This window comes from Protopterus annectens, chromosome 4.part1, assembly GCF_019279795.1.
Source record: "Protopterus annectens isolate FY-2018-M chromosome 4.part1, PAN1.0, whole genome shotgun sequence".
Lineage (NCBI taxonomy): Eukaryota > Metazoa > Chordata > Ceratodontiformes > Protopteridae > Protopterus > Protopterus annectens.
Window position 1 is genome coordinate 17,385,454 of NC_056734.1, and position 144,179 is coordinate 17,529,632.

The following is a 144,179-nucleotide window of genomic DNA, read 5'->3' on the forward strand; positions in this document are numbered from 1 at the left end:
TAGAAATTCATATTTTTAAAGTTGAGATGACAGCAGATTTCAGAAAAAATAAACATATGTAATCATCTTTATCTCACCCTACTGAACAGTGTAATCCATACATCCAACTCTTCATCTTGTTTAAATTTACAGTAAACTGAATAAAAGTATCTTAGTGCAGTGATGCAAAGTGAGACAGAGTAATGTCAATGAAGGCAATAAAATCAAAATGCATTGCTGTAAGCATTTTACTTCCATTTAGCATTAGATTAAATTTTTCCTGGTGCCAAATTTAGTGCAAATGCATAGGCTGATGAATTATGATACAGAAAGGATAAGACACATTGTCAGAGTGACATTAAGGCAGGGACAAGTAAATTATCAATGAAGAAGGATAATGTTGGCTCATAACAATATGTAGCCAAAAGGTACATCTAACTTATTTATTTTTTTTATTTATTTTACATTTGTTGACCGGGTTAGTCCGATTGGAATCAAAGTCCATTTTCAGCGGAGGCCCAGGGAGATAAGCTCCAGACAGAATACAAGAACAAAAAGCAGTTGAGAAAACAAGAAGAAAAACATTGATTATATATAATATTATAATTTTAGTTATAGGTGTAGTTAAGAAGGGAATACAGGTAGAAGAACATTCAGACAGTCAGTGTTACAAATTTCCATTTTGAGGTTCGTAGCAGATAATAATATCAAATTAGATAAATAATTACATACATTATGTTGATTTAGTCAGGCTTGTCACAGTGGCATATCCATTTTGCTTCCAGATGTTGTTTGATTGAGGCTTTAAATTGGTCTGGGTAGGAGAGCATGGTAATGGCACCTGGAAGTTTGTTCCAAGTTCTGCTTACAGAATTTGCAAATAGGGCCATGCCAGCAGCATTGTTAATTTTAGTTGTTTGTATTTGTAACTTATTGGATGAACATAGCAGTCTTGTGTTTTTATGGGGGAGGATGTAGTTACAAAGGGCTGGAGTATTATTTGAGTTCTTTAGGATTTTATTAGCCAATATTAGAAAGTTATACTTGACGAGAATGGGAAATTCCAACCATCCGAGCTGTTTGAGGTAAATGCAGTGGTGGATTCTGAAAGGAGAGCCCATAGCAAACCTGGTGATGTGATTATAGCAGGTAGTAAGTCTATTTAGTTCAGATTTACTTATGTTTGCTAGAAGGGGGGAGGGATATAGGAGTGTTGAGAGTAGGTGCGAGTGTACAATGGCTATTTTAGCTATGGGGGTGAGGAAGGTTTAACTCTGTAGAGTGAACCAAGTTTTTTGTTGATGGTTTTGATTGTCTGGCTTACATGGAGGTCAAATTTTAAGTAATTGTCTATAGTGACACCTAGTAGTTTGGTATTGGGGTCCGGGGAAATGACTGTCCCATCAATAGCTTGTATGGTAAAGGAGTAGGGTATAGACCTTTGGATTGGTGGAAATATGAGCATTTTGGTTTTTTTGGGATTTAGTAGTAGGTGACGTTTGGATAGCCAGTTTTCTATAACAGTAAAAGTAGCCTGAGTATCCATTTTCAGGTCATCTGGAGATGTGGCTGAGCAGATCAGAGTGGAGTCATCAGCATATTAGACACAGCTGATGACTCCACGCTTATTAAACCAAAACAGTCATTAACACTTAGCTAATGGCTGGAAACCCATGACATTATTAAAATATTTCTACACATTCAAGCATTAGCTCATCACAACACAAAGGAATTACTACTTTCCCAAATTAAAATAATACTATTGAAATGCACTGAAACCTTGTGGAAGAAGGAGTGGCAAACAAAGAGAGTTACAGACAGCTATAGAGAGGAATGGGGCAAATATGTTTTGCAGAACACATAGAAATATCCTTATGGTGTTCTATTCTAACTTATAAAATCATCATTAATCTGTCCTGCTCTGTACAATAAGCTGATTGCTATAGGTACAAATAAGGGGTGGAAGAATGCAATAAACATGAATCCCTAACCAGGATAAGGCAGGATTACTAAGTCTCCCTGTTGTTGCTACAATGTTTTTGAAAATGATGTCTTGCTGTACTATTCCAATTTTATGTTACAGAAATGTGTTAAATGTAGAGAAAGACAGACATTTGCAAAGAATTATATGATAAGAATACGAAGTGTCATGAAGTAATAAACTGCCAAACAGCTGTAATTGAACCCATGACCTATGCCAAAAAAATCTGTCTACAAACAGGATAATTACCTCAACATGCCACATAGAAACTCATAGTTTAATACATCTAGCAGCCTAATAAATGTTACATTAACTGTTACACAGTATTGCCTTTAGCAGGAATTTTTTCCCATAGCGCCGAGGATTTAAGCACATTTGTGTGACAGTAATCAGACCATTGTAGATTAAATTGACATATTCAACTTTTGCAATAAGAAAGTAAACCACATTCACTGTCACTCAGCATTGGTGCTTTATGCCAAACTCTACAACAATGCATAAGACATAACATGAATGCTTTTCATAGGCCATTTCTGGCCATGTGTGTGTGTTGTGTGTGTGAATTAATTTTTTGACCTGATTAAATGTGTGAAAAAGGGGTGGATAGGACAGTGGTGAAAATGGGATTGTCAAGAGGGTAGCATAAAGGAAAAAGAATACTGACATTTTCAGAAGGTTGTTGGGGAGTATCATAGCTATCATCTTCTTCTCCACGTCAATGTACAATTGTAAACTCAGTTTCATGATATTGTAGAGTCACTTCAGCAGTGATGGATGATAGCAATGGAATAATGTTGAATGGCCAGTTGGACTGAGTCAATTGTGTCAAGATGACACAAAGGCAAAGTGGAGAGCTATGTATGGGCCATATTTGTTTATGTGACAGGTGCCCATTTTTTGGGGAGGAGAGAGAGGAATACTGGGAAAGATGTTTAGGAATGAGAGATTCAGCTAGGTAGGGTAGGTTGAGAAGTATTCACAGACATACAGGACTAGACAGACAGGGATGGTTTGGGGACACCATGACTGGGGATAGATAGTGGACATCAGAGGCACACCCACATCCAGCATGAGAACAGTGAGAATCTAGTCCTCACTCTCAGAACTATCATCACTACCTCCTGCAGCAGGTCCCAGGGTCAGTGCTGGATATGGCATAGTCTCAATGCAAAGCAGGACCTTTTCAACTCTGCCACTATATGCACTGAGGACTCTTTCCATTATATCCTCCACCAGTCCTGTCAGCTCCTGCTGGGTGACAGAATCATCACCTCCACTAGTACTGCTCTAGGAGGGTACAACTGCACCAGCAGCTGGGATAGAGTGACCTGAGAAACTTGGAGAAGTTAGGGCAGTGGTTGTGGATGTAACACTGTCAGGTTGTAACCCTGAAGTGCTGGGTGTCTGTGCTGCCATCTGTGGAAGTATGGCAGGCTGAGACACAATGGTATGTGCACCTTTCTCTGCTGTTGATGACTAATTTTCTTCAACAAGTTATGCAAACACCAGATTGTTAATAAATTATAACATCCCAAAAATGGAGAAAAGGGTGCAGGTTGACAAAAAGGAAGAGATAATTAGATACAAGTAATGTAACAGTACTGCATACTTTAAACAGACGTTTATTCGGTAACACATAAACAACTCATAATTTAATATTGCACACCTTTGCAACATCCATATATAATGGAAAGGTATTTATATGTTACTAAATAAACAAATATTATTGATATGGTATAAGAAACAGCTGCCTTTTTCAGTATAACAGATTGAAAATATGCATTCTAACTAAATAATTACTATTACCATAATGCAATTATTCCTTACTAACTGCTGTTAGGAACTTATAAATAATTATCAGCTAAAAAATGATGCTTCTGTGTCCTGAACCTACACACAATAAAGCTGGTATTCTAATTGATTAATACAAGCAGCAACTCTTATTTGAGGAGAACATATATGCTTGTGATGGGTCTATATCAGATAATCAAAAGCTTACAAGTCCGAAGCTCACAACTTCAAACTGCAAACCTCAAAAGCTGACAAAATCAAATCTACAAAGAAAAAATACGAAATACCCCCCCAACAAAAAAATGCTCTATGCAGGGGGGAAAGCCTCCCTGCACCCCCCCCCCACTACTTAAATATACCAACTCCGAAATTGCACTATAGTGCAGTAAAGAGAAATCTTCCCTTCCCACTCTCTATGGCGATCTGTGTTCTATGGTTCGAAGTTTTTGCTCTTTGAGGTGTGAAGTTTAAAGTTTTGAGCTTCAGACTTATCAGCCTTCGATGTTCTGATATAAACCCCTTGAGATGAATGATGAGGTATGGCTACTTGAGATGCTAGTGCTTGAGGGAATGAAAATACTATTTTGGCTTTAATTTTTAATTGAGTCATACTTACCCTATGCCTCTCTGAGGTGAGTTAATCTCTTCTGGTGTACCTCATAGTTTGCAGCAATCACTTCTGCAGCTGTAGAGAGAAAAAAGAAGATAAATATATATGAAAGCATAATGAGTAACGGCATTGGTTGGTTAGATAATTACTGCCAAAGCATAGACTGGTTATGGGCGATTACAATTGCACAACTGGGAGGTGTTTCCCATCCTAAATTCATCCTCCCATAAGCTTTGGAGGTCCTGCTTATGCTTTTTAAGATCACTATAGTGATGATGGCATTGTTCTCCATTGCATGGAAAGCCAGTGGCAGTGGAGACAGCCTTGGCAAAGTTATTCCAAGCCTCAGCCTTATTCTGAGACCCAGTATAATCACCCAGCAGCAGCCTACAACTGTAATACTTCACTAGCCAAGCCTCAGCCTTATTCTGAGACCCAATATAATCACCCTGCAGCAGCTTACAACTCTAATGCTTCACTAGGTGTGCCACAAATAGCTTGGAATCCTTAACACACCACTTTTACACTCTAACTTTAGCAGCATCTTCTCCCCTGCCAACCATTTCTATAAAAGTCAAGCTTACAAACTGTCCTTGTATCTTATGAACAGCCAACAGGAGCTGCAAACATGAACCAGCTGGAAACAAATGTAAAATCCACCAGTACTTGGCAATAGAAGTGCTTTATTCATTTAATAAATCCAGTAAAATCCAGATAAAATGTAGATAAGCGCTTTTGTTCCAAATATTTTATATAGTTACAAGGAATTTCAAAAGATATAGCTAATAGTTACACTGTTCTGTCTTGCTATGGGTGTGTTAAAAAAGGGGGGGTGGGGGTGTAGTGCATATTGCTTATTGATTGGTGCTCACTGTTTTAACCTGGATGATGTGAAAAAAGGTGCCATTTTAACACACTGTTTAAACAACAGTGTAACTATTAGCTATATCTGATGAAATTCCTTGTAACTACATACAATGTTTGGAACAAAAGTGCTTATCTGCATTTTATCTGGATTTTACTGGATTTATTCTATGAATAAAGCACTTCTGGATTTTACATTTCTTTTCTCCTGGTTCCTGATTGCATCTCCTGTTGACTGTACTAGTTGCTGTTTTCTCTTTGCTTATGAACTATGGAGCCTAATTCAAATCTTGCATCTTACTGGTATTGCAAAAATACACACAGCCTTCCCAACTGCATCTGTGTCAAATGCAAACAGTAATAGCCTTTAGCAGACATATTGGTACTACTTACAGTAGATAGCAGCAAAGGTGCAAAACATGGCATTGAGCTGTGCCATGCATGATGCCCCACCCATTAACAGAGGATCCGGTGTTTAACAGTGGAATGCTTACTGGCATGGGTTTTGAGGGTTGTACTTTGGAAGGTGAAAGATGTCTGAATTTTGACATATCAGTTTGGGGTTTACCCATTGTTAAAATATTATTGTAACAGTTGGGAATCAAACCCATGGGATAAAGGAGGCAAAAACTGCAACTTAATGTATTAACATAGGAGAACTAACTTTACACTATGGAAACTGGGCATTTTTTGATATCTGAATGAATGGAGATACATTTCAGAGAGGTCTATACTATAATCATGTCTTGGAATGCAAAAGTCATTCTTACTGCAAGTAATTATGGTTCACATGAATGCAGTTGAATGTGATTATCAAGAAAGGTCAGTTTATGTTACATACATAGTTCAGAAGACATAAGCACCATAAACATACATCATACACATGAAAGTGATTTTTTTATATTTAATGTATTCATTGTCTTATTTCAGAAGGTGGATAATCATTAGTTTGTGTATTTATGAAAAACAGTCTTATATGCTAAAAATACATTTTCATTATACAAGGTTTACTAGTGCATTATTTGCAATAAACAGCTGTACCATTATTTTTCTTTGCTTTTGCAGTCCTATTCAAAAATTTCTAAAATGTTTGCTTTTTAAAAAGTATTGTGTAGCTGTATTTGAACCATTATTAGCCTATATTATTTCTCAAAGGTCTTTGCTCTTACACCTAGTGCCACAGAAACAGCTGTATGGAGGTAGGATTTCTCCTCTCAGTGCCGTCCAGAGTGCTGAAGACAGCATAATATTGCAATATGTGGTTGAACTACCTAAGGCAGTTTAAACTAAATGTTTTACTTATTTCCTTGTTCCTTGGGTAGTGTATACTGCCAAGCAGAGAGCAAATATACCTTAAAATGTGGGAAAAAAGAAAAGTAAATATTCTGGATAATGACAAGCTGTTCCATAAACTAGATTTGAGCAATGTTGCATGTGCCTTATTTCTCTCAGTTCACTTCAGTTTCATCATGTAGCACAGAATTTGACATTTGGCAGGTGCATTTATTAAAGTAAGTACTCTCCATGCTGTCTGGACCACACGATGAATGTCATTTGTATTTGAGCTAAGGCAGACTAAAGGAAATATTTTCACTTTTTTCCTTAGGTAGTGTTATCTATTTGCATGCTGCCAAGCAAAGAGCAAATGCACCTTAAAATGAAGTTAAATAAAAAAACACATATTGTGATAAATTGCAATGTGATCTTTACACAGGATTCAAACAAAGCTTCATCATATGCCTTATTTATCTTGATTTACTTCAGTTACTCCCTGTAGCAAATAATTTGACATTTGTCAGGTCTGTCAGGTGCATTTACTGAAGTAAAAATTATCTTTGTTGTGTGGAGCCATACAACAATGCCAGGTGTGTTTGAGCTGTCTAAGGCAGGCTAAACTGAATTGTTTATTTTTTTCCCATAGGTAGTGAATCCTGATGCATAACGCCAAGTGGAGAGCAAATATACATTAAATGGATTAACACTGAAAAGGAAATATTGTGAATTATGGCAAGGAGTACTCTAAACAGGATTCAAACAGTGCTTCATGCACCTTATTTCTGTCAATTCACCTCAATTACACTTTACACCACAGAAAAAGTTACCTGACAAGTGCATTTTCTGGAATGATTACTATACAGAGTGCTGCCAGATGGACAAATCCACCAGGAGTTTTTGAATTACATAAGGCAGCCTAAACTATTTTTTTTTAATTTTCTTCTTCTTTAAGTAGTGAACAGTTTTTTGCACAATGCCAAGCAGAAAATAAATAGAAAAGACATTAGAATGTTAATATATGTTAGAGAAATTACAGATATTCAATGAAATGCAATGAATGAGTATATGTGTCACTGACCCAGAGCAATAAGTATATTCACATGAACAATTCCTCCTTCTCACATCTACTTGCACAATCAGGTATGTACTTTGTGGAACACATTTTTAGACTTATAGTTAGTTACATATTATGTTACAGTGAGAAGACTATTGTTCACATGTTGTTAACAATAGTGACAACCATTAATTTTCAAGCAACATGATATCACAAACTATATTAAAATATATATTCAGACAATCCCCTGTAAAAGTATCATGTCAGTGGATTCAAAACTTGCATCAGATATACTTCATTTATAAGCTCACTGCACTTACAATTTCTGCCACAGAGAAAGATACATGTCAGATGTATTTTCTTCCTCAATATGATCCAGAGTACTGTTGGCCATGCAATGCTGCCTGGTTGGTTTGTGTGAACTATGGCAGCCTAAATTAACTGTTCCAGCTTTTCCTTAAATAATGAAGGTGGTTTTTGCCCTTCCAATTGGTGTGCAAATGATACAAGATGAGACAAGACATGACATGAAAAAGACAGCATTGAAATATTATAGCTGCCCATCTCTTATATATCAATGTACTTATAAACATTTTTAGTCTCTTCTCTCTAACACACACTTACTAATTATACATAAGAAACAGGAAACTGTGAAAGGTGATTGTTCCTGCTATCAGGGTAATCAGATACACCTGCAAGCCATTAACAGGTTACTCTTCTCAACATTTGTCCTTGCATTGCTAGGGTGTACGCATGTAATCTTGTACGTCCTTACACTATGTTTACATTCCTTATACTTAGTGCAAATTTTGGTATTCAGGAATGTTAATGATTGCATACCTCATTTGCATATCCAAATTTCTCACAGGGCTGCCTCTGCACTATATGAAGGGATTGGTATAGGTAAAGTCCTTGTATTATACTGAGAAAATTGTTTTGAAACATAGAGACAAATACTGGTAGAACAGCAGGACTTTGGGAGATTTAACTATTTTTGACATTGCGGTATTTTCAAGGTAATTTGTTATTTCTTAAATAATGTTTTCATTTTAACATTGATAGGTGACATGCAGTGACTGAAAAAAAATATTTAGATAATTTTAGATTAATTTACATTTATCCCTTACTTTTCCCATAGCAATTTCTGCATTTCTACAATTTTGCTACTCAATGCTACATGATAAAAGTTTGATTTAATTTGTATGTCATGTTTGCATACTTTTTACAGTTGATGGTATTGTAAGTATGTAGGGAGGTCTGGTGTTATCTGTGTTGGCAGGATAAGGAAAATGTGTTCTGTTTGTGTATTTCTACTGGAGTGAACTCTGCAGCAGTGGATAAGGTAGTTAAACAGTTTGTTATTACTTTTTTAATGATGCACTGATAATTGTTAAATTGTTAATTCAGACATGTAGTGCAAAGTTTAACCTTATGTTATATTCATTACAAAGTTGTTAAATTATCTGTTCTGGAAACTGAGTTCAAAGTATGCTTCTTTGTATGTGTTTTGGGGGATGGTTTGGATGAGAGGCCTAACTTGTGTGTAGTCATAGGGCATATACATATTGTGATATGACAGTAACTATTTTTACAGTATTCACACTTACTGATCATTAGTGCAGATGCCAGCTGCATCCTTGTGGGTAGTCCCTGTCTGATGCTATCAGAACATAGCCATGGTAAAGTAAAGGTTCTGGATTCTGACAGAGATCAGTTTTCATATTTGTATGTGCATGGAATCTTCATTTTTTGACCTTGGCAGTGACTGTGTGTGCTGTCTGTTGCCTATTAGTCAGAGACAGGGCATACTGTGCATGCTTCTGTCTGCCAGCACAATCTGAAGATGGATTTTCTCCTTTAGACTCCTTATCTGTATTTTCTGCTACTGCTGGCCCTGTCTGTGGACCTTGAAACTGTGGTCCTACCCCTTGTTTTCTTTGATGGAGCAGCTTCCTGAAAATGATATTGTACAACATTGCACACACTGTAAGTATTTCAGCACAGGTGTCCATCGCATACTGTAGTGCACCTTTTGATGTGTTTAGACACCAGACTTTCTTCACTTAAGAGTCAGATGTCTGGCACTTGTGACTAATACAGCGCTCCCTAGGTTGTATAATGAGGTAGGCAGGAAGTTCAATGTCCAACATGGGAAACTTTTGTGTGTATCTGTGTATGTAACTCATGGTACTGTATCCACCTTGACCGAGAAGAAAACATTTAGCCCTTCACACTGCTCCCTTATCCAACTTTTTTTACCAAAACATCATCTCTGATACACTCTTATGAAATCATCCTGACAAAAATGCATTTTCAACCCTTAAGAATCAGACTTCTTGCATGGCTCTTGTATATTCTAGACTGTGTAACTAGATAGCTAGGGGGTTGGATACTCAATATGGGAAAATTGAGTGTGTCTGTGTGCATAACACTTGGTACTGAATCCATTTTCTCTGAGAAGAATACATTTAACTCTTTACACAGCTCCTTTACCCAACTTCTTACTGAAACATTATCTCTGAAACCCACTGATTAGGTCATCTTGACAAAAGTGCACTTTATCTCCTTAAGAAGAAAACTTTTCCTGTGATGCTTACAATCAATATAGTGCTTTCTACATTGTGTATCTATATAGTTCATAGGAAATTTGTGTGTTTAACACTTAGTGCTATATGCACTTCCCCTGAAGATAATGGGTTTGAATGAACACACAGCTCCTTTATCCCACTTTTTGTCATCCATTCACATGTGCACTGTCCCAGTTTTGCCTCAACGTCATGTGGTGCTTGCGATTCAGGCATTAATCTGTAGCTTGTGATCTTGGGTAGTTAGTTCAAATCCAGACATTACTGATCAGAATACATTGCGTCAGTTTGTGACTGTACATGTCATTAACACTGTTGTCAAACATATGTATGTGTATATTATATTATATATATATATATATATATATATATATAGAGAGAGAGAGAGAGAAAGAGAAACATATATTGATTTCTCTTACAAAGACTATAATTTCTCACATAGCAATGCTTTTATTTCAAGTAATGTTGACGTGATTACATTTTCCTTACATAACATATGGAGGAAGCATTATCCTCTGGCATGAAGGACTGATATGACATTCTTTGTGTTGTTGCCTTAGTACAGCAATTGCAGGGTCACATATCCCTTGCAGCAATAACATGAAGTAATACAGTAACATATCAACATATCTCACAATGGTAATGGCAGTTCTACAGTGGTGCATTCATCCTGTACAATATCATGAATTTTGTGATGTCAAATGCTCATATGCTTGGCATCCACATTCAGTGCTTGTTAGCATTGAGTTGCCTTATACTCTAATGCAAGAACAGTTTCCACCACAGTTATAACTTGTCCATTTACAGTGGGAGGGGTCTCCATCATCCCTTTTATCTCAAAGAGATTGTTTACAACACATACATCTGATGTAATGTTAGCATAGGTGGACTGCCATAGCTTAGTTAAGACTTCCACTGTGAAGCTTGTGGTTCATTCACATGCCGATAGTCAGTAGAGTCACATAGCTTGCTGATCAATTCCTGTTCAGTTCTTGAAAAGGCAACATTATATAAATTAACTAACATTACATAAACACAATTGTATCTACTTATTCTTGTCCATATTTCTGTTGGAGAATGGTATATCTTTCACAGGCTGTGATTACATGGAAATGAAATGGTTATTTGGGGCATGTCATGTGGTGACTGTTCATGTGGGACATGCATTGAATGCTGGCATGTATAGCATATCTACACAGATAAAATGTGCATCAGTTCTGGGAGGGAGGGTGTAATATACAATGAAAATGCTTCTTTGTCAAAGAAGTATTGATATTGTACTGCTTGCTGTTTTGTGGACAGTAATATGTGTAGCTCCTTTTCATCATTTTGACTAAACCTGATTGTTCTTATTACATTTGTAACACCTTTCTTAATGCACACATTCAGTTCAGTTATTTGTGATTTATATATTTTACATTTGTTGACCGAGAGAGTCTGACTGGATACATGTACATTTTCAGTGGAGGCCCAGGGAAAAAAGCGCCACAGATTAAGAACAAACAACTATGATATTTCTACATAGTAAGCAAATATTCATAGGAAAACACATGATTTAACAAGATTCCATAGTTTTAAAGTTACAGAGTACAATATTCATTAGTAGTCACAAGTTTTAACAAAATTCCATAGTTTATAATTTAAAGTAGTACTTAGAATGTACTGGTTTCCAGTAATAACATTGATTGAGACAAATGCAAGTAAATGGGGGTTGATGTTAGGGTTAGTTTTGTGAAATGTGGTTGGGTTTAAAGTTTGAATGTGTATAATTGCTGACTGTTGGTGTGGGTGTTAACAGGTGAGGCACTATAAGGAGGAGTCATGATTCTTCTTGAAGGGATAGAAGTGAAAAGGAGCATGAGAGTGGGTCAGAGGGTGTGTATGATATGGGTCAACCTGGTGGGTAGCAAGGGCATAGCCATGCAAGTTTTAGGTGAACATTTAGTAGCTTTTTAAATTTAATCATTGAGTTGGCTGAGGTAATAGCAGAATGTAATGAGTTCCAAATTTTACCGATATAGTTAGGGAAGAGGAAGTCACCTGCTGTGTTATTGCTTTTGGTCACATTGATTAGTCTTTTATCACTAGAGCAAAGTTGTCTGGGATTAGTTTGTAGTTTAAGTAGATTAGATAGTGCTGGGTTTTTTTCAGGAAGTAGTAGGAGTTTCTGGGCAAATGAAAGCTGATGGAATGAAAGGAGATTTGGGAATTCAAGCCAGTTAAGTTGATTTAGATAATGACAGTGGTGGGAAAAGTAAGGGGCACCAGTAGCAAATTTGACAGTTTAATTGTAGCAGATGTTAAGCTTGGCCATTTCAGTTTTGAGTAGGTTGTTGAAGATGGGAGCAGTGTAGAACAGTGTGGAGAGGACATCGGTATGAGCTATTGTTATTCTAGCAGGTTGGGTTAGAAATGGTTTGTTTTTATAAAGACTGCCCAGTTTTTTTGTGAATGTTTTTAATATTTTGATTTATATGTAGATCGAACTTAAGGTTGTTGTCAATGGTCACTCCCAGCAGTTTTGTATGAGTGTCTAGAGAGATGACAGTCCCATCTCTGGACACAATATTGAATGTGTTGGGCATTGAGATGGATTTGTTTGGTTTAAATCACAACAGTTTGGTCTTTTTGGGATTAAGTAATAGGTTTTTGTTAAGAAACTGGGTTTCTGTAATTTTGAAGGCTTTTTGGGTAATGGAGAGAAGTTTGTGTGGGTCATTGGCTAATGTTGAGTCATCAGCATATTGTATAACAGTTGCACCTTGGCATATGCTGTGGAGATCATTAATGAAGATGGAGAATAGAAGGGGTTCCAGAATGGACCCTTGTGGGACTCCTGTGGTCCCATCAAACTGTTTGTTGTCTACCATGTAGATAGTTTTGGAACCAGGCTAGTGAGTGATCACTAAGGCTAAGATTAGCAAGGGAGTGGAGTAGTTTGGGATGGTTGACCATATTGAAGGCTTTTGACAGGTCCAAGAATATGGCAGATGTTAGTTTACCTAAGTTCCTGTTTTGGTTGATGAGGTTTGTAAAGGAAAGAAGTGCTGTGGTTGTACTGTGGGTAGTGTGGAGTCCATGCTGGGTAGGAGAGAGAAGTTGGTTATTAAGTAGGTATGGCATAAGTTGGTAATATATACATTTTTCAAGAATTGTTGCTAGTGGGGACAGGATGGCAATAGAGTGATAGCTGGTAAGGTCAGTGGATGTTCCACCTTTATGTAAAGGGATGATGTAGGAGGTTTTCCAGATTGGTAGGGTGGTACTTTCTGATATAGATCTGTTAAGCAGAAAAGAGATTGGGTTGGCAAGTGCATTCGCAGCCAACTGGAGGTATTCTGCTGGGATGCCATCTACTGCTAGGGTAGTAGGTTTAAGTCTGGATAGTAATTGTTTGACATAATTGGTAGGGATGGGTTGGAACTGTAAGGTAGTTTGGGGACTGACTGCAGGTTTGGGGATATTGGTAGTAGTAATAATGTGTTGTTGTTAAACTAGTTTAGAGATGGTTTCTATGAAGTATTTGTTGAATGATCCAGGTATGTCGGTGATTTTGCCTGAGGAGGTTGGCAATGGGGTGAAGGGTTTGCCAGGGTGAAGTAGTTTATTTATTCCTGCCCAGAATTTTTTGGGGTTGTTTTGGTGCCTGTTTTGCAGATGTAGGAAATAATTATTTTTATCCTGGTGAATAGTTTTTTTGGTTTGGTTTCTTAGTTTTTGGAATTGTTCTCTAGCTTCTAGTTTTTGTGGCTCTCTAGTGATGCCAAGCTCTATTCTTTTGACAAATCTTATTTTTAGTCTCTTTGGTGATCCAGGGTGCAGTATTCATTTTGTGTTTTGTGGTACGAGGTGGGGCATGGGCATCTAGGATTTTTAGAAAAGTGTTGTTGAACTGGATTACAGCTTCTTCTAGGGGTACTTATTTTAATATGTTCCAATTATGGTATTTTAGTTCAAGTTTGAAGTAAAATACCATAATGCATCTGATGTGGCTCATGCAATCACTACAGAGGTATGGAGACAACCTAGTATAATAGGCAGGTATTTGAATCTGGTAAAACCTGGCTGTCAGACAGCAGGGACTTACACACAGACAGTAGTTATGGCACATGGAAAAGGTCACCTTTTTCAGGCCAAGTCATACAAGGAAGGGCATCCATATCCCTTATGGTAGGAATATGATGTAAGCTTTTCTAAGGTTTTCTTCATGACATGACTGATATGTGTATTACTGTGGCATTCATGATTGTTATGCATTTCTCTGATATTTGTCCTGGAATGTGTTTGAAAATAACATGATCTAAATCTTTATTATGTCATTTGTAACTGACAGGCATTACTTACTCCCAGGATAATTATGTATCTGTATCTCATGTCTTCATCCAGACATTTTTTTATTACTGCAGTTTTTTTCATCACACCTACAGCTTAATGGCAGATGAGGGATCCCATACACATTTTTTACTGTATGGCATGCTGCAATACCATCAGAAAATGTGATTGGTCTACCATGACAACCTTTTCCTGCGTGTTGATGCTGTTGAATTGCTGCTATGTTAATGTTCCCTGTAATTTCATGAGCACACCCAGTATAACAATGTCTAAAGATGTTTGCGATCAATGGAAAACTTGAAATCATGAAATGTCATCCTGACTTTGTTGCCATCTGTCATTTATGTATGTTTTATGTTATTAGATTACCATTTAGCGTTTACATGAACATGGCTATACAACACATGCTTGTCTATTACATGTTCATAGGTGATAAACCTCTTTGCTATGGCTTCCATTGATATTTCTTTGCAAAGACACATCATCCATTTCTTATGTGCCTACATTGCAGCTATAAGGTCCATTTGTTGCTGTGTAAACATGCTAAGGTGGAGAATATAGCAGTGGTGTTGGCTTGCGTACATAAGTTCCCTGTATATACATCTCATATGCAATAACTACAGCATGTACAGTCATCCCATAATGTATTTTCTGTCCTTGCTAGCTGTTATCTGAACTCAGCATATTATTATAGCAATAATCCATGCCTGGGTGTGGGTAATGCTGGATTTACCCACGGTTGGTGTGGTTTGGTCATGAGGGCAAAGCCCGAGTGACCAAACAAAGCCAACCGTGGGTAAATCCAGCATTACCCACACCCAGGCATGGGTTATTGCTATTACACAATGACATTATTTAAGAAAAAAATAATTAAATTTCTTAAATAATGGCATTGTATAATGCCTCCTTGCTGCCCTTCTACAGCTGTCTGGTATTCTCCGGCAGTACTGATGTACTGCGCATGCGTATGCCTATGCAGTACATCAGAGCTGTGGGCAAAAGCAATGGAGAAAGCAAGATCTCCGTTGCTTTTTACAAACTGTCTCGCTTTAACATAGCAAGACAGCATTAAAAAAGCAACTGAAAATCTTTGTTGATTTTTTTAATGCTGTATCGCTATGTTAAACGAGTTTAACATAGCGAGACAGTGTGAAGCAATGGAGATCTTGCATTTTCTATTGCTGTAAAAAAAAAAGAGTTATAGTAATGGAAAAAGTTCGGGCGACCGGATCTTTTTCCATTACTATAACTCTGATTTACAACGTGCATGCTGACCAATCAACATGCACGTTTTTTGAATATTAATGGGGGGTCGTTGTATAATAACATGTATATCAAATTTTCACTCCTCATTGTTACATTGCAGCTTAATAACACTATCACATCCTTTGTTAGCATGTCTGTTTTTATGTTCAGAACTCCGGTATTGTCATTGACATTAATTGTCATTACATCAGTATTGCAGGATTTATGTCAGAATCGCTTCTTTGACAGACATTTGTCTGTGGTATATCAGTAGACTTTACCCATTTCCCCTTCTATATTAATTCTATAGGCAGTATAAAACATTATTTCTGTAGAATTCTCCCATTTCACTTCCCCCCTTCAGTATTCTTTCACTGTATTAGCCACCAATATTTCTGAGCCTATAAGCAAACTGTTTTGTTTTCTTTCTGTAATTGTGCTAACCACCTTTCCATGATTGAGAGTATTTTTCTAGCCATGAAAAAGTGATTGCAAATGTGTAGGCATGATGAGCGGCATGCATATTTGATTGGCACTGTTGCTCATCTTGCTAACATGCTTACATCATGTAGGATTAGCTTAGCACCTACACAATTGTTAATGAATCCCAAGGAGAGGCTGCAGGATAGCACACCTGAAGGCACTCTCATCTTGTACAAGTCAGTTTATACAACACTTTAAGGGAAATCTGAAAGATGTCTCAGAGAGTTAGTAATAAGGACTTTTCTATGCTGATTTTAGTTTTGGTATAATGCCTTGTGTAACACTACAAAACAACTGAGGAAAATTTATGTTGCTGCTTATGAAGACAACATAAATTAACTCTCACATTTTTGTTTTACATTCTAACTACTCCATAAATAACTACTAACACTTGGAAGCAAAGAAGTAGGCAATAAACCTGCATTATACTAAAACTATAAGTCTATAAGGTATTTACAACACAAATACTGCAACAATATTTTGATCTGTACATTAAACATGCATTGTGCACATCATTCTAAACATATTTTATAACCAGGCATTTTTCTTTGCGTATTTAATTCCAAATATGTTTTTTTTATCTGACAAATTTGCAGTTTTAGCATATGCATGTATCTTAGGTCATGCTTATAAATTAAATGATGAATAGTTTTAACTGTAATCACATTACTAGGACAAAACTATTTTTAGAGGCTTACCTAACAATTTATTGTCCAAGCCTGATGTTACAGATTTCTCCATTTCACTAATGCTGAAACACAATTAAGCATTTAAAATGCAGTATAATAAAATCTGATACATGCTGTAAAACACACTACTTAAATGATACTGTCCAGTTATAAATGCAAATTAGATTAATGTTACATTTTCTTATACTGAAATTAAATGAATATCTACATCTGTGTCAAATCTTTGTCATTATAGTCTGGTTTTACTAGTGCTGGAATAATAAAATAGTGCATCAGCTAGGCCATTCAAAACAACATGCTTTGGCATACCTTTCCTATAGCAAATTATTTTGTCATTTGGAAATCATGGTTAAACAATTGCTGTCTTTATTTACTAAAGCTTTTGGAACTGCATCGTCCTGACATATTGGTTTTAATGGCATATGTAGTATATCATAAAGCTAGAAGAAGTGCACTTTAGACAAAATACACTGGCACAGTCAGCATATTGATTCAGTATTAGATAAGATGTCTATTTAAGATGTCACATATTGCAGAAAATTACATTTTATTTCCATTTATCTTGGACTTTTACATTTTGCAAGAGTAAAGAATAATGTAAGCCAGTTATGATCATCATTTGTGTCATTTCCTTTGCCTTTTTTGTCTAAGACTAGAAGTATACCATTTCTAAATGCGCCAACACCAAAGCTTTTTTGTTGATTTTAAATACACAGTTCCACAACTGTCACCAAGTTTTAAGCAAGGAAGTCAACACGGTACCTCTTTTTCATCAATTCGTAGCATAACAGACATTTTACTGAAGTAAAAAAAAAATTCTTGGCCAGGAGTGTGTAGCCTATCTGCTAGAATTTTACTGCTATCCTGGTATTCCAACAGGGATAGAGCACACGTATACAGTGTTGCTCTCAAAACAGTCATATGCTATTGAAAATAGATAAAGTGATCCCAGTCTATTCTCTGTTAAGGAATAGTTTTAGAAATACATAGTGGTGACCCAATGGAAATGACCTGATCCAACTTCATAAGACCATTATTGTGATGAGAGTTAACAGAAATATGAAGCAGAACTGCATTATCCCAAGCAGATTCTCTGCATGTTGCTTCAAGTTCTTAGCTCATACAAAAGCAGTTCTGTTAATTCAAGGCATTTGTGGTACTGCACTTCAGTGGATACTGTTCTTTTTTTTCTCTTTACTTAATAAGTCTACCAATATGCGCATAATGTACAGACATTCCTGCTAATACAAATGAAAACACTTGACCCACAGTGCATCTCAATATGTAGACCATGCGATAATGTGTTTTCACTATGGAGGAAGGGTTGTGTCTGTCAGCTACTCCAGATAATTCACATACGAATCCACATGGAATGCAGCAGTCATGTTGCTGGATACAAGTGTGTGTTTGTGTGTGTGTGTGTGTGTGTGTGTGTGTGTGTGTGTGTGTGTGTGTGTGTGTGTGTGTGTGTGTGTGTGTGTGTGTGCGTGTGTGTGTGTGTCTGATCAGACATGGACAACCAACTTATTAGTAAAAATGCAGACAGCACAGCAGAAACATATACAAAGAAGGGAACAATCATATATAAATGAGCAATGAGGAGAGTGAAACAGTGCAGACAGGCATTGCAAAGTGTAGCATAAAAAAACTTTGAATGACATGCATTTTCTGATGCAAGTGAACAACTGACTAAGGTGGTGCCCACTGCACAATGCTGCACCCTCACATTATTGTGTACACTGAAACTTACTTCTCACATGTAACACTACCTTACATTATTGCAGTGGCTGAAATAATTTCTACCAGGGTGATGTGTAGCATGGAATGCCTAACTTTTCAAGCAAGTGGTGCCAGTTCATACTACTTCTACTTTCCCCTCTAACTCCTATGGAAGAATCAGGAGAAAGGGAACTGCCTATGAAGAGTTGTATCTTTCCTCATTTTTATAGCTCATTTAAGCAGACTTGCACATTCTCTTTGAAGTAATAGTGCCTGCAGTTCTAAAGTAATTTATGCTTGACCTAGCACAAGGAGTTATGTATCATCTCATTCCAAACATAACCTTTCAGGTTTCCTCATAGCATGTCGGCTAACAAAGAATTGTGGAGGCCCACTGCATATTGTAGAAATGTGGTTGGGTTAGCTATGCTACAGCATTTTGAAATGTATTGGTGTTCACTTGTAAAGCTTCAAAGTATCAAGATGCCTATTGTAGTTATGTGCTAAAGCAGAGTAGGAACAGCTTTGCCTGTGTCATGACACTGGTACAGTCAGTGTGATAAGCTGAAAAAGCTATATTCTGCAGTACCAGTAGTGATGTTTAAGTGGAGATATACTGTGGCCAAAAGATATTTCTTGGGAAAGAGATGAGGACTGAATACATCACAGTTGTGTTGTTTAGCAAAAATAACCTTTCACACAGGGGATGATACAAATCTTTTCTTACCTGAGCAACACCTTTCTAGCAGAGCCCCACAACATGCCTGTAATGTAGTCTTAAGTGTAATAATGCTTGCATGCCAGACAGCAGTTTCCCTATCAAGTCTGCTGTGTTATTGCTAGCACACAGATGCTATTCTGAGGACATCTGACTTTATGGAAGCTTGGCGTTTACATGGCAGGCTCAGCTGTGCTTGCTTTATACCAATAGTAAGTACTTATATTTTATAGCATCATTCATTGTGTAGCTTTTAAGCTCTTCAGTTTTATGTAACTGTATGAAATTAATCAATTAATCTTTGGTGACAAAATATATGGTTCTGCTCCCAATAGCAATTGTAATAAATAAATAAATAAATAAATAAATAAAAGAAGTGAGCTAATAGTTCAGAAAAGCAGCCATTGAGATTTTAACATAATGATTAGCACAATCTTATAAACAGAGACAAAATTGCATGAAAAATGTCAGTGAAAGGGCAGTTTACATCTGTGTCAAACGTTTGGAATTATATTAGTTTTACTAACTCTGGAATAAATATACTAATACATTATAAGATGTTTAGGCCATTTAAAACAGCATGCCTTGGCATATCTTTCATTTCGTAAATGTCTTTGACATTGAAAAATCACAGTTAAAATATGGCTGCGTTTATTTATCAAGCTTTTGAATCTGCAACACCATGACATATTGGCTTTAATAACATAAGTCATAAGCCTCTAAGATTACTCATGTCTTGTTAAAAGCAAGCCGACTGCCTTATGAAACTTGCCATACAAACATTTTAGAAAAATCTTGAAAAAGCTGAAATACTACTAGGTTTAGAACAGCAACCTTCAGAAAGTTAACATCCAAATGAACATAAACATTATCAATGATTTTTTGCAATGTAAACACAATTGCTCAAGGTATATATATGATAGATGACCAGAGTTCAATATGGAAACCTGCCATGCAGTTAAAACAATCAAAATGCTGAAGTGAAGCTGATACAGACTTGGAGAAGTAACTTTTCATCCGAAGACAAACACTTTCCTAAAATAATAACAATAATACTTTAAAACAAAATCATAAAAGAAACATATACATTATTGTGCGTTTCTCATAATATATGTCTTAAATATTTATCTTAATTTTCTCTATGTCCCTGTAAGCTCATATCTATGGAGAAACTTGTGCGCTGCTTGCAACCCACTTGTATAACACTGAGAGAATGTGCATTCATCTCACATCCAGAGGATCTTTCTTAGCACTCAGAAAGGTATTGTATAGAGAACATTCTTTATTTTCCAGAAGGAGACTAAAATAGCATTCTCTTCCCCAGTCAGATGCTTGTTGCTATCCAGGAGTAGGCAATGATGATGTTTCAAATAAGTTCCTAAGTCCACCACTGGTGGCTGATTTAAGCAGTGTGTGTGTGTGTGTGTGTGTGTGTGTGTGTGTGTGTGTGTGTGTAAGTGTACACACGTATGTGCCTCTTCACAGATATGATATTGTTGACAATAACCATCTCTAGCTTGGGACCACAAACCACACATTCCACACTATGTGGCCATTGATAGTGTGCAACTCTTTGCTTGCATGAAAATAATAATTTGACCAGAAACCCTCTCCCCAAAAGCTGATCTCACACCCAGCCAAACTCTTCCAGTCTTTGTGTGTCTTTCGGCTTTTCCCGGTTAGGGGTCGCCACAACGGAACTCCGGTCTGCTAAAGATTGGCAGTTGATTTTTACATGCCGAGTTACCAGCCCTGACACACAACCTTCAACGAAGGTACACCCATTCATGCATGTCTCCACTCAGAAGACACTCTAACTGAGAATCAAACCGGACAGTGTCTTACTGTGAGGTGACAACGCTACTGCAGCACCACCACCGCGGGACACAAACTCTTCTAGCTACGAGCCACTAATCCAACTCCAGCCTTGTGAGTCACATTTGCGGCTTTAGTTCTTTGTGCCACAGAGGTCTACAAATACTTAACTTAGTATACGTTTAAACAGGATAGTCTCCATCTTTCAAGTAATTAAATGATTCATTTCATTACATCATCTGTTGTAGAACTAAATATCCAGGATTAATGGCAATATATTTTTCTACCACACTCTGTTCCATTTTTATTTTTGTTTGTTTAATTTAACAGTAGTATGCTATGCAGGAGCTTACTCTCACATTGGTGAATGTTGCACTTTAAAAATATTCAATCAATGCTTGTGTCTTTTGGAAGAATTAGATAGTAATTACTTGCTATTGTTAGGCTGAGTTACCACTTAGCACTGAAAACCCTAGACTTGTTTACTCTGCACTTCACTGAAAAACCACAGAAAATGATAAATAAAAACAAATCAGTAAAACAGAACTTCGTAATAAACATTCTTGTTTCATACACATGATTGCACATGACAATGATAAGGTAGCCTGTAATACACTGAGAAAAGATGAGTGAATTAGTTCATTTTAGTAAAGTCAGCATGTAACTGCGGTGGTGGTGCTGCGGTAGCGCTGTCGCCTCACAGTAAGATGTTGTCCCATTCGATCCTCAGCTAAAGCATCTTCTGTGTGGAGACATGCGTGAATGGGCGTACCTTCTTCGTTGAAGGCTGTGTGTCAGGGCTGGCAACTCGGCACGTAAAAATCTACTGCCAATCATTAGCGGACCGGAGTTCCGTTGTTGCGACTCCTAACCAGGAAAAGCCGAAAGACACGTCAACATGTACAGAATGAATTACAGTTTAGCTAGAAATGGGTTACTGAGCACAAAAATTACGTTTTATTGAATCATAAAATGTGTTTACAAAAATATAGTATGATCGTTATTCATTTTGTCAGTTTTGTCTTCGTACCTGGTTGTAATTTATGAGTTTGCATGTGCTTTGGGAATATATAGTTTTGATCAATATCTGTTATTTTTTGTTGTTATCACTGTTGTCATTGTTGTGGGTGCAAGGCAGAAGATGCTCAGCACCTGTGGAATATGTATATTGGGTGTTATGGGTGTTGTGGACAAGAAATCAAAATGGTAGATCTGCTTGATTAATATCTTGCATTTAACTATAGAAGCTATTGTTTCTACAAATCAAGTCCCTCGAACCATGTTGACATTTGTTGGGATTTTGTTTTTGGTATTCAGTGGGTTTTCAATTATCCTGTTTAAAAATCAAAGGAAGAGGAAACCCAGGACTCATTACTGATATATTATTTGTTTCTAAACATGTTTCTATGTGTAATTTTGCAAATCACAGCCTCAGATACTGTATGATTGTCCTGCTAATTTCTCCAAATAATCTGATCCCTAATATTATTTCTAAGGTTAGAAGAAAGAAGTTTCATATTTCTGTCATAATGATCTCATGGTCAAATGCTCTGAAGCAGTTAGTCTAAGAGAAAAGACTCATATTTGCTTCAATAGTTAATGCCCTTTGGGACACAAACCATTGTAGCAATAGTTTGTGTCCCATAGGACTAACATTTTCTAAGTACCTGATTGTCTGAAAGCAAGAAAATTAGATGGCTAAGATATGATTCAGGTACAGTGCCAAGCATCCCACTCACCCTTGGTGAGTAGCTATGCTTGAAGAACCATACCAGCAGAGTTAACATGGTTCAAGGAACTTGAGGCCAGGAGGAACAGCAATGAAGAAATCTTTTGTACATAAATCATGAAGTAAACTTAATCAGTTTCCCAATCACTCAAGCCAGATTTTATGCTCCTAACTTCAATACTGAACCACATTTGACTGATGGCATATGTTTTAAAACAACTGTCTTTCTGCTGTGGTATAAATAATAATACTAATGGATACTTATTTTAATAAACTGTATTACGGTCTTCCACTGCTGTCCAGACTAGCATTTCTGTCAGTATAAAAAGTGCATAATGCATGTACAGCACTCCAGTGCATGCATCTTAGATGTTACAATGCAATTGTTTCTGTGTTGAGGGACTTTATTTACAAGTGTCCTTGTCAGACTTCTCCAGTAAATAGCTTCTGTTGAAATCGTACTCAGGTGCAGTAAGGGTAAAATAACAACTTAACGTCTTACTCATCAGTCCAAATCTGTCTACAATATCTGTCTCATAATTCATTTAAAAAATGAGGACTTCTTATATTACTTTAAACAATCTAAATACAGTTTGTTGTATACAATGGAGTGAGCAAAAATTAGAGGAAAGCTGTAAAAGTGCAGAAAGATAAGTGAGAGAAAAAGCTACAGCATTTAGTACTAAAGTGATAAAACGGCTTATATTCTGACATGGTAGAAACAGAGGTTATTCCCTTTGGTTTTCCGTGAGTCACTTTTAAGGCCTTTGCTGAGTCCTTTATTATTATTGTCATCTGTTGCCTGTCTTTGATAATAGCAGTTTGTGGTGCAAAAGATTTTGTCCACCCCACTACTTGCTCAAGAATAGCTTAGGGAATGAATTTATTTAAGCTGAGTTTGCCATCTGTTTTTTGACTTTTTGTCGTATCTGGTGGCAGTTCCAGTTGTCACTCCCTTGTGCTGCTTGCCATTGACATCTAGCAAGTGCTTAATTCACATAATTTTATTAAATGTATTTTGGCTTACCTGTTTTGGATGATGTCCTTTTAAGTGAATCGTCACAGAAAGGTTGTTTTCTTTTCTTTTGTTTCTCTCTTTTTTGTACACTATTCTTTATGTTTAGTCTTATTGAAGTGTTTCTTTTCACTGATATTCCCTTTTAAGCTTTTCCATTTTTCATATTAAGAGTTTCTCTATGTTTCTATTCAGGTGTGGAAAATGTATCAATTGGCCATTTTATTTTTCATTAATTTGTTGTTCACCATGTTCATCATTGTTCATCATTGTGTTGGCTATTTCAACTATTTTATATGTTAAATAACTATTAAATCTATTAAACATTATTTATGTTAGAGACTGGGCTATGTCTTTATACACACACACACACACGCACGCACACACACACACACGCACACACACACACACACACACACACACACACATATATATATATATATATATATATATATATATATATAGATATATATATAGATATATATATATATATATATAAAGAGAGAGAGAGAGATATGGGTCTGTTGTGTATGAGTGAAACACCTAATGTCAAATGTAAACACTGACAAAATAAGTTTGATCATACACAACAGCAAAAAAATAAAAAAAACACAAAAACAAATAAATGATGATTGTAAGGTAAAGAGTTAGAACACGGGAAGGGGCAGTATTAGGGATAGGGATAGCACCCATTATTGTCTCCGGGATTCAAGAAGCTCAGCGCAAGGACGGTTTTAGCCTTGCACTGAGCATCCTCACTACAGATGGTGCAGCAGTGCCATAAGAATATGTATGAGAGCGCGCTGCCGCACCACCTACAGTTGCACAACCTACTATGCTTACTAGTAGAGCCTGTATCTAATAGTAAGTCAGTAATTCAGTGTCTGGGGATACCAAAATGTATGCTAAGCATACAAGATGTCCACGAACAGTGAAATAAAATCCAAGTAGCAAACACACAAGCACTTAGTGGAATGTTGAGGCCCGTCCCTAGAACTTTCACAATTAGATTCCCTGTGTTCCTATTAAACATTTGAATTGCTGCAACATCGAAGGTGCAAGCAAAGCGCAGAGTGTTTGCAAGTTGCTGCCCTCAACTGAGCATGGCTTACACATCAAAATCATTCAAATAGAGAAAAACATACAGAATCAACATAAATGTCAATAGTGTAGTGTTTAGAGCATCCGCCTAATGAACAAGTATTCACGGTTCGAGCCCAACAATAGCACATATCATTTTCCATGTGGAATGAATGTCGTTTTGCTGTAAAACTGACATAAGAGTATCGCATGAGATATTTAACTAAATGTCATTCAGTCAAAGTGGCACTGTCATAATGAATAAGGCACTAGTAAGCAGGTGTAAGCACAAATAAGCAGCAGTAAACATATATAAGTACCAGAAGCAAGTCTGAATGTGCTTGCGTGGGTCTAAGCAGTGCCCAGTATGTACAGATATATAATATATATAGGATATGTCCGAACCACAAAACATTGAAAACACATACATGAAAGAGCTTAACATCAAAAAGCGCTTCCGTGTATGTGTAGTTAAAAAAAAACAAAAATCAACATTTCTGCCCCCTGCAACCCCCAAGCCCCTACTTTATTATTTTCACTCCGAAATCGCACTACAGTGGGGAAAATCGAATTTTCCCTTACCCGCACTGTAGTCTGATGTACAAAACAGGCACAAATACATGGAAGCGCTTGTCGATGTTAAGCGCTTTCGTGTATGTGTGTTCGATGTTTTGTGATTCGGACATATGCTAGTTGAGCATGTGTCCGGATCCCATATTGAGACCAGCTATGTTATATGGGTTGGAGACAGTGGCATTGACAAAAAGGCTGGAGTCAGAGCTTGACGTGGCAGATCTGAAGAAGTTAAGATTTGCACTGGATGTGACAAGGCTGGACAGGATTAGGAATAAGTATATTAGAGGGTCAGCCCAGGTTGGAAGGTTTGGAGACAAAGACAAAGAGGCAAGACTACGTTGGTTTGGACATATGCTGAGGAGGGATGCAGAGTATATTGGGAAAAAGATGCTAAGGATGAAGCTGCCAGGTAACAGGAAAAGAGGAAGGCCTCAGATAAGATTTAAGGATGTGGTGAGAGAGGACATGCAGGTGGTCGGTGTGACAGAGCAACATGCAGAGGACAGGAAAAATGGAAACAGTTGATCTGCTGTGGCGACACCTAATGGGAGCAGCCGAAAGAAGAAGATATATATATATGAAGAAAGAATGACGTAACAATAAAGCATACAAAAGGAATGAGAAGGGAATCAACAGCAACCCCAGTATTATATTGCGCTGTCAGTGTATGTCATATCAAGCTGGGCAGGAGTGAACAAAGCACTGCTACTCACACCACAGGCAGGATATTACCAGTGGGAGTAACATTGCTGATCTGCTAAGTCTACTTTACACTCAGAGCGTAGTCCCTGGTGGGACTACCCAAAAATTGATAGACTATTTAGCCATCCGACCATTACACAAGCAAGGGCAGGTATATTCAAGGACTAAATGATGGGAGAGCCTGAAAATACATGGGTTGGGACAACATACATGTAGGGCACCTAACACTCAGGTAAGGTCAATGTGTGGAGGTGTGTTATGGCTGTGATAGCAACTGGACAATGGATGGTATGCGAGTATGTTGAACTCGGGTGAGGTGGAGGAACTATGGGTATGAAATTATGGATCCAGGCATGCCAGGTTTAGATGGGCTCATTCTAATTGGACCGCCTCATGGAGGTCAGCAAGTTCGTTATAAGTATATATGCATACACACATGCAGACATCTATATGTAGAAGTACATTCTTTGTAACACATTCATTTCATTTGCAGACATAAATAACATGAATGTGCCCTTCCAAACCTCGACAGTAGATAAAATAATAGGTTGTGCATAAGAGGGAAGGGATGAAACTGCTAAAACGCAGAAGTGTGTACAATGTTCAAAGTCATCCAATTACTAAACCAGTCTATTTGTAAAAGAAGTACGCCAAACACGTACATAATTAGGCTCTCATGTGTACCGTGTGTTACCACATAGTCATATTTATTAATTTATTGTAGTGTCATGTTAACGGGAGTAAGGATGTAATGAAGTATGTAATGAAGTATGGAGTCTAATCTTGACATAAAGACATGCGTGATCTATGTGGAACAACCCAAAAATTGTGAATAGTGTCCTTTTGGTCGCTTATGTCACCAATGTTTGTGGACTAAAAGTTTGGGAGTTCTGAGGATATGTGGAGTGAGTCAACTGATGGGATGGGTCTACAGGAGAAGGGAGTTGCCAATGTGTAGTGGTGTGGATACACAGCAAATCCAACTGGAGAACGGATGACTGAAGTGTTTGGCAGGCATTGGGGTAGGTGTTTAGGGAGTCAGGAGCCAAGGGTATATGGGTATATATGCAAATGAAGCAGCACAGCAATAATGTATTGGTTAGAACAACCACCTAATGAATAGACATTCCCATTCCGAATCCCACTGCATCACATACCATTTACCATCGGTAATCTGTACATGAACATATTTTGACATCTGTCCACTGTATAACCTGCAAAATAACAATTAAAAGTGAACTGGAGTGAAGTGTCAGTGTCATAATGAATAAGGCACTAGTAAGCAGGTTTAAGCATATATAAACACCAGTAAGTGTGTGTAAGTGCATTTGCGCGGGGTATGCATTGCTTTACAGACACATACATACATATATATATATATATATATATATATATATATATATATATATATATCTATATATATAAAGAAAACACCCAAACGCCAAGGAACTGAATGAAAATAAGTCACTCAAAAATGGTAATAATCAAGCATACCATATAAATCCACAAACAGAAGGATATCCACGATACTCCAAGCCAAGCAACAGAAGAAATGTCACAGTTCCAATAAAAAACTGGCTGTTCAGCCCCAAGGACATATAAATCTTGTAAAAATCTTGTAAAAACTTCTTTATTTAGTGAAAAGTAAGCGCTTTCGCGGAGGGAAACTCCGCTTCATCAGACAGAAATGAAAAGGAAGAACAAATACTTTATATAGTAAATCAAAGTAGGCGTTACCTAGAATACAATTAGTTGCGTAGCAACTAATTGAAATGTGAAAGCATTACTTCATACCTTGAATCACAGAAGTTCAAAAAAACTCACATATACAATTTCCTCCGTACTTTTAAAACATATCGGATGAAAATAACAATTGTGATATTTATAATTCACACTAGCCCAATGATACATCACAACAAAAATGAAAATATATCGCTAATGTGCTAATACTATCTTAGTTAATAGCCTCCTTCATTCCCTCAAAGTAAAATCCATTGACCATTATTCAAAATGCATTCATCGTATCCTAAAAATGACCAAATAGTGGTCATTAATACACTTAAATTAAAATATACCTGTAACAAAAATAAACACTAGTTTTGATAAATTGCCATACCATAGTACTATATAAAATAAGTATGAATATCATGTATTAAAACAAATGATCACACATATACGACGCTACAACGCCCCCAAGGCAATCCACCCAGCATCACAGCGCATAGGAAACAAGTCCGCATCACAGCACGCACATCCACCGCAGACTGCACACCAATCTAAACCATAAATATAGTTTAAATATAGTTCACTAACATTTAAACGTTAGCTGGTCCCCCAGCATTCATCCTGGTTTCAACGTAAGTCCTTAAACAAGTCCAGATCAATACATGATTGCAATCAGCATCTCACTGCCGATCCATGACCCCAACAGCAAGTCTCGACGTATTCATGCCATCCATTGACCCACACAATCAGCGCCCGATCACACGCATTGAAGTCACATGTGAATGCATTTTGAATAATGGTCAATGGTGTAAGCCTGTTTTGCCGCTGGTATGTGAGTATTACACTGGTGAAGCAATGTAGAGGCTAACTGAGTGTAAGAAACAGTAACCGGAGGTTAGCAATGCTTAGCTCCACGCAAACCCACTTACACCCGCTCACAACTGCTTTAATGTGCCTTAATCATTCCGTATCCAAAGGCCTTGTTCTGCCCAGCAACAAAATAAACAGCCTCTGCAAGGCTCAAAACCAGGACCCTGCACACACAGCTAATGGGATTTACTACTAAACTATGGCAGATATACAGACATCAGATGTTATCACAAACATATCATCCAGCACAGTCATTCAACAGTATAGGAAATGTATTCCATCATGTAGATGTATATGTGTTTATGTCCAGATATAGATACATATATATATATATATATATATATATATATATATATATATATATATATATATGTATGTATATATATATATCAATAATATCCCATGTGACAACAAAGCATTACAAAGGAATGAAAAGGGAAACACCAGCAATGCCTGTATTATGTAGTGGTGTTGTCCTATATAATATCAAGACTCCCTCAGACAGACATGTGTCATTAATACATGCAAAAATGTGTACACTTGCCAAATACATCACTCTGTGCATTTTATTTACATTAACACAACAGTTCCTGTCCAATCATTATGTGAGAACAGTACACTTGCAAGGTGCTGTGTGCGACATCATCATCATGAAAAAAGTAAATGGGGTAACCATAGAGGGACCGGTAGTGATGTGTGTACAATGGGGTCATCTGCATCACATGCAACTGGAACCTTTAAGAGTCATGTGCATAACAGAATCGTGTGCCTGACAGACAGGGGTGAGGACAACTGGAGTATGTTGTGATGCATATTAAAAAGGTTACATGTGTCCAGTAGACACATGTGTGAAATGGACAGCTATGCATGGGGCAAATGTTGTTCTAGGAACTGATTGGCCTTTTGTTTCCGTAGGGTGAGAGTGGGATGTGGGGGAAGGAGAGTAGGTATGCTCGTGGAGGATAGGTTAAGTATCATGACAGACAAGACAGCATACAGGGTCGATATATGACACATGTGGTGGGATACACCTTGGATGGGGAGGGGTGTTCAGCAGTCAAAGCCCATGAGCCCCCAGATGGAAACAGTGGGATGGAGGTCCCAAGCCATGTGCAGCCACCACTGCACCAAAACAGCTGCAAAGGTGGCTGTGCTGGGGGCTGTCTAGAAGTTACAGGCTCACCTTGTAAATGTGACCCTCTGCCCTTGAGCTGGTGTATCTGGCCTCAAAATCCCTTATTGAGCCCACTACACACCACGTTCGGGACTGTACAACAGCGGACAAGTTCCTGTCTGGACCTGCTCCCAGTTGGGACAAGCCCCATCCTCAGTGGTGGTTCCACCAGAAGGTGGTACAGAGCCAATAGAGGTGGATGTCCAAGGCTGGGCCCAGATGTGCTGGTGCCCAGTGCCATGGCCAGCTGAAGTAAGACAGGAGGTTCTGCCGGGACCTCCAAACCCACATAGCCTACGGTGTTGCAGTTTTAACACAGATGTGGCTCAGTAATAGTCAACAGCATTCAGGATTACTTATAACAGCATGCATAGATATGACCATCAACCCAACACAACAGATGGTATACATTTGCAGAGGGAGCACAACACATGCATATATACTGCATGACATCTGTTCAAAGTGTAGACGACTTGTGACTGCAACTATGAACAGTGGCCCATTATTGGCATGTCAGTGAGAACCTCAGACAGTGACTGTCATACCACTGTTTCATGTGACATATGTCCCATCAGGGATGTGATGGCAGTAACTCTCATCACTATCACCATGTACTGTCTGCAATCCTCACACTATGCTTCTACAGTTCACAAATGTGTGTTCAGTGAGTAACACAGGAAACAAATGGTTCCACACACTGACGAGTCCACAGATGGCCCTGCAGATGGGAGTTCCCTCACAAACAAGGCACTGTCTTGTCAGTTTTAAAACATGCAGAATAGCCATTACCACACACAACTTGTTAAACTGGCAGTAGTCGCAATGAAGCATAGCTACACTTACATGCTGTAATCATTTCTGGTACATCACCCTCCTGTCTTTAGGCTATTTTCCACTGTGTATGTTGTTTGAGGAATATCCAGTTATCATCTGTGATGCCGTTTGCCAAACACCAGATCCTGGTTCCACTCACAGCGACTGTCATGGGCAAACGCCAACATGATGTTCCTAGATATTGTACTGTGTTTCCATGCGATTGGCTATGGGAACATCACCACAGCTGTTCTACATGCAATCAGCTAGAGGAGGACTGCAACAGGTGCAGAGGCCATCACCTGATCATGACCATCACTTACAAAACACAAGCTTCTGCTGAGCAGGTGTACAACTCCACATCCATCAGAGAGTGTGTGTGGGAGAGACTGACAGAGGCAAAGTACATCAGAACCTGGAGACTAAAACCAAACTATCGTCTGTCACACACCTACTAGTACAAGGGTTCAAACCCCTGACTGACTAGCCATTACTATTACAAGTGCATGCAGTTACTCCATGTGCCACAAGGCTGACATGTCGGTGTGCTGTAAGAACATATATGTGTGCTGGTGAGCGACATCTGCAACATAGATATAGTAGACATACATTAGATGTAGCACACATGGCTGTCCACATGAATGGATGTCATTGTCAACACAACCACACTCTCTAAGGGCATATGTGTACTTGTATTGATGTTTGTGTAGATTCCATGTGTGTGCAGTGTCTGATGTTTGAAGGTGACTGTTGTCTTAGTACATCATGCTGTTGCAATACAGCCTCAACATTGTCAACTGTATATGGTGATATGCTCTATGCACAGTAAGCTGTACACGAAGTATGGACACCTGTTTGGACATGACTACTAAGTGGTGGGGCTACTTTGCAGATGAATGATTACTGAGGACAGCTCACTAGTGTGTTACAACCATTCCTACAATAACCTGTGTAACCTGTGTAACTGCTAAGATCAGGTTTTGTTAATTGAAGTGGAAGACAGACAATGTAGAATGCAGTAAGGGTGACACTGAAGGCAAACCCCTTGACACCTGTAACAGTAATACCTCCCTTGTGCATATATTGTGCATATATCAGCACAGTTGGCAAAGGAATGAGTCAGTAAGCTTTGTAGTGAATGCAATAGTACTGTACGTTTGTAATACCTATCATGAGATAGGCAGGTGTTTGATTCACAGTACTGGCACGTGTGGGTTTGTGTGTCCATATATGTCACATATGTTTGGGAATACATCCCACATGTTTTCACTCTCCTGAACACTGTTGTTGACATCAGTACAGAGTGAAGTGTAGAAGGAAAGGCATAGGCAGGTGGTTGAACCTCACACATGTCAAGTGTTTGTATGTGTGTGACATAAGTGTATAGCTTTGTGAATGCCACAGTGTGTGTGTTGAGGTGCCCTACATTTGTTTCCAGTGTGTGTGTGTGTGTGTGTGTGTGTGTGTATGCATGTACACAGGTCTGGCATATGGCTGGCCTACACAGGGATATTATTGACAGTTGCAGACTGTACAAGGCAGGTTTCACAGATCATGGTGTCCGGCCACAGCCACATGACCTGCACCTGCTAGGGGTTGCATGGGCACTACCAGGCAGAGGTCCAGATTGGGTACTGTCTGATGACACATGTCCACTGGAATCATGTCCCTATTGGGACCATCCAGGACTACATGCCCATGGCCTGCTGTGTCCTGGTGTGGACTGCACAGCACCAGCTGCACTGCTGCTGCCACTGCCACTTTGGGCACAGGCATATGCAGTAGCATGTTCACATAGACCTTCAACAGGTGATGTAGCTGGCCTAGGTCCACATGCCCAATGCCTCACTCCCACTAGATCTTCCAGCACAGACATTCCACGCTCGAGGATTGACATGCCATGGCCAAGGACTCCCACCATGTCACCCAATCATCTATGCAAAACATCTGCAAGATGATGGTGAGCATTTGCAAGTGCCTGGATGTTGTCAGTTAATAAATGGACAGCAGCCCTTAGAAGCTTCAGACTATCTCTGTTGTGCCATTCAGAACATGACTGTGTCTCTATTACAGCCCAAAACATGTGTCTGGTGACTCCCGCTGATGTGCTTTATCTCGCAAGAGTATGTTGGCTAGTGGTCCTCCTACGAGCAGCGCTGGGCACATGCCTGTGTGGGACATCACTAGTCATTTGACTGGGATCATGGTGTGCAGGCAAACCTTCCATAGTCTCCACACTTCCCTGTTCCATGCTACCACCTGTCAGCTGTCCTTCCTCTATAGCTGGTGGTAATGGGGTATGTGTAGGCAGGGGAACTGTGTGCAAGGATGAGGGGGATACAGGTGGAATGGCAACCAATGGCACATATTCAGCCCCTGACAACCATGCTTGTGCCTCAATCATACTATCATCATCACTGCTAGAGTCTGTAGGGACACTAACATCAGGTGGACTGCAGGAGGGCAATGCACCTACATCAATAAGAACTGTACATTACAAGTTATACCAGACACACACCGACACATGCTACATGCAGGTGATATAACAGATGGCATTCAGCTTAGACAATTATATTGGTAGTTATCATACATCCCTGAGTTGCACACAACAGCATGTATGTGTTATAGCAGACAGCATGCACCTTACACAATTATTGTGGTGGTTAGTATACATACCTGTATTGTACCATTTGAGTTAGTAGCCTATGCTCCATACCTGCAACACAATGCATGCACTTTGCACTGTTGCACCGCACTGCCATGGTATGTGCAACATACACCACATGTTAACAGACCATCACTGACCTTTGTACATCTGCCACTGATGCTTTGAGTTGGCCACTGCTGCTATGTGTGAGGACATAAGCAGAAGGGTATGTTAACTGAATACTATGTTTGCCTGAGCCCTAGCTTGCATATCTCCCCCAAAGTAGTGCGTGTCTGTTGAACATTATTCCACCTACCCCTGAACTGAGTCTACAGACATTGTGCATGTGGCTGTACACACATGTTTGCCATGGCTGTCCCTACTTTGCAGTGGTGCCACAGGCCAGCACAGGTTTACAGTACACCAGCCTGATGTGTGGTCTATGACCTTGCCAATCATGTAGTATAACATGTCTTCTGCTGACGTGTTGAATGACATGCATACATGTGTAACACATCACTGAGGTGTATACACACTAAACCCTAATGTGGAATGTGTGACACAGGTCACAGAAGGGTATACGGATGACACCCCTACACATCTGCAACCATATTACTGATGCCTGGCACCTATGCCCACACATGGCTAACTTAGCAGTACTCTGTGTCTCACATGCCATCTGTGTACCTCACACACATGAGGAGCAGGCATGACAGTGATGTCTGACACCAGCAAGGTGAATGTACTGTATCTGTGGCCTGATGTGGTTGTATGTGTATGTTGTGCATCACACGTATGTATTTGGATACTGTATAGGTGAATGCTTTCATGTCTTGACACACTCAAGATGTTCAAGACATGTTATGTGGTTGTTTCATATTATGCCTACATAAACTGTGCACATGTCTGTATGATGTTTAGTGTTTCACATCTGCAATATCACCATTACACAAAGGCCAAAGTTGTATTGTGTTGAGCCAATGTACAACAGGGTGTACACACATGTACATCACTTCTACTGTGTGTGTTGCTTCATGTCTCTGTCCATCCTCCATGGCCATGTGTATACATGTTCTGTCCAATGGTTGTGATGGCCATCTTATATCACATGTAAGTGTTATCCCATATGACATATACCCATAGATGTCATATGCTCCACTGAGGACAGGGTTATGCAGACAAAGACTGGTAAGTATGGGATGTGAGACATCATGTTTTGCAGGATAGTTGAGCAGTGTTGCAGTCAGCCTACTACATGTCATGGACATGTCAGATAGCACATGATATTGTGTGACATTCATAGCAAGGGTATAATCCACAAGGATGTATCCTGTGGGCTGGTCATGCTCCAGCTCCAACACATTTAGAGTGTGTGCACACATATGCTCTCTGTACAGTATTGTTTGTATTCCCAACATGTGTAAGGCTGATATGTAGTACCTGTCCCTACAGTGAAACACACCTCCACCATTGTATTCACAGTTGTCCACACATCTGGCAATGACAGTTTGGAAGGTTTAATGTAGGTGTTTCATATAGTCTTCAGTTGTTTCACATGGTTAACCACTGTGATGCATTGCAGGTCTGGACCAGTGTCTATTTACAGGACTACCATGCATTATGTGTACATGTGTTATGGCAGATAGCATGCAATTAATATGATCTGTGCATTATCAAGCCTGGTAAATAATAACAATCTCACCTGACACAGGCTGCTGTCACTGAAAAATGCCAGAGGTACCTAAACAGGAGTGTCACAGCAGTAAGATTATTATCTACACATGTATGATGGCTACAGAGTGCAATGTCCATGTTAGCACATAAGCCAGTACAATACACTATACTGTGGAGTATGCACATCTGTGAATACATAGAGTAGCAGACTATAGTATGCGGCATGTGTGCACACATGCCTTGCATAGGATGTTACATTACATATTGTACAGTAACACATGTAACTATGTGAAATATAGTTGTGTTATATGTGCAGTACTGACTTACCAGGCAACTCCAGGCTCAGTGGTTGAGAGACACCCGCCTCCACAATACCAGCTAAAGCTTGTGGATGGAGGTCTGCAGGTGTCACCAAGTTGGCCAGTAGCTCCTCGGTACATGTGAGTGGGGGCTGGGTGAGTGGCCCCCCACCTGTTGCACCTTGTTCCCTGGCGATTGCATTAGCATGCTGATTTGCCCATCTTATGAGGTCAGTGCAGTGCTGGCACACCTGCTGATAGGTGCGATTGTGACCTCCAACATCATTTACCCTCCTGCAGAGTTCCTCCTACAGGGCATCCCGCTGCTGTGCATTCTGTGGCACATGGCTGAAGAGTGTTGTATGGTTGTCGAGGAGGTATGCGACGAGGACCTCATCCTCCAAGCAGGTGTACACTGGCAGCCTGCTATGTGGCATACCTGGAAGACATAATGATGAAGACAGGTCACAGTAACTCACAGAGAATTACAGAAGTACAGCTGAACATACCAGTGTATCACATTTATTAAGATTACAAATAAGTCTTTGCAAATCTACATGACACTAACACCACTGACATATATACTTCACACACACATTTGACACTTACTGGTGATGTGATGTTATCGCCATATATGTGTGTGTCATGTGATGACATTGTTCATACTCCATGTGGATGTTGTCCTGACATGGGCATGTCTGTTTGACTGTACCGGGGTCTTTACCTATCAGCACATGCCTGGATGTGTTCACATTAATGTAATAAACCTTAATGCTGTGTATATGTCACATATATAGTCATACATAGCCATTAGGGACATGACCTGTGACCTTGCAGACTTGCAAGCATGCATGTGTTTTGCCATAGACATTTAAATGGCACTGTACAGCTGTGTAGCATCCTGCCATGTATTACCTGTGTTGCACATGTGTAACACATGGGACAATAGCTAGCCTGATGGTATTTGCAGGGTTGGATATCAACTATAGCATGTATGGTCATAGTGATCTAGTAGGTTATATGCCCTGGGCCATTTATGAGCCTAGACAGACAGGTTACCTAGCTGTAGGTAACAGACAGGTAAGTTTCAGCGGCCAGTTCAAGCAGTGCCACAGAACTGATCCATAGGGTTACTGATATATTTGGCATGCGGTCATCACACCATGTTACAGAGACGGGCGAGTGCAGCTTCACTGGACAGAGATGCATAGTATGGCAAGAGTATGTTAAGTGTATGGGACACAGATCTGTCAGGCATGTTGTGATCCTTGTACTAGAAAGGTGGATTCCCATGAAGTATGTGTTTATTTTGGATCAGGATGTGTTAAGTGTAGCATGTCCAACACCTCTGGGTTGGACATGGCTTTATTCAGGGTAGGCTGCATGCTACATAGTGCAGCTAGGGATTGGGAAGGGCAGTGTAGGCCATATACACATGGGCAATAACCCTTAAAGGAAATATGTGATCTATTATGTGTCACGTGAGTTTTGAGTATGGATGAGCAATTATCTCTATATTCCTGGATGGCACCCTGTCATGATTAGGGGTGCCACATACGACTACCTGACTGGTGTGGTGAAGTAACTATCAAAGGAAAGACTACTGTCCAGCTGCATCCCATACACACACAGTTGCCAATATGTTGACCGCTCCCTAGGTGGTAGTTCATGGGTACAGGGTTTTTAACACAGGGGATGACAATGCAATACTTAGCTGTCAGATTGTGGCCATACATCACACACCACACATCTGACACACAAAGGCCCTTCTGTATGTTGAACGCAGCACACATTGAGTCAACTATTGCTCCTATTTCATAGTCATTTGCAAACATCAATAGGACAATGCCTTCTGTGTTAGTCTGTGTGGTATAGGTTCATAGACAACAAAGTGGGGGGTACCAGGAATGAACCCTGTATTACTGTGGCTGGCACTGGTTTGATGTGCGAGTATTAGTCAGACACCTTCTGTAGTGTTGGTTCTGCCAGCAGTCCAGTTGCTAACCACTCCTGTGATGTAGGAATATACACCTAGTTTACTGAGTGTAGCTGGAACACAGTATGGGTGATGGTGTCCTACGACCTGGCAAGGTCATGATATGCAGTGTGAATCAACCCTACTGTCATCTACATCTGTACTGAGTACATCAAATACATTGATCATGGTTCATGGCCTTACAGACCAGACCAGACTCAGCAGGGTAGTTGTGACTATGAGTAGTATACTTTTAGCCCTTTTTGTGTGACTACTGTGATCCGGGTCATTGGGGTTGACAGAATCCAAGATGAATTGAGCACAGGTGTTGGTACGTGAGGAGTCTTCCCAGTTTATAATGGAATAGTTGAGAGTAGCCATTATTATGGTTTTCTGTCTCAGACCTAATTTTCCCCTTTACACCACATTATGACAGTTGGGAAATCCGCGGCATGGTGGGTGATCTATCGCAAGGTGCAATTTGAATTCCACTTTGGCACAAAGGTAGTTGCTCAGCATAAGGCATCTGAAGGTATGCAAGTGCAACTAGCATGGGGGTGTACATATCCTTCAGGACTATGGACACACCTGCGGCCCATGTATTCCAATAAAGGATAATGGGCAAGAGATGAGGTATGTGTTATAACATGGTCATGCAGGTGTGCTCTCCGGAGCATTGAAACTTGTCTCAGCCACTGCACAGATATGTTCTCCATGTTAAGGATTGACATATGTGTGTCCATATAGTGTTTCTGATATGTATCATTATGTAGGGAGACATACAGTTTATTGCTTGGCTGTCCCTGTAACAGCAGTGGACCTTCACTTGAACTGTGCATGAAGAAGGCACTATAGGGAAGCATGAGCCCTAGGCAGTATCCAGATTCCCAGTGGTGACAGGTGCAGGCCCTGTCTGGCAAAGCATCATGGTCTGTCAACCATGTTATCCCAGGCAGACAGATACTGGATACCCTTTGACTTGCACCACTACATTAGTCAATTGTGGAATACAATCCTTTTGTCCCTGTACTGCAGTATCATTCTGGCCAATGGCAGAATGCTACCCAGGCCTTGGGACATACCTGCATGGGCTACAAGACCTGCCAGTACCTACATGTGTTTCCATGCCGTCCAGGTTACTGCATCACAGATCCTGCACAACAACATGGAATATGCCAGAGCCATGTGTATAGTCCAAAAGGTGGTATGGGTGTATGGGAATGTGGCTAATCATGGCAGACAGGCAGCTGACAGTATGTATGCCCTCATATAGGTTAGTGTGTAACATGGTGCTAGAGTTTGCATTCACAAATGAGTACTGTTGGGCATGTTTCGAGCCACGTGTTCTGAGGTGTGGCAAAATTATGCAAACTATGTCATACAGTTTGTGTATTTTGTTGTCTGTCTCTTCCAGCTTGGGAGGTCACTTGTTTGGCCAGATACTTAGAAGCGTCTGTGAATGTGTGTGATTTCTGGTAGTGTGCCTGGGTGTCATTACTGTGTTCTGGTAAGGGTATGTGTTGGTTGTGATGATGAGATGCATGTGTTAACCTACATCTCATGACTGTCTAGTCCAGTCATGGCTATAGACTGGGCTGCTTTCCAGCTTACCCCTGTAGCTGCATCCCAAACAATGTGTGGGGCATGGTGTTAGGTGGGTTTGGCAGTGTACATGGCATAGACATTACATTCCCCCAGGATGGCCACATACACAAAGCTGACATTAGTAAACACCAGTAACTGACTAGTGGACATGCCTGTATGAGCATTCAGTATTACAAGTACCAAGTACTGTATTTAGGTTACTTATTGCTTATGAAGATATTTTAAACAGTGATGCTCACATGTAAATATTTGTTATGGACGTGACAACACTGGCTATTACGGAAACATTGTAGCTACCTTTAGCAGCAATCCTCCTCTGAAGAGCACATCACATCCTGTTAGTTGATTACAGATGATGCAAGGGTATACAGGTCTGTTTCCTTCTCTAGGTATATACTCACATATCCATCAGGACCATGAGCTCTATTGGGCACAGACACCAACTCTCCAAACAGAGTCATGTATCGATAGACTCTGATGCCACTATTAACTTGATCAGGATATAATCAGATAGTGTAAGCCATCACCTATGAAGTGGCTATTACACATGAGCAGCAGTCTCCTACATCTTACACTCCTACTGCAGATGTCACACTGGAGTTAAAGATGATATGCAACCTGTTTCATTACCAGTACTGTGCACTACCTTACATACAGTAAGTGCAAGTGGCTGTTAGGTTGGCAATGAGAGGTTAGGCTACACAAACCTGGTAGTCCATCCAGTGTATCTCTACCCTCAATATCCACTCTATGTAGGTGTGCACATAGCCATTTGGCCCAGCCCTATAAAAAGGGTCACTACACATTTGCATAACATGTCCACACATGTACAGCTGTTACTGCTTGCAAATGATACTAGAGAGATCCAGCCCTGTGACAAGGGTCACTGCACATTTGCATAGCATGTACACATGCACAGCTGTTATTGCTTGCAAATGATACTAGAGAGGTCCAGCCTTGTACCAAGTGTCACTACACATTTGCATAACATATACAAATGCACAGCTATTATTTCTTGCAAACAATACTAGAGAGGTCCAGACCTGTAACAAGGGTCACTACACATTTGCATAACATGTCTACATGCACAGCTGTTATTGCTTGCAAACAATACTAGAGAGGTCCAGCTCTGTGACAAGGGTCACTACACATTTATAGGTTCATAGGTTCATACTAGGCAATCTGCCCTAGGGCATTTATAAGCCTAGCCAGCGTGTGTTTGGCTTTCGCCACCAATTTTAAATGAATTTTGCTATGCCCTTTTTCGAGGTTAGTATACTGTGTAATTTGCATAACATGTACACATGCACAGCTGTTATTGTTTGCAAACGATACTAAAGAGGTCCAGCCCTGTAACGAGGGTCACTGCACATATACATAACATGTACACATGCCCAGCTGTTATTGCTTACAAACGATACTAGAGAGGTGGCTATTACATGTGTTATGTGCATGGATAGTTACCTAGCTCTTCCAATTATCTTTGCTATCAAGCTACTAAACTGTCAGATGAATACAAATGATATGTATCCTGTTATTGAGTATTGTAATTGCCAATAGACATAACTACTGTTTGCATAACATAATATAACTGCTACGCAGAATCAAATACAGATCTGCCTAAAATACTGTACATTACACAGTTATTGGCACAATATCCCACAATCCACACCATATTTGCATGGTAAGCACACCTTTGACATGTTCATCTTACTTATAAACCCATACATATGTCGACTGTTACAATATATCGATATATACTATCCACTGTTATAGCACATAATTAGTAGACCAATCCTGACACTGACAGTGGCTGGAAGCGAATTGGTGAGTTCCAAGCCCATATCATCCCTTGTGGTGTATGTGGAGTTTGCCTTGTGACCTACACAGTACACACATAGAATACTACAAGCATTACTACTGCTCAACAATACATCGCTACAAGATAGATATTTCCACTATATGCATTGATTACACTGTAATTCTTACTGAACAGGTACTACATACACAGACATACTACATGTTATACATACCTTCATAGTAATTGGAGGTGTTATTGACTAGTATAATACTTGTTTTTTGTTCATCTTTCAGTATTTTGTACTGTCCTACAGGAAGATACAGATGGCTTGAATGTGTGACAAGGCAAACTTTTATAGTCACATATCAGTAACATGCTATCCCGATAACCAATTGGTGTTCCTAAGAAGCTAATTACATGCACATCAGCTGCGCTGCTACTGCCTTAGCCAGTACCATGGCAACAGTGGAGAATAATTCAGTACTCCACTTGGGCATTGTCCCTTTACATTACTTGAGAGGAAGACAGCGTGGAAGTGTTGTTTGCAATCAATTGCAACAGCTGCATGGAGATGAACAGTAATATATTGTGTGTAATGCCTACAGGATTTGGTCTAAATGTGAGTACTGCTGTTATATTTCTGAACATTGTAACTTGTGCAGGGTTTGTCTGTACCTAATACTTCTGCATATGTTTCAGTCTGGCCAGGTTGTCTGACCAGCTCAAAGCTGCATAGCTATGCATATAATGTTAGGGGGTTTACAGAGTGCTTACCAGACATATTTAGTTTGGTGTTACTGTGTATCATACTGTACTGATAATCAGTACCCAGTAACACTTTCTGGTGTACAAACCGTTCAACCCTGTGAAACGGGATTAGTTCATACAAACCCTGTTACATCAGCAGCTGTTCAATTGTATAACAGCAACTATTTCACATAGGGTCATGTCAGTGTGTCTGTGTCCAGGTATATTAAGGTTTCAGCAGATGTTGTACAGTAGTTGAATAAATGGTTATGGTATGACAGTATGTATTGATGTAATTATTTTGGTTGTGGGGTAGATGTTGGTGGGTGTACATAGCACATGCAGGTGTGTAGGAACCAGTTTTATATGTCTATATGTGTGTGGGTGTTCTTTCCCTATGGGAACACCTATCCCTTAGTGGACTAATACTTTGGTAATTGCAGGCTGATTCATTAAGGCACTGTTAAATGCTTTCTGTATAGCATGCAGGTACTGTTAGTCCTTGAATCCTTTTGGCAATACATCGGAATGTAATAATGTTTTGCAAAATGAAAGCTGTCTGTGTATTTCTGTCATGGATATTTGCAGTCGTTGCAGTTGTGTTGGTGACTGTGTCCATAGAACATATTTGTAATAGTGTATTGGCATATACTCTTCATATGTTATTTTTATATTGTTTGTGGGGGGGCAGAATGTGTGATTGCTATGGTCCATGTTATACTCAGATATGAACACTTCGGATGCTGTCTACAAACATGTATGTATGTGTGTGTGTGTGTGTATATATATATATATATATATATATATATATATATATATATATATATATATATATATATATATATATATATATATGTGTGTGTGTGTGTGTGTGTGTGTGTGTGTGTGTGTGTGTATGTATATAGATATATATTATTGCATACATTTATCTGTACCTCCATAGATGTGTAGATGTTTTTAACCTGTCTATATATCTACATATATATATGTAGACCTGTATATATCGACATGTATATATATATGTATATATATATATATATATATATATATATATATATATATATATATATATATATATATATAAGCATACGCCTTTCATTGGGAAAATGGCGGGTTGTCCTATTTCATCACATTCTTCCATTTTGTGTTTTAACTTGTCTGCATACACAACTGGGATAGGTACATCCCAGCTAGCTTAGTATTAGGTTACTTTGAGAATGGAGTACATGGTTGTGGGTTCTAATCCTGGAAGGTGTTATTATTTTACCTCTCAGAGTAGGCACTGGTAGGGAAAGTATGAATAACACACATTTACTCGGTTGTAAGCATGTTTGCCTGTGGTCTGCATGATGTTAAGCAAAGGTTAAACCTGTGAAGCGCTTCTCCATTTACCATGTTTCAGCACAGCTTACCGTCATGCAAACCCGTAGAAACCTGCTTCCAACTGCATAAGAGTGCTTTAATCCATCTGCATCCAACATCCCTTATTCTGGCCTTCAAAATAACTTAACAGTCCTTGCAGGCCTTGAACCCAGGACCATGAACAGCACAGTCATTGACTTTACCACTAACGCATCTGAGATATGTACAAATGTTATGGTGTTCAGAATATACATTTTTCTACAGGCATTCCTCACTACTGAAAACAAATGTAACAGTCAGTTGGTGTACATATGTCTGATACATGTTAATATTGATATGTTTGTGAAATTAGGTGTTGCAATGTGACATGACAGGGTATATTATGAATGAAAAAGGTTCTTGTTTTGCGTCCTTTTTGTATTGTCCCCATACTATTTGTATACCCCTCCAGTTCACTTACTGAACATCCGTCCCGGGCCCTACTTGATGCATGATTTCATTACCCATCATTCCTCCCCTACCCCAATCTTCACATACACAACAACCATCTTTTTTATGGTGAATTAGGTTAATATTAATAGTTATAGTACCAGAGCTGCATGTGTTTTGTGTACACTCCAATTCCTTTGGAGTGCTTCTATGTCACAGAGTGTGTTCATAGAAGTTTATATATATATATATATATATATGGCTATTGATGTAACTGTATAATATATATATATATATATATATATATATATATATATATATATATATATATATAGCATTAATTTGTTCATAGGTTCATAGGTAGGTACTAGGCTGTCGACCCAAGGGCCTATGTAAGCCTAGCCAACAAGGTTCCCTGGCTTACGCCACCCAAGAAAGTTATTTTCCTGTGCCACTGTAATAGTAATACATATGTAGACTGGAATGTGTTGGTTCACAAACTACAGTACATTACAATGTACATTACATATGTACACAAAGTGACTGTCTCATGTGTGATCATTACAGTGGAATGCATATGGTATAAGGTGTAGTCTCAAGAGTGTGAAACATGTATACACCTCAGATGGCTAAGCGGTAAGCCCCATGATTATAGTGTGCATGGTCCAGGATTCAACACCTGCAATGCTTTACAAATGTTTTTTACTCCAGAATAAGGCTCATTTAAGCAGTTGTAAGCATGTTTAAAAGTGATTGTGTGACATTATAGCAGCGGTTAAACACAGTTAAACAAACTTTGTAACGTATAACCTGTGCGCGCAAACATGGTCACATCCACTAACTATTCAAGATATATACATGTCAGTGAGGTAACTTCTCACTATGTGCTGACATAACATTACATTCTCTGTTGACTGCACTCTCCAGCACACATGGGTTTATATGGGTGTTTCGAATGTTTATTATACAGACGATTACTACCTATATATGCAAGCTGTGGTTAAGGTATACTTTTGAACATGATAAACATCCCTGCCTTTATCGGGATTGGGACCTCGAATGCACAGACACTATGCAGATGCTGTAACCATTACGCTATTGACATTAATGTTGCTTCCGCCTATTTCCTATTTAGATGATTTCTATGTGTAAGCTAGGCTAAGCAAAGGGCGGAGGCCCCCAAACCCACTGAGCTTTACTTACTCTTGAAATAACAGCATATAATAAATGTACTGTGAGACAATACATTACATTCCTAACTACGTTAGGCATAGACCCTCAGTGACACACTTCAAGGGAAACCTTGTTGTGTGAATGGGTAACAGAATATACATCCCTGGGATCATGTGTCCCAGAACCATACAGCCAGGGGGTGGGGAAGCCTGTCCAGTTTGATAGCTGCGAGACCTGTTAGGGGAAATTGAATGGTGTTGAATTGTCACATTAACATGCCCTCTTTAGATCACTAAGTGCTCCTATCACCCTCCACAACCCCAGTCTTCAATAGCTTCCAGCAACTCTGCCTGGTATTGCTTCATTGGCTATGCTTGACAGAGGCTCAGTTACTTCATCAATGCTGCGGAGAAAGCCAACACACTGTAGCTATGCTTCTAATCGCCCCTGGGCAGATAGGTAGTAGGCTATCTGTGAACCTCTAAAGTGCAGGCCATCACAGCCATAATATGTGAATAAACAGACCTTCAGATCACAATATATAGTGAGAAATCACCATGTAGTCAGGAAACAGTTAAGTACAGCAAGAATATACAGAACACTGATACATAGTCACTCCAAAAGCCTATCATGGAAGCTAGAAGACTTGTATAAGTTTAAGGCTTCCTATTGCTTACCAGTAGGTTACCTACAGGAGAGATGAAAAACAAGCACAGATGGGGAACATGCATGCAACAATACCATACCAGCCTATGTGTCAGCCTTAGGCTTTGGAATACTGGCCAAGGGTATTGGCGCCCCCATGGTGACTTATTTAGGAGAGTCTTGAAGGTGAGTACCAGCTCCATAAACAGCACAATAGCAGAATCAATGAGGGTTATGCTACTCATCACCAGGGATTGTGATCACAACATGCATGCACTCACAGTACTCCTCAGGATGTACAATATCAACATTTGTGCAGTAACTGAGATCTGTCTTAAAGCTCCTGAGAGCACACTAGCACTACCAGACTACAACCCATACCACACATTTTAGCCACAGAACATGGACTGACACAGACATGGAGGGGATATATCCATATTCATCAGGGATACCTACACCTCCAGGTTAGTGGGGCAGCATGATATCTCTGAGATCATCCATGTGCAGCTAACATCAGCCACAACTGCAATGTAAACTGTGACCTACTACGGATCACCCTCTATGACCCAGGACCACGACTCCACCTACCTGGAGACAGTGGAGAATATGACAATCCTAATACACACCCTGGCATTGGTCGATGTTAACTACCATACCATTAACTGGGAAACTTACTCCAGTACTCATTTCCAGGCCCAGCGCTTCCTGGAATTTTTCACCTCACATGCCTTGTATCAGGTGGTAACCTTCCTAACAAGGGGTGGAAACATACTAGAAGTGGTCATCAACAACATGGGCAACAGGTGCACTACAGCGGAGGTTAACTGGTCACTGGTTAGATCTGATCATGAACTATTCACTGTTTCCACACACAAGCTTCTCCCCCACCCATGGCTACCACAGTGTATACCTTTCTTACAGCTAAATGTACACTACTAGTGACAGGGGTGGGGGGTTTCACAGCCCCCACGCTAAGGGGAAATACTGCTCAAGATACAGACAGATTTACAAATGCAGTCTATAAGCACATACATGGATGTATGAATCGTGCCATTACTGGTAAACCAGAACTCACTCCTCCTAGATAAGGACACCAGTCTGGTGGACCTCTGCAATAACCAGGCTATACTACATAAGTAGGACAGTGTTCCAGACAAACAGCAAATCCATTGAAGGGCAGATTTCTGTGACCACTATTAGTATGATACGTAGGTCCCTCATGACATCATCCAAGGCTAACATCAGCAGGAGAATACGCAAGTATTCGAAAGATAACCACAAATCCTTCTTTGGCTATGTCAAGGATCTAAGTGTTGACACACAGATTTGCACTGTGCCGGTGAAATATAGCTCAAAATATGCTGACCATACTGATTACTTATATCACCAATATCCTTGCAGATACATTCAGTGCATATTTCACCCCCTAAAGAGCCCGCAACCCTACCCAAAAGGTATTCCATGCATCAGAGACACACAGGTGGAAATGGCCCTCTCTAACAGCAGAACACAGCATCAGTGGAGGCAGATGTTGTCCCAGACTGCATCTTGCAAACTCTACAAGACAACCTGACCCCCCACCTAATTAAGCTTTCCAACCTCAGCCTCTCTACAGGTTACATGCCCACACAATGGCATGTGGTAATGGTTATTCCACTCCATCAAGGTGGAATCACAACTGACCATGGTAACTACCACCCCATAAGCCTGACTAGCCTGGTTTGCAATGCTATGGATCACTTCCTCGTGGCACTCATTAACAAAGAGATTGATAACCTCTGAACATGTGACTCAACCCAGGTCAGCTTGGTTTAGTGCAGTTCATGCCTACTGAACCTGTTTGATGTCTTACATACAGTCAGCAAGACATTAGATGATGGTGGAGGTGGTTCACACATACTACCTGGACCTCGCCAAGGCTTTTGACACCATGCCCCACTCAGGTATTATTGGTAAACACACCAGCCTGTACATACACCCAATCATCACAGGTTGGGTTGCTAACGGGCTTACACACAGAACCCACATGGTACGATTAGTGGTCTCCAGGTCCAACTCTTGACCAGTCATGACTGGTGTCACACAGGACTCAGTCCTGGGAGCCCTACTGTTTGGCATATACTTCTCAGAATTACAGGCAAACACAGGTGGACTACGGCAGACCATGTTTGGCAATGACTGCGAACTGGGAGCCATGGTTGATAGTCCAGCTGACACAGACATCCCTCAAGGGACCTCATAGAGACCGTCATAGGGTGTCAACATCACAGCCTCAAGCCAAGTGCCACTAACTGCATGGCCATTCCATTGTGGAATATTAAGCACCCACATATTAACACATAAGTGGTAGCCACTTTAATATGGATGAGGTAATTGGGTATCTGGGGACTAAGGTAGATAGTGATCTCCCCTTTGACAATCATATCTCCACAGTAGTTAGGACATCCTTCTATGTAGGCCATCTAAATACTAAAGGATTCCCATCTAGACATACTGGGGTTATAGTGCTCTTTACTCATCACTCATCAGTCCCATCATAGGGTATAATAACCCATTTGGGATGTACCTCAGAAGACACTTCCAACAGCTGGGAGGTCCACAAATGTACCTCACCAAGGGGAATACTGGCCTCCAACATATGGCCTATGCAGCCAGACTGAATAAACTCCTGCTTTACTCAGTGGCATTTCATTCACCCAGAGATGATCTCCACTGGCCAACAAAACCATGTTGAACTCAGGCTTAATGGATATGCTCCACCTATGAGAATCCATGTCACAGTGAGCCACACACAGTAGTGAGCTGAATCTTGCTACAACAATAACTGGAAGATGCTGGAGGGACAGTTTCCTGTCACAAACACTCCCCATACTTTGGAACAACATTCCTAACTTCATTATACAGAGCCCCTCACTAACACTCTGCAAGAGAAACCTTGAAGAGTGGATGGGGAACAGTAGATGCACCCCAGGGATCCCACCATTGGCTTGCTCCACAGAGAGACAGTTAATGAATCAATGTGGTGGCAAAAGCTGACAAATTTTGGCTGGGCCTATGAATGTCCTCTGGCAGTTGGCCAAGTACCTATCTATGAATCTAAACATACAGTATCTGTACATGCTGATAGCTTAATTTACTGTTCAGGTGTCGACTTACCTTGTGCCAATGGCAGTTGTATGTGCAATAATTGAGGGCTGCCTATGTTGGATGCACACAGCAGACTGCCTATACATGACAATTTACAGGTAGTCTTGTGTGTGTGTGCCATCCATTTTTACTGTGTGAGCAGGTGGGGAAAGGTATCAGTCCCTAGATGCCTACACTGTCAGTGTGTGTGTGCTATACGTTCCGTCTTTGCCAAGGCATGGGCATACTGGGCATGCCTCCGTCTGCCTACTGGGGCTGGCTCAGGGTGTTCATGGTCTGAGTACCTATGTGCCTGTGGGGTCCTTGGCAATGGTGGTGGGCTGTTAGGGCCTTCACCATTCTGGCCCTGCTGCAGCTGTTTCCACAGGACCATATTGTGTAGCATGGCACATACTATGAAGATGTGGGCACACATGCCTGGAGAGTACTGCAAGGCTCCACCAGATATGTCTAAGCAATGGAACCATTATTTCAGCATCCCAAACAAATGCTCTATGATGATTCTGGTTTGTGCGTGTGCCTCATTATGGCATTCCTGCATGGGTGTGTGTGTGCATTGCTGATGGGAGTCATCATCCATGGTTCCAGTGCATAGCCAGCATCCCCCACCAGGGGGCCATTTCGGATGTCCCCCCTGACAAATAACTGATACAGCTGTGAGTTATGCCAGATGTGGGAGTCGTGATAGCTTCCAGGGCGGCAAGCACACACATCCATGATAATGTCCTGGGCATTGCACACGAACTGGCTGTTGATGGAGGGGTATCCCTTGTGGTTTATGTAGTGCCTACCCTGCTCACCGGGTGGTGACTTGATGTGTATGTTCGTGCAGTCTATTGCACTCAGTACCTCAGGGTATTCTGCCACACAGCGAAAGATACGCATATTGCTGGCCAACTCCTCCTGCTTTCGTGGGGATTATATGTGCTCATTGGCATGTGGTAACATGGCATCCAGAAACTGGTGTAGTACCCTGGGTGCTGATGCCTGTGAGATCCCCATGATATCCCCAGTTGGTCTCTGAAAGGTACCTTTAGCTAGTATTCTCAGGCTTACACATACATTTGTATCCACTGGGATGGGTTCCCCTCCATTTGTTCTTGCTCTGAGGCGTGGCCAGCACAGTTCCACAAGTTGCTGTGGGATGTCCCTGTCCACCCTGTAATGCTCTACTATCTCCAGATCATGTAGCCCCTGGTAGGTTACCCTCAGTTTGAACACTCTCCTCCTCCTCTGGTGCCTGAGGTGGTCATGTGCATCATCCTCCACACCACCTTCAGTCTCCAACACATGCTGGTGGATCAAAGCTATGGCAGCCCCTAACATGTACATACCAAATGTTCCCCTTCTGTATACACCACTGGTGCAGAGTGTATGGGAATACACAAATGTGTGTGAGGTACTTTCACACTTTATACTATTGTGCTATGGATGCTGCTGATGTCAGTGGGTGTATATGAGCTATTCCAGCTGCAGCGTGTCTTAATTATGGGTTTTGCAATGAATACTGCAAGTGTGGGGCCTTTACTGCGAAGATCTTCTTGCCTGCCCTGATTAATTTGTTGCCCTTTAATTTACTTTTAAATCTGGAAACCCTCCCATTATCAGGCATGCATCCACCTGCCATCTTTCTTGTTTTGTACTTTACCTGCCCAGTCATGGCAAAATGTGCCTTGTAGCTGATATACTGCAAATCGGCTTTGTTCTGCTTTGACAATTTACTGTTTTCTTTGCAGTACAGCCCCTCCCCTTTCCTGTTTTGCAGGTAGCTGCTTGCAGCCTTGTTAGCTGCTGTCAATGGCCCATTGTAGGCTCCTAGGTGTTAATTAGTCATTTGTACTCCAATTTCACTGCTGCAGCATTTCCTTATTTCTTTCCTATATTCTTCCTGTTTCAGCTGCAGTACGTGCCGTGCAAACCCGTTTACCAGGTTTACGCGCGTTTTCATCTCTGTTCACATGCATACTCCGTTACCTTGTGTACTCTCAGCTAAACATAGCTATGGCCAGTTCAACACACCCCTATCCTCTAGCTTTGCCTAACTAGGGGCAAACCGGTTTAGCAATGCTCCAATGTGCTTACAGCAATGGCGACACACCTCTCTCTTGATGACATCTTTTATCGGTGTTATAATGCTACGCTGTGAGGTGCATCTTTACACCAGTGGGGAATCTGCGATTATTCACTATTTCTCCTCTCATTTGCATGGCATTGCCTACTAATTCCTAGCTACTGCGCATAACACTGTCACAGCCCCTTAGCAACCCTTGCACCATAGTATGGTGTAGCATGCCATTGACTATTATGGGGAAATCGTGATATGTGTTTCATTACGGTTTTATTCTATATTTTTATATTTTCCTTGTGATCCCCTTTTGCACACCACTGCCCTGCACTACCACATCACGATAGTGCGAATATATACATTAAATGTTAATTTTATATTTTGTACATTTTTTTATGCCAATGGCTATATATTTAGTTATTGGCATATATTAATAATATAAAACATGTGCTTGGTCGGCTGTCATGACTCCGATTTTATGTTTGCAAAAATGTAAACCGTTTTCTATGGTTTACATTTCTGCTTGCTTACACTACACCTGCACCACTTCCTGGATCGCTACATACCTTCATTTGCATGCTACACTGCTGCACATGGGGTGACTAGCATACAAGGCCTGGGAGTTGTGAGGGTGTAGCGTACGCAGGTAGTGCACATGGAAACAGCTCATACCTGAATCGCTCGGCTGCCATATTTGGTGTTAGAACGCCGACACTACGCCTGCACCTGGTGCAAGCTTCATGAATCCCAGGGTATATGTTTTCCCCTCAGATAAGCATTATTTTTTAATATTATTTGTAGAATCATGGATCTATTGGAAAAGTTGAAACAGAGGCAGAGCCTCATTGTAGAAGATACTCATTTGCTTTCCGAAGAACAGACAACCATAGAAGGAGAACTATTTTTGGAGCTGAATTAAATAATTTAAAGATAAGCTGCCAGCATGCAGGAGATACAGAAATATCTGACAAATGTCTAGTACTAATGGGGAGAGTGTAGAAAGCTTAACTGCATCCATGGAAAAAGATGCAATAATTTCAGTCTCCTCTGGTATGAAAGTAATTGGTTCTACTCATGTTTGTGGAGAGAGCAGTTTCAACAGACAGATGGAGACCTACAGACATTTGTTGATGTTTTAAATGAAGAGAATATGTCCATTCATTTTGATTTGATACTAGACAAGGGAATGTCACGACATTAGAAAATAATTTAGGGCTGAGCCCTGATAACAGTAAAAGAAGTAGTGGAGATAACAGTAATTTTCCACAATTACCTTTAAGGAGAGAATTATTAAACAGTAAATCTGCACAGGTGGTAATATTAATAATGATGCAAGTTTTATTACACATACAGTAATATTAATGCTGTTCATCATGGGTCAAAAATCAGTTAACACATTACTCAGCCAGGGAAGAAAAAATATGGCATGATGACTATGTAAAAGTGCCTGATACAAAAGGTCTGGCTGCAGTACATTTATTAGACTCTGAAGCACTGGCATCAAATGACTTTATGGATGTTTTGGCAATGTTGGGCAAATGTCAGGCCAAGAACCTTAGAGTTAAGTATTGGGATCGCTTGGGTTTTAGGATTCATTTATTTCATAGCAAATCACATTTGAAAAGGATCCTAAGCAAGCCCTGTCACTACTGAGCTATTTTATTATTGTCAGAAGAACACATTTTGCAAATGAGAGATTGTTGTGGTTATGGTACAACCATACATCTCAACCTCTTAGCTCCAAAACCAACTTCACACTTCTTAAGACAGAAGTGGCAAACTTCACAACACCCATGCAGATGGACAGTAGTGGTACGACTGCTGAAACCTACACAAATGCACTTTATAAGCACTTACACGAGTGCAAGGATCGTGCTATCCTTAACAGAACCAAGATGCTATCCTCCAAAAAAAGGAAGCCAATCTGGTGGTCCCCTGCCATAAACAAACTCTACAATAGAAGAAAGAAACTGTTGCAAAAAAGAGTAAAATCCCTTGATTGGAGGAACTCCCTGGTCAGCTTCAGGAAGAAGCTGAGATCCCTCATCCCTCATGAGATCTTCCAAAGCTAGTTAAAAAAAAACAAAATCACCACTGATTCTAAAGACAACCACAAAGCATTCTATAGCTATGTCAAGAATCTTAATGGCAACATTCAGATCTGCTCTGAGTTCTAGCACAATGGCACTAAATATACAGAACCAACTGATATTGTCAACATCCTGGCAGATAGGTTCAGTGCTAACTTTACCCTCCTCTCACCCCTAAAGGACCCATTTCTATACCGGAAGAATGCAAAGTTCCTGTAATCACGGCTGCACAGGTAAAACCACACTCTCCTAAGCCAAGAACACAGCATCCATGGGACCTGACAACATCCCAGGCTGCATTCTACATGAACTGCAGAATGAACTGGCACCCCACCTAAGCACCATGTTCAGTCATAGCCTCACCTCAGGCTTTGTGCCCACTGAATGGTGTACAGTGACAGTTATCCTACTCAACAAGGGTGGAGCCACCATGGACCCTGGGAACTACTGCCCCATTAGCCTAATGAGCCTGGTCTGCAAGGCCATGGAATGTATCATCATGGATCTTATACACAAAAAGATTAATAATCTCCATACTCTGGACCCCAACCAGTTCTGGTTTGTAAAAGGCAGATCATGTCTCCTAAACCTGATAGACTTCTTTGAAGCAGTCACCAAAGCCATAGATGAGGGTAAGGTGGTTCACACAGCCTATCAAGGTCTCACCAAGGCTTTTGACACCATCCCCCACTCTGGAATTGTAGATAAACTCACTAAACTAGGTATAAATCCCTATGTCACAAGACAGTTTGCCAAACCATACTGTGAAAGTAGCAGACTACAAATCTGACTTCAGACCAGTGGCAAGTAGAGTACCACAGGATTCAGTCCTGGGTCCTCTCCTGTTTGGTATCTACTTTTCTGAAGTACAGGGTAACACAGAAGGTCTTTGGTTAATGAAGTTCACAGATAACTGCAAACTAGGAGCAATAATCAAAACTCCTAACAATGTGGACATCCTGCAAAAGGGCCTCACGGAGATAAATGCCTGATGTCAAAGCCATGGCCTCAAGCTCAATGCCAAAAAGTGCATTGTCATCCCCTTTGGTAAAAAATCTGTACCCATGAGCTACCACATAGGTGGTAGTCTACTTAACACTGAAAGTATGATAAGAGACCTTGGGACACAGGTGGACAGTAGTCTCTCCTTTGATAATCACATCGCCACAGTAGTCAGGAAATCCTTTTACATGGCACACCTCATCACAAAAGGTTTCTCATACAGGAAAAAAAGAGGTAATTGTTCCCCTCTACTTGTCAGTCATTAGACCCATTATAGAGTACACTGCCCCTTTTGGTATGTACCTCACAACACATGTACAACAACTGGAAAGGCCACAGAAATACCTCACAAAGAGGATTACCGGCTTCAAACAGATGCCCTATGCAGACCATCTAAAAAAACTCCAGCTTTACTCCATCGCATATCACCTACTCAGTGGCAATCTCTGCCTGACATACAATGCTATGTCAACCCCGGAGCTGTTGGACATGCTCCACTTAAAGAAATCCCAATCCCTCCAAGCTACATGCTCTAGGGACCTAAACCTTGTCACTACAATAAACAGAACATGCTGGAGGGATAGATTCCTGTCCCAGAGACTTCCCATACTCTGGAACAAACTACCTATCTATATCAAACAAAGCTCCTCATTAGGACTCTTCAAGAAGAATTTTGATGATTGGATGGGAAATAGGAAATTCACCCTGGGGATCACCTCTGTGGCTCTGCTCAACAGGGGCACAGGAAAATAATTTTCTTGGGTGGTGAAAACCAGGGTACCTTTTTGGCTATGCTTATATAGGCCCTAGGGCTAATAGCCGAGTACCTACCTATGAACCTATAAAATATAATGCAGTATTTGGAGATGGAAACTATGACACAATGATGAAACTAAATGTTTCATCAAAGCATTGCCATTATCAATATCTACTGATATGATGCAAATAGAACATACTTTAGATAAAAAAATGGAAAATTGTTTTAGGTAATTTTGATCTGGCAAGCCTAATAGGTGATAAGATATTATTTAATTACTAATGTAATAATAATATAACATCAATTTTGGAGAAGGGTAGTACTTCATCACCTAGAGATTGTAGAACTTTTGAAACATTTAAGTGTTACATATGTATATTTTGCAGGTATGTAGCATACACTTCCTTTATTTATATAAACATTTTAGGGAAATATGGGAGAAAGGACATTTTGATTGTAATTCCTGTAGTATAGCTTACATAGTTGTGAATTCTCTGGCAATTATTATGTAGATAAGACAGTCAGAAAACTTTCAAAAAGAATATATGAGCACATTACTGCTACCAACCTTCAAACACTGGACCCCACCCAGTTTGGGTTCGTGAAGGGCCGATCATGTCTCCTGAACCTGATAGACTTCTTTGAATCAGTCTCCAGAGCTGTGAACAAGGGTAAGGCAGTCCACACAGCCTATCTGGATCTCGCCAAGGCCTTCAACACCATCCCCCACTCTGGAATCATAGATAAATTTACTAAGCCGGGCATTAATCCCTACATCACTCGATGGGTTGCCAACTGGCTTACTGACAGAACCCACACTATAAAAGTAGCCAACTCCAAATCCAGGTCCAGACAAGTGACAAGTGGAGTACCTCAGGGTTCAGTCCTGGGACCGCTCTTGTTTGGCATCTACTTCCCTGAAGTACAGGCCGACACTAAGGGACTCTGGCTAACAAAGTTCGCAGATGACTGCAAACTGAGAGCCATTACTGAATCCCCAAATGATGTGGATAGTCTACATAAGGGCCTAACAGAAACCGATGCTTGGTGCCAGACCCATGGACTCAAGCTCAGTGCCAAGAAATGTATAGTTATCCCTTTTGGGAAAAAACATGTACCCGTGAATTACCACATAGGTGGCAGTACACTAAATGCCAAAAGTGTGATGCGAGACTTAGGGACACAGGTGGACAGTGGTCTCACCCTCAATAACCACATCGCCTCAACAGTCAGGAAATCCTTCTATGTGGCACACATCATCACTAAGGGCTTTTCTTCCAGAAAAAACGAGGTCATCGTCCCACTGTACTCATCCCTCATTAGACCCATTATAGAATACAATGCCCTGTTTGGTATGTACTGCACAAGACATCTGCAACAACTTGAAAGGCCACAGATATACCTCACTAAAAGAATCACAGGCCTAAAGCAGATGCCCTATGCTGACCGGCTAAAAAAACTCCAGCTATACTCTGTCACATATCATCTACTCAGAGGCAATCTCTGCTTAACAAACAAGGCCATGTCAAACCCAGAGCTGTTGGACATGCTACACTTAAAGAAATCCCAATCCCTCAGAGCCTCATGCTCCAGGGATCTAAACCTTGTCATCACAATGAACAAAACATGCTTGAGGGATAGGTTCCTGACCCAGGGACTCCCCAGACTCTGGAATAGACTGCCCATGCATGTCAAGGAGTGCACCTCTTTGGCCCTCTTCAAAAGGAACCTTGACGATTGGATGGGAGATAGGAAATTCACCCCAGAGATCACATCAGTCCCCCTGCTAGACAGGGGTCCAGGGAAGTAAATATTGTGGGAAGAAATAACCAGGGAATTGTTATGGCTAGGCTTGTATAGGCCCTAGGGGCAATAGCCTAGTACTAACCTATGAACCTATTAAAATGTGATTTAAGTAATGCTTTAGCCAAACATGCAAAAGACTCAAAATTTCAAGAAATTTACATTTTTTGTTTTTGATCATGTGCTTACAGGAAAATGTATAGATACTTTTAATATAATGTTAGAATGTAAAGAAGCAGAATGGCAGCTTAGGTTGGCTTCCAATAAGAAAGGACTAAATGAGCATATTTATTATTTTATTATTTATTTATTTCCAGTTTGATTACCAGGGAAGTCCACTGGGCCCAGAGAGCCCGTTTTCAGTGGAGGTACAGGAAGAAAAGCTCAATGAAACAGATTACAGTAAAGATAGCAGTCTAATAAAAATAAAACTACAAGTACAAATACATATCAAATAATACAAAATGTGAGCAATATTCCCCATAGTGGAAAAATATCATGCAGATACATTTTAACAAATTCACCCAGTTAAAGTCAAAAGCCAAAAGTTATTTACAATATTTACAGAGTGTGAGAGATTGTATGGGAATTAGCAATAGAAAGATATATCCAGCTATAAAGTGCTTAGGAACTCAGGCAGATACCCTCCTAGGGACTTTTATTAATGAGTTCTAGGTAAGGAGAATGCAGTTACATTTCCATTTGGAGGAGAGGTAGGTGTAAAGGTGCATTTTTAAGTTGTTTGTGTTTGACATTGTCCTTAGTGTAGTAGGGAAAGAGTTCCATTTCTTACCTAAGGAGGAGAGGAGAGGAGAAATTGTCCAGCAGGACGTTTAGGTTTGTGGACAGTAATTACGTTTTGGTGGTCAGATGTGAGAGTTCTATTTGGGGTGCATGGGGGAAGAATAATAGTTAGAGTGGGGCATTTGGTTGGATTAAATATTAGTCTATGTGCAGTAGCAAGCTGGAGGAAGTCTAGGTAATTTGTGAATTCTAACTAGTTGAGGGACTGGAGGGTAACACAGTGATGAGTGGAATGTTTGGCTTTGGTGGCAAATTTAGAAATGTTGTTAGAACAGCTTTCAAGTTTGGAAGTGATAGAAGAGGATAGGTTAGTTAGTAGTGGGGCGCCGTACAGAAGGGAGGGAAGGAGGTAAGAGGAGGCCAGAGTATGCCTGGTAGAAGTAGAGAGGAAGTGGTTGTTCCTGTACTGCATACCTAGTTTTTGGTGGGTTTTCTTTATATTTTGCTGAATATAGATGTCAAACTTGAGGTGTTCGTCTATAGTTACACCAAGTAGTTTGGCAAAGAGAACAACTTCGATTGGAGAGTTGTTTTGGCTAAGGACTTGGAAGGAATTTTTAATCAAAAGAAAAAGATTTTGAGGGTGTGAATAGTAGTATTTTAGTTTTGTTAGCATTGAGAGAAAGGGAATTTTGGTGCATCCAGATCTCAGTAGTTGAGAAGGCAGTCTGAGTTTTAGATAGGAGTTCAGGGAGGTTAGAGACAGAGCAGACAAGTGTAGAGTCATCTGCATATTGGATTACTTTGACATTAGGAACAGCAGAGTGAAAGTTATTGATAAAGATATTAAACAGCATTGGTCCAAGGATGGACCCCTGTGATACTCTGGTAGGGGTGGGTAAGAAAGATGAGGTGCCTTTTTTTCAATTCACAGCCTGAGATCTATCTGACAGATAGCTTGAGAACCACAAAAGAGTGTTTTGGGAGAGATTTAGGTTTGAGAGGTGACTTAGAAGGTGCTTATGAGAAACAGTATCGAATGCTTTAGAGAGATCTAGGAGCACTGTGAATACTAAGTTCCCAGAATCTCAGGCTTGATTGACAGTTTCTAAAAATGAGAGTAGAGCTGTTATGGTGCTATGTCCTGGTTGGAAGCCATGTTGGGTAGGGGTCAGAAGTTGTTTTTTTAGTCAAAAAAGGCATAAGTTGGAGGTGGATGCATTTTTCTAGGTTTTGGAGATTGGAGAAAGATGAGCTATAGGGCGGAAGTTTGAAATGTTAGTGTTTTTGCTTCCCTTGTGGAGAGGAAGAATAAGGGCAGAACACCAGAGTTTAGGGACATAGGATTCCTTTATGGATCTATTAATTAGGATATTAATTGGGAGAGCTATACCATCCGCAGCAGACTAGAGAAAGGAAGAGGGGATGTAGTCAGGTGCATTGGAGTAAGGTTTAAGTTTGGATAGAAGTCTTTTTACGTAGTTAGTGGAGACAGGTTTAAGCTCAAACATGGGGGGATATTATTTGGGGACTTAGATGAGGTGGAATGTAGGAGAGATGGGTTGTTGTTGGGAAAAGTTTTCGTTAGGTCGGATATTGACTCTATAAAGAAAGAGTTGAAAAGACAGGCTAATTCGAGGTCAGATTTACTTGGGTCCGGACAGGGGTTATTTTTGGAGCCTGGGTTGAGGAGTGAGTTTATGGAGTTCCAAAAAAGCCTAGGATTTTGGGGATGGTTGGACTGGAGCTTTGTGTAGTAGGAGTTTTTTGTCTTTGAAAATTTGTTTTTCTTTTTGCAAAGTTACAGAGCTGTGTATATTGGATAAGGGTTTCAGGAAGTTTCGGGAATATTAATATTAGATGTTTTTAATTGTTCAAAGGTTATAGAAAAACACATATAAAATGTATCATTTTAATTCATATTGTGTTTATAAATGTGATTTATTTAATCTTATGGACAATTTATTTAAGTTTAGCATATGCCTTTAAACAGAATGTCAATTAATTGGGGTTGGTTCTGTGACTATAAAGTTATATAAAAAATACATGGTTTCCTAAATATTTATTCTGAAGAAGTTCTGACAAAATAAAAGAATGAAAGCTCTAAATATATCTGTGGTGTATCTGGTTTATTCCATTGAATGTTTAGTGTGTTCCATATGTGTATATATATATATATATATATATATATATATATATATATATATATATATATATACATACATGCACACACACACATATATACACATACTATGCACGCACACACACACACACACACATATATGTGTATATATTTTATATTTATATATATATATATATATATATATATATATATATATATATATATATATATAGTTCCACTTCACAAGATCGAATGGATGGAAGCTCGGAATTCATAATCTCGAGACCAGAATCTCGAACTTCCATTCACTTGAAATAGTGAATGGGAGCCTTAGGTTTAAAAAAATAAAAAGTTAACTTACCTTATTGCCGCGGGCCAGGTACCCATGTACCCTAGCAGTTTAAATGTGAATGTTCCGTGACCGCACTATAGTGGAGATATATATATATATATATATATATATATATATATATATATATATATATATATATATATATATATATATACACATATATATATATATATATATATATATATATATATATATATATATATATATATATATATATATATATATATATATATATATAAGAATGATGTACAGCCAGGAACTTAAGGGATCATTGGTCACTCCATGGTTGCCCCCTTTTTCTTTCCTTTCCAGAGATGATGCAAGATCTAAATATGACAGAATACAGCACTGTATTTTACAGTGGACCAATCACTGAGGTGGTGATGTGGGTATGTCATGCATTTGGAAGTACAGGAGTTCACAGTATGGATTTCAGTTATGTCACTCAGGCAATTAGGCCTGTGAACAAATGAAAAAAAAATGAAAAGACCAATGGTTAGACCACAGCTGAAGATAAATGAGTTGGTACGATGTTTAATAATTACATGATTGAGGTTGCCAAAATCTTATGTTTGTGCAGGAGAAGGTATGATATTTTATTAAATTATAAATGCTTATTTATAATATTCAAGGTTTGCTGTTTACATAAATAAAATGTTTGCAACATCAATGGATGGTCATAGTTATTTATTGGTTTACAGGGACTTGAAGAATTTAACATTCATTCTCCCTGTTATATTTAAACTGAAAAAGTTTATAGTGAAAAGCAGCAATTAAAAAAAGCTGTTGTTCCAGTTGTTGCCTCTTTCAAGTGAAGATAAAAAATGTCTGACACCTGATTGGTTACTTTTCTGTTCAGTACTTCCACAGCTTCATTATAAGTATCAGTCACTTGGGAAATGGTAACACTTTATATAATATATTAAGCCAAAGTATAATCTGACTTTATAGTAAATGACTGTTCTAGCAGCTGTTTTGGCAATGTTATGGAACATTCCCATCTGAACTTATAAGAAGTAAATTTGCTTGGACTTAGTACATTGATCATTGCATTCAAACTGATTTAAAATAATTTATTTTAAGAAGCAGTCATTATTGCGCTGATGTTAACAGAGTCTTGCAGGCAGATTTTTTTTTGTTAATTGTCATCTTTCTAGTAATGACCAAATTCTAAATCAAATTTATACATTTACATATTAAAAAGGTATACTGTTGAATGTCTTGAAAAGTTGTTAGAATGGCCTGCCAAATTATGTTTTAATACACTGAATGACCCTTTTATGATCATGCTAGGAATTTCTAATTGTTCTGTTTCTGGACAGATTTTGAATATGTTTTTTGTCTTCACCCATTCACTCTGGACCTTGACATGTCAAATATAATGTTTTTTATATCTTTTGAATTTACTAATTCACACAAAATAGTCCTGTACCAAATAGAGTGATTTTAAAGTTACGGTCCAAACAATCTTCCTTTTTTACACAATCTGATCAAGATGCTGTGTATCTTTGGGCTGATGTTGAAAAGATGCAATGCAATTCATTTAAATAATGCATCTTTGCCAAAGATATCCCAAGGCACTGTACATACTTTAGATGTAACTGGCACCTATACAGACACAATTAAATGAAGAAATAACATTTAGTATGCATACTAGTGCTGTTAGTACAGACAAATAGGCTTACAAGGTCTGGTTTCCAAATTTATTTTTCATCTTAAGGCACTAATATTCTACCAGTTTTTAACAGCTGTACCTCTCTTTTTGGTATATCTCTCTTTAATTTTTAAAATTAAGAGAGTTGAGAGAGAACATTGTTCTTTTATGAAATACATGCAGATCAGTTTTTTTTTCATTCTTCTCATTCTAGATTTAAAATCATCAGTTGTATCTGTCTGACTCAGAATACAATATGAATACTTAGTGCTATTTTTAAGGCTAAAATGATGAGTTTCTTAGGGAATGCCTTGGATTTTAGTTTTAATATGGTAACCATAATCTGAGAAGTGATCTGAGGCTACAAGATGTGATCATATATAATAATTTAACATTAGTTCATGCCTTTTTTTGAGAGAGTTATTACACCTTGGAACAAATTATCAGCCTTTATATAAAATAATTTGCAACTTGATAATTGTATTGCCTTATTTAATGTATTTTGTTGAGTTAACCTGAAATTAAGGGTGTTTTGGATTGACATAGAGTAAGGCCTTTCAGTATGATTGTACATATAGACCTGTGTATGCTTGTATATATCTTTATGCATGTTTATATGTTAAATGCTGTGCCTGGATGTCTATTTTTGAATGAAATAATTTTATTAAATGCTGTATTTATTTGTGCAATCTGATGGTTACTGTACAAAGCAATATGTAATCAGTCCTGTTATGATTTATTCAATGCTATCCATTCACCCATATGTTTTCGATTAGAAGAGTCTTGACTGAGAATTGTTTTCCAATTTGTAGCATAAAGTTAAAGTCATATCAGTCTTCATCAGCTATTAGTGGACAGATGATTTATAATGATTTCCTTTTGCATGTTCTTGCTGTGCTGTCATGGAAGACTGGGTTTTAATCTCTTTTGATTTACTTCTCTCCTAAAGAATTTAATATACAGCTTTTAGTGTCCTATAGCAGAGTTAAGGCAAATATAGCAAGCTAGTACACATTGTTATTTTAGAAATGGCTAATCATAAATTTGTTCAGTTACCATGTCCATTCATGCATATACAAAACCGTAATAAGTCACAACCAAGTTTTCAGACATACTGTGTTTTTAACAATATTGTTTAATATATATTCCTGTGCCTGATTTTAAAATGTGAGTTGATATACCTCGATCATCTCACATAACTAAATTGTGCCATGCAAAAGCAATACTTGAAAATATCTCACTATATTTAACTGCTAATACATGAGAGTTCTATAGAAGTCAAACACTAGGAAGGCTAACTTTTGTATTGCTCTGATGGATGATTTTTTTTTTAATTGCTTTATGGATTTATTGCTTGACCAAGATGCCTGGCCTTTCAGTGATGTGCTTTGTTCTTATTAATGCTTGTCATATTCATTATAATTATAAGCTGCTGCTATTTTTTAAGTCCCACATGGTCTGTTTGGGAAATCTATAGTATCTAGGACGTCTTAATGTCTAATGCATAATTTGACATATGGAAGTAGGAAAAGAATCATGCAGTGTTTAATTGTCCTGTATTTTCTTTACATGCGTAATCAGTAGACATCTGTTTTACAAATAAATAAAGCTTAACCTTGCCAGTTGAAATAGCTGATAATAAAAGGCAGCCAAGTGATGGCATTGCAACTCATATTACATTTAATGGAGTCCTTTAGAATAACATATATATATATATATATATATATATATATATATATATATATATATATATAAGCTGTTGCTTTGAGATTAATTTTACTGGCATTGCTACATATTTTCAACTCTATAATAGAGACTGTTGCTCCTTCTTTGTGGTTTATATATATATATATATATATATATATATATATATATATATATATACATACACACACACACACACACACACACATACATATATATATATATATATATATATATATATATATATATATATATATATATATATACATATATATATATATATATATATATATATATATATACATATAAGAAATACGTAGGAATGTTAAAGCCAATGCACGTACAAAACACATGAATGAAAAGGTAAGAGATCATCAATTTAAGATTAGATTGGAAAAAATTGACGAAAAACAATAAAACTTTTGGTTTAAATATGGCCAAACCTCACTACTGGATTTGCACATAACTGGAACCTTCTTAAGAAAAAAATGCTTTTGAAAGTAAAATTAAAACTTTTAAAAAAAAACTTTTTTTTTTTTTTTTTTTTTTTTTATTTTCTTTGTTTTTTTTTTTTTTTTTTTTTTTTTTTTTTTTTTTTTTTTTTTTTTTTTTTTTTTTTTTTTTTTTTTTTCTTTTTTTTTTTTTTTTTTTTTTTTTTTTTTTTTTTTTTTTTTTTTTTCTTTTTTTTTTTTTTTTTTTTTTTTTTTTTTTTTTTTTTTTTTTTTTTTTTTTTTTTTTTTTTTTTTTTTTTTTTTTTTTTTTTTTTTTTTTTTTTTTTTTTTTTTTTTTTTTTTTTTTTTTTTTTTTTTTTTTTTTTTTTTTTTTTTTTTTTTTTTTTTTTTTTTTTTTTTTTTTTTTTTTTTTTTTTTTTTTTTATTTTTTTTTCTTTTTTTTTGTTTTTTTTTTTTTTTTTTTTTTTTTTTGTTTTTTTTTTTTTTTTTTTTTTTTTTTTTTTTTTTTTTTTTTTTTTTGTCTTTTTTTTTTTTTTTTTTTTTTTTTTTTTTTTTTTTTTTTTTTCTTTTTTTTTTCTTTTTTTTTTTTTTTTTTTTTTTTTTTTTTTTTTTTTTTTTTTTTTTTTTTTTTTTTTTTTTTTTTTTTTTTTTTAAAAAAAAAAAAAAAAAAAAAAAAAAAAAAAAAAAAAAAAAAAAAAAAAAAAAAAAAAAAAAAAAAAAAAAAAAAAAAAAAAAAAAAAAAAAAAAAAAAAAAAAAAAAAAAAAAAAAAAAAAAAAAAAAAAAAAAAAAAAAAAAAAAAAAAAAAAAAAAAAAAAAAAAAAAAAAAAAAAAAAAAAAAAAAAAAAAAAAAAAAAAAAAAAAAAAAAAAAAAAAAAAAAAAAAAAAAAAAAAAAAAAAAAAAAAAAAAAAAAAAAAAAAAAAAAAAAAAAAAAAAAAAAAAAAAAAAAAAAAAAAAAAAAAAAAAAAAAAAAAAAAAAAAAAAAAAAAAAAAAAAAAAAAAAAAAAAAAAAAAAAAAAAAAAAAAAAAAAAAAAAAAAAAAAAAAAAAAAAAAAAAAAAAAAAAAAAAAAAAAAAAAAAAAAAAAAAAAAAAAAAAAAAAAAACCCCCGGGAAAATTCCAGGAAAAATAAATTTCCTAAGGGGCCCCCCAACCCTCCTTGGGCCTTTTTAAAAAAATTAAGTGAAAAAAAAAAACCCCGACAAAAATTGCCCCCCCAAGCCCCTTAATAAAAAAACCCCCCCCCTGGGGAAAAAAAAAAAACAAAAAAATTTTTGGCGTTCAAACTGATTAATTCTCACCCAATTCCACCATTTGCTGCCATTATAACTGACTTTCCTGTACTTAGTTTCATCCAGTGTGCGATCAGTTTTGCATTGCATTCCCCTGTCATCTGATGAAGTTCTTGTTCAAAACCTGCATGTAATTCCACATTACTATAGGTTCATAGGTAAGTACTAGGCTAGCTGCCCTACTGAGCCATTTAAAGCCTAGCCAGTTTGTCTCAAAGCTGAGAATAAAACCCTGTGCCTTGCGTATGTGAAATAAACACCTTAATCATTATGACAACCCTGACCTTTACCATTGTGACAACCCCAAAATAGTCTGCATACAGTAGCTTCAATCTGTTCCTGCTGACCTGTTTGCGAATGTAGTTGATCACCAGTATGAACAGTAGCGGGCTCAGAGCTGAACCCTGATGTACACCCACTCACACTGGAAACCTCTTTGTGAGTTTGGACATTGTTCATACTTTTGTTATAGCCTCCTTGTACATAGTCTGCACTAATTCTACCAATGTTCCTAGGACTTTGATCCATCACAGTACTGCCTGAATTAGCTTTTTTTATAACATTGTCATATGTTTTCTCCAAGTCTAGGAATAACCAGTTGGACTCTTTCCTAATCTCTAGATTCTTAACAGCTATCACTCTTACTGCAATTTTTGGATTGGTTGTGCTGCTCCAATCTACACTAATCATCTTCCATCTTACTTTGTAAGACTCTGCTTATTTATCAATCACCCTCTACAGAACACCCATGCACTGTGATGGAAATGTGATACCTCTACACTGCCGAAGTTGTGAGTATCACCTTTGACTTGTACACCGGCACAAGCATGCTTCTTTTCAGCTATCTGGGATATACCTAGTAGAAACACTAACCATCTAACCCAGTACCATATTTATGGGTGACTTTAATTACCCACTATTAACTGGGAATCCTATATGACATAAAACATACTTGCACAGAGATTCCTGAATTTTGTAAACACAAACTCCCTGGACCAGATAGTCAATACACCAACTAGGGGTGCAACCATACTGGGCCTAGTCCTCACTAACATGGGAGAGTGCTGCACACCCCCTACTGTAATGCCTTCCCTGGTAAGGTCAGACCACAAAATGGTCTCCTTTGAAGTCAAAATAAAACTTGGACCCCCAGCTAAACCAGGAAAATTCAGGAACTATTCTAAGGCTAACCTCCTGCTATTAAGTGAGAACCTGACAAAATTGCAAGCCCCTATAAACCCTGAGAACACTTCTGCCTATGCAGAACTGTTCACAGAAACCCTGTATAAGCATGTTAATAGCTGTATACAGGCAGCTGTATCCACCAGGAAGAAGTACAGAACTAACTCAAAAAACAAGTCACTCTGGTGGAATCACAAAATCAGTCGACTGTATAACAGAAGGAAGAAAATCATGGCAAAAATTAGGAGGTGCAGCACCCAGCAGGATAAAAGCACTCTCATTAAACTAAGCAAACAACTCAGAGGACAAATAAAGTCTACCAAAGCCAAATTTGAGGTAAGTTTGGCCTCCTAGACGAAGGATAACCACAAAGCATTCATTAGCTATCTCCACAACCTCAAAGGCGATACACAGTTGTGAGCAGAGCTCATTGAAAATGGAGCCACCTGTACTGAACCAAAAGATATAGCAAACCTTCTAGCTGATAAATTCAGCTCTAGCTTTACTCCTCTCTCCCCTCAATCTTCCCTCAGCAAATATCGTCAAATATAACTTGCCCCACTATCACTAGGGAACAGGTCCTTAATGTTCTCTCTAAGACCAAGAACACTGCATCACTGGGCCCAGACAATATCCCAGGATGCCTTCAAAATAGCATGAAACATGACCTATCAGGGCCTCTGGAATTACTATTTAACTGTAGCCTCCAAACAGGCTTCATACCTCATGAATGGAGAAAGGCAACTGCCATCCCTTTGCACAAAAGTGGGTCATCTACAGACCCTGGAAACTACAGACCCATATGTCTCATAGTCTTATATGTAAAGCCATGGAAAGAATCATCATGTAGATGATCAACAGAGACACTGGTCCCAACCCAGTTTGGTTTGGTAAAGGGCTGATCATGCATACTCAGCCTGGTAGACTTCTTTGAGAAGGTCACCAAAACATTGGATGAAGGCAAAATCATTCACACTGCCTACCTTGACCTGGCCAAGGCATTTGACACAATACCCCACTTGGGCATTGTTGACAAACTCAAGAGTTTAGGTTCAAATCTGTATGTCACATGGTGTATAGCCAACTGTCTCACAGACAGAACCCATGAAGTTAGAATTGGGGAGTCCACCTCTGCAAAGAGGCCAGTCACAAGTGGAGTCCCCCAGGGATCAAACCTTGGACTGCTCCTTTTTGGCATTTAATTCTCAAAAGTCAAGGCCAATGTCAGTGGTCTCTGGCTGACTAAATTTGCAGATGTTTGCAAATTAGGAGCTGTCACTGAATTTCACACTGACACAAATGTTCTCCAGGAGGGGCTAACAAAGACAAACAACTGGTGTCAATGTCATGGACTAAAACTAAATCCCAAGAAATGCATAAAAGTATCCTTTGGGAAGTCATCCATCCCTGGTAACATATTGACAACACACCCCTTAGAGTTGACCCAGTAGTCAGGGACTTAGGGACACATATTGAAACTAATCTAGCTTTTGATCATAACGTGTCTACAGTGGTGAGAAAATCATTCTATATTGTGCAACTTATAAACAAAGGTATTACATCTAAGTCCAAGGAAGTCATTGTTCCACTCCATTTGGCATTTGTAAGACATATCATTGAGTACAATGCTCCCTTTGGTATGTACCTGACCACGCATATCCAACAACTGGAACATCCACAGAGGTTCCTCACTAAAAGAGTACAGGGCATAAGTAATATGCCCTATGCAGACAGCCTCAAGGTCCTATCCCTGTATTATGTCTCCTACAGGCTTTTGAGGGGAGATCTATGCCTGGCAAACTGGGCATTGTCAGACCCCACTCTAATAGTGTCTATATCATAACATCACAGAAGCAGAATGTTGAACGCTCACAAAAGCGAAAATGCTGAAATTCAAATTTGGTATTAGCCCCCCACACCTCCACTAAATACATATTCCAACTCTGAGATCGCACTACAGTGAGGAAAGGGCAAATATCCCAATCTTCACTGTACTGTGATCTCAAAATAGGACCCTCGACATTTCAGCAATTTCGCTGTTGTGCCGTTCGACATTTTTATTTTTTGATAACATGATTTGGATCCCTATAATGGACCTCCTGTATATCCACAAAACAAACAGTACCAGAATTACCCATTCTAAAGACTTAAACCTTGCCTGTGATATAAATAGGACCTGCTGGAGAGATAGGTATGTATCCCAGAGAATACTCCGTCTATGGAACAGGCTCCCCATCCATGTGAAGCAGAGTTACTCCCTAATCCAATTCAAGTGCAACTTGGACAACTAGATGGGAAAACAGAAATTCATCCCTGATTTGGCACCTCTGTCTCTGATGCAAACAGGTAACCTGTAAATGGTTCATCTCCCAGGCCCATGCTAACACTTATCAAGGTTATCAGAAATCATCAGAGATTTGGAATGCATGGCTAAGCTTAAAAAGGCCCTTGTGGTCATTAGCCTAGTAAACACTGATGAACACCTATCTCTCCATACTGCTATGAATACCCACTGGAGCCATTTCTCCCCTAATTCACCCAACATCTTGCTCATATCTTTTGCAACCTGATCTGAGCCTGCTGCTTTCTCTGATTTTATTTTAATTTTCTTGGGTGGTGGTCCTCTTCTTTCATTGAAGGTTGTGTCTAGGCTGTACAGTTTCTGTGGGGCTTTCTTCATTCAGAAGCTGTTGGAATTACTCCTTCCATCTGCCTTTGATGTTTTGTGGACTGGTGAACAAGTTATTGCTAGCATCCCTTATGAAAGGTGTCTGATGACTTTCTTTACCTTTCTGTCTTTGCCTCACAACCTGATAGAGTTTCTTTGTGCTATTTACTGAGTCACTTTTCAAAGGCTGATTAAGTGTCTCTGATGACTTGTTCTTGGTTATTGCAACCGTTCTCTTAGCCTGTTTGTTGGTAAACCAGTAAGCCTTCTTTGACTGGTCCATTTTTTATGTCCCACCTTTTTCTGTACTCCTCCTTTTTTATCACTTCATGAATTTCTGCACTCCCCACTAAATTTTCTTATGTACCTTATTTCCATACCTGTTCAGCTGCATATCTCTTCAGTAGTCCTTACACATGCTGTTTTGAGGCCCTGCCATTTTTCTTCATTCTCTCCTATTTCTTCTTCTTCATGAGGTGCTCAAGCCGAGTATTATCTTGAACTATTCGCCTTTTTGTAAAATCAACTTCCAGGTCTTCAGCCTTGTCACTGTTGACCTTAGAGCCTTCTCTTCTCTGACCACTACTTGTAGCTTACTGTGGCAATCCGTGGTTTATGATGTGGGTCAACTGTTTCACTAGGGATGTCTTTGCAATTGACGTTTCTACTCCAATCCTCTTTTCTTAAAAGGTGGATGTCAATCTGTGTTGCATGTTGGCCCCTCTTGTATGTGATCTTGTTACTGTTTTTCTTGTTGAACCATGTGCTGGCCACCATTGCCCTATTTGCCAGATAGAAGTCCAGAAGGGCCTCTCCTTCTTTATTCCTGTTGCCGCACCCATGTGGACCCAAGCAGTCCTCATAACCTGTTCTGTCTGTCCCAATATGTGCATTTATCTCCCCCATTATAAACAGCATCTCATGTTGTTCTGCTTAATCTAGAAGATACTGCAACTGTAGCCTGAATGCACTCTTTTCCTCACTATCACAACCCTGCTGTGATGCATAGGCTGGGATTAAGAAGAGTGCCCTATCCTTACACTGAAGTCTGATTGCCACATGTCTATCAGTAAGTCTGATGGCACACCTCGCTTCTTCAGATAACTCTCTATTGCCACAATTCCAACACCATTTATAGTCTACCCTGCCATTGAGAGGTAGACTCTAGATACTAAGCCAGTTGGCTTAGCTGCACTACCCTTCCATCTTATCTCCTTGACACAGAGTATGGGCTTTCTCCTTACCATCAAGTCATCTGCTTCGACTGCATCCGGTCATAGAATCTATATAGAGTATAACAATTGAATCTATATAGAGTATAACAATTTTTAGTTCATGTTTGAAAGGGGGATTGGTGTTACATCCATTTTTTGCTAAACAGAGCTATTCCAGGTAACCCAGTATGTGGAACTAGACATTGGGCAGCCAGCAGCATATTGAGCCAGGGATGCTGGACTTTATGATAGGCACAAACTGGCCAATAGGGCACATTAGCCCCTTCCTGCCATTATCATGGGTATCTGGCATAAGTCAGGACTTCAACTCACTTATCACAGGCAAATTCTCATGCCCATTTTTTATGGGGTCTATATTACATTATCAAAGTTTCAAAACTTCGAATCTGATATGGTCAACACCATATAATCGAAGTATTGAAACATCAAAAATGTAATAAAACACAACAACCTACAATAACAAACCATTTAAATGCTCTAAGCAGGGGGGTAAGCCCCCTTCACCCCCCACACCCCCTGCAAGTTAAATATACCAACTCTGAGATTGCACTACAGTGCAGAAAAGGGAAATCCTCCCTTTCCGCACTGTGCAGAGATCTCCGTTAAAAGCACCAAAATGAAATATTTCCTCCAACATCCCCTTCAGTTGCCTGTCCATCCTTGTATGTATTCACAAGCCTCAAATGGCATCAAAATTAATAATTTTTCCAAGGTTCCCTTAAGTAGATTTTCCATGTATGCACAAGCCCAAAAATGAAACATTTTTTCCCAACAAACCTTTCAGTAGTTTTTCCACGTATGCAAAAGCACCAACATGTACCCAAAACCCAAATGAAGACTGCCTCCCTCTAATTTTTTGGGTGTTATTTCTGAGAATATGTCTTATTAATGTTTCTTATTTTTGTATCTTACCAATACTGTTTTTGTATTCCATGTTTTTCCCTTGGTTGCTTCCTCCTGCACATCACCAGGTTGCTTCCTAGTACTCCATCTTCTACCTACTCTGTTGTGTTTCCCCTCCTCTGCCTTCTACAAGCAGCTCTTGCTCTTAGGACCCTATCTTCTACGTTCTTATCTCTGTCTACAGCCCTCCTCCGCCTGCCATTCTGCACTACTTTTTTCTTGCTGATATTTTTTCCTTACATTCTATCCTGTTTCAGTCTCTCTTCCCTGGGCCTGTTTTCTCTTCTCCTTTCCCAGTCACTCCTGGCTCCTCTTACACTTAACTTACAAGCTCTCCTGATAGTTTTTCTTTGGTTCTGAAGCTCCTGCTGGTGTAACCCCACTCTGTTCGCTATGCTCATTTCCCTCCCCTATGCTACCCCCATTCCCACCATCCCCACATCAATTTCATTTATACTATCCAGACCCTCCCCTTCCTGTCCATATCGACCATCCACACTCCACTTCCTGCCTACCTCTAATCCCTCCCCTTCCTGACATTATCTAACCACTAACTATTCACCTTCCTCCTCACATTTCCCACCTCTTACACACTCACTACTTAGTTTACTTCCTCCATTCCTAACCAGTCTTTAATCTCATAATCTCTCCTACACTCAAATCCTAACTTAACAAGCTACTTCTATACCTCTCATTACCAATCCTAACTCTACTCGCAAAACTAACTTCCTATCATGCAAACCTTTCCCAACCTTTTCTATTCTTTCCTACCACATATATTGTCAAACCTTCCCCTCCACCTCACCCCATCTTAATCCCCCCATCTGTCTTCAACCTCACCTTTTACTGTTATCATAAACTCATTATACATGACAGATACCTCCTCTCCTATAAATCCAGGCCTAAGCTCCACCACCACATTTTCTCAGTAACACACCCTACCTCAGTTCCCAGCAACATATTACTCGCTGGTGGTATACACCCTAATCTAGGCCCACCCTCCCCTGCCCATAACCATACACCCATCAACAGCTCCTCCATCCCTACATCATCCCACCCCCACTCCCCCCTCAACCTCCCTCAAATAAAATCTTACAACACAAACACCTTTCTATCTATGCCCTAAATATACAAAGCCTCACTAAAAAAAATCACTGAGCTACATGCTTGGATAGCTCAAACCACCCCTCTTATCCTAGCCTTATTTGAAACCTGGCTAAAACCCCACATAACTAACAAAGAAATACTGCCACCTGGTTACAACATCTACCGCAGTGATAGACCCAACAAAAAGGGTGGTGGTGTTGCCATCCTCCATTCCAATAACCTTAATCTCACCACCATCACCTCACCTACACCTGATTTTCACCCAGCTGAACTTATCATCCCCAACTGCCATCTTAACCCCCATATGACATTTGTCATTGCCTCCATTTATATTCCCCCTGATAATAATATTCCGATCCTAGAATCTATCTTCTCTTGGTTCTCTCGCAACATACCCTACAAAACTGTCATCTTAGGTGATGTTAACATAGACTGGACCAAACTTTCCACTAAATCCCCATAGCTTTGTATTAAGTTCTGTGGATTCTACCAACTAATAACATCCCCTAACCACCTACACAATAACACCTCTTCAACTTTGACCATTGACTGGAATCTCACTAACTCACCCAACCTTTACCACAGGCCAACTACCTTATCAAACTCTTTGAGTGACAATCTTCATACTGGCATACTACGACACACTTCCCAGGCAGACAAACTTCACTCTTATAGAGATTGTCATAAATTACATAACTTTAATACTACCCAGTTCAACTCTATCCTCTCTACCACTGACTGGTCCATCCTTAAACAAATTCCTCTGAATGATGCTATTCACAAATTTAATAGCATATTCCTAGATATACTCAACTCCCTAGCCCCTACAAGGTGTATTAGAATCAAATCTAACTTTGCCCCTGGCTTTCTAAAGAAACTAAATCGCTCATGCATAACTGTGACAATACTTGGAAAGCCTGGACTAAGACTAAAAAACCTTTCCTATTTTACAAGTACAAAGAACTTCTGAATCTTGTCAAAGACATGTCTGTAAAGACAAAATAAATCATACTATAACTCTACCCAAAATAACTGCAAAACCAATCCACAGAAATTCTGGTCCACCTTAAAGAAAATTCTCAATTCCGGGTCCCCTTCAAATCCCTCCCCTTACCCAAACAACAGCCCTCTAGAAACTGCTACCCTTCTCAATAGACACTTCATCGACACTGTCCAGAAACTTACACCCTCAAACTGCAACACAAACTCCACCTGTATCCCTCCCAAGCCACAAAACAGTAATCGTTTCTCCTTCAAACCAGTTCCAACCTCATATATAAAATCACTCCTTCTGAAGCTTAAAACTTGCTCTCCCTCCTCAGACAACCTTCCACTTACTTTCCTCAAATTAGCTGCAGAATCCATAGCCTATCCAGTATCTAACTTAATTAATAGATCTATCTAGGAAGCTACAGTACCAGATATTTGGAAATCCTTCTTCACTATCCCCTTGCATAAAGGGGGGAACTCAACAGACCCATCAAACTTTCATCCAATTGCCATCCTCTCTCCAAACTTATGGAAAAATGTGTACACTCACAACTCCTAAACTATCTCTTTCAACATAACCTCCTCACTCCCTCCTAACATGTCTTCTGCTCTAACCACAGAAACTCTACAGCCCTCCTTTTATTTACACATACAATAGCTGAAGCCCATGACAAAAACCTCCTAGTATCCAGCCTTTTCCTCAACCTCTCAAAAGCCTTTGACACTGTCTCTCACCCTTTACTTCTGACTAAACTTTCTAACCTCAGTCTAGCTCCCTACATCCTAACCTTCTTCTCTAGTTATCTGTCTGATAGCAATCTGTTCGTTGGCTCTCCTCTTGCTCAACCTACCTCCTAGTAACTACTGGGGTGCCTCAAGACTCCATGTTGGGACCTCTCCTATTCAACATCTTTACAAATGAGCTGCATACATCCTGCAATCAATCTGTACTAGTCCAATATGCTGACGATTCAACTGTCATCTGCACTTCCAACAATATCTCTAACCTTCACTCACTCACTCAGGACACCTTTCTATCTGTTTAAAAATGTCTAGCTGATAATCTACTCATCCTAAACCCCAAGAAAAACAAACTCTTGTTATTCCTCCCACAGACTCTCTCTCATCTAAAATCTAAATTCGTATCTCATCCTCCAATAACACCACCATACAACCTGACTCCCACACAAAGCTTCTAGGAGTCATCATTGATGACAAACTTAAATTTAATCTACACATCCTTCAAAGTATAAAGAGAACTCACCAAAAGCTAGGTATTCTCTACCAAAACTATAGATTCCTGGCCTACGATGCTAGACTGTCCCTGGCTCAGGCTCTTCTTCTCCCCTCCCTTCTCTACACCACCCCAATACTAACTAATATTCAAACCACTACCCTGGCCAAACTCTAACAAACCTACCACAAAATAGCAAGATTCATCACAAACTTCCCACATAACTCACACCACTGCCTCACACTCAACTCACTACAATGGCTAGAACTCCCTCAACAACTTCTTCTATCTCAATTACAAATTATTCACTCTATACTTTATAAACCATCCTCCTGCCCTGTCCTGTCCTCCTTGGTATCCATCTACACACCAACTTGCACACTTCGTACTTCTAACCAACAACTCCTTGACATCTACCAACCCAAAAAACCTATCGGTAGAATACTATATAAATCTACCCTATCCCAGGCATGGAATAACCTCCCATCCCAATTGCACTACATTACACACCCTATACAATTTAAGAAAAAACTCAAACTACACATTATAAGAACCAAAACTTGTACTTGCCATGAGCCTACCTAACTCCAGTACTATTCTGTAGTACACATTTCAATACAATTTCACAGCATACTTTTTTACCACTCCAGTACTATTACTTTCTACCACAATCTCATACAATCCTCTCAGTATATTATCTACCACATATATTTCTCCAACCTCTCATTACACCTCTAGATATCCCTTCCACCCCTTTCATGAACTTGATATACACCTTACCACATCAGTTATACAGCAGCTACACAAAAAAAATGTTTCTGTTTTTCTTTGCAGTACAGAACTTATGCGTACTTGTAGTGTTTGCTAATAATGATTGTTTTTAATTGTAAACAAAACTGTTATTTATACTTAAACTGTCTGTAACTGGAGCTTTTCTCCTCGGGTCTCCATTGAAAATGGGCTCCTGACACAACTGGACTTACCCGGTTAACAAATGTCAATAAATAAATGCAATAAATAAATAAAAGTAAACATTTTCCCCCAAGGATCTCTTCAGTAATCTGTCCATATATGTGCAAGCACCAATATGACATCAAAATAAATAATTTTCTTCAAAGATCCCTGCAAGTAACCCTTCAGTAATCTGTCCATGTATGCACTCAAGCACCAAATGACATCAAAATAAAACATTTCCCTAAATACCCCTTCAGGCATCAGCAGTCTGTCTGTGTATGCACGCAAGCAGCAAATGACATCAAAATTCAAACACTGTAAGAAACTTTCCACCAGGTGTTCCCAGTGGAATAACTATACAAAAATAATCCCCAGATTTGAAATAATGTGAACCTAGTACTGGTATTGACTGTTACAATAAAAAATAACAAATATAAACTGTTACAATAAAAAAACATAATAAATATAAAAACGAAGCTAAATGCTCAAATAAATCTCTTAAACTTAATAAATCAAGTAAAAAATCCTAACCAGGATATGTTGAATTCTCGATTTCTTTATTAGTAAGCACAGACAAGCGATCCATAAGAGTTAATGGTTAATACATTTAAGAACAATTACTTAAGTAGCAGTTGAAGTGGAAGTGGTAAAGTTTCCACTTTAAATACAAACCTTTCCAGCTGTAGAAAAATCCAACCCTCCACTCCTTCCCTTAAAATAAAGTAATAAAGGCTAACTTAAAATACCATGCTATTTAAAATTCCTAAAAATCTCCATCCTTATAAAACAAAAATCATAATAATAAAATAAAATTATGTTTTCACCATATTCATTTATTCATATCTTTTATCTAAAATCACTTTTTGTTCTTCAGATCTGTGTGCACTAGAAATTCCAGGTTTTACTGTCTGTCTAAATGTAATTGCCAATAAGGAGTAAGAAACAGTTCAAACTACTAAAAAAACTCTAACTCATTTGTATTAACAATACCTAGATTCAATTCTAAAAGCAACAAACTTGAAAATTAATTATAAAATATGGAAATGTGAAAATAAACTGACACAAAACTCTGCGTTTAAGTCATATTTAAGTCTTATTTAAGTGTTATATGCACTGGGTAGTTAGGCAATGCAAGCATCATACATAAACAATATATGTGACAGTCTGTGCAGAGGAAACAGAAAAAATATGTAACATATGTTCCCATTTAAAACCTAGGAGTTTAAAATTTAACAACACATGATGTGCACAAACTAGGTGTATAAAGATTTTTAGGAATATTGAATAGCATGATAGTTTAAGTTAGCTGTGGGGTTGGTTTTTAGTACAGCTGGACTGATTTGTATTTACAGTGGGAATTTTACCACCCCCACTTCAACTGCTAATTAAGTAATTCTTCTTAAATATATTAACCATTAAGTCTTATGGATCACTAGTGGCAGCTGGTGACTTCAAATCAAAGTGGGGTTGCAGGAGACAGCTGAATGGGTGGGACCAACGGGAAGGGGTGTGGCCAACTAGAAAGGGGGAGAGCTATGCTCAAAACTACAAAAACTGGGACTTTAATTAAATACACTGCCCTGGTTGCCAAACCATCATTATGAGAGTCCAATCAAGACACAATTAAGTGGAGAAGAAAAAAAAAATATTTCAATGCATCGGCTACATGACAGCTTACTTAATACCTAGATGGAAACAAACAGGTTATGAAACATGATAAAAAAAATTACTTTTATAGGTTCATAGGTTGGTACTAGACTATCAGCCCTAGGGCCTATACAAGCCTAGCCTTAGCAATTCCCTGGCTATTTCTTCCCACACTATTTACTTCCCTGGTCCCCTGTCTAACAGGGTGACAGGCGTGATCCCCAGGGTGAATTTCCTTTCTCCCATCCAATTGTCAAGGTTCCTTTAGAAGAAGGCCAAGGAGGTGCTCTGCTTGACATGTATGGGCAGTCTATTCCAGAGTCTGTGGAGTCTCTGGGATGGGAACCTATCACTCAAGCATGTTTTTTTATTGTGATGACAAGGTTTAGATCCCTGGAGCATGTGGCTCTGAGGGATTGAGATTTCTTTAAGTGTAGCTTGTTGAACACCTCTGGGTTTGACATGGCCTTGTATGTTAAGCAGAGATCGCCTCTGAGTAGATGATATGCAACAGAGTATAGCTGGAGTTTTTTAAGGCGGTCAGCATAGGGAATTTGCTTTAGGTCTGTGATTCTTTTAGTGAGGTATTTCTGCATCCTTTCCAGTTGTTGCAGATGTCTTGAGAGGTACATACCAAATGGGGCATTGTATTCTATAATGGGTCTAATGAAGGATGTGTACAGTGGGACAATGACATCCTTTTTTCTGGATGAAAATCCCTTAGTGATGTGTGCCACATAGAAGGATTTCCTGACTGTTGCGGCGATGTGGTTATTGAAGGTGAGACCACTGTCCACCTGTGTCCCTAAGTCTCTTATCACACCTTCGGTGTTTACTGTACTGCCACCTATGTGGTAATTCACGGGTACATGTTTTTTACCAAAGGGGATAACTATACATTTCTTGGCAGTGAGCTTGAGCCCATGGCTCTGGCACCAAGCATCTGTTTCTGTAAGGCCCTTTTCTAAAGTATCCACATCATTTGGGGATTCAATAATGTCTCCCAGTTTGCAGCCATCTGAAAACTTTGTTAGCCAGAGTGCCTTAGTGTTGGCCTGTACTTCAGAGAAGTAGATGCCAAACAAGAGCAGTCCCAGGACTAAACCCTGAGGTACTCCACTTGTCACATGTCTGGAGCTAGATTTGGAGTCAGCTACTTTTACAGTGTTGATTCTGTCAGTAAGCCAGTTGGCAACCCATCATGTGACGTAGAGATTGATGCCCAGCTTAGTAAGTTTATCTATGATTCCAGAGTGGGGGATGGTGTCAAAGGCCTTGGCAAGGTCCAGATAGGCTGTGTGGACTGCCTTACCTTCATCCACAGCTCTGGAGACTGTTTCGAAAAAGTAATTCAGGTTCAGGAGACAAGATTGTCCCTTCACAAACCCAAACTGGGTGGGGTCTGTTTGAAGGTTGCCAATATCTTTGTTTATAAGTTCCATGATAATACTTTCCATGGACTTGCAGATCAGGCTTGTCAGACTGATGGGGCAGTAGTTCCCAGGATCCAAGGTGGATTCCCCCTTGTGGAGTGGGATAACTGTAGCTGTACGCCACTCAGTGGGCACGAAGCCTGAGGTGAGGGTATGATTAAACATGAAACTTAGGTGAGGTGCCAGTTCATTTTGTAGTTCATGTAGTACACAGCCCGGGATGTCACCTGGTTCCATGGATGTTGTATTCTTAGCTTTGGAGAGTGCATTTTTTACCTGTGTAGCCATTATTACCGGAATTTGGCAATCTTCCGGTATTGAGATGGGCCGTTTAGGGGGTGAGAGGGGGGTGAAGTTGGGACTGAATCAAACTGCCAGGATATTGACAATATCCTTGGGATCAGTATATTTAATGTCATTCTGTTGTAGCTCAGAGCAGATCTGAGCATTGCCATTTAGATTCTTGACATAGTTATAGAATGCCTTGTGGTTGTCTTTGGAATCTTTGGCAATTTTATTTTATTTTATTTTAAATACATTACTGGAATGCCAGTCGAAACAAGTATAAAAAAACAAGAAGCACTCAACTCTAATCACTTCTCCTTGCACTGCAGTTCTAATTATAATTTATATTCAGCTTCATAAAATTACCAAGTAACATGCTGAAAGTAGCAATCTCTGTGATACCGACTACCCCCACTTGTAAAAATTTTTCTTAAACAAAAAAAGACCTGCTGCCTGACAGCAACTATCTACTTGTTTCATGGGGAAAACATGATCAAAGTAAAAAATGAACAGCAAACAACAAACAAGCTCAAGATAAATTCTAAAGGATTACTGCACAGTTTATGGACCACAGATAACAGATTGGCATTCTGTTTAGTTTACGGGTAAAACCTGCAAAGATGACAGCAAGTCTCCAACAAATGTAATGAGCTTCTGAAAATACTGTAATTCTGTCCTTTATTACAACTACTGTCATATGCATTTTAGTACCTAAGGCTTATAAGTTATCTAGTTATGTAAATATTCTCTACATGGCAACAACAAAAAGGCTTTCAATGATGATAATTCTTTAACAGTATGCTTATTAAAGCTTACTTGCATCTTACAATCTCAGACAAGCTTACCTGCTGGTCATTAAAGCATTGCTACTTAAACACAGAACAAAAGGCACTGCAACAACATGCATTTTCTGAAAAATAAGAAGCACAAATCAACAGTATAAAAATATGACAGAAAACCAGAACATTCTGCAAAATAAAGGACAGATGAAAAGCCACTGTAGTACTATAATCTACCTTGGATGGGGGGATACTTTGCACACTTACACTGCATAACTGCTCCTTGCCTTGCTTGGACACATCCAGAGTCACTACATGGGGGAGTGGGGTACAATAAGTATGTCACAGTTTGAAATGTCTCTGGCTGACAGTGATGGTACTGACACATTTGTCATATCTCTCAACCTCAGAGCAAGAAATCTGGAAAAAGCCATAAATAGAAGTGGGACAAAGGCCCAAAAATAAGGACATTTTTTTAAATATTGCACTTATAAATTTAGAAAGAGAGTAGAATAGTAGGTCTTGCATTAGTATGAATTTAGGGTATGAAATCTGAAACTCAAACATCTGTCATTATTTTCTAACTTAATTCTTTAATGATTTGCCACTAATTTGCCAGAAAACCACAATTTTATGAAAAACTGACCACAAATGAGATGCAAAAATATAAAATAGCCACACAATACATCAGGGAACCTGTCAAAGAAGGGACACTTTTTAAATATTAGTACTGTTAAGTTGAACAGCTGACAAAATAAGAGAATCTACATGCATTTCTAGAATGAAAGTAATGTGTAACTCTGATCATTACAATTATTTATTAACTATAAACCCTTCATGTTTCTTACAAAATAGCCATTTCTGCGGCAGGATTATTAGGTGGAGAGCAACATTTTCAGCCAAAATCGGGTACAGTTGTGAGATTTGCATATACCTAATTTGGATTCCTATTAGAATGACAAAAACGCATTTTGCCAAAAGTGTTTTCGTTGACACCTAAAGAGGGAACAGGCAAAACAGCAAAGTGGCTGTTCAGTTAATTCTTTCCCTGGGAAAGAAGTTGCTTGACTGCTTCATTGATTTGTCGTGTTTTGCACTGTAGTGTGTTCTCAGGGATTCCCTTGTCCAGTATAGCTCCAGAGCGTGACTGTGCTTACTGTTTTTTTTTTTTTTTTTAATTAGATGTATGGTTGAGTTACGTGTGTACGAGTTTTCAGCTGTTTACTTTTGTTTTGGGGGGGGTAGAAGTAGGGTTATGGTAATTATGTATGTGTTTGGAACTGTTTACGTAAATGTGCAACAGTTACTGACCTTAGGGTTAGGGTGCAGGTTAAGGTAAGTACATATGTTTTAAAATTTTATTTATTTTTTTGAGTCAGATGTATGGTTGAGTTACATGGGTATGTGTTTTCAGCTGTTTACTTTTTTGGAGGGGGTAGAATTAGGGTTATGGTACATGTGTATGTGTTTGAAAGTGTTTACTTTTTTTTTTATTTTGCTTTTGGTTGGAACAACGATTTCTTTCCCTAGGAAAGAAATTGCTGCTCTGAGGTGTCGACATTTTCAGCTTTCTCTGAAAAAGGGTCGATGAAACCTCATTCACTGTTTTAAGCGTTTGATGTTTTAATATAGACCCCCTAATTCTATAAAGCAATTCATTTGCACATACCTTTCAACCTCTTAATGCAGGAAATCTGGACAAGGCCACATATATTGGGGGAGCAAACAAACAGTACTAAAAATTGCTCTTGTATAAACTTAGACAGTTGATAGAATAACAGGTCTTGCTTTAACATGCACTTTTCTGAAGGGTATGAAGTCTGAAACTCAATGTCTGTCATTATAAAGTGACTTCATTCCTAAATGATTTGCCAGAAAACCACACATTTTATGAGGAACAAACCAAAAATAAGAAGCAAAAATGTATTCATTCTGTGAAAATCTGGACAGTTGAGAGGTATAGTTCAGCCATGAGAATTGTGCAGCAGAAATCCTATACAATGGGCTAAGCTCTCTAGGTGTGGACAATAAGTACCCCCCCCAAAAAAAAAATGAAGATCTAAGAGAATTAATTGCTTCAATCTGACTTCATTACTTTCAGTAGCATTCAGACCCAATCAGTGAAAATATTCAGTAACAAAAAAATGTTTCTGCTTGTAGACAGTTGTTTTAATTGGTTCCTAATCGAGCACATCTAACCAAATACTGGGAGGGGGCATACTTGAGCTGATCAGATAATTAATAAACACCTTCCTGATTGTATTAAATTATATTCCTTGTATAATACAATACAGTTGTTAGAGGGCATTTTAAATGTATTGTTTTGAACATTTTCCCAGTAAACAATGAAACAATGAAACAAAATGCATGCACCAATAATGATAAAACTGCCCGATTCAGAATATTTCCATCATAAAAGTCTACTCAAACTTCTACAATCCACCAGTATCAGTAAATATGCGCAATTCTGCAGAAGTAAAGGTCATCTAAATAATTCCACATTAAAGAGATCTGTAACTAAAAAGGTTGCTGCTAGCAAACAACTTTATATTTCATTGTTTCATCTACAAATAAAGCACCTGTTGCCTTTGAGGAATGAATTACCTATGCTACATTAAAAAAATGATAAGCTAGTAATATTGCAATAGGGAATGGATGGCAAACTGATAACAGGTTCATGGTTACTAGTATCTCTGCCAAAGAGGACATTATCAGGACTGCAGCATCCACCCCCTTTAAAAGTACAACATAGTACAGTATCAGCAATCCATCTAAATACTGTAGGAGTAGAAACCACAGCCTTCAGCATCAAAAGCGAGTATTCAACCTGTTATGCTATTAACAATACAAGCAGACTCAGCATAAGCAGAAAAAAAAAAAAACTTCTCTTCCCCTGAAGCTCTCAGGTCCTTGTAAAATCCACTCGACACTCAACTGTATCTCTCAACTTTGCAGTACAAGAAATCTGGAAAAAGCCAAAATTTATCTGGGGTGGGGGCAAAAGCCCAAAAACCAGGGACACATTTAAAAAATTGCGTGTATAATCTTGGAAAGTTGCTATAATAAAATGTTGCGCTACCACCATGCATTTCACTACCAAGACTTGGTCTCTGGATCCTGTGCATTACTGTCAGAGCAACATACCACTATACCAAATCAGCTGTTTCTTGAAAGACATGAAGATTGAAACTTAAATGGCTATCATTTAGTGAATTCAGTTTTCACCATAGCTCTCACCCTCTTAGCACAAAACACCTGGACAAAACCAATAATTGGAGAATACAGCCCCAAAAATAGGGACAATTTTCAAATATTAATCTTATAAACTTAGAAAATTGCTAGAATAAAAGGTTTTGTGTTACCATATATTTTCTTAAGAATATGAAATCTAAAATTCAAATGCCTGTCATTATTTAGTGAATTCAATTCTTCACTGATTACAAAAATCTAGAAGAACAGAAAAAAAAAATATGACACAAAAATCTGAACAGTTTTCACAAGTGGTGGTGGGTAGAGAATTCAGGCTCTTGCTACCTGTACCCAAGGTACAGGCTTTGAGCCTGAGTAACTCTAGCCACCAGGTATATTTAACTGGGGCATTTCACAAACACACAAACACACACACACACACACACACACACACACACACACACACACACACACACACACACACACACACACACACACACACTCACTGTCTTCTGAACCAAATTCCCTGCAGCAAGAGTGCCAAATGCAAATCCCTTTCCCAGGATCCAGTCAGTTGTTATCCATCCATGTACATGACTGTAGAAGTTGCAGTCCAAGCTCCTTCCAATCTATTTGGTTACAAACTGCAAGGCTTCTAGGCATCTGTACACTAATGCCTTCTCTTCGTAATCTGAACTGGTTAAATGGCAGTCCGGATAGGCACTCTCTGAGCACGCATGTGCAGTTTTTACAATTATGTTATCTTCATTTTATAGCTTGGGGGGGCTGCAGTTCTGCAGTCCAATAGCACTAGCTGCCCCTGTGGATCACTCATCTGTGCTTTGCATTTATTTTATATTCTTATATTTTATTTATCTTGTAAAAACAAGCGCTGCTACCGTCTGAAGGTGTAAGTCCCAAAACGAAAAATAGAGCCTTATTTGTTTATCTTTTAAATGTTGTTATTGAACATCTCTAATGTAGTTCTATATGTATTAGGTTACAAATATTATGACTTATACTGATGAGGTTTTTATATATATTTATTTTATTTGGCTATATATATTTTTGTATACATCCTGTATAATAATTTATATTTACATTATATATATGTGATACATGCTTAACTTTATATACGTTTTTATCTGATCTTAAATTAGGATTAGAATACCATTCTGTTTAATTAATCAATTAAGCAATTAATTAAGTAGTTATATTGTTTAATGGCTAGTATTTAAATGTGGTTGATACAATGAGTTTTTGAAATCTGAAGAAGCATGCCTGTGTAGCATGTGAAAGTGCTTATTCTGTTTCAGTCTAATATTAAACACTGGTTTTATCACATCATGGTGGTTGCGTCCAGTTTTTATCCTGATTTTATTTATCTTGTATATCACATTTCTTTTATATTCTTATATTTTATTCTCCTGTTTATTGTAACAAATTTATAAAGTTTCCCAAAGCTTTACATTTATTTTCATAGGTTCATAGGTAGGTACTAGGCTATCAGCCCAAGGGCCTACGTAAGACTAGTCAACAAGGTTCCCTGGCTTACGCCACCCAAGAAAGTTATTTTCCTGTGCCACTGTTGAGCAGAGACACAGAAGTGATCCCCTGGGTGTATTTCCGATTTCCCATCCACTCATCAAGATTTTTCTTGAAGAGTGCTAATGGAGAACTTTGCTTGACATAGATGGGTAGACTGTTCCAGAGTATGGGAAGTCTCTGGGACAGGAATCTATCCCTTCAGCATGCCCTGTTTATTGTGGTGACAAGGTTTAGTTCTCTAGAGTGTGTAGCTCAGAAGGATTAGGATTTCTTTAGGTGTAGCATGTCCAACAGCTCTGGGTTTGACATAGCTTTATATGTTAGGCAGAGATCACCTCGGATTAGACAATATGCTATGGAGTAAAGCTGGAGTTTTTTGAGGCAGTCAGTGTAGGACCTTTGCTTGAGGCCAGTAATCCTCTTTGTGAGGTACGTCTGTGGCCTTTCCAGCTGCTGCAGATGTCTTTTGAGGTACATTCCAAAAGGGGTATTGTACTCTATAATGGGTCTAATGAGTGTCGAGTAGAGGGGAACAATGACCTCTTTTTTCCTGGATGAGAACCCTTTTATGATGAGGTGTGCCACATAGAAGGACTTCCTGACTACTGTGGCAATGTGACTATCAAAGGAGAGACTGCTGTCCACCTGGGTCCCAAGGTCTCTTATCACGCATTTGGTGTTAATTAGATTGATGCCTATGTGGTAGTTCATGGGTACAGAGTTTTTTAGAATTTTATATTCTACTTCCCTGATGCTCTACTAAATCTGCTATTGAATTCACATAGATAAAACAGACACTTTAGGTGCTGACCTGGGCTAGATGGTTGATTGTGTTTCTCTTCTCACAGCTTTCTCCAAGTCTGAGTCCATAGCTACCCCCCCCTCTTTTCTTGTTCTCCTAACATAATTCTAATGTAAGTTTCCTTGCCCTGTCAAACCTGTTTTCTCACAGCTTTCTCTAAGCCCTGGCTCTTAGCCCCCCCACCCCTTCTCTCGGTCCCCTAACATAATCTTATTGTAAGCTTCCCAGCCCTTTTAACCCTGTCTATTCCCTCCCTCTTCCTCTTGAGTATTTACTTATTCTTTAAATATTAAAAACCTCTGCCTGACTAAACTCTGTTTCTCTCTGTCCCACGGGCATCCCTCAGTACTGTGCACAACTGCAAGTACCATTTGTACTTATGATTGTACTTACATATTGAACCAAAAAATCTGATGTAGAAAGGCACCATCTTTTGACTTAGCTTTTCTGCACTTGCTTCATAGGAATCCCCAGTAGTTGACTCACTTATACTACATTACATTCTTTTTTAATTAGTACTCTATTGAGTCATTATTCACTGCATGTCCCTTTCTAAATCCCCTGCCATAACTACATTATTTTCCTACTTCTCAGTGAACTGCAGCTCCCCATTGTTACATAAATAATAAAAACAATCAGAAAGGTAACATTCAAACTAAAACGATAGGCTGCCCTATTTCTGTAGTTTTTTTTTTTTTTCAAAAAAATTTTTATTGACAATTTTCTTTTAATACAACAAAAATAAACAAAATACACAGTATACATATATAGTTCACAAATTTTTAACCACTAACCCAACAAACTGTCCAAGAAAAAAAAAGGAAATATAACAATAAATAGATAGTACTAAAATTATATAGAAATTACAAAAAACCTGGGTTAACTCAAATAGAGATAAGGAGGAGAGTATTAACCTTGAGGCAAATTTTTAAATAATGGGCACTCTTCTTTGGACTCTTACTAATGAATTTCTGTGCAGCCATGTAAGTAAGTACCATTGATTTAAAGTTGTTCCAACTAAGCTTAGTACGGTCCATCCAATTTTTTGAAATGTATAATTTCATGAGTGAACATAAAAAAAACAAAACATGCGTGTCAACTTTAGAAAGAGCACACATAGGTATGTGAAGAATGGCCAGCTCCCAACAAAGGGTAGATTTGAGATAACCCATTTTTTGGAGACGGACCTTTAAAGATGTCCAAAGTTTGTGAGTGTGATAGCACGACCAAAAAATATGAAATAAATCAGCATAGGGCGCTGAGCAACAGGAACAAGAAGGAGATTTATTGGAGTCAATTTTCGCTAACTTAGCCTGAGTAAAGTAAGTATTGTTATTAATCATTAACTGTGTATAGAAAATATTCTTAAAGGGGGGAAAGTTAATAGTATTTTTTATGGACAAGAGTTTTTGATTATGTGAAAGAAGTGGGTAATATTTATCCCAATAATTTGAAAAAAGACATGAGCTATTATTAATCATAGATGATATAAGTTTATATGAGTTAGAAAGCATTTTCTTGGGCAGAGTAAGATTGTGTAATACAGATTCTAATAAGGTAATATTTTTTCCATTGTCTAAAAGGTGTATGAATTTATAAGTAATAGTATCCCATAATTGTCTAACTATCGTTAAGTATTTTTTATTTAATTTCAAAATTTTGCACAAATTAGATAGTGATTCATTATTATGTTTAAGTATATCCCAAACCACTAAGTTTTTAATTAACGGGAAGTTAGACAGATTAATAGGAAGATTATTAATTCTAATATTGGGATTTAGATGCAGGGGTTGAAGTAGGGGAAAGGTTTTATAAAGATTGACGAGTTCTAATAAATTTCGAAAAATAATAACCTTATGTTTTAAATTATTTAAGAATTTAAGGCTTTTTAAAGATTCCTGTGAAAGAAAGGGGAGGGCAGCTGGATTTAAATTCAGACTCAGAATTTGTTGAAACCATATTTTAGACCAGGTGGGATAAGAGTTATATTCTGTTAGTTTAAGATTGGAAATATATAATAATCTACCTGCCGAGATTATTAAATAGTATAAGTGAAAATCTGGAAGACCCAACCCCCCCCCCAGATTTGGGAATGGTTAGTTTATTATATGCAATTCTCACAGATTTGGGATACCAGATGAATTTAGCTAAATCACTACTTATTTTTGTTAAAAAGGACTTTGGTACTATCTGATCCACAGAATTAAACTGAAAAAGGATTCTAGGAAGAATATTCATTTTAATTATAGCTGCTTTAGATAGGAGAGATAATTTCAGCTTTTCCCACCTAAGAATATCAAGAGATATTTTGGACTAGGATCTGAAAAGATTATTTTGAAATGCAGATAAATGATTATGATAAAAAAAAAATCCCTAAATACTTGATATCTAAAGTAGTTTTAAAAGGGGAAACGGGAAAATAATTTGGATTGTAACCCTGAGGATTGATAGGAAAGATGTGAGATTTCTGAAGATTTATCTGATAATCTGAAGCTTTTGAGAAGGCTTTAATAGAAGATTCAATCTTATGAAGATCCGTGTTCGGAAGTTGAAAATAAATGATTAAATCATCAGCAAAGGCTGATAAAGGTATTTTAGTATTCATTACTTTAGGAATCGCATGGAATGCATTTGATTTTAAATAAAGAAATAGGGGTTCAATAAATACATTGAAAAGGAAAGGAGATAACGGACACCCCTGCCTAGTGCCATTAGATATTCGTAAGGGTTTGGAAAGAATTTTGTTTATCCATAGACAAGTAGAGGAATTGTTATATAGAACTTTAATCATATCTATAAAAGAAGAGGGAATATTAAAATATGATAAGGAATAAAAAAGAAAATTCCAATTAACTCTGTCAAATGCTTTTGCCGCATCTAATGTTAAAGCATAAATTGGATGTTTATCTTTTTTCAAAAGATATATTAGGGAATCTAGGGTTAAGGTATTATCCCAAGTATGTCTACCTGTCATAAAACCTGATTGTTCCATGGAGATTATAGAAGGAAGAACTTTTCTAAGTCTAATTGCTAAAAGCGAAGCTAAAATCTTTATATCAATGTTGATCAAAGAAATGGGACGATAATTGTGTGGATCTGTTTTGTCCTTTTGATTTTTTAGAATTCAAATAGTTTTCGAAGTATTCCAGTGAAGATCTGAAATACCATATTTTATTATATAGTTATATACTTTTAACAAGATAGAAGAGACCAATGAGATATATGTTTTGAAAAATTCAGCTGTGAAGCCGTCAGGACCAGGGGATTTACCTACCTTGAGATTCGAAATGGCATCTTGAATTTCTTGTAAGCTTAAGGGAGCTGAAAGCAAATCAATTTGATTTTTATTTATGGAAGGGAATTTAATGGAATTAAGGAAATCAATCATATTTTTATGTATAATACTACCTGTATTATTCTTGGAATAAATGTCAGAGAAAAGGTTAGAAAAAAGTTGTATAATTTCCTGATCCGAGTTATAAATCTTATTATTAAAGTGCAAACGAGATATTTTAGGGGGTTCTTGGATATTTCGAATTAATTTTGCTAGGAATTTAGATGGGGTTTGTGCCCATTCAGAGTAGATCACAATCATTCTTTGTTCATAAATGGTTAAATTCTGTTTATGCAATTGAAGTAATTGGGTTTGTAATTCATTTATTAAATTGTCTCTACTGGGGTCTACACTGATTTTTTGTTGTTTTTCTAAATCAAGAAGTTTATTTGTAAGTTCAGTTTCTTTGCTTTTATATTTTTTTTAAGAAAAGAGGCTTTATTAATCAAAATACCTCTAATATAAGCTTTACAAGCTGCCCATTGTATATCTAAAGGTATATCAGAAAGTTCAAGATTAAGGGTAAGATTAGATAGTATCTCAGTAATTTCTTGAGTTATATCTTTATTACGAAGTAGGTTATTATTAAGTGTCCAATTATTATAAGTAGATGGGAAAATTCTTCTCTGATTAGGGTTAATGTTTATGGAAATCTTAGCATAATCAGATATGGATCTCGGTTCCAAGGAAAGATCAATATCAAAATGTGTGAGAGAATCAGAAATTAGGAAGAAGTCTAGTCTTGACCAAGATTTAAAACACTTTGACTAGTAAGTATATAACTAATTTTTATTTATTTGGCCTTTCAAGGATATGGGGTCAGTTAGACTAAGATCATACATTAAATCTTCCAAAGCAGAGGAGGATTGGATACTATAATAATAATAAGGAGATTTACTAGAACGATCTGTAATAGGATCAATAACAGCATTCCAATCACCTCCAGCTATAATATAGTGATCTTTAAAAGTTGCTAAAATATTGTGAATTTCTGTAATAAAAATATACTGTTGGGAGCACGGACCATATAAATTAAAAAATAGGATAGGTTTGTTAATATTGGGAAATTGAGAGGAAAACAAACACCATCTACCATTTACATCAGATCTTACATTAAATATGGTACCTTGATAAGATTTTTTGATAATTATCGCAACTCCTCTAGCATTAGAACTATTGCCTGAAGAAATAATAAATTTCACCCAGTTTTTCCCCCTTTCTTTGTCCCAATCCTTATCATGAATGTGTGTTTCTTGAAGGAAACATAAATTAGCATGTGATTTAAAAATCAAGTGTAAAAAAAGCGCTCTTTTAGACTTATTTTGTATACCTCTAACATTCCATGAATCTACATATAAAGTCATAATAAAGTAAGTGTAGATAAAACTATCTTAAAATTGTTATAAAGGGAAAAAAATGATGTCACAGATGGTATAATAATGAATAGCAAACTTAAAGAAGGGAGATATGATTGTAAAAGCCAAAAGCGCTTACTTTTATTTGTAAAACAACCCAGGATTTTATTTTAATTCTGCACCTATAATTTCCAATCTGCTTATTTACCATATTTGTAAAATGACAATAGTAGGAAAAAAGAAAAAGGCAAAAAGGAAAAGATTTAGGACAGCAAAAAAGAATTCCTTCCATAAATCCCCAGTGCCTACCCACCCCACCATACTAATGGAAGGAAATAATGTACAATTCAACTGAAATCTTTTTGTTAGGTTAGCATAATAATTCATGTTATAACAATTAAAAAGGAAATGAAAATTAAAAAAACTAATACTACAACAATATATACATATATACACTACACACTGTTTCCAAAACCAGGCCATGTTAGAACCCACAACAAACACACTCACGAGCTCATATCAAAAATCATTGATATTAGCCATATAGAAAGGGAAATAAAACTAACTAACTAAAAACTGTTTGTATATAATTTAAATTTGAACCCCAAGAGATTATAATCATAATATAAGCATAAAAAAAAAATAATATATTTTACTCTTGGGCTAAGATAAGAAATTACCCACAGAATAATAAAGTTATATTGTATTATAATATTAAGATACTATATCAGAAAGTACAAAGAACCTAATGAACATTTGTATGATATATATATAATATATTTAACAATTATATGAAAGATTTATATTATAACACATTTTAGGAATCAATAGAAAACATCAAGACAAAAAAGAACAGGTAAAAACTGATGTATGTAATAAACACACATATTGAGCTATAATTGCGAAACTTCCATGATGATGATGATGATGAGAACATCACCTGCATCATAAATGGATCGTAGAGATCAACCACTCTCATCTTCCGTTAAGGTAAATAAAGTTAAACCATACATTTGGTATATCCAAACGAATACCCACGAACCCATGAACAGAAGATCCACCTCTCTCAGATATACCAGGGACCAGCAATCTCCACCATAGCCACAACAAGAGAAGGTAGCAGGAGTAAAACGCCCAGCAATAAGTGTGTTTCCAATTGCAGTAGCATACTACAGAGCAGCACGCAGTTCATTGTCATCAGAAAAAACAGAAAAAAATGAAACCAGTCAACCATAAGGAACCTGAGACTCTATTTAGCTCCATATTACAATCGACGCATATATCAGAGAAACCGAGCCATGTCAGAACAGTAAAAAACCCAGCGACAAAGCTTACTTGCTGTGTATCATATTTGTCAATGAAGAGATACATCAATCTCTGGATACAGTCATTGAACCACCATATATAGTGCAGCAAAAATTAAATAAAAAAGTGCTTACATACAGCTGAGCTTGTAATACACCACCATACTACGTTGCTCCACTAACAAACGAGCTGACACCACACAGTAGATGAATACCTCTTTATATCACGGAATAGGAATTAAAGGCCTTTATAAAGGCATCTTTAGCTTCAGATGGAGTATTTACTGAATATTTAATTTCTTTGTATGTAAATAAAAGGAGATTTGGGTACCTCACTTGAAATCTCACATTTCTTTTAATTAAATCAGCACAGAAGGGAGCCAGCTTCTGTCTATTTAATTTTATTTGGTGTGGCAAGTCTTGGGTGAAAGTTATTTTGTGACTGTTCCATAACAGTATTTTTTGCTTTTTTGCCGCATTTAAAATGTTTTGAACATCTTGAAAGTTCAGTAATTTTGTATAAATGATTCGAGGAACTTGTGAATCTTGCCGGCGTCTAGAGGCTCTATGCGCCCTCTCAATTATTAATTTATCAGCTGAATTACTCGGACCCAAAAGTGCACTGAAAATCTGACCACAAATTAAACTAAGGTTTTGATTATCATAGGTTTCAGGTAAACCTCTGACAATAATGTTATTGCGCCGGCTTCTGGCTTCAAGATCTGTTAGTTTAGCTTGCAGTTCCACAATAAGCGCAGAGTTATTCTTTGTGACATCAGATACTTGGTTTATTTGAAAGTCATTATTTTGTGTTTTTTGCTCAAGAGTGTCAACTCTCTGCACTAAATGATTGATGGATTTAGTAAGCCCAGACATCTGATCAGATAAACCCTGAATAGCATCCTGAATTGGTTGAAGCACTATTTTGAGATCGTCAATGTGGAGATTAGGTTCAGTTTTTGTTTTAGTGCTTGTTTTATTATTTGAGGAACTATTGTCCGAAGATGTTTTCAAGGTTCTCAGTCTTTTACATGTACTATCTTTCTCCGGGAAAGTATTGAGAAGATTTTTGCCTTGGTACTTTGGGCATCCATGACATCCGCGTTATCTGTCATACTGAAACTTGGTAAGGAACATAGAATGCGAGGAGCGCCAACAAATAAAAGCGCGAATCCTGTCAGGCACAAACTTGTCACACAGGCCTCCTGAATGCTCGTATCCCTTATTCCCGGAATTGAATAAAGTGGAAAAATTTTCAGTCTTTACCAGAAAAAAACTTCCAACTTATTTTTAAATACTTTGTACTAGTTTCTTATATCAGCGGATAATATTATTTACTGTTTAAAAGCACTTAAGGCTATTTAAAGTGAAAATTAACGGTAAGAGCTCGTGAATAGGGTGCCAACTAGCCGACCACCATCTTGGAATCCCTGCCCTATTTCTGTAGTTGCTAACCTTCTCACTGATTGTTTTCTGTTTGGCGACTGCTGCTCCTCCGCCTGCTTAATTATTGATGAAGAACTAAAATTTGACACCCACATCCACTCCGCAATCAGGAAAACCCACCAAACATTAGGTCTTCTCTACAGAAACAACTGATTCCTAAGCTCATCTACCTGTCAAACTCTTGCATCCACCTCCTTACTCCCCTCTCTTATCTATGGTGCCCCTCTTTTTGCCAATCTCTATCTTGGCCTTCAGTCCAAACTTGAATCCTGCTACCAGATCTCCAAATTTTCAGCCATTTCAAAAAACTCATCTCACCACTGCCAGTCCCTCCTACCCTCAACTGGCATGAACTACCCAACTACCTCAGTTACCTACAACTCACCATTGCCCACAAGCTTATCTTTAAACCTGCCAACTGCCCAGCTCTCTCTACTTCCTTGCAACCTTACATTCCCAACCACACACTCAGATCCAAAAACCAAAATCTTCTTCAGGTCCACAAACCTGCATGACTTCCTGGCCATCTACTGCTGTCCCACTCCTTAGCTAAACAGTGGAACTCTCTCCCCACACACCTATGCAACCTACCTAACCATACAAATTTGAAATCTCAGCTACTCTCTCATCTTTCTTCCAAATGGGAATGTCCTTGCCACGCTCCAACTTAAACCCCTCCCCCCTCATTCCACCTTGCACTAACTCATCCAACTACCTCTACTATTACTTCATCCCACCCAAAACAGTCCCTCCCCTACCAAAAACTAATTTTCTCTCTAATATCTCTTGTACTATACTCTCCAATCTCAGTTATACTATTACCCTCTCCATGCATAATATTTTCGTAACCTTCTAATGGCAAGTAGCTATAAATTTTGAAATGTTAAACCTATGATTGAGTTTGTAACAAAAATATTCACTTTATGTAAATGTTGAATTTTCTGCATTGAATTATATCTTTTCATTTTTGTAATATTGTGACAAGCCAATTGCAAATATCATGGAGCTTATCTGTAAATGTTTAATTAGCTATACGAACTATGTCCTTTTGTAACATGTGAAATGTAACTTGCAATTATTGTGGAGCTTTTCTCCCCTGGCCTCCATTGAAAACGGGCTCTTCTTGACCCAGTGGACTTCCCTGGTCATCAAACTTAAATAACTAAATAAAATAAATAAATACTAATAAAGAAACTGCAAATTCAACATATCCTGGAATGCATTTTTTACTTGATTTACTAAGTTTAAGACATTTGTACTGCCGCGGTAGTACGGCGGTAGCATTGTTATCTCACAGCAAGAGGCTGTCCCGTTCGATTATCGGCTGGGCTTGGGAGTGCCTTCTGTGTGGAGTCTGTACGTCCTCCCCATGGTTGGGTAGCGTTTGAAAGACATGCATGCATGCATAAATAGGCTTACCTTCATTGAATGTTGGGCGTCGAGCTGGCACCTTAGCATTTTGTAAAACTCTACTTCCAATCATTAGCGGACCGGGGTTCCGCTGTGGCGACCCCTTACCGGGAAAAGCCAAAACACAAACAAACAAACAACTAAGTTTAAGACATTTATTCGAGCAGACAACTCTGTTGTTTTTATTTATTTATTTATTTTTCTGTTAATACCAGTACTAGGTTTATATTACTTCATATCTGGAGAGTATTTTGTACAGCTATTCAGCTGAGAACACCTGGTGGAAAGTTTCTTTCAGTGTTTGTTTTTTTGGGGCTAAGCGTGTGACAGTTGGCTTACTAAAATTTTGAGGGACTCTGTGGACTTTGTCTTGTTGTTAAATGATATCAAAATGAAACATTTATCTCAGGGATCCCTTCAGTTGTCAGTCCATGCATGTACAAGCACCAACATTATATCAAAATGAAGCATTCCCCTAAGTAATTTAATGGAGTCTACCTTTTCTATTGAACCATGCCATTGAACCACAAATACCAGTATGACTGTCATTGTCCATATGGGTTTTAGTGACTTGAGTCATACCTGCCTGGACTGTCTGAAGAGAGTCATGATAGGGCTTTCAGGTTATGTCTTCCAAAGAGGCATTGAGCATCATTCTATCTTCTACAACGACAATTACACAATCTGAACAGAAGATAATTGACCTTAACAGTTGTTATTTTTTACTGGTATCATTCTAAGGGGGTACAATTTTTGTCATCTTGGAAGGACATGATCACAGACCACTCTGCTTTGACAGGGCTCCTCTGCACTTATCCCCACTATTTTTTTTGGACATTGGACAAAACATTATCCATCCCTATTATGCCTTTTTTAAGCAATGGCAATCTGATAAAAACATAGTAAATTCTATGCAAGGTAAACTAAAGATGTTACTGCTCATTCCTGGGATGCTCAACAAGAAGCTCTGCTTCCTGGAAGTGTCTTCACCCTGGAGAGTATTGACATCTATGCAATTAGGCACCCTAGAAGAACAAGACTATAAAGCCTTCCCCACATTTAGAGCAGCAACCACACAAGAACAGACAAGAGGTCCAGGTGTATCAAGCTTAAAAGTAAACACGCCTCAAGACTGGTCAAACAATATGACATGCTTGAGCTAGCCCATGTCCATTTAACCATAGGTAAAGTCCCATACCATATCCTAGCTAGCTAAACCTTCACAAAGGCAGAACATCAATGACCCATGGAACTATAGATCCACATGTTTGACTAGTCTTATATGCAAGGCCATGGAAAGAATCATCATGGACCTGAAGAATAAAGATATCGGAAATCATCCAACAGTGAACTCATCCATGTCTGTTTTTTTTAAGGGCAGGTCATGCCAACTAAATTTGGTGGAGTTGCTTTAGAAGGTCACTAGAGGCATGGATGAGGATAAAATGGTACATGCTGCCTACCTTGACCTGGCAAAGGCATTTGGCACAACACCTCATGCAGATATTATAGACAAACTCACATATTTAGGAACAAAATCCCTATATTATTAGATGGATAGCCAAACGACTCACAGGCAGGATACATGAAGTTAGGGTGGAGGAAGACACCTCTATCAAGAGGCTTGTTACTAGTGATGTCCCACAGGTCTCAGTACTAGCATCTCTCCTGTTTGGAATATACTTCTCTGAAGTCAAGGCAAAGGTAGAGGACCTTTGTCTGACCAAATTTGCTAATGACTGCAGCTAGTTGTAATCATTGAATCCCCCAAATATGTTGACGTCCTTGAGGAGGGCCTTACAAATAACTGGTGCCAAAACCATGACTTAAAACTCAATGCAAAAAAATACATAATTATACCTTATGGGAAGATGACCACCCCTGCAAATCACGGCATTGATAACACCTCCCTAATAGTAGACCCAGTAGAAAGGGACTTGAGAACTCATGTTAACAATAGCCTGAACTTTGATCAGCATGTGTCCATTGTAGTGAGAAAATCTTGTTACATGATGAAACTTATAAGAAGAGCATGGCATCCAGATCTAAGGGGATTATAGTTCTATTATAATCAGATCTCATTAGACTAGTAATTCAGTACAGTGCACCCTTTAGCATGTAACTGACTAGGCATTTGTAACAGCTGGAGTGGCCACAGAAGCTTGCCACTAAAAGAATGCAGGTTGTAAATAATATGTCATATGTAGACTGCCTCAAAGTCCTGTCCCTGTACTCAGTCTCCTACAGACTACTGAAGAGTGAGCTATGCCTAATATACAAAACATTCTCCAATCCAGTGCTAATGGATGTGTTACACATTTACAAAACAAACAGTGCTAGAATTATCCATTCTAAGAATCTAAACTTCATATGTGACATAAATAAAACAAGTTGGAGGGACAGATTTGTTTTTCAGAAATTACCCCTTCTCTGGAACATATTTCACATTCATATGAAATGGAACTCTTCCCTAAGTCTTTTCAAATGTAGTTTTAACTAATGGCTAGAAAACTGCAAATTCACCCCTGGCTTGTCACCTTTGTCCCATATGGATAGGGGCAAACTGTAGATGCCCTAAGGCAAAGGCATATAGCAAATCCATTCTAGCCAATAGGCATTGATAATTGGGAAAATTGGGGCATGAATGGCTTTGCAGAAAAAGGCTCTGGGGGCAAATACCCTAGTAACTTCCTATGATCCTGTGATCTTACCTTTACTTATGACCATGAACAAACTGCAGCTGCATAATCTGCTCTTCTTTGTCCTGTTCTGCTGGACCTAAGAAGAACAGTATGTGAGCATTTTGCGTTTTAGGAATCTATACATCTGTCTCTTTGGCCTACAAATGTATAAGATTATGAGGCATTGTTAAAAAAAATGAAACTAGAGCTGCAGTTTTGGAAAACTTTTTAATTGCAAATAATTGGTTGACTGACAAAGACTATCTGGTGACTATAAGTAGATCCTCATCCAAATCCTTCACTGACTAGTACAATAATAAAATGGTCCATGTGGATCATAGGTTCATAGGTTTATATGGTTCACAGGTTCATAGATATATAGTAAGCTAATGGCTATAAGGGCTATTATAAACCAAGACATACATCCCAAATATATTCCATTTGTTTATGTAATTTGGGGTTGTTTTAAGGGGTGTATGCAAATTAGGGCATGATTTGCAGGCTGCCTCTGTCCATTAGAGAGATATGTGCTAGTCCAGGTGTGAATTTCCAATTACTTATTCACTGGTCCATGTTCCTCACTAGTAGGGTTAGGGAAGACATCTTCATGTGGATGGGAAGCCTGTACCAGAGAAGGGGAATTCTCTGAAAGAAATAATTGTCCCTCCATCATGTCCTATTAATGCCCCAAGCAAGATTTAAATCCCTAAATTGAGTAGTTTTGAATGTATTCATTTTGAGGATATGCAAAAGCTCTATCAGAGCAGGATCCAAAGATGCCTTGTATGCCAGGCATAGATCGCCTTTCAACAATCTTCAGGATACAAATTATAGGGATAGAGTTTGAGGCAATCTGCAATCTGCATACAATATGTTGTTTAAATCACGTATTATTTTAGTGAGAAACCTCTGCAAGTATTCCAGCTGTTGCATCTGCCTGGTTCAGTACATACCGAAGGGGCTGTTATACTTAATGATGGGTCTGATGAGGGCCAGTCATTGACAGATAATGACTCCTTTGGATCAAGATGCTATGCCTTTGCTTAAACTATGAGCAGCATAGAATGATTTCCTTATTACCTTAGATACATGTTATTCAAAAGCCAGGTTGCTGTCTGCATATGGCCCCAAATATCTGACTACTGGGTTTACTCATAGGGGTGTGTTATTAATGAAGCAGTTTCCTGGGGTAGCTTTCATCTCAAGGGGCACTACTATGATTTTTCTTTTAAGCCGTAGCATTGGCAACTGTCATTAGTGTGTGTTAGTCCTTCCTGTAGGATGTTGTTGTGATCTAAGGATTGTATGACTGGTACTAGTTTGCCATTCTTTCCATGGCCTTGCATATGAGACTAGTCAGACTTCTGGATCTGTAGTGTTGATGGCCCTCCCGTTTGAAGAGGATAACTGTTGCAGTTCTCCATTTACGTGGCACAAATCCAGTCTGGATGCTATGGCTAAATAGTGACTCCAGAGGTCCAGAACTTAGACAGTGCATCTAGGACCTGCTCCCTCATGATAGCTGCAGGGGTTATGCTTTATGGTATTTCCTGGTGGGTGGCCCAGTGGGGGGGGGGGGGGGGTTAAACCTGGAGCTAATTTTGTCAGCCAGCAGATTTACTATATTTTCTGACTCCATGTAGGTGGCTCATTTTACAATCAGTTCAGCAAACTGTTGTTTACTGCCTTTGAGGTTTCAGACATAGCTAAAGAAAGTTTTGTGGTTGCCCTTGACCTGGAATGCTACCTTACATCAAAGCTGGATTTGGTAGAATTAATTTGACCTCTTAGTTTTTGCTTAGATTAATGAGAGAGTTTTTATCCTGCCGAGCATAGTACTTCATCATCTTGGCTATGATTTTTTTCCTGTTGTACAGTCTGTTTATGTTTGGATTCCTCCAGGGTGGTTTATTTTTAGAGTTTGTTTTGGACTTATCCTTGGTAGACACAGATGTCTCTATATATTTATTATCATAATCCTACAGGGTTTCTGTGAACAATTCTGCAAATGCAGCTCAGTTATCAGTATTTCAGAGAGTTGAAATGTTGTCAGGTTATCACTTAGTAATATAAAGTTAAAATTAGAATAGTTTCTAAATAGTTCCTAAATGTAACAGGGTTAGATGGGGTCACAGAACCGATTCTTATTATGATGGTTGTGACTACAATGTCTAATATGTTTGCACTCTTAGTGGGTATCTGGATTATCTAGTTCAAAGCACTTATTTTCACAAAGTCTAGGAATATCTGAGCTTGCAAGGTTGCTGTTGTGTAAGAATCCCATTTTATAGTGGTCTAGTTGGGGTGTGATAGGATGAGGATTGAGCTATCTAGACTGAAAATATTGGCCGATCTGAAGAGAAAGAAGCATGATAGGCCTTGAGGTATATTCGCTAAAGTGATGTATGATGATTTCAGTTTACCTTGTTTTGCAGGGGGTATCGCAGCAGTCTAATAAATGAGGCCTGCCATTATTTTATGTTTTAATTCTTTATTTGTCTTTCCTGCACAGAAAACTCAGCTTTGCAATTTTCTGACAGTAGGATTGAGGAGTACAGAAAGTCAAGAGCACACTTTAACTGCATTTGTATCCTGTCTTCTGCCATGCACTGACAGCCACTCCTCTTTAAGGTTATAGCTCAGATAACTATGAAACAAATGTCCTTTAACTTCTGCAGACTAACAGAAAATAGACAAAATGTTTACTTGTCATACATGAAATAAATATGCCAAAGGCCTATGGGTCAAAAAATTACAGTTCCTAATATATAATGTACATTTCTTGTAGTATTAGACTGTGGCAGTTCTCGACTGCTAGACTCTACTGTTTGGTGGCAATGGGGACTCTTAAAGCAGCATTGTCTGCAAAGCTAATATGACGTCTGTATATGAAGGGGACAAAATCATACTGGAGGCCTATGCATATGTGAGTGCTGAGTTCATCAAGGAGGCAGGTATGCATGCTTATCAGTGTAGGATGTTACCTCTGTATCTCAGCAGTTGTTTTTCAGGCATGCCTATACTCCCCAAATTATACCTGCTGTTACCCTGCTGACATACATGGTGGGTGCCTATATATGCTGTAAAGACCCATTGACTTCATGTTATCAGATTGGAAATGTACAATATAAATGCATACTTACAAAGTATTGCTATATAGCAAGGGAAAACTGGGGATTAAGGAATCAGGATTATACTCCCACAGTTCTTAGTTTATTTAAATAGCTTGAGGAATTATGGACATAATTAATGGTAATAGCTATGGCTGAGTATTTTCTTGTTCAAAACCACAGGAAATATTTAAAACAACATTGCAGGACAGTCTCATTACCATAAATTGTAATCTGTCTGTTTTTGTTTATTCCTAACTCAAATAACTACTCTGAAAAAAGGTGTGTAGCTGTACACAGGAAAACTTATGCCATATGATTCTGTTTTTTTGGATTACAGATGATAGAAAGATATCTGCAAGTGACTAATTTTCACTTTTTCTATTAACTAATGTGATTATCAGTTTGGAAGAATGACTTATTTGTTGTTGTCTTAGACATGCACAGTTAGAGCACATTGGTACAATACATAGAAATGAGATAGAAACTCAAAAAGAGTTTGTGAAATCATGCTGACAACAGTAAACACTTTTATATTTATTTCAGGCTACTTATCTGTAACTAGTAGTTTGAGAGCTTTATTGCTTCTCATCACCACTAAATGCAGGCCATCCCTGACACTGTAAATGCATGCCACTAAACCTAGTCACATGACTGATGCTGCACTGCTTCAGAGTGCGGTGGCATTCCATCAGACTTCGATTCCCCACCACTAGATCAGTAATCAAGGAGCCTTTGTCCTCACCACTAGCACCAGTAGGGTATGTACACTAAGAGAATGACAGGTACACAAACAGTATTTACAGATGCAGCTCTCTACATCAAGTGCAATTTCCCTTAAGAGCACACAGAGACCACAGTCAGTCCGGGGCTGGTTTTTCATTCTTTCTCCAGATTCCCAGTAAGATTCCCCAGTGGCACAGCTATAGAGTTGAGATCTCAGCTGAGTGTCCAAGCCAAGACCTCCTGTACCCTCTTTGTCCAACTAGTGCTTTGTGTCCCTGCCCAAGTAGCTGACACACACACTCTTTGAGGTTTGATTTACACACACACACACACACACACACACACACACACACACACACACACACACACACACACACACACACACACACACTCCTACCTGGGAAAGGCTAGCACAGGTTTACTAGGTATGCCCCCTTTTGCCCATACTATAATGTAGTTACCACTGCCACCATTCAACTCCTTATCAGCTACTTTAAGGCCCTTAATAAAGGGTATGCAAACTTACTGTGTAATATTAATATTAATACAAATGGTAGTGTGACCAAGAAGAAGGCTGTTAGGAAGGGCCCACACACTGTCACCAAATAAATATGCAAGTACTCTCAAAACTTAAATATCTCTACACAGATCAGCCACAATTAAAGGTATAAATATATTTAATAATAATAAAAGAACAAGAAAATACTCATTATATATCCACATGGGGCATCATAGTTCAAAACCACAGGAAATATTTAAAACAACATTGCAGGACATTCTCAAATAAATAAAGAACAATATCTAAACTAAGCTTCACTATATTTTAAGAGAATTCTACTATAACCTAAGAACTTACTAAGAACAAGGCAGATGTTGTGGTGAATGGCTCTTGTCAGGTCCAAGACAGAATACAGAATGCTGTCGCTCTCTCTCTAAGAGACCTCTCAAATTAATATCTCAAATATTACTGCCGGGATATCTTACAGAATGACATAATTTCTTGTCATCTCACTCTATCCTAGGTGAAAGCTCCCACTGCTGGGAACTGACAGTATTTAGCATCTACCTGTGAAAATATACAGAACTCAGATCTTTGGCAGATGCCAGAAGTAATAAAACGATTGTATTCCTTCACATTTAAAAACTAGCAATTAGTTCACCTTAAAGACAATGCAGAAAGCTTCTCAGCACAGACTGTGTGTCTCTGGCCTAGTTTATGTTGTGTCTTTCGGCTTTTCCCGGTTAGGGGTCGCCACAGCAGAACTCTGGTCCACCAATGATTGGCAGTTGATTTTTATGTGCTGAGTTGCCAGCCCTAATGCACAACCTTCAACGAAGGTACGCCCATTCACGCATGTCTCCACGCATGTCTCCACGCAGAAGACGCTTTAGCTGAGAGTCAAACCGGTCAGCGTCTTACTGTGAGGCAGTTATTTTTCTGAAGTTTGCTTGACTGAAGTTAACCTCCTGTTAAAATATATGTATTTAAACAGTTACAATAGTGCATGTACATTTCTGTTCTCTCCAGTAGAGCACACCGTGGATGCACTTCAAACATAGACACTTTATAAAATACATTTTCAACACACACTTCTATACCAGCAGTTGGAGATACACGACATAAAGTTCTAACACATTTGTAACACAAGCATCTTATATAAATGATGTTGATATTCACAAATGGCATATAATTATTTACAAAATTCCAGATAGCTGGGCTGGCATTATCTCCCTTTGTCACAGTATTCTTTATTTTATTTATTCAGTTTGTTTAACAAGGTGGTCTATCCAGATCTTGCAAGACTCCTTTTCAGCAGTGACCCAAGGAGAAAAGCTTCACATAAAATATAGAACATATGATACATATTAAGTAACAAGAGGTATACATCAGAAACATACAAGAAAAGGTAGCTATAACACATGGTACATATTGAGCACATTAAGAATGTTAAAAAGATGACTGTTCTTAATACAAACTAAAATTAAACTATTTTGTGACAGATATTTTGCATCTTAGTAAATAAAATCATAAAAAGGAGTCAGCAAATACTATGAAGGAATGTGGAGAGAAGAGGAGGGCAGGAAAGTGGAAAGGCTGGTGGTTAGTAAGTGGAGGAGAGAAAACAGGAGATATAAGAAATGAGAAAGGAGATAGGTAGAGTATAACATTATTTTATGCATGTCCCTTCAGAGATTGAGTGTAGATAGGTATTACCAATTGACGTGTTTGTAAAAGTTAGAGACCAGCCAGGTGTGGAGTGTATACAGACCCAGGTATTATTTATGCATTCTTTAAGCTAGGTTTTGAATATTACATTGTCTGATAGTTTAATTGTGAGTGGAGCAGAAATTCATAGCTTTGAGACATAATTAGAGTATAATTAATTCCCTTTGTTGTTACTGGACTTAGCAATTTCTTAACAATAGTAGGTATGTGGTGATAGAAGTATAGTTTAGTTTTTACATAAGCTCCCAAGTTCCTATCTATTAGATCAATTTTTAGAGAGCAATCTGATAGTTACAAGGGACTTCTTGATTGCCAAAGGATACTATTGTACATTTCTTGGAATTCAGTTTTAGTCTGTGGTTCTGGCACTAGCTATTTGTTTGGGAAAGACCCTTCTGGAGGATGTTTTTGATTATAGCAATGAGTTTGCAGTCATCTTCAGATTTGGTCAGCCATAAACCATTAAAAGTAGCTTTGACGTCTGAGAAACAAATGACAAAGAGGTGCGTCCTAAAGACTGAACCCTGAGGTACACCACTAGTGACAAGTCTTTTTCAGGAAGTACAACAGTCCCCTGTAATTTCCTAGGCTGTATTTGTGGTCCAATTTGCTATCCAGTGAGTTACATAATGATTAACATTTAGCTGGGATAGTTTATTGATGAAACCCAAAGGTGAGATGGAATTCATAGGTTCATAGGTAGGTACTAGGCTATTGGCCCTAGGACCTATATAAGCCTAGCCAAAAAATGTACCCTGGCTTTCACCACCAAAGAAAATTATTTTCCTGTGCTCCTGTCGAGCAGAGCCACAGAAGTGATCCCTGGGGTGAATTTCCCATTTCCCATCCAATCATCAAAATTTTTCTTGAAGAGTGCTAATGAGGAGCTCTGTTTGACATAGATAGGTAGTCTGTTCCAGAGTATGGGAAGTCTCTGGGACAGGAATCTATCCCTCCAGCATGTTCTGTTTATTGTGGTTACAAGGCTTAGGTCCCTAGAGTGTGTAGCTCGGAGGGAATGGGATTTCTTTAAGTGGAGCATGTCCAACAGCTCTGGGTTTGACATAGCTTTGTATGTTAGGCAGAGATTGCCCCTGAGTAGGTGATATGCGATGGAGTAAAGCTGTAGGTTTTTGAGACGGTCTGCATAGGGCATCTGTTTGAGGCCAGTAATCCTCTTTGTGAGGTATTTCTGTGGTCTTTCCAGTTGTTGTAGATGTCTTGTGAGGTACATACCAAAAGGGGCGTTGTACTCTATAATGGGTCTAATGAATGATGAGTAGAGGGGAACAATGACCTCTTTTTTTCTGGATGAGAATCCTATTGTGATGAGCTGAGCCACGTAGAAGGATTTCCTGACCACTGTGGCAATGTGATTATCAAAGGAGAGACTACTGTCCACATGTGTCCCAAGGTCTCGTATCACATTTTCGGCATTAAGTAGACTACCAGCTATGTGGTAGTTCATGGGTACAGAGTTTTCCCCAAAGGGGATGACAATACACTTTTTGGCATTGAGCTTCAGGCCATGGCTTTGACACCAGGCATCTGTCTTAGTGAGGCTCTTTTGTAGTTTGTCCACATCATTAGGAGTTTCGATTATGGCTCCTAGTTTGCAGTCATCTGTGCACAATTGAATGCCTTTTGAGATCTAGATATGCTGGGTGTTCTCATTTGACATCATCCATTGCTTCAGTAACCTTTTTGAAAAAGTCAACTAGGATAAGTAGAAAGAATGTGTTATTAACAAATCTTCACTGGGGATTAGCATGGATTTGTATTTAGAATACAGTTCTCTGACACAGAAGTACAGTGGTAGGGTGTTTTGCAGTGCAGAGCATTTATCTAAGTTAAAGATAAGTTAATATGTTGTGACTGAGTAAATGTGAGTAGGTTAAGCAGTAGAATTAATAAAATTAGTAAAGGATGCCCTGATTTTATTGGTTGGCGGGTTGTGAGGAATTCCTGTCTGGTCCATCAAAGCTGCAACAGGCTAAATTAGTATCAAGTGAAATGCCAGACCTAAGTATAGCTAACTCTTGAATACCACTGATAACACCTTGATGAGCTTTATAAGAACTACTTGGATAGGCTTCCTGTCTGTCTGTTAGGTAGAGTTCCATGCTGAAATAAGATGCAGTAAGCTCAAGCTTAGAACCCTCAAGTTCTATAGACTTTATTTTGTTAAGGCAGATAAGCATTCTTCCCATGTTTAAAATAAGAGAACAGTGCCTTTTTTATAGCTAGGGTTTACAGTATTAGATCCACCTCTTGGGGACATGCCTTGCTTTAAGACCAATTGAATGACATGGGTTGTTCGGTGCTGGGATGGTTTGGCGCCAACGACTTTACAATTAGAAAAACAAATAAAAAACTTGTATTTTTTATTAAACACAAAAAGGTATGAGTCCTTCAGTGAAAACATATTTAACTGTCATTAAACTGACAATGTCAATGATTTTGCTAATGCTTCATCCGATCTGCCTAGTTTGAAAGTTGCAGTTGGTTGTTCATGTTACAAGGCAATATTTTGGGATGACATGAATACAATAGTGTTTAGTCTATCCATACACTTAAATATTTCAGGGTTCTTTGTGGTGTATTGTCTTATTTAAAGTTAAATATTCCAGGGTTCTTTGTGGTGTATTGTCTTATTTAAAGTGTGTATCAGGACCATGAACCATTTCTAGAAGGGATTAGAATAGTACGGTGGGTCTTGGGTTAAAATTACCCATTTTACTCAGTCTGTTTGGTATATAGCAAAATGTCCTATATATCATTCCAATGGGTTAGTAACAGCTAAGCAATATTAAAATGAATAAAAGTAACAAAGTCCTCTTTGTCCGTGGTACTGGGCATGCGTGTGATACGTGAAGAGCTGCGTGCTAGCTGCATTTGTTATTGTGTTAATGCAGTAGGATTTTGATTCAGAACAAAGAGGATTTTGTTGCTATTTAACAATTATATAGGCAGAGATTTAAAAAAATGTAAAGCTCTATCATTCCTAGGGTGTAGAAAGACTTAGGAGATCATTCCTGATTTGAATGCTCTGAGTGGAGGTGCTGATTTTTGAGTCTGGGGCTAGTTGGAAACTTCATCTGGTTTGAGTTTTACCTTGTAGAATCAGATTTAGGAAGGCTGGAAAAAATGGAAAGCTGTAGAGGGTAAGGTGGACTGCAGGTCTTCCTCAATCTGATTGTCTTTTGTTGGAGTACTCTTACACCTTTTTATGTTTAATAAAAATACAAGTTTTTCATTTGTTGTTAAAATTGTAAAGTCCTTGGCACTAAAAGATCCCAGCACCAGATAACACATGTAAATCAATTGGTATTAAAGAAGGCATGCTTCCAATGGACAGATTCTGCAAACAATAATGCAAACACAGTGTGTGTTATTGGTGAAATAATGCCCGACAGGGGTGTTCTGAAGCCCGATGCCACAGGAGAAGGGCCTCTACACCCCTGGAAGAGCATTATTTCCACAATAACACACACCCTGGAGGGCATTATTGTGCTTAGAGAATTGCCTGTCTGCCAAGTTGTTGTGTTGTACTTATTTATTTATTTATTTATTTTTTATTACTATATTATTTTATATATTTTTTGAAGTAAAATGGTTTCTCCGCCTAATGTTTCAAACTTGCTGTAGTATATGTTAATGGTGTTGGAGGAAGCATTTTGCATCCAAAATATACACTTAAATAAAAATATCCATGTATTTACTTTATATTTTGGTCCCTTATACCTAAAATGTTCTGTTTGTTGCCAGTCATTGGAGATAATAATGACATACATTTGAGTTTCAGACTTTTATTTCCTTCAGAAAATTCATGCTAACAGAAATCCTTTTAAGCAAATTTGTAATTTTATAAGGGCAATAATTAAAATCTGTTCTTATTTTTGAGCCTTTGTTCTCCCTTTATTTTAGGCTTTATTCACATTTCTTCAGCTAAAAGGTCCAACGGTATGCAAACCTCTTTACTGCTGCTGCCAATAGTCGATCTCAATCACTCAATTTCACATGCACATACCTCTCTGCTTCAGAAAATGCATGCTAACACAAATCATTTTAAATATTTTCCTGTTTTGAACTTTTGTCCCGTGTTTATTTTAGGCTTATCCAGATACCTTGATCTAAGCCAGCATACTTCTCAACTGTACATATTTTTGCAAAATGTCCAGATTTTTGCCTCATACTTTTGGTCTGTTCCTCATAAAAAATGCGCTTTTTGATAAAACCCTGGGATTTTATAGAGATTAAAGTTGCTAAATAATGATATGTATTCAAGTTTCAGACTTCATATCCTTCAGAAAAATGCACGTAAGCATAAATCCTGTTATTCTAGCAACTTTCTAAGTTGATAATAGCAGTATTTAAAATGTGTAGCTATTTCTGCGCATTTATCCTCCCATTATGTCAGGCTTTGTCCAGCTTTCTTGTGCGAAGAGGTTGAGAGCTATGTCTAAGAGGTTGAGAGGTCTGCAGACCTCTTAACTGCTGCTTTTGCCAGGGGATCACTCTCTGCTTTCTGTCTCGCACACACACACACACACACACACACACACACACACACACACACACACACACACACACACACACACATGCACACACACATACACACACACACACACACACACACACACACACACACACACACACACACACACACACTTTTTTTCTTTTTTGCTCGATCACTCCCTGTCTCTCTCTTACTCTCATACATGCATACACTCGCACATACAATTAATTTTTTTTTTTTTTTAATTTTACACTCACTAAACAGAAAAGGTGTTGCTTAGCAAGCATAAAACAATGGTGGTCATTAGATGTTTTTCTGTCCAAGCTCCACAGCAGCTTAATATGCTGCCATGAAGTTGCAGACTAATTTTTCAGCAGGTATTACCTATACATTAACACCCTGTTGGAGAGTGTTTATTCTCTGATGAGGGTGCGATATACAGGTCTCCTTCTCTAAAGAAGTAATTAATGCCTGACAGGGTGTTTGTTAATGTGTAATTAATGCCTGCTGCAGGCAGATGGCCTCTGTAACCTTGGCAGGGCAGTAATTACACATTGACACACATCCTGGAGGGCATTATTGCACTTAGAGAATGGGCTCTGTGTAAAACTGTTGTGTTTTACTTATTTATTTTTTTTAGGTACTATATTATTATTTTTATATAGTATTGACACAAAATACTCTGACTAATGTTTTAAACTTGCTTTAGTACATGTTAATGGTATTGGAGGAAGCATTTTACATTCATACCACTGAATTGTACAGATTTTCACAGAATATCCAGATTCTTGCCTCATAATTTTGATCTGTTCCTCATAAAACAGTTTTTTTTTCTTTCTGGCAAATCATTGAGGGTTGAAGTCAGAAAATAATAACAGCCATTTGAGTTTCAAACTCCATACCCTTCTGAAAATTCATGCTAATGTAAAAAACAGTTATTCTATCAACTTTCTAAGTTTATACGAGCAATATTTAAAAAGTGTCCCTATTTTGAGGTCTTTGCCCTCCCCCCTTTATTTATGGCTTTGTCCAGATTTCTTGCCAAAAGGGGTTGAGAGGTATGTTTTACATCCAAAATATAGCACTTTAAAAAATGTCCAGGTATTTAATTTAGTTTTTGGTTCCTTACTAAAACATCTGGTTTGTTGCCATCTATTAGAGATTGATATCCAATAAATAATTACATAAATTTGAGTTTCAGACTTTCATTCTGTTTTAGAAAATTAATTCTAACATAAATACTGTTACTTAAGAAACTTTTATAAGAACAGTTACAATCGGTTCCTATTTTTGAGCCTTTGTTCCCACTTTATTTTAGTTATCTAGATTTCTTTAGCTGAAAGGTGGAGAGGTATGGAGACCTCTTTACTACTGATGCCATTGATCACTCTCTCACATGTGCGTGCACTCCCACACACACACAAACACACACACACACACACACACACACACACACACACACACACACACACACACACACACACACACACACACATACACACACACACACACACACACACACACACACACACACACACACACACACACACACACACACACACACACACACACATGCACGCACTACACACACACACACACACACACACACACACACACACACACACACACATGCCTCTGCTTCAGAAAATGCAAGATGACACAAATCCTAATGTTCAAGTAATGTTGGGCATTTATAACAGGATCATTTAAAATATGTTCCTGTTTTGAGCCTTTGTCCCCCATTTATGTTATGCTTATCCAGATATGTTAAGCTAAAACTTCTTATCAGAAGAAATCCAGACAAAGCCATAAATAATGGGGGAAAAGGCCCAAAATAGGGACAATTAATATTTCTCATAAACTTAAGAGAGTTGGCAGAATAACAGATGTGCCATTAGCATGAATTTTCTGGAGGGTATGACGTTTATAACTCTAATGTCTGCCTTTATTCTCAGACTTCAATTCCGACTGATTTGGCAGTAAACCAAAACTTTTATGAAGAACACACCAACAATATCCAAACATATGAGCAAAAATCTGGACAATCTGTGAAAATTTGAACACAAGAGGTATGTCAAGAGGTTTGCAGACCTCTTAACTGCTGCTGTCAAGGATCACACAATCACTTTCACTGTTCACTTTCTCTCTGTCTTTCTCTGTCTCTCTCTCACACACACACACACACACACACACACACACACACACACACACACACACACACACACACACACACACACAGTCTCTTCTGCTTTCATAAATGCATACACTCTCTCACACAGACATAAACACATATACACTTTGTTATTTTGTTTCTTTTTTTTATTTTAAACTCACTGAACAGCAAAAGTGCTGCTCAGTGAGTGTAAAATAATTTCTCAGACTATCTTGCTTTCCCTCACATGCTCACATTCAATATACATACAATCCACATACAATTTTATACACACACACACACACACACACACACACACACACACACACACACACACACACACATTTTCTTTTTTTATATTTTATATTCGCAGAAGTGTTGCTTAGCATGCATAAAGTAATGGCAGCCATTAGGTTTTTCTGTCTGAGCTCCATGACTGCTTGATATGCTGCACTGAAGCTGTGAACTATTTTTTTTCAGCAGGCATCACTTCTATATTAATATCCTGTTGGAGAATGTTCATTCTCCAATCAGGATGTGATCTACAGATCACCCATTCTCTAAAGTACTGTAAACTCTAGCTAGAAAAAACACACTGCTTTCTATTTTAAACATTGGAAGCAATGATCACCTGGCTAAATGAAAATAAGTCTACAGAACTTGAAAATTCTAAGCTTGAGTTTACTGCTTCTTACTTCAGAGGAGAGCTCCACCTGACAGACAGGCAGGAGGCTTATCCACATTGATCTTATAAAGCCAGCCAAGGTGTTATCAGCCAAGGATATCAGATGAATTCCAGACTCAGCTATCCTTAGGTCTTGCATTTCCTTTGATACACGTTAAGTAGTGGAATCATTTCAACCAGATTAGTTCTTTAAAGACTACCCAATTGTATATTTTGTAAGAGGCATTTGCAGCAAACCTGGCTGTTTTGTTGTAGCATGCTTCTAATTTCATTTTGTCAGTTTTGAATAGGTTTGTGAGAATCGGGGATCCATGTAAAAGATATTGGAGTAGCTACATTAAAGCAATAGATTTTATATCAGTGCCTGTGGAATATTGCTTAGATCTGTATAGAGAACCAAGTTTCATGTGATTTTTTTTTTTTTTTTTTTTTTTACTGGTTTGAAGTATATGTTGGTCGAAATTTGGATTGTGTCAGTTAGAATGCATAGTTAAAAAACAACAACCCATCTGGGTCAGAAACAGCCAAACCACTACTGAAGAATGGTAGTCCACACTGTTATAGTAAAAAAGTTTAATCCAACAGAATCACATCCAGAAAAACAGGACAATAAATGGCAAGCGCTTTCGTCCAAATCAATAGTGAACTTTATCAAACCAAAGTGCTTCCCATGGTAGTTTAAATAGCACTATCAATTAAAATAAAATCAATTATCACATCATAAAATCATCCAATCACGATATAATCATTTATTAAAACTTTAACAAGCAATCAAAGTAATAAATGAGTTTAATGGAAAAACTTCAGCCTAAAATTTGAAAACAATTTTTTATATAAATTGTTTCCTAAAAACTAAAACTAAAAAGTCTTGGTTTCATAAATCAAGTGCTCTGTCTTTTAAAATGGGGACTATTTAGAGATGTTCATTAATACCTGGTGGGTTATTGGCTCCTAGTTTCAATTGCCATCTAAGTTCACTTTTACAAATGCTGTTGCTCCAATCCCCTCCCCTTGGGTCCTTGTTAATAATTTCCAAAATCCCGACTCGAAACCTAGCTTCTCCAGTACATACCAGTGCAACAATGGCTTTTTATTTCGACAAACACTAGAAATGCCGTGAAACTGATACTACTATTGGGCCAAGGCTCTCACATTGTTTTCTGACTGCAAGTTTATATTTCATGTGTGGTTTACTTTAAAATTATTGGTTTTATGACTATATGTTTTAATTTCAGATTCAGTTTCCTTTAATAGATTTTATTTTACAAACAAGGCACAAAAAAAAGAGGTGAAATCAAGTTACGCACACACATATGAAAAGAAAGTCTAACTATTGTTAGAATCATGGCAATATGAACGGAAAGAATTCTGTGTCTCTATAATTTCAGTACAGTGTGCATGCCTTTCATCTGTCCTGATTTCTACTCAAAATTCAGTTCTGTCCCTCTTAATCCTATATAGAATTCTTGCCTTTTGAAGAAAATGTGTTGACTTACACATAATAAATTACAACAGTAAGGAGTTAATAGACTCATTTAACTTCAGACAACTTACATGAATTCACATTTGTCTAATTCTGTTAATGTCTCCAGTTAGTATTACTTTTAAAAGTACCCATTATTATTTCGGGGTTGGTTACTGACTGGTTGTGAGCTATTCATATTCTAGTAATGAAGTTATCAGCTACAATGTGTTATGGGTCAGTGCGGACAGCAGGAAGTTGGTTTACCAGCTAATATTATGAGTATTACCTGTGTTCAGAACTACAGACCTACAAAGGGGGAGTAATCAATACTTCAGTGTGAAAAATGCCAAACTGTTAGCGGTGAGTATGCAGTACTGACATCTCACACAATGAATAGCACTCCCACAATGAAGAGAACATTAAAAGCACACCCAAACAGCCTGTTGCCCCGTTAACAGAAAAATACCGTATTTTTGTTCCCTATTGTGTATAGATGTTTGTATATATGCTTATGTAGTGTCCTCTCTGTTTTTCCAACATAAAATCCATTGCAACCCTGACATACATTCAAGTAATTTATCCACTACTATTACAGTTGCCACTAACCATATCTACATTTAACTGAAATTCTCCAACTAAAATTAATGTCTCTTCCAGTATGTGGGCACAATAATTACATGTTCCAGATTTCTTAGTCCGTTGGTTCTTTTATTTCAAGTGCAGTGCATGTTCAAAGTAATATTTCATACTAGGCCCTACTTTATAAACAAATGATGGTAATTTTCCTAGACTATTAAATACCTCACTGTTACCTTCCAGAATAACCCAATTTTTAGACACCATACCCTGCGCTTTTTGCCCCAAAGAACCAAAGCATGTAACCATAGATTGAGAAAGGTTACATTCATGTTTCTGTCCTGAATGCATGGAAGAAATATCCCTACCTAGTAGCACTTGATTTATAAAACCAAGACTTTCTGGTTTTAGTTTTTAGGAAACACTTTATATAAAAAATTGTTTTCAAATTTTATGCTGAATTTTTTCCTTTAAACTCATTTATTATGAGGAAATTGAATTTTTGGCTTTTCTTTAAGGACAATAATATTGATGTTAGACCAAAAATGTTCAAAAAGAAAAGTGTTTTATACCCTCCCTTACACCCAACCCTGGCTAGTTTTGAAAAGGTTTGTACTAGAGAAATTTATGAAGCTTACTACTCTCATAAAGATTGGTATGTCAAGTTAAGTATGGAAGAGAAAAGTTTATTAAAAACACTGAGGACATCTGACCACTTGAGAATCATGAAGTCTGACAAAAGGGGGAGGGGTATTTTGTTGGTGGATAGGAATGACTACGTTAGTGATGTAACCAGTAAAACTGTTTCTCTAAATCAGATCAATATTGCACACAAAAGAATACAATTGTTCCTAGAAGACAGTCTCTTACAAGGGGCTATCAATGAAGAATTGTATATTTTTTTAATTAATGAACACCCATATATCCCTACAGTATTTGGTATCCCCAAAGTGCATAAAAACGTAGACCATCCACCTTGCAGACTGATTGTGGTGGCTCACAATAGTTCTATTTATTCACTAGGGGTTATTGTGGATCATTTGTTGAAGGACACATTATGCCCTATTTCTCATGTTCTCACAGATTCATGGGATTTCGTCAAAAGGATTAAACAAGACTTCTTTGACAATATGACTGGGTTTTCGACAATAGATGTAGTTAATTTGTTTAATTCCATACCGCACTAGGTAGGTCTAGAATTTTTTCTAGAAGCCCTTTTAGACCATTCAACTTTGGAAGGAGGGCTTATTAACTTTGTGGTGGAAGTGATGGAGTTGATTTTGCATAACAAATACATCACATTTGAGGGAGAATACTTTAGACAGCTGAAGGGGGTGACAATGGTGTCGAGTAGTGCCCCTATGTATCCAAATCTTGTGATGGTTACTTGGGAGAAAAGGTTTATTTTTGACTCAGGATTTGAAAATGAAGGGAGTCTTTACCTCCGTTATTTGAATGACATTTTTGTCCTTTGGAAGGGGGAAGAAATGGTTGTTAACTTTTTTCACTATATCAATCAAGTCTGTCCTTACTTTAAGTTCACATACTGTTTCTCCACAGCCAGAATTGACTACCTAGATGCCACTATTTGTAGAGACCAGGTTAATGGTCAATTTACATCTAAAGCTTTTTGCAAATCAACATACTCAAATATTTTTTTTGGCATTCAATAGTAAACACCCATTCTATACTAAGAAAAATATAGTACGAGGCCAAATGATTTGAGGAGCAAGGATGTGTTCCACTTTGGAAGATTTTAAGATTCAACTTGGAAACCTGAGATATATGTTTTTAGATGGGGGGTTACCCAAAGGACTGGGTTCAGGAATTGGCTTTGGAAGTTTTACAAGAATGGGTGGGTCAAATTCTTACCACTACTAGATAGGGATACTTCTTCCATGTATTCAGGACAGAAACAGGAATGTAACCTTTCTCAATCTATGGCTACATACTTTGGTTCTTTGGGTCGAAAAGTGTGGGATAGAGTGTCTAAAAATTGGGTTATTCTGGAAGGTAACAGCAAGGTATTTAATAGTCTAGGAAAATTACCATCATTTGTATATAAAATAGGGCCTAGTATGAAATATTACTTTGAATATCCACTGCACTTGTAGGCAAAGAACCAAGGGACTAAAAAATGTGGAACATGTAAGTATTGTGCCCACATACTGGAAGAGCCATTAATTTTATTTGGAGAATTTCAGTTAAAGGTACATTTGGTTAGTGGCAACTTTAATAGTAGTGGATTAATTTACTTGAGTGTATGTCAGGGTTGCAATGGATTTTACATTGGAAAAATGGAGAGGACACTACATAAGCCTATATACAAACATCTATACACTATTGGGAATAAAAATACTAATAACATCCTATATACACAGACTCTGGTATGTACTGGAGAAGCTAGGTTTAGAGTTGGGATTTTGGAAATTATTAACAAGAACCCAAGGGGAGGAGATTGGAGCAACAGTATTTGTAAATGTGAAATTAGATGGCAATTATAACTAGGAGCTAATAACCCACCAGATATTAATGAACATCTCTAAATAGTCCTTGTTTTAAAAGACAGAGCACTTGATTTATAAAACCAAGACTTTCTGGTCTTAGTTTTTAGGAAACAATTTATATAAAAACATGTTTTCAAATTTTATGCTGACGTTTTTCTAATAAACTCATTTATTACTTTGATTGCTTGTTAAAGTTGTAATAAATGATTATATTGTGATTGGATGATTTTATGATGTGACAATTAATTTTATTTTAATTGATAGTGCTATTTAAACTACCATAATGGGAAGCACTTTGGCTTGATAAAGCCCACTACTGATGTGGACGAAAGCGCTTGCCATTCATTGTCCTATTTTTTGGAAGTGACTCTGTTGGATTAAACTTTTTTACTATAACAGTGTGGACTACCATTCTTCAGTAGTGGTTTGTATGTTTTTGACCCAGGTGGACTTGTTTTTTTTTTTTTTTTGGTTTTGTCGTTTTCCACTTATGTACCTTCCTTTGTTTTTTAGAATGCATAATTGTTTACTCTGAGTTTCAATTTCTATTTTACTGCTGTTGGTTGAGAATATATGGAATGCATGTTTTTGGTCAGAATACTATTTAGGGATTATTTGAGTATATAATTAAGTGGGAGTTATTTAGCTAGGATTCTACAGCTAAGTAGGAGGTTGGGGTGATTTCTTGAATTATTGGGAAAGTTGTGACAGTAGATAGTACTGAATCATCTCCAATTCCAAATGTACTGTTCATCTGTTTGCCTTACACTAATGGTGACATAGTCAGACTCATAAATAAAGAATATTTTTTTATGTATTTTAAAATCCACAAATAACATATGACCTACGTACATTCGTTACTGGCCAGTATAGCAATATATAGTATAACATTGCCTCATGCAGCATCTAGATTCATTAAAAATAAAAGAGTTCACAAGTCTGAGAAGTGATCAGAAATTATCTGTACTCCCTGTACAGACATACATATGATTCATGCAAAGCAGTCATTCTGTCAACATGTTTTCAAGCAATGTAGAGCAGACAGATGTTTCTTTTTCTCGCCTGTATTTTGTTACCTTATATTTTTGTAGAGCAAATAATATAATTTTGTATAGCAGCATGACTTCCCCAGCATGCAGACATAATGCATAATTCTGAATGAGTTGTTTGCTTTATTACTGTGCCTCTATCCTGCTGAGTCACAGAATCCACTGTGGTATTTTAGGCATTCAGTCGACTTCAAAGCAAAAGTCAGGTAACAGCCTATGGACTACATGATCACCACCTTAACTGAGCAAGGAACATATTTTTCAGCATGGGAGTTAGGAATCCAAGCAAGAGGAAGGTTTAGGTGCCACTCAAGGAGCTAGAAAGGAAGAGGAGGGACAGGTCCTTTTGGAACAAAACCTGAAGTCCAGCAGAGACAGACAAAAGTCCTTCTCAATGTTTCGGTTAACATGAACCTCCATTGATAGAAAACTCATTTCTCCTACAATCAGCAAAAGGCTTGTATGAGGAAACATTTAATTTTGACCAATGTAGGATTTTTCAGGTTTTACAAGTAAAAGGTAATGACTGATGGTAATAAAGGTAAACATGCAAAAGAGGAACACAACATAGCTGATATAGGTGAGATATAGTCCTTGTATCATAATTATGTTATAGTCATATTACAGTCGAAGAGGTTGAGGAAATAAGAGGAAATCATGACTAGGTCAAATGGTGTGTATAGTGGCACCTGCAAGTCTCTCATTAAGTTGATTTGCTAGCACTGGTCATGGAAAATGTTGAAGGTAGGTCTTACGATAGGTACGTCAGTGTTGTTCCAACTATTAATGAAAAAATCTGTCATTTAGGACCTAGTTTAAAAACTATAAAATCATATATATACATATATATATATATATATATATATATATATATATATATATCTATATATATATATATATATATATATATAGATATGTATATATATATATATATATATATATATATCTATAGGTTCATAGGTAGATACTAGGCTATCTGCCCTAGGGCATTTATAAGCCTAGCCAGAGTGTATTTGGCTTCCACCTCCCTATTAGATTAGCCTACTGTGCCTCTGTAAAGTAGGTCACAGAAGGTACCCTTTTAAGATTAGTTTACTGTGCCTCTGTTTAGCAGGGACACAGGAGAGATCCCAGGGGTGAATTTGCGATTTCCCATCCACGCGTCCAAATTTCACTTGAAGAGGGTCAGCGAGGGGCTATGTCTAACATGAATTGGGATTCTATTCCAGAGTGAGGGGAGCCTCTGGGAAATGAATCTGTCCCTCCAGCATGTCCTATTTATTTTTGTGCTGAGGTTTAGATCCCTGGAGCGTGTAGCTCTAAGGGACTTGGATTTTTTGAGTTGGAGCATGTCCATTAATTCTGAGTTTGACATGGCTTTGTACATCAGGCATAGATCACCTCTGAGTAGGCGGTAAGCAACTGAGTAGAGCTGGAGTTTCTTTAGTCGAGCTGCATAGGACATCTGTTTGTAGCCCATGATCCTCTTGGTGAGGTACTTTTGGGGTCTCTCCAGTTGCTGCAGGTGTCGGGTAAGGTACATCCCAAAAGGGGCATTGTATTAAATTATGGGCCTGATGAGTGATGAGTAGAGGGGCACAATGACCTCTCTTGATCTAGATGCAAACCCTTTCATGATAAGGTGGGCTATATAGAAGATCTTTCTAACCACTTTGGCAACGTGATTATCAAAGGAGAGATTACTATCTACGTTGGTCCCCAAATCTCTAATTACTTCTTCCGTACTTAATGGATTACCACCTATGTGGTAATTTGTGGGCAACTTGTTTTTCCCAAAGGGGGGAATGACTATGCACTTTTTAGCATTTAGCTTGAGGCCGTGGCTCTGGCACCAAGCATCCGTCTCTGTGAGACCCTTTTGGAGGATGCTTGTATCAGCCTCAGATTCGATTATGACCCCCAGTTTGCAGTCATCTGCGAACGTTGTCAGCCATAATCCCCCCGTGTTAGCATGAATCTCAGAGAAGTATATACCGAACAAGAGAGGTCCCAGAACTGAGCCCTGTGGGATGCCACTTGTAACTGGTTTGGATTCGGACATGGCACCTGCGATTCTGACCATGTGGGTTCTATCTCTGAGCCAGTATGTAACCCATCTTGTGATATAGGGGTTGATATTTAAGCTGGTAAGCTTATTTATGATGCCTGAGTGGGGTATTGTGTCGAAAGCTTTTGTGAGGTCCATGTAGGCTGTGTAGACTACCTTGCCCTCATCTATGGCTTTGGTAACTGTTTCAAAGAAATCAACTAGGTTTAAGAGGCAAGATCTGCCCTTAACAAAGCCGAATTGGGTAGGGTCCAGTGTCTGGAGGCTCCCAATGTCTTTGTTTATGAGTTTCATGATAATACGCTCCATAGCTTTACAGACCAGACTAGTCAGGCTTATGGGGCGATAGTTTCCGGGGTCCGTTGTGGCACCACCTTTGTGGAGTGGGAACACTGTAGCTGTACGCCATTCTTTGGGTACATATCCTGTAGTAAGGCTAAGTTTGAACAGTGACTTAATGTGAGGGTTCGGTTCTTCTTGGAGCTCGTGTAAGACACCGCCTGGGACACCGTCTGGTCTCATAGATGCTGTGTGTTTTGGGTGGAGAGGGCAGCTTTCACCTATGCATCTGTGATGTCAGGGAGGTTACATTCAGTTGGGATAGGCATTTGCTCCTTTGTGGGGGGGGGGGTTGCACTGAATCTGTCTGCCAGGATGTTGGCTATGTCTGTAGGTTCGGTATATTTTGTACCGTTATGCAACAATTCAGAGCATATCTGGGAGTTTCCGTCCATGTTCCTGACATAACTAAAGAAGGCCTTGTGATTATCTTTAGTGTCTAGGGCAATTTTTCTTTTGAAACTGGCCTTTGATGATTTTATGAGGGATCGAAGTTTCCTGCTAATACTGATCAGAGATGCCTTCCCTTTTTGGGATTTTGCACTCTCATGTAGTAGCTTCCTCCTTCTGTTGTATAGCTTATTTATGGCTGGGGTCCACCAGACCGGTCTCCTGTTTTTGGAGGAGTGAGTCTTGGTTTTATTTGGGATAGCACGATCCATGCATTCCTGCAGGTGCTCATAGAATGCATTTGTAAAGGATTCTGTGGATTGGGCTGTATTATCCTCTGGCCCAGGGGCTTTGAAGGATTCCACCTCAGTCTTGAGAAGTGCAAAGTTGTCTTTTGAGAAATTCTTTACAGTGATTTCCTTGGCTGGGGGTGGGGATGGGATATGGATGTCCAGGGAAATTTGTTTATGGTCTGATCTTACCAATGAGGGGTTTACCTCTGGTGTGGAAAATAGAGTCCCCATGTTGGTGATGACCAGGTCCAATATGTTATTTCCTGTTGTGGGAGTGGTGACCAGTTGTTCCATTGTGTTAGAGTTTATAAATTCAAGGAACCATTGGTCGAGGGTGTTTGGGCTTGAGTAGTTTTCCCAGTCAATGTTTGGGTAGTTGAAGTCACCCAATAACATAGTGTTTGGAGAGACCTTCATATTCTCCAGTGTTCTCAGGAATGCCAAGTGGGGTTCCTGTAACAGGGAGGCTGTTCTGTAGCAGGCTACAAACTGAAAGGCAGTTTTGCCCACTGTTAGTTGCACATGGATGGTTTCCGATGCTTCGTGCAGTGCCACTAACCTGGAGGTGTAGGCATCTTTGATGAATATAGATATTCCCCCTCCTTTTGCGCTTCGGTCCGAGTTTTGGGGCCAAAACGCATGGTATGAGTTATAACCTGGTAGTGCTGGGGTGTTCTCAGGAGCCTTGAACCAGGTTTCTGTTACTGCACAGACATCGATTTTCTCCATACTGAGAAGAGTCTCGAGTGCGTGCATCTTGAGGTTTGGACTTCTGCATTGAGTAGCATTACCTTTAGTTTTTTTATCTTTGGGTGTTCTATGGAGGTGGGTTTGTCCTTTGAGCCTTGCCTAAAAAAGGCACTATGGGGGTGGCAAGAACCTTGACCAGTATACGAAAGCCTAAGGGTGACAGGTGCAAGCTGTCCCTAGCGAAGCAACGTGGCTTGTCGAGCATGTCATCCCAGGCTGACAGACACTATATAGATATATGTGTGTGTGTGTGTGTGTGTGTGTGTGTTTGTGTGTGTGTGTGTGTGTGTGTGTGTGTGTGTGTGTGTGTGTGTGTGTGTGTGTGTGTGTGTGTGCATATATGTTTTTTGTTGTTTGTAACTAAGTCCAGCTAGCCCATTTCCTTTCTAAATACCACATTCAGAAAAATCCTGCTACAATGGTTGGGCAGTTTCCCATCATTTCTCCTGCCGGCTTGATTGGTATGGGCACCTTGAGGCAATGTATCAATTACTTCATGTATACTGACAATCATTTACTCCTAAAGCAAACTAACACCCTATGTGAGAGATGCAAATACACTGTGGAATTGCAGTCAATTCTCAGCATATAAACAAACTAGACATCAAACAGGTTGTCAGCACACACGCTTCACCTTTCACGCAAACCTCACCTCTCACACAAATTAAAGTCATGACACATAAACCCAAATACGCGGAGGTACTCACTAACAGCCTACCAAAAGAATAGAGACCTCCCAAACCCACAACACATGCACACACTCATCACTAGGTATAAAGAAATCACTACACATATCAGAACACACATCTGTCTCTCAACAAATAAGCCCCTAAAGCAAAATACATTAATATCTTGGTCTAGGTGAATCCATAGCGAGACACACAGATGTCCCACTCACCAGACTTGACAAAGAGAAAGTCACGGTCAGCTGCCTATCAGGTGCCAAGATCCGACAAATCATGCATGCACTCAAGTCACTCAATAACAAGCACCATTATTTGTAGTGAATGACTTGAGACATACCTCTCTGGACAATATGAAGACAGACATATCAGAACTCTCGGAATATGTATCCCAGAGAGGTATGTCCCTAGCCCTAAGCAGTAGCTTACCCTCAACCATGATGATAACACAATATAAACAAAAAAATAATTGACTTCAACAACTGACTCAGCTTCTGGCATCAGTGAAAGGGGATCCAATATCTGTCAGCCTGGGAGGATATGGTAGACAAAACTTGCTGCTTAGCTACAGATGGTCTGCACCTACCCTCCCTAGGCTTTTGGATAATGACAAAGGTCCTTGCCTCCCAGTAGTGCTTTTTTAGGTAATGTCAAAACAACAAATTTTCCAATGTAACAAAATCTAATCGAGACAAACTCAGGGTCATGCTGCATAACGTTAGGAGTTTAAACATGAAACTGCACTCCCTGGAAGCACTCCTCACCATGGAAGATGCTGACATCTGTTCAGTTATCAAGACATGTTTCAAGGCTGCTGTGAGCACCCAGGCTCTCTAAGGCTACAATGTCTTCTACATGTTCAGACCTCAAAATGATCATGATGACAAGAGGAGAAAATATACTAGATCTCATTGTCACAAACATGGGGACAAAATGCTCCACACCGGAAGTATATCCCTCATTGGTGAGATCTGATTATAAACTAATCTCACTGGAAATCCACATCCCGCCCCCACCCCAAACAAAAAAGACCATAGTGAAGAACTTCTCTAAAGCAAACTTCACACTACTCAAGACTGGTGTGGTATCCTTCAAGGCCCCTGAGCCAGAGCAAACCACAACCCAAGCTGCGGAAGCCCTTACAAATGCCTTCTATGAACACCTCCAGGACTGCATGGATCAGGCAATCCCAAATAAAACCAAGACTCTTTCCACAAAGGGCAAACGTCCAGTCTGGTGGACCCCAGCCATTAACAAACTTTACAATAAGAGGAGAAAGCTATTACATGATAGAACAAAATCCATAAAAGGGAAGTCACCCCTGATCATTATTAGTAAAAAATACGAGCACTCATAAAATCAACTAAGGCCAATTTTGAGAGAAAAATTGCCATGGATTCAAAGGAAAATCATAAGGCCTTTTTCAGCTATGTTAGGAACCTGGGTGGAAACTCCCAGATATGCTCAGAATTAGTCCAAAATGATACAAAAATCACTGAACCCACAGACATTGCCAACATACTGGCAGACAGGTTCAGTGCAAACTTCACCCCCCTTTCCCCCCCTAAAGGAGAGATAACTATCCCAGCCGAGTGTAGCCTCCCGGACATCTCAAATGCGCAGGTGAAAGCTGCTCTCTCTAAAGCTAAAAACACAGCATCAATGGGACCGGATGGTGTCCCCGGCTGTGTGCTACATGAGCTAAATGAGGAATTAAACCCACACATAAGGCAGCTGTTTAATCTCAGCCTTACCACAGGATACGGCCCAAGGAGTGGCGTACGGCAACTGTGGTCCCACTCCACAAAGGCGGCGCTCACGGACCCTGGTAATTACCGCCCATAAGCTTAACAAGTCTAGTCTGCAAAGCTATGGAGAGGATCATAATGGAGCTCATAAACAAAGATATAGGGGACTTGCAGACATTGGACCCGACCCAGTTTGGCTTTGTCAAGGGAAGATCATGCCTTTTGAACTTGGTCGACTTCTTCGAAACAGTCACCAAGGCCATTGATGAGGGAAAGGCAGTCCATACAGCCTACCTTAACCTTGCAAAGGCTTTCGACACAATACCCCACTCGGGTATTGTAGAAAAACTTACCAGCTTAAATGTAAACCCATATGTCACAAGATGGGTTGCAAACTGGCTTAAGGACAGAACCCACAGGGTTAGAGTTGCTGGCGCTGTGTCAGACTCCAAGCCAGTCACAATTGGTGTCCCACAGGGCTCGGTCCTTGGCCCCCTATTGTTTGGCATCTACTTCTCAGAAGTACAGGCCAACATGGGAGGACTTTGGCTGACAAAGTTTGCAGACGACTGCAAACTGGGCGCCATAGTGGAAAGTGCATCGGACATGGATATCCTTCAGAAGGGACTCACGGAAACAGATAGCTGGTGCCAGAGCCATGGCCTGAAGTTAAACACCAAAAAATGTATAGTCATACCCTTCGGGAAAAACAAGGTAACCCCAAGCTACCATATAGGTGGCAATCCACCAAGCACAGAAGAGGTTATCAGGGATCTGGGGACCCAGGTTGACAGTGGCCTTTCTTTTGACACTCACATTGCTAAAGTGGTTAGAAAGACCTTCTACATTGCCCACCTGATCATGAAGGGATTCACATCCAGATCTAGTGAGGTCATTGTTCCCCTGTACTCTTCACTTATCAGACCAATGATCGAGTACAATGCCCCATTCGGGATGTATCTCACCCGACATCTGCAGCGATTGGAGAGACCCCAAAAGTTCCTCACCAAAAGGATAAAGGGACTCCAAAATCTGTCATATGCTGCCAGATTGAAGAAACTCCAGCTCTATTCAGTCGCATACCGTCTGCTCAGAGGTGACATGTGCCTGACATACAAGGCCATGTCCAACCCGGAATTAATGGACATGCTCCACCTCAAAAAATCCAAATCCACCAAAACCACTAGAGCAAGTGACTTAAACCTTAGCACGGCTATAAATAGGACATGCTGGAGGGATAGATTTATCACTCAGAGACTCCCTATGCTGTGGAATAAAATCCCGGTCCATGTGAGGCAGAGCACCTCGCTGACTCTGTTCAAGAGAAATCTAGACCTGTGGATGGGAGATCGTAGGTTTACCCCGGGAATCATATCTGTGTCACTGCTGGACAGAGGCACAACAAACTAATGGGCACAGTATTTTTTCATATAAGGGGTGGCGTAAGCCACAAAAATTTGGGCTAGGCTTATAAATGCCTTAGGGCAGATAGCCTAGTATAAACCTATGAACCTATGAATCTATGATGGAACCAAAGGTGGAGGTGTATCCATCTTCATTAAAACCAGATACATTTTGAGATTTGTCAAACAGCATGACTCTCTCAAGCTACTCCATGTCCAATTAACAATTGCTAGATATAGATCCCCCACCTCAATTTACTGGAATCCCTCACCATATATCCCAACACCTTAGTCATGGGAGATTTCAACTATCCTTCCTTAGACTGGGGGACATACATGAGCAGAACAAAAACATGCTCACCCAGACGTTCCTGGACTTTGCTAACACAAATGCTCTGGAATAGATAGTCTTCACCCCCACTATGGGCTCTAAAGTTCTGGACATACTAATCACCAACATGGGGGGGTTGTTGTTCTTCCCCATGCATGATGCTCTCTTTGCTATGTTGGACCATAAATCAGTCTTGCTTGAAGTAACTACTGGAACTGACACCCTCAAAGGAAAAAAAATGATAAAAGACTTAACCAAAACTAACTACAGCACACTAAGCAATGGTATAAAAGGCTTCATACCACCCACAATCACAGATACCAATGATCACTATGCAGAAGTGTACGCAAATGCCTTGTACAAACATTTAAGTGACTGCATAAACTCTGCTGTACCTAATCTGATCAAAACCAGTTATTTCCATAAATACAAGCCACCATGGTGGACTTCAAGTATAAACAGATTATATAACAAGAAGAAGACACTGATTTCCAAAATTAAGAGGGACATCAACCTGCACAGGAAGAGTTCCCTCCTAAGCCTAAACAGGAAATTCAGAAATCTTGTAAAGTCGCATCCCTAGCCAAAGATAATCATAAGGCATTCTTTAACTACATCCAGAGTCTAAAAGGGAATGTCCAGCTATGTGCAGAAATATCAGTAGATGGGATCAGTCATACTACACCAGACGATATAGCCAACCTGCTAGTTGACAGATTCAGACCAAACTTCACCCACCCTAACCCCTCCCCACCATATCACAAAGCATACCTGACACCCGTCCTCTGCCTAGTGTCTCTACAGAACAGGTCATCTTTACAATCACCAAGGCCAAAAACATGACCTCAATGGGAAATATCCCAAGTTGTTTACTAAACAATCTAAAACAAGAGCCAGCAGACCCACTTGGTGTTCTCTTTAATCATAGCTTGAGAACTGTCTATGTGCCTGCAGAATGGAGAGCAGCAACAGTAATCTTCCTGCACAAAGGGGGGCCATCAAATGACCATGTGAACTACAGACCCATAAGTCTAACCAGCCTCATCTACAAGGCCATAGAAATAAATAACATGGACTGTATCAACAAGGACATAGGCAACCTGCAAATGCCAGTTCCAACTCAGTCTGACTTTTTTAAGGGCAGATCCTGCTGATTAAAGCTGGTAGACTTCTTTGAGAATGTCACCAAAGCCATGGGTGAAGGTAAGACAGTGTACACAGCCTACCTCAACCTTGCCAAGGCTTTCAACACAGTTCCCCACTCTGGCATCATTGAGAAACTCTCCTATATAGGGAATAACCCTTCTGTTACTAGATGGGTAGTCAATTGGCTCACCAATAAAACACACTCTGCCAAAATTGGTGACTCCATCTCCATCAGTAGACCCGTCACCAGTGGACTACCATAGGAGCTCTGTGCTGGACCCCTTACTGTTTGGCAACTATTTATTAGAAGTCCAGGCCAATGTAGACAGCTTTTGGCTCACCAGATTCACTGATGATTGCAAACTGGGAGAAATCATTGAGTTCCCCAGTGATATCAACATATTACAAGAAGGGCTAACACAAACAAATGATTGGTGCCAAAGCCACTGGTCTAAAACTAAACGCGAAAAAGGCATTATTATTTCCTTTGACAAAACAGAAATCTCTTGAAATTACAGTATTGACAGCACCCCCCTGAGTTCCCAAAATATTGGGGTATTATGATGTAATGCTGAAAAAAACAAGCAGGGTCTCTCTGTCAAATGAGTAAATAGTTTTAAAATGAGACAGGAACTTCCCTGCAGTGGACACATGTGGAAGGATGTCTTTAGAACATTAGGAAGTTGCCAAAGACAAGAAGTTAAGCAACTAATGGGGAGGGTTTTATAATGGAATGAGGATTTGGTCATCTCCTGCAACTCAGTACCTCAGTTTTCTGTGGACATCCAAGGTATGGAATATTCTTTCTCCCTCAATTTTAGGTTTGGGAAAGAAGAAAGGGAGATGGATAGTTTGGCATAAAGTAAGCTCAGATACATTTAAGCATAAAAGAAGGATTAGTTTTAAAGAATCCCTTTTCCTTTGGAAAATAAGATGTTTGATTCCCCATAAAAGCTTGCAACTCAGATATCCTTCCTGCAGAGGTCAGAGGAAGCAGGCATGTTAAACTCCTCAAATTAGTACCAGTGGCCATAGTTCTGGAATAAGTATCAACAGAATCATGCAAACAATGGGTTGCAATCTGTGCAATGGAAGCAAAAAGGTTGTTTAAAGCAGATTTTTCTTCACAAGAAGAATCTTCAGATTAAATATTCCTCATCCTTTCACAATTAGTTAGAACAAACTTTAACACATGAACCTGACAATTCAAAATTCTGAAAATCAAAGTTGCGGAAGTATACACTTTTCCCCATAGCTATAAATAATTCCGATCCTTCCCAGAAAGAGTAGAATGTAAGCTGACTAGGTGCTTAGCAGCAGTGGACTCAACTAAAGATATAGCTGCTGGTTCAGGTTTGGCAATAGTCTATAACAAATTAAAAGACTGAGAAACTTTATACATTCCTTATGCCTTCTTAGGGACAATTGGCTAAATATCAGGAAAATTGCAGGTGCTAATACACACACATCCTCTAAAGCAGACAGAATCGGAGGAATGGGTGTATAATCTGAAAAATACTTCTGTAACAACTAATAGTATTTTCTGAGGGACCGAGAAACCTCAGTGTTTGCTCTCCTGAGAACACTTGAGCATTCTAGCAATGGACTCAGGAAGAGAAATCCCAACAGGGAGAATCAAAAACTGAGCTCTCCACTGAGTCTGAATTAGAAATCTGAGGAAAAAAACCTGCATCAGTCCTTGCATCTTCATGTTCAGATTTAGAATCTTGAATCTCTTCAGGAAGATGTGTCCAACTTTCTTTTATCAGGAATTACTTTGTAAAAATGATTGATAGCCTGAATTAAAGCTAGACCCAGTAAACTTGTCCTAAACAAAGACATTTGAAGATGAATAAATACATGTTTAGTTTTCTGTTTCATTTTGACAGGGAAAATAGGGCAAACTGTGTTACTGATGGCAGCAGCAGCTTCTCCATGGATGGGTTCAGAATTCTGACACAACAGGGAGACCATCCGTGTTCCCTGCTGCAGGATAAACAAAAGTGGCTCTCCCTTGCCCAGTGATGAGACCTCAACAGCCACAGTGAAAATGGCTAATCTCTCACTCGTAGATGCTGTAGGTGCTACACCAGAGGGATCCAAGATAAAACATGAGTGGTCAGAGATACAACAAATGGCCTCATCAGAGTCACTCATCAGCAGCTGAGGCAAATTTTTAGCCTGATGTGGCTGCAAAAGGCTGCTTGCTTATTTTTTCATTTTTATTGGAACAGGGACCAGCCATGGGACTGGTAGTCTGTTATATGGTCAAGTCAAAATGATGCATCTTTCCCAGGAAGACTAGCAGTAAATGTTGGTAAACATTACTATTCTACAAAAATAGATGGAGTTTATCCACAGAAAAAAATGTTTAAAGTTACTTTTCACCATTTCCAATCTAAAAGGAAAAATTTGTACTTCATTTATAAATATACTACAGTCTCATGACAGTGCATTCAAACACAACACTTCTGACCTTAAAATAACTTTCCTGAAGAGGAAAGTGATAAAACAGCAGCATAAATAAGAAAATCAAAGTATTTTTTTTCTCCCAGACGGTACTTATCTGTCCAGCACAGTAACAAAACAAGCCAACCGTTGATCCTCTAAAGACTCAGAGGAGTCTACTGTTTTGTGACAATAAAGTTCTGAAGGGCTTTGCTCCTAAGCTTGTCTTTTAGCCAGCTCAGCTCGAGCTGCCTGACATTTGAGCTTGTGGACAGTGCTCTGTAGCTTTGGAAGTTGGCTTTATATCCTTGGCAAAATATTTCTATTATAGTTAAGGTTAGTGCAACATGATCAATTTAATGAACATATGGTGGTACAAGCTACTTATTGATGTTCTTAGGAAAAAACTTCATGGCTGAGGCCATTTCATAAATATCTTATCCACAGAACAGCGACAGCTATGACTATGGCTGGTATCAAAGTATTTGCCAGGAGGACACTCTAGAACAATAACAATATACCTAACACCCCTTAGTTTTGCAACTGAGGCTCCCTGGATTGTACATCACACCCCACAATGGATAATAGGTCAAATGATTAATGGAGCGAGCCTATCAGCAGACACATACAGTACATAATTTGGAACCTCCATAACTTGCTGACAGCTGTGCTAAGTACTTTCATGATGTTAGTGCAGATCATCAATAGCTAACAGTGTAGACTCACAGTAAGAGGTTGTCTGGTTTGATTCTCAGCTGGGGTGCCTTCTTTGTGGAGTCTGCATGTCCTCCCTGTGTTCGGGCAGGTTTCCTCTGGGTCATCCAGTTCCCTCCCACATTCCCAAGACATGCTGCAGGTGTATTAGACATTCTAAATTGGTTCTAGGTGTGTGTGTGTGTGTGTGTGTGTGTGTGTGTGTGTGTGTGTGTGTGTGTGTGTGTGTGTGTGTGTGTGCGTACGTGTGTGTGTGTGTGTGTGTGTGTGTGTGTGTGTGTGTGTGTGCAGGCAAGGCGTGCGTGCGTGCGTGTGTGTGTGTGTGTGTGTGTGTGTGTGTGCGTGTATGTGTGTGTGTGCCTTCTGGGGAAGGTTGGGCACCGGGCTGTCTACTCAACACCATTAAAACTTTACTGCCACTCTTTCTGTGGACCAATGATCTGCTGTGGTGACCCCTAACAGGAGCAGCTGAAAGGAGAAGAAAAGCAGATTATCAGTCTCATGCCATACTAGAAGTGTTGATTGAATTTTTGTGTTGTGGTACATCCAAGATAAGCAAATTATTAGAAAGGTGAGGTGCTAGTGGCAAGCAGACAATGACATGGTGGGAAATCATTAACAGGTAATAAACATGGCTAGGAGCCTATATACAACAGACTGTTTGAAGCAAGACATTCTCAGGAGATGTAAATAAGTAGTCATGGCATTCACTCCCTCTGTTTAATATTCCTGCTAGTTGACTACAACAAATTTAATATATTTTAGTAGAACAATTGATTAACTGAACTAAAGCAGTATATTTATGCAAGACTTTGTAATGGTATGAATATGGAAGTTTCTTCTTTAACCCACTGCTGTGTGATCTCAGAGTTAGTATATACAAAGATGCAAGAGTGTGGAGCACAGCTTCTCCACCATGTGTGTGTGTGTGGGGGGGGGGGGGGGGCTTATCTGCAAAAATGCTGGCTTCCTGTATTTTATAAGGAAAGTCAATGAGTGGGGTTTGACAAATGGGAAAGTGAAGGTGTTGGGACTCCATCATACTTCTCTCAATAACATATAATCCAGCCATGTATCCCATTCATTGGGCCTTTATTTTGAGAAAGGTTAAGGGTGAAGCTGGGATGCAACTGGAATACATAGAAAAGATTTATGAGAATCTTGGTTGTCACAAATAAGGCAGTGACATAAATGGTGTATATCCGTTAAAGATGGAATGAAGAGTAGTATAACTGAATGATATAGCTAATATATATCTCTTGATTTATTGATTCATGAGTCACTATGTGTGTCAATAAAAGCTTTGGTTAAATTTCAATGAAATCTGTTTTCTTTTTGTACATTTCTTAATTTTTTTGTGGGGGTAGGAGTAACTTTTTTTGCCTTCAACAAATGCTTTCTTAGTGTTTAATTAAAGTCCAGTCCCAATCCTATGCAGTTAGATGATAGTTCAAACATATGCCACAGATACTAGAAATTATGTAGGATTTTTCCAATAAAAAAGAAAAAAGCTACATGATTTTGTAATTAAGTTCTATACCTCTTGTAGTAAAAATCTGTTGGAATACAAAGATACAAACTCTTGCCATTAAATAAAATAAAGTCACTGTGGTCCAGCTAGTCATAAAAATTCATAGCTTAGCTTAACTGAGGGTTAAGAAAAGAAATGTAAAAGCCACTGCCATCCTTTAAATGAAGAATTCTACAGCCAGTCAGCCAGTCAGCCATAACAGAAGGTTTCCAAATCTCTGAAACCCCAAGAAAATGAGAAACAGTGTGTCATCAGCAACAGGGCTATTTGCTTTCAAACAAAAGCCACAAAATAACTAAAATCACTCAGGGAGACTCTGCTCAGCAAAACATTTTGATCACTGCTGTATGTGATGTAGGATATTACATAAGTGTGGTCTTACCCTGGGATTCATGAACAGTCATGTCGGCTTCGCACAAAGCCTACACCATGTTGACTTGTTAGCATGAAGAGCAGCAGCGCTCATGGCATATGCATGCTGCTAATCATGCTAACACACATACAGCAGTGTTGGCATCAAGAAAACCATGTTGAGCAGCATAGCACACACTATAAACAAACAGGTGGTCTATGGGCAAACCCGTTAATCATGCTTGAGTGGACAGCACAAAGAGCTACATAAGGCAAATAATGCACGTTACAGACAGGCAGGGAAAGTGTACTGAAGGTACCGCGCACATAAATGAAACACATGAATACAGAAATAAGTAAGAGGGGATGTGAAGCGGCAAGGGCAACCAGAATACATGGGTTATCAGACAGGAAATGTGTACTGAGGACAATGTGTACAGAAATCAAAGAGATGTATAGAGAAATATGCAAGAGGGAAGGGTAAATGTTCAAATTCTGGTAAGATAATTGATGTGAAGGTGCTTATGTCACAAAGAAAACTTTGCAATAATGAAAGTTTGCAATAGGTATGTCAGAATAACTACTGGTGGTCAAAATTCCTGAGTAAATGTAGGTAAATAAAAGCAGACATGATATTATAGGATGAGACAGTTACACAAAATCACATTATTACAGGAGGGAATTCATGGCATATGAATGTCATTGACATACTGAGATGAGATGGCAGTTTACAAGGTCAGTACATATATAATGGGATATCCACACAGTGTGCAGTATGTCCATATCACATGATGGAAAATAGGAATAGTGCTAAAACCACAATCTCATTCTGCAAGAATTGAACCCATCTCATCAGTGTCAATACTGACCTGTGTATTGAATGTGTATGCCACAGAAATAGGCCTAACACATGTATGAGAAGGATTATGCACCTCAGTATTATAATGAGGTGCATTCATTTGTGAATTAAGAAAGGATCCCTGAGAATTAATGTCATAACAGTATGCCAGACTATCAATTAAATGAGTATTCTCATGTGCACACAAATTTGATCAGTCCTATATCAATGTTCCATGGTCAAGGATGGCTCCTCTCTATGTATGCACACATACTACACAAGAACTGGACCATACATGTGTGTACCACAGTAATCAATGCATGTGCCAATAGGCAGAACAAATCTGTACTTTCAGAAAATCCTAAGTTAAGTTCACATATGTTTGTGTAACATATCAAGTGATTTATACTGACATGATGTAATGGTTGTTGTATGATGTAAGTACATTTACACAAAATGAATCCTTGTGCTAGAACTGAACATTAAGCTGTACAACTCCTGCAAATAACAAGACAGCTATTAATTACATTCATTACAGTGGAACTATCACAGCTGTAGAACTCCAGCTACGTAAAGTCATTTAATTAGCTGTACTTTATTTGCCCATAATTTTTATCTACTAAAATTTATGGGGCAGGTGTCTGCCACTCTATACATGCAAAGTATAATTAGGGTGGATGTATTTCCTGATGAACAGTTAAGGACACAAATGCTACAGTCACTCATTGTTGGCTTGGATCATGTGCCTAAGTGTTGAGAAACTCAGCACCACAGTGAGATCAATGAATGTGCCACGGTATAAGTGCATCTCCAATTGTCACATGTGTGGTTAAGAGAAAGCATTGAATCATGTGTCTGAATCAAGGAATATGTGCCTCTGTAATAACTTAGAAAGAATCAAAAGTCAAACAGAGGAGTGGAGAGCGAAATCCAAGTATTTAAGCCACTGTTTATTCAAACAACGTTCCACGAAATAAAATATATGACACTCTGTATTCGAACATAAATCCTATTAAACACACACGTTTTCGTCTATAAAATCAGACTTCATCAGATGAACCATAAGTTTAACTACACTCCTTTTATACCCTGACCAATGAAATCAATTATTGAACATAAATTAAACAACTAACAATGTTATAAATATACTTAATACTATACATGAAGAAACAATCTTTCATTTTTAAAAAAATAAATAACTTTCCAAAAATTTGCATAGTTAAAAAGAATCTTGCTGTATGATGGACAGCATTGCCCAATGCTAGGTATACCCAAACACACTGGTAGCCCCCTACTATTGACACTGTGATGATAGAACAATTATGTCTAGGTTGGATATAATCCCATACTGGAACACATGCCTTACTTAGGCAACAGCATACATCACATTGTCTCATGTCCTCAATCTTGACGATGTGTTTCACTACAACTGTGATGGAATGGCAATCTACTGAAATGACAGCATCAGTCTTCAATACAGCATTTCTAGAGGAAACAGTACTTAATTCAAGCACTACCACAGAAGTCTGACTTTAATCGTGTGAGAGTGCACTTTATAGAGGATGACATCAGTGTGCTTTTGCAGAGAAGATGATGTTACGAGAAGGGTCTGAAACTGATGTGGGCTCACCTTGCAGTTTAAAATTAACTCCAGGCTACTACTATATTGTGGACAGCAATAGTTAAGGTCATATGTGCACAACTCAATACACACACACACACACACACACACACACACACACACACACACACACACACACACACACACACACACACACACACACACACACACGCACGCACACACACACACACACACACACACACACACACACACACACACACACATGCATGGTCACATGCACACACACATGCATTGCAGCAGAATTTCGACTTTACACTCTGACAGTGCAATGTAGACAGGATTAGTTTCTCATTCTGTGTCAGAAAAGATATTGTGATGTTGAAGTTTTTGTGCAAATCTATATTTGTTGATATAATTGAGTAAGGTCAATGTTATGCCCAATAATGCATACATACTACTGACTTATGTCAGCTATGTTGTCATTAATTTATACTGCAGAACTGAGAATGACATGTATCTACCTGTCTTAAATATATGAGACACACAAACTTGTGAAGCACAAGATGCACAATGAATCATTCATTGATCATCAGGTTAGGATGATGGAAGGTTAACCTTTATGAATGGAGCTGATATTAGCTATGGCATGTGCTTATACATGGGTAATACCTGTCAATACCAAGCAATACTTAATGTTCAAATGCAAGAGGGATAAAAAATGATGATTTCTGTACATCAAGGCTGCATGTGTTTGCATATCATTTGTAAGTGCTGCAGGGAAGAGCTAACTGTCCAGAATGGTCAATAAACCAGACAGTTCACTGCATTTCATATGAATACATTACACAATTTCTGTGTAATAAAGTAATAAAATCCAGTAGCAATACTTTTTTTGTTCCAAATCACTTCCAAAAGTGGAATGCTGAGAAATGTATTTCCGGGAAGACTGGCAAAATGTTAGTGCATGCATAATGATACTTTGATGTTTTGAAATAGTACTATGAAATACCAATGTTTAGTGGTGTTCAGTGGTGCTCTGCATGTTGTATTATATCTCTCCATGTTATTTACAAAGATCATTTCAAAAATTAAATATTTTATTTGCCTTTCCCATTTGTGCAATGGTACCCTGCGAGCAAACAGTTCTCTGCTGAAGGAAAGAGAAAAACAGTACCTTTGGTGTGTCTTCTATAGCACAAACAGGATTAGTGACAATGTGCAGCCATCAGCAATCTGGTCAGTACTTAGAGTAGAAAATACACCTACTAACCTAGCTTTCTCTGTAGCACAAGGTGTAAACTTATTGAGTTAAATGAAAAAGCAGAGTTGAAGTAGGATTCAACTCCAGTATGCAGATGATTTTACAAATAGTGTCAGAATGTGATTATTAAATTAAGTTTTTATCATGACTTTAAAAATACCTAGGAATGATTATTATAAATATGCTGCCTGGCAACACTGTATATGTAATAGCGACTGAAATATATATATATATATATATATATATATATATATATATATATATATATATATATATATATATATATATTTTTTTTTTATGCCTACTACACATGAGACATGCTTCAAGGGAAATCAGAAGTTAACTGGGTGTACAATGAGGTGCCTGGCAAACACTCACCATATGATGCAATAACACCTGAAATGCCATTAAGCATGAGATACAACAGTTGTTTTTACCTGATGCCATGCGACTGCTAAGCACTACAACTGATAAAACAGAAGGGACTTAAAGAGATACATAGGCAACTCATTCTCAGGAAAGACAGGCAGCATGAGTTTCACCTAATGCTGGATACAAACCATTGTCAAGAAGAAAAACTGAGAGAAAAGGTTTGGGGTGATACAAAAAAGCGATAGAGAAAATTAGATCCATGGCATATCACATAACAATATAATTTCAAAAATGAGCGGTTATAATTACCCAGTCTATACACCTTTGTCACATCTAGATATGATGGGAATGTCTTAGTCTGTTGTCTCATTAATCAATTGCTATGCTATGACTGATATCATAAATACCACCATTTATTACAGTATTGCCATTTTGCATACGATTACCATAGTTATTAGGCTTACCATAAGACCAGATGCACACGTACCGCTTGCCTCCCTGAAGGGAATTAACATTTCTTGGTGAGCCTCACAGTTTGCTGCAATGTCTTTGGCAGCTGTACAAAACAGAAGAAGACAATAAAGAGACATGAAAGCATATTGATTAACAGTCTTGCTGGGTCCTGTATTCTATACCTTTTAATACAGATAGGTCAGTATACTTACACAACTGTGGGATGTCAGCAGTCCTAAACTCATCCTCCCATCACATAAGCAGGTCTTTTGTTGGACCAGTCACTATAATGATTGTGATAATTCTCTTCAGTGTATGGGATGCCAGTTGCACTGAAGACAGCCTTGGCAACTCTGTCCCAAGCCTCAGTGTTATACTGAGACCCAGTGTATTCCAGCTGCAGTAGGCTATGGCTGTAGCACTTCATGAGGAGTGCCATGAAAATCTTGCACTTTTCACCACCCCATTTTGTTGTTCTAAATTTAGCACCATTATTCCCTGTAGCAGCCATGCCTGCAGAACCCAAGCAACAAATCTAAGGATGAACTGGTGCCAACTTCCAATCTCGCATTTAACAGCTAATGTGCAAACACACACAACTATGCCAACTGCATTTGCACAATGGTAAGCACAAAGAGGCACTTGTAAACAAGGTGGAAGACATTTTCTCAAACAGAAATGAGGGTGTGAGACATGATCATGAAATTTGCTGTGTGTGATGCTGAACAAATTTACACTTTTTCAAATGGTCAACACTGACAACCTCAATGGCTTGGCTTGTTATCCTAGCTGTTCTGGAGGTTAAATCGGATGACTTGGCACATAAATTTCTGGAACAACACACTGTACAAAGTTAGTTCACCAATGTGCGAATCAATCCTAAACAAAAAATGATGCATACATTTTAAGCAAGGTGATTACGTGTTGCTGTTACAGTATAACTCCTTTTTAGACATGTTTATTACACATGAACTGCATTCAGTATTTAGAAAAAAAATTTATCAAAGCATTAATGAGACATTTTTTGCAATAAATGGTAGCCATTTGTATGTACTGTTGTCTTCCTAAAAAATGTGCTGTTAGAAATTGCATTCTGACACCCTATTTAAAAAAGGGTTATCTGGATTTGAACTCTGGATCACCTGTGTGATATTTCTAAAGAAACTGCACTTATACATTGTGTCATAGAGAAGGTTTGGTTAATGGTTGGATTTTCTCCACTAAGTACTATTCAGAATGCTGACAGATAGGCATCATTACTAAGCCTGTGTACGCTACAGAAGGCTGCCCAAATTACATTTTTCACTTTTTTCTTAACCAGGTAAGCTTGATTGCATGACACTCAGCAGTGAGTAAGTGCATAAGACAAGAAACAGTAATAAAAACCATATAAAGTTATGACGACAGGGATTCCTACATCTGGAATAATAATTTCCATAGTTGGTTCATATGGATTTCAACCCCTGACAAACTGTGTTAAGGGGCCAATGTTGTTGCATTTTTACAGCTTTTGCCACAGAAACTGGTATACAGCTAATGTACGTCACTGAGTCATTAGTAGTACCACTGAGCAGTGATAAAACTGTTTGCACTAATGCAGAGTGCAGTAATGAAATTGTTCAGTTTCCTTCAGCTGTGAGCCCTGGTTGCACTGTGCTAACAGTGATGACATAACATAGGCAAAAGAACATATGTAGCAATTTATATTGCACACTAATGATGACACCAGTGATGACATAACATAGACAAAAGAACATATGTAGCAATTTATATTGCACACTAATTTTGTTTTACTGCTGTTCAGATTGCTGTAGCAAAGCTCACCTATGTGAATGTGGAATGCAGTACTGATAGCTCGACCAGTTACATTTCTCAGTTTGTACCTTGGGCAGTGGACTCTCATTTATTTATTTATTTATTTATTTGACATTTGTTAACTGGGATGGTCCAAATGGGCAAAACCCTTTCTCAGTGGAGGCCTGGGGAGAAAATCTTCGCAAAAAAAAAAAATAAATAACAGTAAGTATACAATGAGATACAGTAAAATGCAAATATTTGTAAATTTAATAATACAGTATCAGCAGTAATAATATCATCAGCAGTAATAATAATATCATATAACTATAAGTAAGAAGTAAGGAGATAGACAGAGAAGATAACAGAGAAGGAAAAGAAAGGCAGTAGGAAGGAAGCAGGGCTAGAGTAGGGAGGAGTTCAAGTTGGATGATTACAGAGACAAGACCAGACACTATTAAGATGCAGTTTCAGTGTTTTCTTAAATTCATGAACATTGGAGATAATTCTTAAGGACAGAGGAAGTTTATTCTAATGGGTGGCAAGAGAAGAGCTGAATACATACTGTCCAATAGATTTATTAGGTTTGTAAATTTGAAGTAGATGTTGCTCAGAACTTCTAAGAACTCGGGGGAGGTGTAAAGAGAGATAAGTGCTGAGAGACTCGGGCAGTTGTGGGGTTTATTTAGAATGGGATGAATAACTTGAGGTTGAGAAAATAAGAGTTTGTTAGGAAACTCTAACCAGTTAAGTAATTTCAAAGCCAGGCAATGATGAGGTTTGAAAGGCAGGTTGGCAGCAAATCTGGCTACTTTATTATAGGTAGATTCTAATTTGGAAAGAAGAGAAAACTGTAGATTAGTTAGGATTTGTGAGCCATAAAATAGGTTAGGAAGAAGGAAGGCATGGGTGAGTGAGATTCTAGTGTCAAGAGTGACAATCCTTTTATTTCTATACAATAAGCCAAGCTTTTGGTGAGTTTTCTTAATACAGTGATGCACATGTAAGTCAAACTTGAGCTGATCATCTATGGTCACACCAAGAGCTTAGTATGAGTTCAGGGGAAAGGAAAGCATTATTTAGTGAGGCAATGGTAAATGATTTGAGATGGTAGATGGATTTTGGGAGGAAGAGGAGGAGTATTTTTTGGGATGGGGGTTAATAACTGTGCTCCTCAAAGTCCTATAGCTGCATTCTGTCTCCTATAGGCTGTTGAAGGAAGACCTATGCCTGGTTACAAGGCATTGTAAGATCCCACCTTCCTGAAACTGCTGCATATCCACAAAACAAACAGCATCAGAATTACCCATTCTAAAGACTTAAACATTGCCTGTGATATAAATAGGACCTGTTGGAGAGACAGGTATGCATCCCAGAAACTACTCTTTCTATGGAACAGGCTCTTCATCCATGTGAAGTAGAGTTCCTCCCCAACTCAATTCAAGTGCATCTTGGACAATTGGATAAGGAATAGGAAATTCATCCCTGGTTTTGCACCCATGTCTCTAATGGACACATGCAACCTGCAAATGGTTCATCTCCCAAGCCCCTGCTTACACGTACAATGGGAAACAAAACTTGTCAGATATTTGGGCCTAGTGGTTGTTAGCCTAGTACTCACCTATGAACCTATCAGCCTAGATTCCTTATATGACTGAATAGTATTCAGTAATGTTAGATTTAACACTGAAAAGTGTACTAGTTTACATTTTGGGAAAAGAAATCAACAGTATTTTTATACAACAGATAATCAACTGTTACCAATAAGTCAGACTATTAAAAACCTAGGGGTAGTAATCAACATTTACTAAAATATGATTCTCAAAACAATGTGACTACAAGAAACTGCTATTGATCTATGAGTGACATATTTAGAACTATAACCAACAGAAAACAGGATGCCCTGCCCCCATTATATAAGACTTATATAAAACCAATGATTAAGTACTGTAGTCCAGCATACACTTACTCCTTAAGGCAGATTAAAACTTAGAATAGAATTAAAAACACATTTACTAGGAACACGTTCAGTTGTGCTAATAGTCTAAGTGTCTTCACTATTAGTAATAGATTGTTAACAAGAACACTTACGATGATTTTTAGGAGGTGACGAATGGCAATTTAGTAGCATCTCTGGGTATTACTTTTATATCACATGACTTGAACATAAGAAACGATAATTAGTCAGAGTGGTTACTAGGAAAGAAAGCAGGATCAAAAGTAACTGCTTTTCTGTTATTAGAGGACCTCTGCGGAACTCAGTTCCTTTACAGATTAGACAAGTAACTACCATTAATGTTTGATGGTTTAATTGAGAAATGGGAGGAGGACCAAGTAGTTGATTGAAGGTGTGCAGTAGGAAGCTCCTAATTAGCCTTGTATGAAGCTGCTGGCATGAGTAAACTTTAATACACTGAAACACTGAATGCTTATTTTCCCCTGCCTTCAATAGTACCAATGTAAATAATTAACAACTGTAGCCTATGCTCAGTTTAATCTATTCATATAAATTGATTGTCTTGTCTTTGCAACAGCTCATTGCTAAGATGCATGTCAATGAATTACAGCAATGAACATCAGTATACTGAACCCGGAGTGCACATAACATTTATGCAGTAGCCTGACATAAAACTAATTATTTTTCAGGTTCACTTCATCAATACACACAGTATATTTAATATATTGGTATACTATTGTCACTTAAAACCTAGGAAAAAAGTTCAACATGTTTCCAAAGACTACATGAAAAACACTAAAAAATTAAAACCAGGAAGAAAATGTCTAGTAAAGAAGTTGAGTGCTTTTGCTCCAATAACTGAGAAGAACTTCATCAGAACTGATTATGACATGGCAGGAATGGCTAAAATACTTGAAAAACATGTGACTCAGTCACATGATTGAAAAACAGCAGAATAAAATACTACTACTACTACTACTACTATTACTACTATTACTACTACTACTAATAATAATAATAATAATAATAATAATAATAATAATAATAATAAAGATAACTACAATATTTAAAACAAACTCATTCACAAAATGTGAAATATAATTGTATGTAACCAGCATAAAATGTGTATAAGCATAAATTAAATGTAATTATTTATCACGGGAGGGGGGCTGGTATCAACAGCCAACGACTATCACTGGACCTCTTTGACTACCAAAGGATTATTATTTCCCCAACTCTAACACCTAAATGGCCAGCACAAACAACTTTGAAAACATTTTGTTTTAATCTTTATAAAGTTAGTAGGTTCATAGGTTCATAGTTAAATACTAGGTTAACTGCCATTGCAAGTCATTTTTAGTCCAGCCAGTTCCCCTTTTTATGTCTGAATTAATTTGCCCCATTTGGTGTTAGACTGGACTTTCCATTGTCGATAATTATTATTAATATTGTCTCTAATGAAAATACCTGGAATCGTACCATAAATAATTTGAGAGGACCCGTTTATGAGATATAGCACTTAGGAGCTGCCACTGTTCATTAGAAATATAGGAGGCAGTCCTGGGATAAATCTTCTATTTCCAACTCATAGATCCAAGTTGCCCTTGAATATGAACAGGGATAAGCTTTGTTTTACTGGAATGCAGAGTCTGTTCCACAGCAGTAGCATAATCTGCGAGATATAGCTTTACCTCCTAACCATTCTGCTGATGTTGCAGAAGACATTTAGATCCTTAGACCAAGTATTCCTGATGCCATTTGACTTGCCAATGTGCAGTAGGTCTATCAATACTGGATCAGAGGATGCCTTGTATGCCGATACAGATCACCTCTTAGCTGGCTGTAAGATACCGAGTACAGAGACTGGGTTTCAGTCAGTCTATGTAGGGCTTATTGTTTAGGCCATGTATCCTTATAGTAAAGTATCTCTATGGACATTCCAGCTGCTGCATGTGTCTAGACAAATATGTGCAAAAGGGGACATTATACTGAATGACTGGTCTAATGAGGGCTGAGTAAAGGGGCAATGACATCCCTAGATCTAAAAATAATCACTTTGTTTATAAGCGTCTGGATTTTCTTATAACAATGGATACATGATGGTAGAAAGTTAGGCACTGTCTAGATAAGTTCCCAAATCCTGAATATCTGGCTCAAGTCTTCGAGGCATATTGTCAGTGTGATAGGTTTTCCAGGGTAGATGACTTCCAAAAAGATATGATAATGCATTTTTTGTCATTTAGTTTCAGTCCTTTATTTTGGCACTGGTTATTTATTTGGGGTAAACCTTCCTGCCAGATGGAAACGTCATTTGGGTTTTCAGTGGCTGCTCCTAGCTTTCAGTTATCTGTGACCATAGTCAGTCAAAGCCCTTTGGTACTGGCTTTCACTTCTGAGAAGTAGTTGCCAAATATGAGAGGGCTCAGCACTTTAACCCAAGGGGATTCCAGTGGTGACTCATTTCTTTGCAGAGTTAGCATCTCCTATTTTGATCTCCTGCATCCTACCTGTGAGCCAGTTGGCAACCTACTGGGTAACACAGGGTATATTCCCAGTTTATTTTCTACTATGTCTGAGTGATGGATTGTGTCAAAGGCTTAGACCAGGATGAGGTATGTGATGTGCACCATTTTACCTTCATCCATTGCTTTTGAGATCTTTCAAAAGAGTTCATCAGGTTGAGTAAGCCTGACATGCCCTTGATGAATCAAAACTGAGACAATTCCAGTGTTTGTAGGTGCTCTATATCCTTACTGATTATGATAAATTGATTATAATGAATGCTTATATAAGGCATTGTTACTATCCTTATTTTAAATGGCCAACACATGTTCATAATGTGCTTAGAAAGCCTCCTAGCAAATTTGCTAACATAGAAGCTTTCACAACTGGATCATGTAGCAACATAAATTACACTTGAAGTTTTATAATTAAACCTTCTCTTTATAGTGAAACATTTATTTAAACGATTAAAAACTAATGTACATTTTTCACTTATATATCTGCATTGTTTGCAAACATAACTTTGGAAGGTGTCTGTTTTATTGGTTTCAAGCTTACACCCTCCACCCTTTTTTTTTTCTAATAAAAAAAATATATATTATCCTGCTTCTTAAAGACAAAACATAACTTACAGCCCACATCTTTACATTATTCACTATTTCTGTAAATATTCTAATTGTTAATTATAATTTGTTTTAAGTTCCCCATTGTCAAAATAATAGAGGTCATGAAAACCTTTGGTGTAACAGGAAGCTTGTTCAGTTTTGACTAAATAGTGAAAAAGTGCTACAGGGGGCTTTTGTCTCTCATTAACCTAGTGTAAATAGAAATGTTTGAATTTGTGTAGGCTCTTCTAGTATTTACTACCCAATAATTAGATATAATCATCACCATTATTCTTTCCCAAGTTGCCAAATCTGAGACAGGACTGGTGCTGGCAATTCTTGTGCCTTTTGGGCTAGTAACCAGAACCTGGAAAACTGGAGACATGATAAGCTGTCATTCCATACACCAGGCACATTTGGCAGAAAACTTTACATTTATTTCCTAACGAAGAAGCACAAACAGTCTCAAAATGGACTTTACCCTTTTGGACCAAAATGTTAAATTTTGGAGAACCTGAATTACTGCTTCATTGTCTGAATTTAAAATTAACTTTCTGTTTCTAAGCTGATCTTGAGAAATATATACGACTGTCCAGATAGGTAAATTTTTGAAAAGGTAATGCCTTTCTTGACATCCTCTCCCACAGAAAGAGGCCAGCGTGTCACAAAACATTTTCCCTACAAATAGTCACATATCCTTGTGCTGACAGCTGCATCAGAGTTAATCTAAGGAAAATTAGAGGAAACCCACTGTGTTTGTCATAAGGAAATTGCACTGAGCTAACCCCAAAACACCTTCCACAAGTGTAAGTCACCTCGAAGCCTGTTGGGAATATGGACACAATGATGTTTCATTTGCACATCTTTTAATAAGCTTGCCAGAGAGATAGCCTAACACGCAAAGTTAAGTAGGCCCAGGAGAGACATGACCTGTCTTGTCCTTGACTTATTTCCGTTTTGGAATTCCTTGATTGCTATCTTTAAAGGCTAATGTTTATGGCTGGGCAGCCTAAAGTAAAAGCCAGTAATATTTAATTCTAAACATAGAAATGTGGTGCAACGAGACAGACTTTCACTCTTATCTATCACTGAAAGCACACCTAAGTGATCACACAATTCAATGAAGATCTGTGTGCCATTCTGAGAGCCCTGTTCACCCTCCTCAATGATAAGAAAATCAGCAATGTAATGGATTGTGACCTGGTTCTTAACCCTTTGTTGCCAGAGCCAATGTAATGCTGTGCTGAAGGGCTCAAAAATGGCACATGCCCTGAGCAGCCCATAGGCGTGGCCATGTCAAAATATAGAAGATGCAGGAAAGAAGAAAAAAAACAAGCATTGACCAGTCTTGTTCACAGATGGGAAATAAACAAAATTCCAATTCAATATGTACCTTGTTAACCAGGATTCTTTTAATTTCTGAATAATGGTGTGACACCTCATCAAGTGCAACATATATTATCTTTGCATCTCCCTTGCTAATAAATTTGTTAACAGAACATCCCTTTGGAGTGAAAAAGGGATGAATGAAGTGAAACTTGCTATCCTCTTCACTAAAACTAGCTCAGTAGGATATGTCATGAGACATTTCCAAGATTATGTTTTATATGGAACAATCATCCTACCCACTTGAACTTCCTCCTTCAAAATATTAGATACTATACTCTCTCTCTCCCCACTAAAAACTTCAAATTCTTGATGATGTTGTTTTTATATGGAGCATATTATTTCAGTGCAAAACCTCTCATAAAACCCTCTACTAAACATATTGCTGCTTGTGGGTCAGGGTCTTTGAGCTACTGCATGACTTCTTTTAATTAAATAGGGGAGTGTGAGGTTTCACAGTTTATGTCCGTATTGGAGACGAAAACTCCTGTTAGCTTGAAAGGATCCCCTCATTTGAAAAAAAAATAGTTGTTTTAAGGGAGTTATCTTCTTGCTACTGTTAATTCCTGGACTGAGTCTGACTTGTCTTGCCTTTGCCAACAGTTGAAGGCTGGGAGAGGTTTCCCACTGTATGAACAGAAATGTGAAAAACGTGAAGCTGATCAAAAAAATTATTTCCCTCTGCTAAATGCCAAAAATTAAGAAAGTATATATATTTGAGTTTATCATACAAGAGACATAGTTACAAAGCCAACATAAAATAACTGGATGACAAGATTCATAAGCTATGTTACAAACTACATGAAACAACTTAATAAAATGGAAAGAAACAAACAAGGCAAATCTTGAAGCCAGAAAAAAATGCCGTAATTTAGAGAAAACAATAACATTTATTGTTAGTGCTTTCGTCACCTTTCATTAAAAGAGTTTCTTCAGACACTTAAAACAACTCACTTTGCAGTTTAAATAGTCTCAAGATAATGACATCATCCACCTCCCATAATCCAAAATCCAAAAGGTTTAACTGCATTTGTATAAACATGTATATAAAGACAGAACACAATAAAACAAGTTCATCCCTAGTATTTGTTTGCAAAAGAACTCTCAAATGTTACATAACCAGGGTTTTTTACCTAATTAATGCTTTAAGTTTTAAAATACATTTTAGAGAACAAGAGTCATTCAACCCGTGGTAAGAGAAAACATTTACCCGCAGTTGCCATAGCAACTCTCTCTCCTCGAGTCTTAAAGCCCAAGGCCCCCTCCTAGGGTTCAGATCTACCTTCTCAATAACCATGAAGAGAAAGGAGTGATTAGTATGTTCCAGAATGTGCTTAGCCAGGGCATTGTTATTGTCTTGTCTGCTGATACTATACTGGTGCTCATATATCCTCTGCCTAAAGTGCCTCTCGGTCATTCCTATATAAAAGGCAGGCACTGTTGGCACCTAGCTAAGTATATAACCCCTCTTGTCCCACAGTCAAATTTCCCCTCTAAGGAATACTTAACGCTTCCTATGGTAAACGAGGACGATGTTTCTATGTATTTGCAAGAAGAACATCTTCCACATTTTTTCATACCTTTATTGGGAACATATAAGCTAATTTCCCTTTCTAGTAAGGTTTTTAAATTAGAGCCTTTTTTGAATGTCACCTTAGGTCCTGGCCCTAACTGATTTCTTGCAGCAGCAGCATCATTTATCATGGCCCAGTTTTTATTTAAGATCTCCCTTAAAAGATTGGCATCACTCGAAAAGGATGTTATAAAAGTAATATGGTAGTCCAAATCAAGGGAGACATAGGGGATGTCCCAAAATTTATTGAGACCTTATCCAACATGACCCCCTTTTTGAAATTTACATATCACTTTGACATTACAGCTATATTGTACTTGGACGTGTGGCTCATCAAGGACACGATATACAACAGGTACACTGCAAAGATATACTGTAAACCCACCTACTCCAATGATTTTCTCCATTACAGTAGTAGTCACCCCTACCACCAGCAAAGGGCCATTGTTAAGGGCCAGCTGGTAAGGGCGGCAAAGATGATTACACTGGATGTGGACCTTGAGGTGGAGTGTAAAAACTTGCAGGGGATGTTTATCAGGAGAGGGTACCCAACAGGTCTATTAGATGAAATTGTTGCCAAAATTGGAAGAAAAAGGGAAATAGGTTATTTCCAGCCTATTTTAAATAGAGGAACTAAAAGGGGTGGTGAACAAAAGGCTTTGGTCGATCACTCTCTGAGTAGAAGGTTTGATTTGGATTACCATATTAGTTTTATAACAGCCTATTTTGAGTGATGCCAAACTTTCAAGGGAGATCTTAAATAAAAACTGGGCCATGATAAATGATGCTGCTGTTG